General features: G+C 39.4%; 3 protein-coding genes across 13 annotated transcripts; 2 read left to right on the top strand and 1 right to left on the bottom strand.

The window, feature by feature from the left end:
* The first annotated feature begins 1265 nt into the window (after nucleotides 1-1265).
* VDAC3 (voltage dependent anion channel 3) lies at nucleotides 1266-15090 on the top strand. Of its 3 annotated transcripts, XM_090258949.1 has the most exons (10): nucleotides 1266-1361; nucleotides 2031-2087; nucleotides 3680-3748; nucleotides 4535-4584; nucleotides 9198-9350; nucleotides 10959-11011; nucleotides 12175-12402; nucleotides 12840-12990; nucleotides 14055-14112; nucleotides 14562-15090. In XM_090258949.1, exons 3-10 carry the CDS (start codon nucleotides 3682-3684, stop codon nucleotides 14651-14653), a joined length of 852 nt encoding a protein of 283 aa, XP_090115075.1. In that variant the 5' UTR covers nucleotides 1266-1361; nucleotides 2031-2087; nucleotides 3680-3681; the 3' UTR covers nucleotides 14654-15090. The 3 variants fall into 3 exon arrangements, with proteins under 3 accessions (XP_090115075.1, XP_090115074.1, XP_090115076.1); XM_090258948.1 differs by lacking the exon at nucleotides 2031-2087; XM_090258950.1 differs by lacking the exon at nucleotides 2031-2087 and having other exon boundaries at nucleotides 1267-1361; nucleotides 3713-3748.
* Nucleotides 15091-26529: 11439 nt separating this feature from the next.
* SLC20A2 (solute carrier family 20 member 2) lies at nucleotides 26530-129064 on the bottom strand. 7 transcript variants are annotated; one of them, XM_090258749.1, is made up of 13 exons: nucleotides 124953-125269; nucleotides 123953-124054; nucleotides 68732-69283; nucleotides 64397-64537; nucleotides 62974-63059; nucleotides 59262-59358; nucleotides 48749-48865; nucleotides 44345-44371; nucleotides 44041-44244; nucleotides 42368-42956; nucleotides 35944-36129; nucleotides 34731-34815; nucleotides 26530-28042 (listed from the first exon to the last, which is right to left on the bottom strand). In XM_090258749.1, exons 3-13 carry the CDS (start codon nucleotides 69018-69020, stop codon nucleotides 27878-27880), a joined length of 1986 nt encoding a protein of 661 aa, XP_090114875.1. In that variant the 5' UTR covers nucleotides 69021-69283; nucleotides 123953-124054; nucleotides 124953-125269; the 3' UTR covers nucleotides 26530-27877. The 7 variants fall into 7 exon arrangements, with proteins under 7 accessions (XP_090114875.1, XP_090114877.1, XP_090114878.1 ...); XM_090258751.1 differs by lacking the exons at nucleotides 123953-124054; nucleotides 124953-125269 and adding an exon at nucleotides 128884-129064; XM_090258752.1 differs by lacking the exons at nucleotides 123953-124054; nucleotides 124953-125269 and adding an exon at nucleotides 128797-128842.
* SMIM19 (small integral membrane protein 19) lies at nucleotides 128920-140759 on the top strand. 3 transcript variants are annotated; one of them, XM_090258758.1, is made up of 4 exons: nucleotides 128920-129048; nucleotides 133268-133405; nucleotides 134959-135083; nucleotides 138750-139263. In XM_090258758.1, exons 2-4 carry the CDS (start codon nucleotides 133272-133274, stop codon nucleotides 138812-138814), a joined length of 324 nt encoding a protein of 107 aa, XP_090114884.1. In that variant the 5' UTR covers nucleotides 128920-129048; nucleotides 133268-133271; the 3' UTR covers nucleotides 138815-139263. The 3 variants fall into 3 exon arrangements, with proteins under 3 accessions (XP_090114884.1, XP_090114882.1, XP_090114881.1); XM_090258756.1 differs by lacking the exon at nucleotides 128920-129048 and adding an exon at nucleotides 140558-140759 and having other exon boundaries at nucleotides 138750-138838; XM_090258755.1 differs by lacking the exon at nucleotides 128920-129048 and adding an exon at nucleotides 140463-140759 and having other exon boundaries at nucleotides 138750-138838.
* Nucleotides 140760-144179: the final 3420 nt, after the last annotated feature.

Here is a 144179-nt window from a genome sequence, read left to right as displayed (position 1 = left end):
GTGTTTTTTTCTGTTTTTTTACTTGACCTTTTGAGTCAGCTGCCAACACATGCTATTTCACTCCTAAATACTTTAGCATGTATCTCCTAAATTCAATGCCCTGTCTGCATAACCAAGATACAGTTATTGCTGTCAGAAACTTTTACATTGTTGCAATTTTAATATACTCTACATTCAAATTTTCCCAGTCCCAATAACGTTTCTCAATAGTTTTTTTTTTTTTTTTTTTTTTTTGATCCAGGGTCCAATTTGGGATCACATTGCTTTGTATCATATTTTTTTATCTCCTTTAATCTAAAACAGTTCACTAATCTTTTTCTTAATTTTAATGAAATTTACATTTTTAAAGAGACTGGCTGTTGTTTTGCAGAATGTCCCTCAACTTGAGTGTTTCCTCAGGAACAGACAAATTACACACTTTTGGAAGGAATAATTATCGTGTGCCCTCTGTGCATCACATCACTGAGTGCATGATGTCAGTCTGATATCTTTTAGGTGATGGTCCTCTTTTCTCTTTAGTTAAGTAATCTGATCGTGATACTTTGAAACGGCATAAATATTCTCAACCATTCTGCATCCATGATAAGTTTTGCCTGAATCAATTATTTCTGGTTCCAAAGTGGTGATTTTTCTACAATATTTTTACAATTTCTTCTACATTTATTAGTTCGTATCCTTGGTTAAAGAAGAGATTTCCCTCCACCTCTCTCCCTTTGAATTACAATCTACCTAAGTAAGGCTCCCTCGGTGTCTTGAATATGGGATGTCACTCACCCCCCTCGGGGACCAAGTTTTCTCATCCTTAGGGAGAGATGACCTATAGGTCAATTCTTGAATTTTAATCAGTCGTTGACTTTCCCATAAAGCTCTGCAAAGCATCCGTGAGAGAATGAAACGACCTGGGTCTGACAAGCCGGGCCACAGCATCCACCAGCAGACAGTACCAAGTCCCCTGCGCCTGCCTTCCCCGACGCCCCTTCCATGACAACAGTAACTAGTAACCTGTGGGCGTTCTCGCGAGAGCGCGCCCCTTCAGGGACAAAGGTGCGATTCCCCAGGTTTCCCCCGCCTGGCGTCAATCTCTGCCCCAAGCACCTGCGTGTTGGGCTCTGCCGCGCACGCGTGCATACGGGGCCAGACAGTTGGTGGTGTTGATTGGCCCCAGCTGTCTCTCTCCGCACACAGCTCTGCGGCGCGCGACCCCGGTGTGACACCACGGCGTTTACGCGGTGCGGAGGGGGGGGGGGGGACGCAGGGGCGCGCAGGCGCCGCAGGGGAGTAAGGCCGCGCAGGCGCGGACGGTGTTGGTGGAAGAAGACCTTCAGCATTGCCCTAGCGGAGTACCTGCTCTCTGGGTGGAGGTGAGGAGAGCCAAGGCTGCGGGCCAGGAGGGGGTGACGGGGCGGTGGGTTGCCATAGGGTCGGGTACCGACGTGGGGGCGGGCCTAACGGAGGGCTTCGGAGGGAGAGAGCAGCTCTAAGGGGCGCGGCGGGCCGGGTCGGGCAGGGCCGCGGACGGTGAAAGGGACCTTACTCCCCTGGCCACCTCAGGTGATGGAGCCGCTGCGCCGGCTGGGACGGGCGGCGCTGCGAGCGGGGAGCCGCGACCTTCCTCCTGGTGTGCCCACAGGACTTTGTTTAGGCGTCAGGCCGGAAAGGAGCTTGGTTTCGGGGGAAGTTGGATCCTCGAACCCCAGCCGACTGCCCGCCCCCAGCTTCCTCTCTGGAATTGTTAAACAACACGGGAGCCCTTCCACTCACGGCCAAAGGGAGGATGCTGCATGTGCAACTTAAAGAGGAGAAATGAGGGCTAAAACAGGGTCTTTACTGACTGTAGTTATTGTGGAAAGCAGTATTACCTAGTTAACGCCCTCTCGCCCCCCGTTTGCATCTAATGCACCCTCGGGACATTGTGCCGTGTCAAATAAGAAGTGCATTTTGTAGAGCTAATAGAAATACATAATGAAAGCCTTACTCTCAAGTAACGTGCAGTCTCTGTGTCTTCTCGATTTTTCGTTTGATCGTACTAGTCGTGCATGTCCCATCAGAATCGTGGGCCTGAAGAAGTAACCTTGAACCAGGCAGAGGTGAGATCAGTTAGTAAACGAAACCAGCTGCACGACTTTTGCAAGGTGTCTGCCAGTGGTTTTGAAAAAAGGAGGCAAAATGCTGAAAGATTTTGATGAATCCCTAGATGGATGTTTCTAAACGTTAAAGTGCACCTGTTCTTTCTCCAGGAGACGAAAAACCAGACTGTAAAGCCCTAACATTTCTATTTTAGTGTATAGTGCCTGCTTTTTTCTGTGCTTACCTTCTGTACAATTGTAGTCTTCTGGAAAACATACCAGCATCAGGTGTGATCATAAAAAGCAGTATCAGATTGCTCTTGGCAGTGTGTAAAATGTATAGACTTGATCATTTGAATACAAGGAACTGAATTATGAAATAATTGCTCTGGAAGTGAACTCTGAAACCCCATAGCTTAGAGCAAAGTTTTATTATGGTATGAGTCACTGCATTGATCCTGACCTTTTTCATCTTTTCTATACTCTTCCCTCCTAAGTATGTGTGTGTTACACTGTTCCCTTAATATAGGATGCCATATTGGACAGGCCTAGGCTAAGGAACACATTTTTAATGAATTCACAATTAAGAAGTGCATCCTAAGTGTGTATTATGTTCAGGGATGGTGGCAGAGGCAGACGCTGAGCAGAAGGCCAGACTCAGACCTCGGCTAAATATAAATGAAGATTAGTTGGAATGTGTGGGTAGTTCAGGCAGAGTAATTGCACGGGGCTGCCAGTGCTCTGGAATTTTCTGGGATAGTCTTTGGGGCTAATGGGGCTACCTGGGGTGGGTCTGCGGAGAGCACTGCAGGAAAGGTTTCCATGACAGAGAGGGGACAGAGGAGGGCTATGTTCAGCAGTGGTACTGGGTCTGAGAATGTCCTTGGAGAGTCACAACAGCAGTGGGAAAGCTGGATGTATGTAGGCAAGAGGAAAGGGCCAGGCATCTTGGGATTTTGAAGGCTGTAACTTTAAAGTGTACACCAATTTTTGGTAAGCAGATTATTGCAGGTAGAATTTCTCCTATTTCTGGTTAATGGATAAGATTATATAGCACTTTATTTTAAGAACAGCTTTGAGAGAGGGCATATTCTGGATGAGTGAATACATTTCAATCAGTATGATAATTATTTTAAGAGCTGCATTTCAGAGTGGTAAAAATGTTAACTCTGAAGATTTTTAATGCCTCTGTTTAAGTTTACAGTTCCTCAACAAATTTACCTTGTCACCTAATACAGCTCTTTGGTTTTAAAACAGCCCAAGACATGTTTTTCTAATGTAGATTTTCCTTTTTTTAAAGAAAAAAAAAATAGTTAAATTAACACATCTCTCCTTCAGCCTATGAGAAATTTCTTTTCTTCAAAAAGCAGTCAAGAAGAAGACCTCTTGACTGTCCTGGAAAAAACCCTTCTTTCTCCAGTGTTTGGGAAAGCTCCTGTTAAGAGGAGCAGGGTGCCCCCTCAGCTTTGTTTGCTTTAGGGGATAAGCATTAATGATGCAAAGGAAGAGAAAACCATATGCCTCTTCTCACAGCACTAAATAGTAAAAAGACTAAGGATGAATAAATACTAAATGGTTATTTTTATTCTATTGTCCCCATTTGTCTTTATAAGCTATGTGTAACGCACCAACTTACTGTGACCTAGGAAAGGCTGCCAAGGATGTCTTCAACAAAGGATATGGTAAGTATGGGATTGTAGATGTTCCACTTTGGGTAAAGGTCAATGTTGAATGCCTGTTACACTGTGCTAGTAAAATGTGTCTCACGAGATTTAAGGGGATAACTATTAACAGGTTATTAGACTTCATTTTTTTAGAGGTAGAGTTCCACAAGCTTTAAAACCAATTTTGTGTGTATGTATACAACACATGTGCATAGTTAATATTAAATGTAAGACCAAATAATATAAATCTGTAATATGTATACCTCTCTGGCTAGCCCTGGTGACATTTAAAGTAGGGGGTGCATTTTTCCTTCTCCAAATAATGGCAGTGTTTTTGTGAGAATGAAGACACAGCCTTCGATAGCTTTGAAGTAACATATTTTTTGATCCAAATAGACATTTATTTTCAGTTTTTTAAAGTTTAGTCCTTAAACCTAATTTTTTGTGTTGTACACATGTGATTTGTTATTGACTAGTAATGTTAATTTTGTATATTTTAAGCTTGTACTGTATATATGTCTGCATAGTATTTTCTAATAATTCCGGTACTCAGAATAGTACATATTCCTTTATTCATTTTTTTCTTTAACTTATAGTTTTAAAATATGTTTGTTATTTTTGAGGAGTTTAAAAATTATGCTTAAGTTATTTCATTATAATTCAGTTTCTCTTGAAACTCTCACCTGAGGAGAACACTGTTGATTTTCCATAGGTACTATGGACTATTTTCATAATTTCTAAGTTGCAAAAATGGGAGTGAATGTCACATTTTGTAAATTACTGTGTTTTTGTGTGTGTGTCTAGGGTTTGGCATGGTCAAAATAGACCTGAGGACCAAGTCATGTAGTGGAGTGGTAAGTACTTGATATATTTTCTGTAGAGGTAGCCTGATTAACTGAAAAGAACGTGTTTAAAAATCAGTGTTTAGTCTAGATATGTGAAGCAGCATACTTTTGGCTCTGTGCTGTCTTCCCAGCAGCTTGGTTCCACTCTCAGGTTCATTGAGCATCCTCACTCAGCCACTTCCGTCTCACTCTCAGGAGACACAGGGTGTGCCAGGTTGTTACACCTTCATAGATATGGTCACTGGAAACCTGACCTTCGCTGTGTTGGTTCATGAAAGTCATATCACCCTTTTACAAGGACAAATTAATTTTAGTCTGTTTCTGCATGATTAATTGAAACAAATGTAAAAAGAAAATGCACATAGAAATTAGTTTATAGTTTTTATTGATGTTCATAAAGTTTTTTTTACTGGAAGTTAAGAATATAGTCAGAGATACATGTACATATTTTCCAAGCATCATTAACCAGACTTTTATTCAGTAAGTTTCAGCAGCTAGATCAACTGTACATTCACCTCATTTTCTGATTTCTTTTTATTGGCTGCATCTTTTTTGGTATTATGTATTCAAACCAATGCAAATTTTATTCCTAGATATAATGATTTAATTAGAAGGGCAGGAGGCATGTGGAATTCTTATGATACTTTGTCTCATACTCAGTATAGTCCTGGTTTGTCGCTGTCATTCTTTCCCTGGGTTTTCTAAATATATATGCACCTGTCCTACTGAGGTGGGCATATTGCATGTGGTTCTGTTAAAATGGAAATATACTCATTTTGAGTAGGGTTTCAGAATTTGCTCAAGTCAGGTTTGTGTTGCAAAAACCATCACCTAAAATATTATCTCCCTTTCATGCTGCTGTGGTGTGGGAATATTCGTTCAGATGGTAAGGAAAACAAAGCATGTTTGTATGCTTGTTTTTATGGCTGCATTTGGTCTCTGTACTGATTCATGATAAATCACATCCATTGCTCCAAATTTCTTAGAAGCATCTTGATATTTTTATCATATGCCATCAATTTAACACGTAATATTTTTAAGATTGTTTTGTTGCTTTCTAGCATTTAATGTAGAGCTTCAGATGTTATGTGCATGTTATAAGTGTATTTTGCACTGTTTGATCTAATTATGAAATAAGACAAAAGCAATTATAAGCTTGGAACTGAACTTAGAATAGTAGCCTTCTCTTTGAGATTCCTATCTCTGGTATTTTAGACTTTTGACAGAGCTTCAAACTAAGAAATTATGATAACAAGGAAGAAAAGTAGAATGACTCCTCTTTTGTTATTGAGCTCCAAAATTAAGGTTTATATTTGTTATACTTTCAACTTTATGAAAGATAAATGTAAAAAATAAAACACTGTAGTTGGATCTACTAAAAAAAAAAAATGCTGGTCAAATTAAACAATTGTGTGAACTGTTGAACATGGTTAGCTTTTTATCATTTTTTTTAACTCAGGCATTGCCCTAAATGTGCAGCATGATATTTTCTTTGAAAAGTTTCTGTGTGGTGTTGATAAACAGATCAGAGTTTTCCAGTTGTTTCATCAGCCTGGAACCGGAGTTAGGGAGCAGGGTATTTGGTGAAGGGAGGATTCATATTGCAGGCAGTGAAATGTAACTGGTCAGGCTTGGCAGCATTTCAGAAATGTTCTTTAAAAACAGGGCCCATCAGAATGTTTTTTTCTTGACAGTTCATAGATTGTCAGTGACAGGTGTTGACTATTTGCTTCCCCCTAGAAGGATGTCTTTTTCTAATTGCTTATTGTCATATGACTGAAATGACATCTAAGTTCTAAGTTGGGAGGAGGATCTATTTTAAGGTACTCATAGTAACTCTTTGATAGAAAGCACTTTAAAAAGATAGGTGGAAAAGGAATAATGAGGAATAAATTATGACATTGAATTTTGTTATAAAAAGTGGGTACTTTAAAATAATAAAATTGTTTAGCTTTGTGGACAAAAGTAATAGTTTTCCTAACAGTGTGAATGTACTAAATGCTACTGAACTCTACACTTAAAAATGGTTAATATAGTATATTTTATATTGTGTATTTTATCACAGTAATAATTTAAAAAGTGATAGAGTTTTGACCTTATTAAAAGGGGGAAGGGAGGCTAGTGCTTTCTCTGATTTGGGAATTTTAAGGACTTTAAAATTAACTGATTTTTTTTTTTCATTTTTAATGCCTTTTTATTTTTTATTTTTTATTTTTTTTAACTATATTTTATTGATTATGTTGTTACGGTAGTTCCAATTTTTTTCCCCTTTGCGAGCCTCTGCCCAGTACCCCTCTTCCCTCCAGCAGTCCCACCTGCCTTAGTTCATGTCCATGGGTTGTGCATATAAGTTCTTTGGCTTCACCCTTTCCTATATTACTCTTAACTTCCCCATTTTGTACCAACCGATTATGCTTCTTAGTAACAGCACCATTTCCACATTTATCCCCCTACCCCCTCCCAGCTGATAACCCTTCAGATGATCCCCAAACCTATGATTCTCTTCATATTCTGGTTTGCTTAGTTGTATTTTGTTTTTATTTTTTAGATTTAGTTGTTGATAGCTGTGAGTTAGTTGTCATTTTAGTGTTCATAGTTTTGATCTTTTTCTTCACTAAGTCCCTTTGACATTTCATATAATAATGTCTTGGTGATGATGAACTTTTTTAGCTTCACCTTGTCTGGGAAGCACTTCATCTGCCCTTCCATTCCAAATGATAGCCTTGTTGGATAGAGTAATCCTGGTTGCAGGTTGCCTTTCATCACATTGACTACTGCTTGCCAGTCCCTGCCTGCCTGCAAAGTGTCCTCTGAGAAATCAGCTGACAGTCCTATAGGCAACCCCTCTGTAGGCAACTCTCCACCTCTCTCTTGCTGCCCCCAGGACTCTATCTTTCACTTTCGGCATCTCAATCATGATGCGTCCTGGCGTGGTCCCCTCTGGGTCCAGCTCACCCGGGACGCTCCGGGCTTCCCGGACCTATGTGTCCATCTCCTTCGCAAAATTTGGGAAGTTTTCCTCATTTTTTTCAAATCCTGCTTCCTCATTCTGCACTGGTTGTCTGTTTCTTTTCTTATGTTCCAGATCATTGATTTGAACCCTGGTTTCCTTCCCTTCACCTTTGGTTTTGTGTGGATTTTCCTTCGTTTCACTTAGCATAGCCTTTACTTCTTCTCTTATGTGTTTGCCGTACTCAAGTATATCTGTCAAGCCTGTGAGCATCTTTATCACCAATGTTTTGAATTCTATGTCTGTTAGGTTATCTATCTCCTCATCTGTTCTCCCACTGGAACCTTGATCCGTTCCCCCTTGTGGGCCATACTTCTCTGTCTCCTCATTCTGACAGGCTCCTGTGTTTGCCTCCGGGTCCCAGGTAGAGCTGTCGCTCCTGTTACATTGTAAGGGGCGGAGCCTTAGGGATTCATCAGTACAGGGTGACCTGTTTCACAACATTGTGGCGCTGTATGTGGGGGAGGGGTCCGAGAGGGAACAATGCTGCCTGCCTAGCACTTGCCTGTTTTCCAGGCACCTCTCCCACTTCACACTGGACTGGCGCCCCTCTAGCTGCTTCCCTGGCCACCGTTCCCATAGTGGGTGGGTCTGCAGATGTTCTAGTATCCTGGGGGCCCTTTAAACAAGCAAACTCTGCTGAGACCGGCAGTTTCTGCCTCCACTCCAACCCCCACTGGTCTGCACAGTCAGAAGCAATGGTGCTGGGACCGTGAACTTCGAGGTCCAGTGAGGAGCTGGGAACGCTCCCCAGGTGTCCCTCCTGACTTTTTAAAACGTGTGACTGCACTTTCTGCCACCACCACACTGTATCCTCTCCGCCCCTCCTACCTGTCTGGATGAGTAGTTCTTTATGTCTTTGTTTGCTGGACTTTCATGCAGTTTGATTTTCTGGAACTTCTGGTTGTCTCTACTTTTGAGGTAGGTGTATTCCTTCTTAGTTGTGGAGGGAGACCCAGTGTGTCTGTCTACACCTCCATCTTAGCCAGAAGTTATTATTTTTTTTTTTTTTAGATTTTTATTTACTTATTTATTAAGAAGGGAAAGGAGGGAGAAATGGAGAGAGACATCAATGTGTGGTTGTTTCTCGTGCGCCCCTAACTGGGGACCTGACCCACAGCCCAGGCATGTGTTCTGACTGGGAATTGAACCGACAACACTTTGGTTTACAGGCTGGCACTCAATTCACTGAGCCACACCAGCCACAGCTTAACTGATGATTTAAATGATAATAGAGAACTGTTGATCTTTTTCAGGCCATGAACATACAATGTTTAAGGTGTTCTATTTTTTATTTTTATTTATTTTTAGTAAAGGCATTTTAGTTAAGATATTTCTCTTTTAAAGGAGAGAATTTTAATTTCCATTTAGTAAGAGTATATGAATCAAAAAATATCAGTAAGAGAGATGGAGTAATGGAAAGTTGTAAAACTGGTTAAAATATTTACAGATTAGAAAGAAAGAAAGGAAAGCAGGCAATTAATTGCTGTAGAGTAGGGCTGTCGTAACAGCTTAACTGTACTGGTGTGTAATGCATTGAATACTGCTTTCTGAAGTGAAATTTTTCTATTTGATGAGCTCCCTTTAAAGTAATTATTTTTTTATTGCTTAGGAATTTTCTACTTCTGGTCATGCTTATACTGATACAGGGAAAGCTTCAGGCAACCTAGAGACCAAATATAAGGTCTGTAACTATGGACTTACCTTCACCCAAAAATGGAACACAGACAATACTCTTGGAACAGAAATCTCTTGGGAGAATAAGGTAAGATAAAAGCATTAGAAGTTATTTGTATGATTAATTTATATAGCAGATAAGATGATGAACAAACCTCAAATATAATGTGAACAGGATCTTACAACTTATCCAGTAGCCATATTTTTCCTTTGTACATGGCCTTCTTTGGTATGTCTTATGTTTCTAGACAGTAAGGCTTTTTTTGTATATAATTATCACTCTTCATCTTTATTCTGAACTGTTATATTGTGTTTGCCAAAAAGTTTGCTTAGGTTTTTCCGTACTATGGTTCTTATAGTGCTTAGTTGTATTTGACTTCATTTGAAACAATTGTGTTAGATCGGATTGTGACAGCTGTTGTATCAGCCTGCATTTTTTAAAAACTTATCAAAATTGGTGAATTTTCGGGCAGCCATTTTAATATTGAAGATAGAAGAAGATGCACAACATTTTGGCATATAATGTTTTATTATTTCAAGAAAGGTAAAATCACAACTGAAATGCAGAAAATAGATTTGTGCAATGTATGGAAAAGGTTCTGTGGCTAATCGAATGTATCAAAAGTGGTTTGCCAAGTCTCTTGGTACTATTGACATTTTGGCCAAATAATTCTTTGCTGTGGGGCTGTCTTATGCATTGGAAGATGTGTAGCAGCACCCCTGGTCTCTACCAACTAGAAGCCAATAGCGTGAGACACCCGACATACTCAAAATATTCAAATCGATGAAATTACTGGTGAAAATGAAAAATGTGTCTTTTATGGAAAAAAACAGAAGAGACTTTTTGGTCAACCCAGTACATCTGAGCCTCTCCTGGGTAGACTAAATTATTTGCAGTGATTTAGTTTCAATTTTGTTTTGTAAACATTGCAAAATTGGCTCCACAGAAAAATGTTTCTAAAATTCTATAATGTTTTCAAAGAGAAAACCTAGCAGATATTTGTCAAGGGCTTGCGATGTACAGGGCACTCTTTTTTCGAGGTCTGTCTATATGCACATTACCATATATAGATAATATACATGGAAAACTGAATAAGGTACTTAACCCTTTGAGTGCCAGCGTTGCTGTGAGCGACGCTAACAAATTTTCCCAAAAGTGCCAGCATTGCTCCCAGCGACTCTTTTTTTCTGATGGCTATAAAAGTAAATAACAAGGGAATAATTTGTATTTTATGTTTTGTTCTTTTTTGTACCTCAGGTATATATTGGTATAACTTTTTCTCATGTTGATCCAAATTTCGAATTACACATGGCACTCAAAGGGTTAAGTTGTTATTAAATATTATCAGGTTGTCTTATTAACAGTAAATTTTAAGAGAATATCAGTATTATTTTGTTGTGTTGAAATTTTGTAGCTTTTATACTGTGATTTACGTTACTCTCTGGAAGAGAATTTGACCTTTATAGTTTTAACGTGTTTTTTGGTGAGAATCATGGTGAAGCCTGGGTTGAGGGGAGAGGGATAAAGGGACAGGGAAGGATAAAGGGGTAATTTATTCAATGTAATATTTGTCTTTCTTTAATGACTGCCCTTTTTTTTTATTAGAGAAGTTTGAGAAGACTTTAGAATTGGTTTCTTGAGTCAAAATAAAAATTGAAAGTTATTAATTATTAACTTTAAATCTTTATTTTTCAGTTGGCCGAAGGGTTGAAACTTACTCTTGATACCATATTTGTACCGAACACAGGGTAATTATCCAAATCACATTTTCCGAAATGTTATTTAGCCTGTAGGGATAAAGAGGTTTAGAATAGGGAGTTCAAATAAAAAGTTTTGATGCAGAAGAGCTAAGGAGGTTGCTGTCAGGAATATCAGGGACCTTGTGTATGCAGAAAAGAGGAAGGAAGGCTCCCTTGAGGCAGGGTAGAAGTTTTATTTGAAAATTGATCAGATGAACAAAAAACATAAATCTAGTCCAGAGAGGCATGTAGTAGAAAAAGTTTAGGAACTACAAAGGTTAGAGATTAGATGTTTCTTAAGCTATTCTAAAGATTCATGCATGTGGTATTTTGCTGAGAATTTCTTAAGGAAACAGTGTAATCTCCTGGCTGTAGGATATTATAACAAGTAGTGGTGCTATTGACTTGCTTTTTTAGCCTGTATAACTCCTCCCAACATTTCTGCTTCAGTTTCTTCATCTACAAAATGGAGATTGTGTTGTTTCTTATCTGCTTATCATGGGCCAAGGCCATCCGAAGGACAAAGGTACTAGATAAAGGCAGAGTAGCATTTCTTAGCTGTCACAACAGGTGTGTTCTTCCTGCCATACACTTTAGTTATATTCAGGACACATATTCTCATAAGAGGCCTGATTGGAATAGAAAAGGAATATTAAGAATGAATTTCAGTATTGTCCTTCAAAAATACACACTTTTCTTCCATCTGTCTAACATGGAGAAAACACCCACCCCCCCAAAGAAAATAAATATGCTTACCAAAGAGCTGTACCCTTTAAGATAAAAAGTACACCTCTCTCCATGATAGGGTAATAGTTTAAAAGTGAAGTGGGTTGGGTATTTTACCTTTTGTAGCATTGGGAAATATTTAAAGAAATTTGACTTCTCATGATACATATGTATTTTCATTATTAATTTGGTACTGAAATACCTTACTCCTTTTTATACCTTTGTTCATACCTTCAAGAAATTAATCATGAAATACCCTATCATTTGACCTTGTAGTGAGGAATAGGTAACAATAGTACATATATTTCTAATACTAAGTCATTTGAAACATTTTTGCTATATGTGTGTCCTTTACCACTGGGGGGAGAGGGGATCTTACTGTAAAGATTCCTAGACAGTAGTAGGAACTCTTGTTGTTTACATTGTATTGTGTTTCTTTCTCACAGAAAGAAGAGTGGGAAATTGAAGGCCTCCTACAAACGGGATTGTTTCAGTCTTGGCAGTAATGTTGATATAGATTTTTCTGGCCCAACCATCTATGGCTGGGCCGTGTTAGCCTTTGAAGGTTGGCTTGCTGGCTATCAGATGAGTTTTGACACCGCCAAATCCAAACTGTCACAGAATAATTTCGCCCTAGGTTACAAGGCTGCCGACTTCCAGCTGCACACTCATGTGTGAGTATTTATAATTCATTCCTTCTTTAGTGCCAGTGCAGTCGCCTGAAAAGTTGGTAGCCATCAGCGTGTTGAGGTTAGAAGTGATGGTAATTGTATTTAATATGCCTTGGTGGACACCCAACTTCCCTGCACCATTTTTATAGTCAGCAGAACATTGCCAGAGGTTAGTGCAGTTGGTGCATTGTGCTGTGTGCTGGTAGTTACTGGCTTCTCAGCTGTACACCAAACACTATGAAGCTCTAGAATCTGTAGAAGCATTGGGATGGAGAGAGCCCAGGACATGGGTCACCATCTGATTGATATAAGGGATCCTTTGGAGATGTTCCTGCAATCTATAGTTGCAAAATGAGATTCTTGTTTAGATAGCCTTAGAATTTGTTTCTGTATCAATAACAATGGTACATTTATGACTTTTTCTTATGCCATGAAAACAGGAATGATGGCACTGAATTTGGAGGGTCTATCTACCAGAAGGTTAATGAGAAGCTTGAAACATCAATAAACCTTGCTTGGACAGCTGGCAGTAACAACACCCGTTTTGGCATCGCTGCTAAATACAAGTTGGATTGTAGAACTTCTCTCTCTGTAAGAATGTGTGACCAGATTGTGTCTGCTCTTAAGTTTTCATCTAAGTTATTAATGAAAGCTGTGATGTGGTTGTAGTGCGCGTGTTCTTTATTAACTTCAATGAGCTAGTCATTCTGGAGTGAAAGGAGTACAGTATTCCCTCACTTATCATGGGTATTATGTTTCAGACCCCCCACCCCCCTGCGAAGTAGAAACCTTATATTTATTCTATACTCTTAAACCTACGTAACTTTAACAACATATGTATACAGTACTGCAAAATCCCGCGATATAGTGAAAACTCCGCGATAAATACTTAAATAAAACAATTAAATATAATATTTTTAAAAATCCTGCAGTACAGTGAGGCCGCAATAAGTGAACTGCGATATAGCGAGAGACTACTGCACCTGAAGTCAGGAAATTGGGTTCTAGTCCTAGTTCCTTCTGTATTTGATTTGATCTTCTCACATCATTTTCTGTCTTTGGCCTCAAAATTTTCTTATCTATAAATTCATGGGATTTGATTACTATTTCTGTTGGTATTAGTAATTCTTAATAATAACACTAATTGAGCTCTTAAATTGCAGATACTGTGCTAAGGGCTTTGCATGCATTATCTCATTTAATCCTCACAACTACTATAGGTGGTGAATAGTATCCTCATCCCCGTTTTGCAGATGAAGGAACTGAGCTTTAGAGAGGTCAGGTAATGTGCCCAAGGTCACACAGTAAGTGGCAGTGCTAAGATTTGAACACGATCTGTCTCTCACCAGAGTTCATGTTCTAACCACTGTCAGAGGTTGTAAACTGGCATTAAAGAATTCAGTACACAGGGATATTTGGCTATAGAGTGTATTAAAAATACTTGCTTGAGGCCTTTAAGCCACATGCTCAAGGTCCCTACCAGTTCTCTTAAAAGATTTATCTTTTTATTAATTAAAGTTTTAGTTTCAGTCATTCTAGATTGGCCCTGAGGTGCTTTAGCTTTGGAAATCGGATGCATAAAGTGGTTGTACTGGACTTATATATTGTAAAATTGATTGTTTTCTTACTGTTTCTATTTCCTCTCCTAATCTTAGGCTAAAGTAAATAATGCCAGCCTGATTGGACTGGGTTATACTCAGACTCTTCGACCAGGTAAGGAAGGGAATTAACAGTGGGGCTGAGATAGGCGGTGATAGAGAAATAATGAAAATAACCTATAAAACAACCTACAATCTCTGTTGGCTGATTCAGACCATTTTGTAACATTTGGTTGTTCATACAAAGTAACAGATCAAGTACTTTTGCTTAAAAACATTTTATGTATTTCTAACTATAATTTGGTCACTCTGGCTTGTAAGTTTGGCTGATCATTTATTATTTTCAACCCTTAATCCAAATAAAGTTTGCCATTATTATGCTTCACTCATTACAGATCAGATGATTATAGGTAACCCTGTGTGTTGAGTTTAGTAATAGCTGTATGCTTGTAACTCTTACACCCAACTATAATCCATGCCTTTGACTCCACCCATTGTTTCTAGAAAATGCAGATCTGATTGTAATACTTGTTACAAGTGATTGTGGTGTTTTCTTCTTCGTAGGAGTCAAACTGACCCTATCAGCTTTAATCGATGGAAAGAACTTCAATGCAGGAGGTCACAAGGTTGGGTTAGGATTTGAACTAGAAGCTTAATGAGGTTTTGAATAAAGCATCGGATTTCTCCCTGGAGATGAAGAGAAATGAACCCACTATGTTTTGGCCTTAAAATTCTTCTTTGAAATTTCAGAAGTGTGAACTTTTTATTCTTCCAAAGAGTTGTAACCCTCCCGCACACTGAAGTCTAGAGATTGCAAGTCCATCCCAAGGGAGGTGCTGGAAGGCATGCCTGGAAGTTGTCGTATTTGTGCCACATTTCAGTTCAGTTCTCAGTATTATTTTAAATGAGTTCCTCAGCGACAATGTAGTGTCGTGTTATAAAGGAAGTAACACAACCCTCCAGTTTGTACATCACGTCCTGCATGTCCCACACTACTTTTTCATGACCTTTTAATATATTGGTCTCTTTGCTGTAGTGGAGCCTGGTTTTACATCAGAGCAAAATAAAATAATCCCATCACATTTGAAAGTAATCACTCATCTGACTTGCTAGTAGTGGCTTGCTTATATTTGGTGTGATTTGCTTTGAAAAATACTCTCATAGATGGGATTTATGCCTAAAGTGGTTGTGAAATATCTGTGCTGTTGCCTGTCCCTTCCAGTTTAGTTTAACCCACTCTTAGCACTTCTCTGCACTCAGGCTGAAGCACGGAACTGAGTTTTGTTCTGAGCAGAAGCTCATCCTTTGAGTACTTGCTTCTTTAGCAGTGTGATAGAGCAATACCAACTGGTACTTTTGAGAAAAAGCGACATGTGAGTGGTCAGAAGACCAGCAAAGGGAGGAGTGCAATTGTGGGGGAAATACCGTGGGGAAGCGACTGGTAGGAGGGGGCCCGTGCTGGAGGAGGGCAGCTCTGGGGCTCCTCCCATGCCTCCAGGAAATGTTTTTGATGACTAGGTCTAGAAAAACGATTACCAAAGAATGGAAATACCAGTTTAGAAAAAAAAAATGAGTAGACTATGATCATAGCTTACTGGTAAGTCATCTTCCTTTCTAAAAGTAGAAATTTTAGGGGAAAAATTTTTTAAACATAGAATTTTTGTTGGTTGCAACAAATTCAGGCAGTTCAGACATAAGTAAAAGTGAAAATTGCCATTCCTTTCTCCAAACCCTATTCTATTACACTAACAGTTTGATATATATCCTTGCAGGTACTTCTCAGTGTCTTTAGAGATTACGTAAATATCTAATATGTTAAAGTGCACATCTTGTTTCACAATATACTTTTAAACTTATACAGAGCCCTTTTGTTTGTTCATATACATCTGCCTTGTGTTTTTTAAATTTTACACTGTTACACTAAAGTATAACAGGAAAGGAAAGGGAATGAGGGAGGTAAGTAGCACATTCATCCTGTCTTGTTGACACCTGCATCTAGTTAACTCTGGCTTACTGGATGAACTTTATGTACAGCATGAGGATGGATGGGATGCTGACATGGGCTGTCCCATGCTGCACGTAGGGATTTCTTTATAGTCTGGAGCAGAGGAATAAGGTGTTTGAGTTGGTGGCTAGCTGCTGTGTGTTAGAGGTGTTTTGCTTTGGGGCATTTCAGTCTAGTGTTGTTAAGGATAGTGGTCATAAGGAAATAGAGGAAACACTGGTGAGATGCACCTCTTAATTGTTATTTACCTGATGAAGTTGTGTTATGGCCTGAATTAAATGAGAAAATATATTTGTGGTTTTTTTCCTTTCCCGTGCTATCCCTTTTAAATTATTTGTTATTACAGAACTAAAGAGCCACTTTTTGTGTGTTGATAAATAATCCATATATGAACTTAGGTAGTTTAAAGTCAGCCTTTATTTAGTCGTTTTATTGAGTTATACACTGGCTAGGCTGTGTCCTAAATACCCTCGTCATTGTGGGAGTCATTAAATTGTAGCAGAAAGGAAAGCACATTTCTTGAGCTTGTGTGCCATGTAGCATGCTGGTAATTCTATATAATCCATTTAATCCTCACAACAGTAACTGCAAACATCAGGAAAGAAAGCCAATGAGAGGTATTCTAGGATGGTGCAGTTCCTTATGGTTTCTCATAATGAAAATTCTCAATAGCTTCCTGCTCTTCCCCAAAAGATGCATGCAAGCCCCTTTCCCCCTTCTATTCCCCTAGCTTTTTCCTCCTTCCCTATTTCCCCGCCCATTTCTCCCCAATTTAGTCTTGTGACTCCTATGGCCACTCCCTTTATTTGATTTTAATTTTTTATATTGGTTCAGGACATTGCTAGTATACTCAGTCTTGCCTTTTGAGTCTTACTCAAGATAATTTAAATGGCCTTCACCACAGCCTTATGAGCTTTTGTACTTGGGAGTAGAGAACTAACATTTTAGTATGTGTATTTAATGCTAGTAGATTCTTTGAATTCCACTCTTAGGAATTTCCTTAGGGAAATCATCAGAAATGTACAAAGACATAAACAAGGTTTCTCATTATAGAAATCAGTAGCCATCCAAACGATGTATGTTAATACACATAAATGATGGTATGTATATTAAATGGATATTCAGCCATTAAAAATAATGTTTTTGAACAATAATAACCATCAAGGATTGTTCACAATATATTAAATAGGAAAAGCAAAGTTAAAAATAATCTGAATTTTATTTTCTAAGATATGTGCAAATACTGGAGAAAATGCTCCAAAATATTAATATTCATGAGGGAGGTGAAATCATAAGTAATTTTTGTTAATTTTATACTTTACTATGTTTTTCTGGTTTCCTACAGTGAATTACTTATGTCATTAGGGAAAACTCTTATAATGTTATTTGAAAAGGCCACAGGCTGGTTGCGGCAGTGCAGCAGGCAGCCCTTTTTTTTTTTTTTTTTTAGGTATTTATTTATTTTTATATATTTTATTGATTATGTTGTTAACAATAGTTCCAATTTTTCCCCTTTGCTACCCTCCGCCCAGTACCCCCCTTCCCCTAGCAATCCCACCCCTCTTAGTTCATGTCCATGGGTCGTGCATAGGCAGCATTCTTACTAGTGGTGAGTGTACTGGTGGCTCTGCAGGAGGTTTTGCTTCAATTTTATAATAATAGATTAAAACACACATTTTAAATATTAATTACTGCAAGAGACCAGGAAGATGTCACAATGTATTGCTAATCCATCATCATACTCTGAGCATCACTGCTTAAGGGCCAGAGGACAGTAAATGTCCCAAAGTTTCATTAAGTTACTAAATGTCCTTGGAAGTTCACTGCCAACTTGGCCAAGCCTCAGGTTCTAGAACTTTGGACAGGAGTCGTCGAAGCCTTTTCTGGGTCACCCTATAGTGTTACCTACATACATAATAAGCAAGAGGACCGCTCTATTTTCTACAGATGAAGACCATCCTTCCCTCTAAGACTAGAGTCTCTGTGCATGCTTCATGTCCTCTGATTTTGTTCCCTCTCTTTATTTCCCTTTAGAAACAGACCCCCCTTTTCTTTTACCCTCCACTTAAATGTTGGCATTCAGTTCCTATCTTCTATTCTTTAACTTTACACCTTGGTGATACATTTGTGTAAGGAGCCTTTTTGAATTACATCAGCCTGTCCTTAGGTTCTGATATGCCTCGGGGGCCTTCACGGAATAAGGGTGGTCTGATAATAGCACCATTCTTCCTCAGATTTTAAACAAATCCTCAGGACAGTCGGTCAGTGGATGGAGGCCAAAAGCTTCACCTTTACCTCTGAAGATGGCTCACTGATCCTCTTGCTCAGAGTGAGTGACGACAATGTGGGACCAGGGGCAGGCCTTCTCTCCTGCCTAGCATGGCTGGCAGGAAGGAGGGGAAGTCCTGTGCTCTGAGGTCAGTCTCCCTCCCAAGAAGAGAGGAGGAACTGACTCCAGCATGCTTGGTTTATTCTTCCAAAATATACCAATCATATGCGTTCCTTTCCTCTCATGGAGGGACTGAAAGGGTAGATAGAGGCCAAAGTAGGATGGTGCAGTCACATGGAAGGAGACATTTAAGAACGGGACAGAGCTTTCATAGTGTGTGTGTTAAGCCATAGACAGCCTCCCTCCTCCCAGAGCTTTGGCTTGTTCACTTAGGAAATATATCCAAATCTTGAAGTTGGGGTGAATGGAGTACGTACTTCAACGCACCTTCCTGGTGATGCTCATACACTTAACTCTGCTCAGCCTTCAACACCACTCCTGTCTTCCTGAACAGCTGCCTCCTAAAGCGAACTACTCCCAGAGCTTATCCCCATCTGAGAAGGCTCTCCTGACCTCCAAACCTTTACTGCCAGCTGCCTGGCAGGGACATCTCTTTTCATATTCTGCAGGCATCTATGGCTCACCATTTTCCAACTGAAACCAATGCTTTTACTGTAAACTTTGCAGCCAAGTTGCTGTCTCTTCTGTGAACTTCCTGACCTCCCCAGCCATTCAGCGGCCCTCCCCCAGGGTTCCTCCCACACTGGAAACATCCTCACGGTGGCAGCCATCACATAGGATTGCAAGTTTGTTGACTGTCTCCCCTCCTGCGTGTGAACTCCAGGAGGATTGTCTTCTTGTCTTCTACCTCCATTGGCCAGGCCACCACTTGGCATATGATAGTTACACAATGCATGTTTGCTGAATGAATGAAAACCAGCCGGCCATCAGGCAAGTGGGCTTGTTGGCTCCCAAGTCATGGGGATTTCTGCATATGGATTGAGGTTCTCCTTTGGCAAGTATTCACAGTTGTATGGGGCCATCAAAGCACAGATAGTTCCTAGCAACTCTTGAGTTATGGTACAATTAACATTCTGTGATGTGACTTCACTGCTGCAATTTAGAAAGGTTCTGAGATGGTCATAATTGCAATTACACTTGACCCCATTGGGTGTCGCTGTTATGGCGGCCAATGAAAAATGATGGCCTGGCTGTGGGGGGTTTGTGCCTTCTCCTGAGCTCAGTCTGTCTCCTTCCTTTTAAACTGCTCCCTTCCCCAACACCTGCCTACTCATAGTTTGGAATCTCTGCAGTCAGGGTTCGGTTTAACCTCCAAAAGTCAAGCCTTGAGGAAAGGCAAGGAAATTCTCCATCCTGCTCTGGTCCAAATCCCTTTTGCTATTTTTTTTTATTTTGTTCTAGCCAGTGGAGATGGAGAATAGTTGATCACCCTTGTTGAGTCTGAAATTCCTTACTTAAAATCAGATTTAATTCTTAATGTTCCCTTTATATGCACAGAATAAACCTCACCCTTTCTTCCTAGGCCTCCTTTCCAAGTTCTTAATTACCTATCAGTGTTCCTTCTGCTTCCCCCTCCCAGGCCTATCAATCCTTTTTCTAGAGACCACGATTGTGGACACTGACAGCTGCTGCACAGGAAGCTGAGAGGAGGTCAGGAAGCCAGGGGCCTACTCTGGCCCTCTTACCATTTGGCTGTCTAAACTTGATCTCATTCCATGCCTTAGTTTCCCAGTGCCTGGCCAGTTCCAGGCATTTTAAAACCAGTGTTTCGAAAAGGATGGTGGTAGGATGATGGCGTGTAGGTGACTTTTTCCTTTTTTCAGAGTATGCTTCAGCATTGTTTTATGTATTTTCAGTAATAAAGGATGATGTGCTATAAAAATATTCAGGAGGATGACAATCCAAGGACAGGGCTAAATTTCCCCTTTATGAGAATTTAACCATATTCTGCGGGTCTCACCAACAGCCTTTCTCCCACCAACATGTAGAGAACCATGCAGAGAACCCATTTGCAGAGAACCCATTTGCCAGTTTCTTCTTTTTTAAAGATTTTATTTATAGAGAGGGGAAGAGAGGGAGTAAGGGAGAGAAACATCAATGTGTGGTTGCCTCTTGCACGCCCCCAGCTGAAGACCTGGCCTACAACCCAGGCACGTGCCCTGATTGGGAATTGAACTGGTGACCCTTTGTTTTCAGGCTGGCGCTCAATCCACTGAGCCACACCAGCCAGGGCTACAATTCTCCAGTTTCTTTTAGTAATTCATCCTCAGGGGAAGGAAACACTTGGTTGTGGAGCTCTATTCTGGGCCAGGCCTGCAGTGGCCCCTTTCACCAGGTGTACAGCGTAGTGGTTAGACAATTACACAGGGTGGGGCAAAGGTAGGTTTACAGTTGTTTGTATGGAAAATAATACAATAATAGTAAAGTAAGAATAAACTCTGTGTATTCACAACTGTTAAGTCTACTTTTGCCCCACCTATATATTTTATGAGGTGATCCCCCAATAATTCAAGTATTCATCTGGTACCATAGTTATTACAATATTATTGACTATATTCCCTAAGCCGTACTTTACATCCCTGTGACTATTTTGTAACTACTAATCTGTACTTCTTAATCCTTTCACGTTTTCCACCCAGCCCCCAAACCTCCTCCATCAGCAACCATTAGTTTGTTGTCTGCATCTATGATTGTTTTGTTCATTCATTTATTTTGTTCTTTAGATTTCACATGTAAGTGAAATCATACGATATTTGTCTTTCTCAGTCTTAGTTCACACAACATAATACCCTCTAGGTCCATCCATGTTGTCACAAATGGAAAGTTTTCCTTCTTTTTAATGGCCAAGTAATATTCCACTGTATATATGTACAACCACTTTTTTTATCCACTTATCTATTGATGGGCACTTGGGTTGCTTCCATATCATGGCTATTGTAAATAATGCTGCAATGAACATAGGGGTGCATATACCTTTTCAAATTCAGTATTTTAGAGTTTTTTGGATATATACACACAAGTGGAATTGCTGGGTCATAAGGCAATTCTATTTTTTAATTATTTGAGAATTCTCCAAACTGTTTTCCATAGTGGCTGCACCAGTCCACATTCCTACCATCATACATGAGGATTCTCTGTTCTCCACGTTCTCAACATTTGTTTGTTGATTTATTGATGATAGCCATTCTGACATGTGTGAGGTGATACCTCACTGTAGTTTTAATATGCATTTCTCTGATGATCAGTGACATTGAGCATCTTTTCATATGTCTACTGACCATCTGTATGTCCTCTTTGGAGAAGTGTCCATTCGGGTCCTCTATCCCATTTCTTTTTAATTTTTTTAAAGTATATTTTATTACGTTGTTACAGTTCCAATTTTTTTCCCCTTTGCTCCCGTCGGACCAGTACCCCTCTTCCCTCCAGCAATCCCACTCCTCTTAGTTCATGTCCATGGGTCGTGCATATAAGTTCTTTGGCTTCACCCTTTCCTATATTATTCTTAACTTTCCCCATTCTATTTTGTACCAATCGATTATGCTTCTTAATCCCTGCACCATATCCCTATTTCTACCCCCCCTCCCCAGCTGATAACCCTCCAAATGATCCCCATACCTATGATTCTGTTCATATTCTGGTTTGCTCAGTTGGATTGTTTTTATTTTTTAGATTCAGTTGTTGATAGTTGTGAGTTTGTCATTTTAGTGTTCATAATTTTGATCTTCTTTTTCTTAAGTAAGTCCCTTTGACATTTCATATAATAATGGCTTGGTGATGATGAACTCCTTTAGCTTTACTTTGTCTGGGAAGCACTTCATCTGCCCTTCCATTCCAAATGACAGCCTTGCTGGATAGAGTAATCCTGGTTGCAGGTTGCCTTTCATCACATTGAATACTGCTTGCCAGTCCCTTCCTGCCTGCAAAGTGTCCTCTGAGAAATCAGCTGATAGTCCTATAGGCACCCCCCTGTAGGCAACTCTCCACCTCTCTCTTGCTGCCTCCAGGACTCTCTCTTTATTTTTCACCTTTGGCATCTCAATCATGATGTATCCTGGTGTGGTCCCCTCTGGGTCCAGCTCGCCCAGGACTCTCCGTGCTTCCCAGACCTGTATGTCCATATCCTCACAAAATTTGGGAAGTTTTCCTCATTTTTTTCAAATCTTGCTCCCTCATTCTGCACTGGTTGTCTGTTTTTTTCTTCCTTATGTTCCAAATCATGGATTTGAACCCCAGTTTCCTTCCCTTCACCTTTGGTTTTGTGTGGATTTTCCTTCGTTTCACTTAGCATAGCCTTCACTTCTCTTATGCGTTTGCCATACTCAAGCATATCTGTCAAGCCTGTGAGCATCTTTATCACCAGTGTTTTGAATTCTGTGTCAGATTGTCTATCTCCTCATCTGTTAGATTGGCTATCTCCTCGTTGCTTAGTTCTTCCACTGGAACCTTGATCCGTTCCCCCTTTTGGGCCATACTTCTCTGTCTCCTCATTCTGACAGGCTCCTGTGTTTGCCTCCGCGTCCCAGGTAGAGCTGTCACTCCTGTTATGTTGTAAGGGGCGGGGCCTTAGGTATTCGTCAGTACAGAGTGACCTATTTCGCCATGTTGTGGCGCTGTATGTGGGGGAGGGGTCCGAGAGGGGACAATGCCGCCTGCCCAGCACTCACCCCTTTTCCAGGCACCTGTCCCACTTCCGTACCGGACTGGCACCCCTCTAGCTGTTGCCCTGGCCATTGTTCCCAGGGTAGGTGGGTCTGCAGACCTTCTGTGACCTTGGGAGCCCTTTAAACAAGCAGACTCTGCTGAGAGTTTCTGCCTCCACCCCAACCCCCACTGGTCTGCACAGTCAGAAGCAATGAGGCTTGATTTTCCCCAGTGCTGGGACCAAGAGCTGCGGGGTCCAGTGAGGAGCTGGGAACACTCCCCAGGTGTCCCTCCTGAATTTTATAAAGTGTGACTGTGCCTTCTGCCACCGCCTCACTGCATCCTCTCCGCCCTGGCTCTGCCCCTCCTACCTGTCTGGATGAATATTTCTTCTTTTTATCTTTGCTGGACTTCATGCAGTTTGATTTTCTGGAACTTCTTGTTGTTTCTGGTTTTGAGGTAGGTGTATTCCTTCTTAGTTGTGGAGGGAGACACAGCATGTCTGTCTATGCCTCCATCTTGGCCTTCTTTTTAAATTGTGTGTGTGTGTGTGTGTGTGTGTGTGTGTGTGTGTGTTCAGTTGTATAAGTTCTTTATAAATTTTTTGGAGTTCTTTATAAGTTTTAGATATGAACCCCTTTCTGATGTATCTTTAATGAATATCTTCTCTCATTCAGTAGGTTATCTTTCTGTTTCATTGATGGTTTCCTTTGCTGTGCAAAAACTTTTTAGTTTGACTTAGTCCCATTTGTTTATTTATTTGTTTCCCTAGCCTAGGAAGACATATTAGAAAAAGATGTTGCTTAGAGAAACGTCAGTTTTTACTGCCTATCTTTTCTTCTAGAAGTTTTATGGTTTCAAGTTACTTACATTCAAGTCTTTAACCCAATTTGAGATTATTCTTGTATATGGTGTAAGAAAGTGCTCTAGTTTCATTTCTTTTTGTGTGTATATCTGTCCAGTTTCCTAACACCATTTATTGAATAGACTTTCTTTACCCCATTTTATGTTCTTGCTTCCTTTGTCATATATTGATTAACCACATAGGAGTGGGTTTATTTCCATTGATCTGTGTATCTGTTTTTATGCCAATACCATGCTGTTCTGATTATTATAGCCCTGTAGTATATTTTGATATCAGATAGTGTGATACTTTTTTTCTCATGATTGCTGTGGCTATTCAGTCTTTAGTGTTTCCATATAAACTTTTGGATTATTCTAGTTGTGTGAAAAACACCATTGGCCCTTGACCAGTATGGCTCAGTTGGTTGGGTGTTGTTCTACAAAGCGAAAGATTGCCAGTTTGATTCCCAGTTAGGGTACATGCCTAGGTTGTGAGTTCAGTCCCAGGTAAGGGTGTGCATGAGAGGCAACTGGTCAATGTTTCTCTCCCACAATGATGTTTCTCTCCCTCCCTTCCCCCTCTCTAAATATTTTTAAAAAACACCATTGGTATTTTTATAACGATTGCATTGAACCTACAGATTGCTTTGGGTAGTGTGGACATTTTAACAATGTTAATTCTTCCTATCCATGAGCCCAGTATATGCTTCCATTTTTTGTATCTTCAGTATCCTTCTTCAGTGTCTCATAATTTTCTAATAAAAGGTCTTTTACTTCCTAGGTTAAATTTACTTCTAGGTGTTTGGGGTTTTTTTTTTGTTTGTTTTGTTTTTTTGATGCAGTTGTAAATTGGATTTCTTCCTTAATTTCTCTGATAGTTCACTATTGGTCTATAAAAATGCAACTGATTTCTGAATATTTGGTACCCTGCTACTTAATTCATTTATCAATTCTAGTAGTTTTTTGATGGACTTTTTAGGATTCTCTCCATATAGTATCATGTCATCTGCAAATAATGAGTTTCACTTCTTCCTTTCCAATTTAGATGCCTTTTCTTTTTCTTGTCTGATTGCTATGGCTAAGACTTCCAATAAAAGTGGTGAAAGTAGACGTCCCTGTCTTGTTCCTGAGCTTTACTATGTTGAGGTATGTTCCCTTTTTAATTCATTAATTTATTTATTTAGAGAGAGGGGAAGGGAGGGAAAGAGTAGGAGAGAAACATCGACCTGAGAAACATTGACTGGTTGCCTCTCACTTGCACCCCAACTGGGGATTAAACCCACAACCCATCCAACCTTTTGGTTTACAGGAGGATGACTCAACTGAGCCACACTGGCCAGGGTGAGGTGTGTTCCCTTTATACTCACTTTGCTGAGAGTTTTTATCATGAATGGATGCTGGATTTGCCAGATGCTTTTTTCGCATCTATTGATATGCTCATACGATTTTCATCCATTTTGTTTCATGGAATGGTTTTAATTTTCATTCTATAGCTTATTCTGAAGAGACAGGGAAGACTAATTTTTACAATTATTTTGTTGAAAACGAATAAATATGTTTACATACTTGCTCAAAAGGTCAGTCCTTTTGGAAAGGTAGAAAATGAAGTAAAAGAACTTTGTCTTGGGAGCTCAGGCTCCGTCTGACAGCCTGTGCTCCCTGCAGACTTGGCCACTGTGAGAGGAGCCCAGACTTGGGGAAGAGAGCAGTCTCCCAGGAACTCCTCTTGGCTCCAGACACCTCTCTTACTCATAGCAGCGTGATCTGGTGACAAAATCTCAGTAAGACCCCATGGACACAGGAGTTAACCCTTGTCTAGGAGTGTTTGCATTTTTAGAGGAAGAGACTGATTAACTCAGAGAAAGACTCAGGTGGCCCAGAGAGGGGAGCTCTCCACCAGCATCCCATCCCTCCACCCCTCTGAGGTGACCTCTTCTCTCCATGAGCTCACCCTCTCAGATAACAGAGGCTGGGGAGGGGTACAGTGCGCAAGGCTTCTCTGCACATTGTTGGGGACAGTGTTAGGTGCTTAGTCATTCAAAGACTTTGTGTGAGTGTGACCTTTAGCCCACTTTGCCTGCCCGGCCTCTGCCGCCCTGGATGCTGGGGCTCTGCCGGGGTGAAGACAGCAGCCCTTCTCCCAGGACATGGCTTCCAAAAACTGCCACTGTCGTCGTGCTGTTATTTTTCTGATAAATTTAGAAGGAAACTGAACTTTCTTCTTGAAGCTATTGTTTTATCACAAGTGAAGAAATGAAAGGCCTAAAATGCCATTTTAAACGATAGAAAGGGCAAATTCCTTTGCTGTGAAGAACTTTTAATGCCTGGCCAGTTTTCCTCATCTCTGTTATCCTCCTGGCTTGGGAAGGAACTGGAGCTTGTGACTCCTGCAGAGGCTGAAGGAGTTTCCTTCTGATGCTCCAAGAAGCTATCTTTCTGTTTTGTTTTTGGATGCTTAAGCCAAGAAGAAAGGATGTGCATTTTCCTGCTAGGTCCTTAGCCCTGAAATAAGGCCAACTTTAGAGTGACAAACCCTTTCATCAGATAGTTTGTTAATGAAGGACCAATGTATGTGTTAACAGTGGGGATTTCTGGGTGCTCATGTATATTTCTACACAGAAGTGTAATAGTAGTAAAATAAGGGGAAAAGGTTCTCTAAAAAATAGACTACTAAATTATATAGCTTTTATGATTGTGGAAACGCTGGACAAAAAACATTATATTGATATTTAGAAAAAAAGTCAGAGACAAACTTGAGGGGCATTTTTTTATTATAAATTTAATATGGTTGATTAATGAAAAATCATAATGAAGTACCGAGAAAATGTCTGTCAATATAAAAATTTTAGCAGCATTTCCAAAGTTTCAGGCTCTAACATTAGTCATACTTCCTCCCTCCCACTATCAAAAAAGAATCCAAATGGGACTACAATAGAGCATCAAGATGTTCAACTTAGTAAAGGCCTCAAGGAAATCCTCAAATCCAGTGTATTGTCTGACATTTCAACCTCCCCCCTCCCAAATTTCTAGAATGTTAAAGTACTTGCCTCAGTGTTTGAGACAAGAATTGCTTTTTTCCAAATGCAGGGGAGAATAGGAGTGAAAATTAAAACTGGACTTGATATGTAGTGCTTGATTGCATGTCCTTAACATCTGTACATTCTCTACACTGATGACAATGAACGGCCACCGCAGGGCTGATCCACATCTGGCGTCTGGCAGCAGTGCTGGGGTAGGTGGGCTCGGGAACCAGAAGTGGGGGATGCACTGATAGGGGCTGGTGCCTCACCACACACACTGCTCCAGGGCAGGCCAGCGCATGGTGGTCTCGCTACAGCCCAGGTTAACCGCAGGGTTAATGAGGAGGGGAGACAATATGAAAATATAATACTGGCAAACTATTCCCCTGCTTCTTTGGTACTTTCCAAAATTCTCTGATCAAAAAAGTATAAGGGAAGTGCACACCATTAAAAAATTACAGTTTTAAGTATTTACAGAAGCAATTATATATTACATAATCAATACACAGTATATGAACAAACTTCAGAGAAAGCACTTGTGAACACCTGTTCCAGTATTATTCAATAGCACTCTGACATACATACATCTTCCCAAAGTTGTATCATCCACCCTGTACCTCAGTTATCTTACAGTATATTAAATGGGAAAAATAGCATTTCCAAACTAGGCTTTGCTTTTAAAGGTTCTCAAAATTTGCCACTGAAATCACTATGTACAAAGATTTGTTGAATACTGAATTCTAGGCAATTATCTCCACTCCCATTCTGAATATATTTGAAATAATACTACCTATTCTATGTATACAATATATATTTAATATATAAGTAACTGCACCACGTTATATCACCACGATATCAGTTTAATGCACATTATTATGTACAGTAGTTAAGTTAGCTCTGGAGGATGACTCTACTGCCTAGGTGACAGTGTGGTTTGGAACCACCTGAAGGAGCATGGAGAAGCTGGTTGAAAAACAGCCTGTGCATGGGCAGGATGCGCATACATGTGTGAAATGTGGGCACATGCCTCCCACACAGCCCCACCCAAGACTTCCTCGTTTACTGGTTGGAAGAAGACAAATCACACATATGGAAGGATCCCGTACATGAGGAGAGCCATGACAGCAGCACTGAACAACCCAGCCACAGGGACTGTCACAAACCAGGCCACAAAGATGTTCCGGAAGAGGCGCCAGTCCACAGCCTTCCGGGAGCGGATCCAGCCCACAGCCACCACAGAGCCCACCTGCAGAAGCACAAATATTTTAAAGTAAAAAGAGACCCACAAATTATAAAGTGTGACACAAAATCTACATTCAACCAATGTGAACTGAATAATCTTAAATAAATCATATAATAAAATTACCAATTCTTTCCCCTAAATTTGTTAAAAGCTTTTAAAATCATTTATATCTTAGGTATAATTGTTTCAGGATTATTCTCTTCAGTATACAGATCTGATGCACTTTCCCATGTATTCTGCTCTATTTGAGTGGAACTTGAGCCAATTAAATGTTTTCTCTGCTCTCTGTACCTTATAAACTTATGAATGCCCCAGGTAGGATATTGCTTACTACAGTATGTGAACCTGCTTAATTATATAATGAAATGGCAATTATTTATCCTTCTCTTAGAATAACAGCATCATAAAATGTTGGAGCTGGAGAAGACCTTTGAGAACATTAGACCACGTGGCTCATGTTAAAGAGGATACAACAGCCCTTGAGGGCTTGGGGGCACCAGGAGATACTGTAAATCACAGCAGACTGAGGACTAGAACTCAGGCCTCTTGACTTTAAACTGCATAGCAGTCCTTGCACTTAGCTAAATTAAAAAAGTTAAATAAAATGGAGCATATTATTGAATCTAAACTGTCAATCAAGCCTCACAGACTCACGACAGAGATACTTGAAAATTAGATTATTAATACTAATTCAAATATTTTTCTAACTACTTGCAGTTCATTTTATGGTTGAAAGTCTAAAAAGGAAAAAAAAAAAAGACACTTCAAGTGTCCTAAAAATCCTAAGAAAGTAAACTGCCTGTAATATCTCACACCTCACTCAGGCTCTGAGGAAGCTCAAAGAGTTTAACAGAGTGCCCTTGACCACTTGCAAGCTGTCTGCCCTTGAAGATTTCTATAAAGTAGGCTTCTCTCTACTGACCCTTGAATACTTTAGAATCAGCAGTGGCCAGTGACATTCAAATAGCAACTGGGGTCTAACCACAGAATAAATAAAATCTAACACTGTAAATTGTTTATGGAAGCAAACAGGAAAGCCAAACACACAGCATATTTAAAGGCAGTTAGTTAATCTGATATTTTGTCGACCCACGCCATCAAATCCACAAACACTGGCTTCTGAGATGAAAACTCTTCTTGTTACGCACTGTCTCCCCAGAACACAGCCCCTTGCAGTGCACTTCAGTTGTTCTGGATTACCTCACACTCAAGTTTCCATTTTATCTACGCCTCCTTTCTTTCCTAGAACAATTATTTTTTCCTATTTTCATTTTGTTTTATTTATTTTTAATTGTATTTTTCCCATTATCATTTATCCCCCTATACCTTTTCTACCTCCACTCACCCCGCTAACCCAGAACACTTTTTTTAAGCATAAAGGTAAGAATATTAGGGCAAGTTTATGCAATAGGAGGGATGGACAATTACCCAGAACCCAACTACTGTCATGTTTATATACTCCTTTCTAGTATTTTTATTAAAATACCTTTATTTGTAAATAATAGATATGCTATGTCCTTTCTTTAAAAAATTTATAAGCATCGTCGCATAGTACTCACAGCCTTTGTGATTACAATGTAAAATGGTACATGCTTTAGGTGGATGTACCTTAATTTATTTAACCATTTCCAATTTGCTTCCAAATTTTCCCTATTAGAAATAGTTTCATGATTAACATATTCACTTATATTTAGGCTTTAAAAAATAATATTCCCTAAAGTGGATTATTCCTTAAAAGGGGCATTTTAAAAACACCTTGAAATAATATGAAACTTAGAAAAAAGCTACAAGAATGCCATACAGAGGCAATTCCTATGGCCCCGCGTGGGTAACCAGGATTCTCCACTATCCTTTCCCCCTTTCCCCCTTTCTCCCAGTCCCCCACTCCTCCAGGCCCTTGGGTTGGTCCGGGAGTTTCCTCTTACCTCTAACCCCTTTCTCTCCAAACCTCTCCCCCTTTCCCCTAAAGAAAAATAAATAAATAAATAATAACTCCCATACACCCTTTACCAAAATTCACCAATTTTTAACATTTTGCCACAGTCTATAAAGAGACATTTTCACACCATTAAAATACCCTGGCACTCATCAACTTCCCTCTCCCCTTCTGCTGAAGATTCAGCAATCCGATCTTTACTGCATTGGTTGCAAAATGGTGATTTACCAACGCTTTCCCATGAATAATCAGCTGGAATGTTTCTTTGAGGAAAATCTTCGTCTCCTAGTACATTCTGGACCCCAATACATATTGCCAAAGAGTTTTACAAAGACATGTAAATATACAAGGTCCTCTATGATCTGTGAATTTCAGTACACCATAACAATCCTGTAAATTGTTCTATTTTGCTAACCAACAATAACATGGGCTACTGTTGCTATAATTTGCATACCTTTAATTATGACTAAGAACTTATTTATTTATCCAATTTTACTCCTGCTAGTCTTTGCATATAAAAAGTGTGTCTTCGTGTATTTTATTTGCCCTTTTACATACTGGAATTTAAACGTGTCCCTTATTTATTTATGTGTGGTCCTATTGAATAATAGTAACTCTGTGAAATTTAGTGCAAATATTTTCTCAACCCAGTGTTCTGTTCTGCTTTGTTTTATTTTCAAGTTTCTAATTTCATGCAATAAAATACGCTGCACTTTTCTTCTGTGAATATTTGATAAATATTCTATTTTATTCTAAATTCTCAAAAATAAAATTCTATTTTATTCAACACTTTAAAATATTTTTAAAATATTATTTAGGCCATCAGCTATATGTTCATATATTTTGAGAGTTGTGGGTCTAATTTTGTTTTTCTAGATTGATAGCCAGCTAGCTGACATTCTTTATTGGTTAAATTTCCCTTTCTCCGAACTATATACTTGTATATAACAGGTTCTCTCTCTCGCCTACCTATTGTTTTTATATAAGTATCGATGTTTTTTTAATTATTGTGGTAAAATATACATGGCATAAAACTTATCACTTTAACACTTTAGTGGCATAAAGTACATTCACATTGTTTTGCAACCATCACCACTATTCATCTCCAGAACTTTTTCATCATCCCAAACTCTGTCTCCATTATCACAATTCCCCACCCCCCTCACCTCCATCTATTCTTAACTCTTGTTTCCTTATAACATACTTTCTATCTGGCAAAGCCAATCTCTCCTTATTGCTTTTCTTGCCAATTTGACCTACTAAATTAACTTTAGATTCATTTTGTAAAGTTGTAAAAAAAAATTTTGGTTGGGGTTGTATTTGAGGAGAACTGACATTACAAAATCTTGTTTTCCATCCAATAACAATATGTGTAATACATAGGTCTCCTTTCCTGTGTTCTAACCTCTCTCTTAGGAAGTTGATTGTATTTTCAGCTTAAGGGCATCATCAGGCCCTAACAGCAATAGGATTATTGAAAAGTAGGGGAACCAGAGAGCAAGGATTAGAAAATTAAATTAGAAATTATAATCCTAAAATTTAAAATCAGTACTGTTTCTTATAAGTTGTTCCAAATTCAAAGGCAGATTGAGTAATCATCTGTGTCATCAATAGAGATAAATAATGCTGTTAATTCACAAAAAAAGAATAATCCCAAACCACCCCAATATGAAATTAAGACATTTTGGATAATACCACTCTGACTGCCTATTAAAGAGCTCATAAAGGATCATCTATATTAAATATTGGTACACTGAGAAGGAAACATGAATAAATGAAATTTACCCAGATAAATTAAGAAAGCTCATTTTACACAAAAGTTTCCATCTTCTTTTCTGCCAAGTTCCCAACATCTGCCCACCTTTCAATGGAAACTATTGCTGTTAGTGCCTAACAAGTAGATGGGAGAGGAAGTAGAGCAGTGGAAATAGCAAACACAGGGTCTAATTATTCCAGAAAATCTGATGGGACTGCTATGATTTTACAGGATGTCAACAATCTTTGAATGTCTCCAGATTCACAGCTTCACTCAGGGCCTCATTCTTACTTAACGCCATCCCACATCTCTCACGTGTCATCCCACATTTGCTATTTTGGGACTGTGGAAAGCAGAAGAAACACTTGGTGTAACAGAATAAGTGTTATGGGGAGGGAACTGTGAACTCTTCTCAGCACTCCTGTTATCTGGACTTGGATGAGCATCTTTGCCCACTGCAAGTCCTGGGAGCCAGAGCCCGGCCATTTACTATTGTAGTAACTAGCTCTGGGCTTTGTCCAGAAGTCCGTGACCAATGACACTGGACAAACTGCCTAGAGTCCAAGTTGAACTATGTCTTAAATCTCATTGATAGATGACATCCACTGTGGTCTCATGTTAAGGATACTTAATTTTAAGTGCCAACAAACTAGTCTAACACTAATCTATAGCTCTAAGGAAACAAAACCTATCTTATGCTTTGTATAGCTCTTTTAGAGTAATGACTCTTATGGTTCACAGGCCAGCACTCAACCCATTGAGCCACACCAGCCAGGGGTCTTTTAGAGTAATGATAACACACATCTCTAAGGCCCGGTACAAACTGGATATAAATCCCTTAATAGCACCTTCTTCTTATAGTATAAATATAAATATTGGGGAAGTGACATTTAAAGATAACTAATAAGAATATAGTTTTTATAGGCATTTTGTACTTTTCATATATTTCATATCTTGCATTATAGAGTTTAGTGTTATTGGCAAAATTAGTAGTCTCAGTTTTAACACTTCACTCTGTACAGCAGTATAGGTTAGCTTACAAATATAGTGCAGTTAGTAACAGTAACAACTCAGAAAAACCAAACTTGTGCTGTTTTCCCCAGAGGTCTTCCAACTGGTTTAAAAACGTTCACCTTCAGTAGACTTCCTCAAGTGCAGGGTTAATCATCAAAAAGACAGTGTAATGCTTATTTTCGAGCAGCCCAAAAGGCTATTTATGCCTACAGAAAAGTTCAAACCCCGTTTCCTTGAGAAAGAATATATTTAGTAACATGCATTTCCTCTAGGCTCCCACACATCACAGTGAACTGAACTTGGGGTGGAGTAAGGGGGCAAGATGATCCCTGTTCATGCCATATATATAGCATTGTTTGACGTATTTCAGTGAGCATGTGCTCTTCTGTAATTTTTAAATAACCGCAGTTAGAAAAGTAACAACGGTAGGAGTATGGCAGGAGGCACAGCTTCTTTTCTTTGTACCAGAGCGGCGCTGGGCCGAGTGCTAGCGCGGGCATGGGCCACCTGTTCGCTCCGCCACCATCCTGGACCGGGGTTAACCTTTTACGCTTCGGCGTCCGCATTGGTAAAACGGAGTAACAATATTAGCACTCACCTCCAAAGGTTTGGGGAGGATGGAACAAGTTAATTACTCACAGTGCACTTCAAACAGTCCCCAGCAGAGGGCACTTGCCCCACGCATCTTACTTGTGATTGGTTACTGCGATTATGATTATTATGAGGATGATTAGGAGGTACAGTGCATGAGGTGAAGGTCTGAGTGACTCTGTCACATGCTGAATATATGACCTTGAGAAAGTGATAACTCTGGAAGCCTCCGTTTTCTTATCTGTAAATTGGGAATGCCAGCACCAATTTCAAAGGGTTCCTGTGAGGATTAAATGACATATTTTGCACATACAGGAGTGGGCAAAAGTAGGCTTACAGTTTGGAGTACATGGAACACAGAATTTTATATTATTTATTTACTATTGTACTTATTTCATGTCCTTACTTACAAATTATCTTTTAAGTAATGATGGCTGGTAATTTTATCTACTCTTGTCCACCCCTGTATAAAGCACTAAATACATTGCCTGGCATGGTCTTTGGTCACTGGTGCTTAGAACAGTCCTCCACCCCCACCCCCCAGCACAGTTCTTCTTGAATGATACAAGCAAAAAAAATCTGCAGGTGAATTTTGCTTTGTTGAAGTTAGGGACTATTTTTGTCTATAGAGGCCCACTGAAGCTGTTTTAGAATTTTCCAGACCTGGGTTAACAGACCTGGGTTCTAGTCCTGGCTCCACCCTGAGTGACCTCGAATTACTCCCTGAAGCTCACGCAGCCTGTCTCCTCTTTATTACCTTTCAGGCTCCTTACAGCTCCAACATTCCACCCCTATAGCAAGAAATTCCCTCTTGCACAGCCCTGAGTTTTAAAGCACTTGGCAGTGAGCAGTCTTAAGCATTAACCTTCATTTGGAATTAACTCTTAAGGCAATACAGTCACTTTGATCATCATATAAGGAAAAAGAACCGAAACAACCATGTCTTACAATTCCACTGAGATGATTTCTGCTTATCTCCCAGTCCCCTGCAATGGGTTGGAACTGAGTGGCAAGCCCCCATTTGAGCCTACGAATATGGTTAGCGCACACATGACTTCAGTGCAAAATTCACTGTGGAGACAATGAGAGAGAAACAGGACACATGGAAAGAGTGAAGCACACATCGAAGGAGGGGATGCTCTGCCCGGCATGCACTGAAAAAGCCAAGTCTGCAGGCCGCAGGTGTCACACCGCTGAGCAGGCAAGGGCTAGGGTGACAGGCTGAGGACAGCCAGCATCCCCAATCCAGCAATGCTTAAGCACTCCGAGCAAACCTGCAGGTGATTTTGTTTCACAAACGACAACATACAAAGCTCAACCAGCTCTTCTCAGAGTCACTGGGTGCTGGATGGACCCCAGCAGCCTGAAGGAAGGTCACCGCTGGCAGGGCCTACCTTGCAGTGAGTGGTGCTGACAGGAAGCCCCACGTTGGAGGCGATCACCACCGTGAATGCAGAGGCCAGTTCGATGGTGAAGCCGCTGTGGGGGAGACAGGAGACAATCACAGGCGCCCTTTGTATCGGCCTCACTGACACCCCAGGGGTACCAACGTCTCCCCAGAACCCTCTTTGAATCGACCGTCAGCTTCTGGCAGGGCCAGATGACATTAAGAGAACAAGAAACTGCTGTACAATGACAACGATTCACACCAAGGCTCTGCATTACACTGTTTACAGATCCAAATAGCCTTATTTTTCTGGCATGTTTTCAAAACCACACACTGTTGTAAGTGGGTCAGAAATTCCTGCTGTGTAAAACATGGTCACTTAATCATTTTTAAAGTGGCGTATGAAAAACTATACTCTCATTTTAAAAATGTGTACTTACTACCAAAAAGGTGAATTTTCTCAGATTACTAATTTTTCTTGAAGTCAATTTTATAAAAGAATTATTAAAATTAATATCAAGAGGGGAAAGATTTCTTACACTAGGTAGTTCCAAGTTTTAGTTGTATCCTTCTAAAGTTCTGTGAGTTTGTTCTTTAACCCCTAAACTACCTAAATATTAGAAAACAGGACAATAGGACTACAGGGAAACCATGAGTCCAGACCCCACCTCAGAGGGCAGAGGCTGCAAGAGGAAGGACGCCCCAAGTAACCCAGAAGGGTGGCAGGTGAGAGCCGCTTCCCTCCAGTAGGTGGAGCTGGTGTGGTGGAGAATTTTCGGGGAAAGGCAGGCCCTGGGCCGTGGAAGTGGCTTGCAAGCCCTGGCGCCTGGCTTGCTCTCAGGAGCTCATGCTGGTTAAGACCACCCGTGGGAGAAGATGCGGGGCTGCCGGGTGGTTCTTTTTCTCTTCCCTCCGGCTCTGCTTCAGCTCCTCCTTCCTTCTATCACCCCCCCACCCCCCGCCTCTCGTTTTCTCTCCCTTATCCCAGTGACACTGTGGATGGGGACCCAAGACTGCATGAGGGAGGGCAATAATGGGTGGCCAGCAAGGTGGGGTCAGCTTACGCCCCGCCCCCTCTTCACCGTGACTCCCAGCTGCAGAGGGACTGTGCTGAGGGGGCCGGGGCATAAAAGCAGCATGAAAGGACTCTCGGACATATCGACTCTGCGTAGGTCTCCAAGGACCAGCCCCACTAATGCAGCCTGCACCCCCTGGCTTACCTGGATGGGGTGATGGGCGTGAGGTCTTTCCCCATGGTCTGGATCACTCTTCTTCCCCAGACCCAGAGCCCTGTACAAATTCCAACTCCTCCATAAAACAGCAGCCAGACGGGCGTAGCTGCTTCCTGCAGGACTGCACCTTGTTCATAAATCAGCCACAAAGCTACCAGGGGACCGATGGCGTTACTGGGAGAATAAAAAGAGTAAATGAATTATACAAACATTGCACATAAAGACAAACGACACTGTACACAACATGCAGTGACTTCTCTGTCTGGAGAATAGCGCTTCTTACTGCATTTGTGGCCTGCCTATATAATCTAGTGGTGATGAAAATGATTTATTATTATTTTTTGTGGTAAAATAAGAGAAAACTTACCATGTTAGTCACTTTTAAGTGTCCAGTTCAGTAGTGTCAAGTATATTCACGTTGTTGTGAAACAGTACTCCAGAACTTTTTCATCCTGTAAATCTAACTCCACAGCCATTGAATAATAAAGTCCCTTTGCCCTCTGTCCCCAGCCCCTGGTAACCACCATTTTATTTTCTGTTTCTATGAATTTGATTACTGTAGGTACCTCAGATAAGTGGAATTATACAGTATCTATCTTTTGAGACTTAGGTATTTCACGTAGCATGTCAAGATTCATCCACGTTGTAGCATGAGTTAGAATTTCCTTCCTTTTTAAGGCTAAATACTCCACTATGTGCATATACCACATCCTTATCCATTCATCCGTTGATGGACACTAGGGTTGCTCCCACCTCTTGGCTATTGTGACTGATGTTACAATAAACATAGATGTACAAATATCACTTTGAGACCCTGCTTTCAATTCTTTTGGGTAAATAACCAGAAGTGGGATTGCTTGATCATAAGGTAGTTCCATTTTTCATTTGTTGAGGAACCTCCAGACTGTTTTCCATTGTGGCTGCACCACTTTACGTTCCACTAACTGCACAAGGGCTTCAATTTCTCCACATCCTCATCAATGTTTATTTTGTATATTTTTTTATGATAGCCATCTTTTTTTTTTTTTTGATTGATTGATTTTAGAGACGAGAGAGAGAGAGAGAGAGAAACTTCGATTTTTGTTGTTCCTCTTATTTACATTCATTGGTTGATTCTCATGTGTGCCCTGACTGGGGATTGAACCTGCAACCCTGGTGCATCAAGATGTCACTCTAACCAACGGAGCTACTGGTCTGGATCTATAGTAGCTGCCTTAATGAACATGTGATTTATTAACTTTTTAGAAGTACTACACTGAAAAATCACAAGAAGTGGATACACAAATCAAGTTCTTTTTTTTCTTCTTTTTTTCTTTCTCTATTTCTTTCCATTTTCACTGCCAGCACTGCTACTAAGATTAGCTACCAGTTATGGACAGCTGTGTTGGGTACCACACTGGGGATCACAAACATTTCTAATCACTAGTTCTCACATCCATTCTGCAAACTAAGTACTGCCACTCCCATTTTACGTCACTAGCAGGAGGCAGGATTGGGACATGAGCTCAGGAGTGACTCACTCAGGTGCTAGTGTCCTTTCCCCTGAGCCTATCATCACTCAGGCCCTTGGCAGCCACACACTGATTTTTTGGGAAGATGCTACAGCTTTCTTTTTTTCTTTTTCTTTTCCCAAATGTATAATTAAGACCTCATTCCTTTAGAGCAATTTAAGGTTCGCAACAAAAGTGAGAGGAAGGTGCAGAGCCTTCCCATATGATGCCTGCCCTGACACATGCAGAGCCTCTCTCATTATCAACACCCCCAAGATGGGAAGAACTGACATCTTGACAATATTGAGTTTTCCTAGCCTTGAACATGGAAAATCTCTCCATTTAGTTAGTTCTTCTTTGATTTCATTCTTCAGTTTGTTAGTTTTCCACATATAGATCCTTACATATTTTGTTAGATTTATACCTAAGTATTTCATTTTTAGGGATGCTAGTGTAAATAGTATTGTGTTTTATTTTTTATTTATTCTTTTCAGAACACAGAGTTTTCTTTAAATATTTTGGGGGGGGGGCGAGGATAGCACACTTTGACTCAATAGAACATTTTTAACAGTACAGATCCCTTCCATTCTGTTACACTAATCATGCTATGGTTTCCTCAGGAAGGGGTCCCAGCGGCTCAGGCTCCTTCCCACCAGTTCTCACACAGTGTGCTTCTCAAGGGGCAGCAGGCTGACGCTTTAACTGAACCCAGGTACCTTTCTCTTTGGCTTCCTCCTTTTTCTGATCATTTTCCTTCACATGTTCCAGGAAGCTATCTCGGCCCTTAGAGTGCTTGATATGCTCGGTATGTACATTAATTCTCGTGGCAAGAATCTTGCCCTTGTTTGTTTACAACAATGCACACCATGTGCTGAGTGACACTGTAGACTCTTCAAGTTTTGCCACGGTAACGTTTGTGGGGCATTCCTTCTTGAACAGTGCCCTTAATGTCTACAATATCACTTTTCTTATAGATCCGTATGTATGTGGGTGGGCAAAAGAACAACTCGTGTTTTCCAAAAAGCCAGAAAACTTAATGGGTGCCCCTCCTCTTTACCTCTGTGTATGTTAGTCATTTTGGCGAATTACTGAAAGAGGGCAATTGTAGCTGAAAAGAAGCAGTATTGTGTTTTCAATTTCAGATTCTACCTGTTCACTGTTGATAAGTACAAAAGTGATTTTTACATATTAACCTTATTATAAATGCTTATTAGTTCCAGAAGTTTTTGTTGATTCTTTCAGATTCTCTACAGAGACAATCATGTCATCTGTGAACAGTGTTATTTCTTCCTTCCCTACCAGTGTACTTTTTATTTCCTTTTCTTGTCCTATTGCATTAGCTAGGACTTCAGTAAGGTGTTGAATAGGAGTGATGAAAAGGGACATCCTTAACTTGCTCCTGATCTTAGTGGGAAAGCTGAGTTTCTCATCATTAAATATGATGTTAGTTGCTGGGTTTTTTTGGAGATATTCTTTATCAAGTTGAGGAAATTCCCTTCTATTCCTAGTCTACTTAAGTTTTGTTTTTTTTTATCATAAATAGGTGGTAGATTGTTAAATGCTTTTTTTTTCTTTAATCTACTGACATGGTCATGTGATTTTTCTTTTTTTACATTAATTGAATTTTGTATGTTGAACCAGCCTTGCATACCTGGGATAAATTTCATTTGGTCATGGTGTGTAATTATTTTATATACTGTTAGATTCAATTTCCCAATACTCTGTTGAGGATTTTTACATCTGTTTGCATGACAAATACTGATCTGTAGTTTTCTTTTCTTTTAATATCTTTGTCTAGTTTTAGTAATAAGATAGTGTTGACCTCATACAATGAGTTAGGAAGTATTCCTTGTGCCTCTGTCCTCTGAATGAGATTGTAAGGAATTGGTATATTGTCTTCTTAAATGTTGGTGGAATTCACCAGTGAACCCATCTGGGCTTGGTGCTTTCTGTTTTGGAAGATAATTAATTATTGATCCAATTTCTTTAACAGATATAGGCCTATTCAGATAGTCTATTTCTTCTTGTGTGCATTTGGCAGATTGTTTCATTGGTCCAATGCCATCTACGCCATCAAATTTGGAGCAATCTTCATCTTTTTAATGTCCGTAGGATTTATAGTGATGTCTCTTCTTTCATTTCTGATACTAGTAACTTGTGTTCCCTCTCTCTTTTCTCGTTTAGCCTGGTTAGAAGCTTATCAAGTTTATTGATCTTAAAAAAAACCAGCTTTGGTTTCATTGATTTTTCTCTATTGATTTCTGCTATAATTCTTATTATTTCTTTTATTCTTCTTACTTTGGATTTGCTTTGCTTTTTTTCTTGTTTCCTAGGATAAATATTTAATTATTATTTTTTTGGTCTTTCCTAATCTATGTATTCAATTTTACACATTTCCCTCTAAGCACTGTTTAGCTGTATCCCACAAATACTGGTTTTTATTTTCATTTAGTTTAAAATATTTAAAAACTTCTCTTGATATTTCTTCTTTGATCCATGTATTATTTACAAGTGTGTTATGTAACCTCCACATATTTGGGAATTTCCAGTTTTCTTTCTTTTATTGATTTCTAGCTTAATTTCATTGTGGTCTGAGAGCAGCCATTGTATTAGTTCTATTATTTTAAATGCATTAAGGTATTTTTATAGTCTAGAATGTGGTCTATTTTGCTGTTTCATGCGCGCTTGAAAAAATGTGAATTCTCCTGTTGTTGAAATCTATAAATGTAAATGATACACAGTTGACTCATGGTGAGTTGACTCAACAGAGTTCAAGTATATCCTTACTGATATTCTGCCTGCTGGATCTGTCCTGTTTGCTCTGTCCAACATTAATATGGCAACTTTTGTTTTTTTTTGGTGTTAGCATGATATATTTCCCTCCTTCCACTTACTTTTAACCTGTATGTGTCTTTATATTTAAAGTGGGTTTCTTATAGCTAACATATAGTTAAGTCTTGTTTTCTGATCCAGTCTAACAATCTCTATCTTTTAACTGACATTTAGACTGCTGATATTCAAAATGATTTTGACATAGCTGAATTAATATCTAGGTGTTACTTTTTTCTATTTATTACCCTGTTCTTTGTTCTATTTTGTCTTAATAGAACACGTCACATGATTCTATTTTCTCTCCTTTCTTAGTGTATCAGTTGTACTTCTTTATAACTGTTTCTACCACTGGGTCCCAGCCTCTCCTCCATAACTCTCTGTATTTGAATGTATCTCCAATCTTGAGGGCAACGGTTTGCCCCACGTCCTCTCTCTCTTCCAGATCCCAAAACAGTTGTTGATTTTGCAGTCTGTTCAATTTTTCACATGTTTTTAGGATGAAGTGACAACTTCCAAGCTCCTTACATGTAGAACTACTCATGGGCTTTTAATGGCTTCTGTAGCTCCAGCCTCCTCCCCGATCCCAACTATACGCTGTGTAGACAGTGTGGGCTGAGAGCACAGAGAACTGGCTCTCAAGGCTGCTTCTCTCTAGCTGTGTTATCCCGAGCAAGAACTCTCACATTTCTGAGATTCCAATTCCCTGTCTTTGACGGATACCACTGAACCTCTAAGGAGTGTTTGGAGAAAGATTAGAATAAGTTACAAATGGTTCAGCACTGAGGCCTGGTATAAACTTAATAACTGTTTGTTGAATGAATACAAGCCCCCTCTTCACTGTCACATCATTATTTCTAGAACACTGTTTTTATCAGACGATTTCCCTACTCAAAAGTCTCAAAACCAGCCCCCAAACTGTAAGCAAATTCTCTAAACTCTGGTTGGCTGTAGGAGGTACTGCCTAAATTCTTCCTTTGACGTCGAAATACTGTTTGGGGGTGGTTTTTTACTTTCCCATCAATATGTATTTCTTAACTCCCTAACTGGAATTTAACTCCTGAAGGACAGGGTCCCAATTCATAACACTTCGCCAGTACCAGGCCTTCAATAAAGAATTTGTGATAAAGGGGAGGAGGAAGTGGAGTGGTTCTGGGGAGGGGCAGTCAGAAAATTAAAGCAGAACAAAACACGGTGCCTTAAATAACACAGCAACACCTACATAACACTGAGCAGAACAAAAGATGTCCAGGCCTTTTGTCTGGCAGAAAGGCTTTTAAAAAAAGAACAGAAATGCAGTCACACATGGATGGGCAGTGTATAGAAACCCATGGCTGAAAAGCAGAGAGTCATACAACTGGGTAATAAAAAAAAATGCAACAATAGTATAATTATAACAATAGCAATAGTGAAAATGTATAGAAACTGATTATAGAAGGAGCACTGTCCTATACACATTTATAAAGCATCTCACTGAATCCTCATAAAAGCCCTATGGGGTTGGTACTAGTTTTACCCCCATTTTACAGATTGGGAAACCGAGGCTTTGGGAAAATCAAGTGACTTGTCACTAGCGATCTAGCTAGTAAAAAGAGAGTAGAGGCTCTCTACATATTCATACATATTTCCTGCATATTCCAGGACAACATGATCTGCTAATCTTACAGTTTACACTCTCCCTCTGTGGCCTCGTTGCTCTTTCTAGAATACACCAGGCATACTCCTGCCCCAGGCCTTTGCACCCACTGTTCTTCTTCTTGACATGCTCTTCCTGCAGATGCTCACGTGACTAGATCCCTTCACCCTTTCAGATCTCACTTACTGAGCTCTTAACCTCAGCAGCTTATCCAACACCACAGTCTCCAGCAGTTCCAGTTCCCTTTCTAGTTTATTTTTCTCTTGAACATTTATCACTGTCTAGCCTATTATTACATGTGCTACTTCATTTATTTGTTTACAGCATGTGCTCAACCCCAGCATGACAGGCAGAAATTTTTGCCTGTGGTGTTCACCACTATATTCCGGCACCCAGAATAGCGCTTGGCACATGGCAGACCCTCACTACATACTTGTTGCAGGAACGATGTCCTTACCTCACATCATTGCCGCCATGCGCAAAGGAGCCAAAGCAGGCAGTAAGGACTTGCAGAAAATGGAACAGGAGGTGGACCTCAGCGGTGTCTTTCTCTTCTTTCTCTTCTTCTGCGTGGTCCTCCCGAGGGTGGTCGGGATCTGTCAGCTCAGATGCCAGCTTCATCTCCACACCTCCCTCCTCTGCCTCTATCTCAGCTTCGGCTACTGCGTTGCAGTAGCTTGAGTAGCTGTCATAGCGAAGCCTCTTTTTAGAGTAGGACACAGTGTCACCCACCAGCTTTTCACTGTCCTCGGGTGCAGATGAGTCCGCAGCTTTCAAAGTCGAGTGAACTGGCATTCCACAAATGGCCGCTGTGTAGCAAGTGTAACTGTTATTCCGCCGCAGGAACCTGTAGTTGTTTTCCTGGGCCGGCTTCTCCTCGGAGCCCCTGTCCGTGTGGATTCTATGCAGCAGGTCTTTGTAGAGCCCCGAGTCTTTGTGCACAGTGTGATACACTTGACCATCACTCCTTCTGTGGCCGTCAAAGCCAAATGTGCCATTGGAGATGGGTGACTTTATAGAGCCATGAGTCATGGAAAGTGCCCTTCCTGAAAAGGGTTAAAGAAAGGTCTTATTTTCTAGCCTGCTGAATATAAATTGTGTCTAGAAGGAAATACTCCCCACTGTCTCATGATAGTAATCTCTGGAAGGCTGGATTATTATGGGAGATTTAAAATTTTCCACATGCCTTATTTTCTAAATTGACTCTAAAGGACGTGTAATATGGTTAAAATAAAAAAAAGAAACTTGGAAACATACTACAAAAGGGTAAAACTAATAATATGATACTTTTAAAATAATGCAACTTAAGTTCTCCTAAAAAGTGTCTTCCAGAAATTACTACAGCATTCTTTCCTGTTCCTAGTAACCAGTAAAGGGAGAATCCTTATAAGGGACTTATTTTAGAAAACTTCATACATCAGGAGCCAAACCCAGCTTACTGTGAGACAGATATTCTAGGTGCTCCTTAAAAGGCCAATCATGACTGTCAAAGGCAGTATCTGTCAGATCTGTGGGGCAAAATTAATTTGCTTTCTCGGGGCCAAATCTGAGACCGCACCTACGGAGAACGGGTGCCACGGCCCCCCTTGCAGGGAGGCGGGAAGCTGCCCCAGCAGGCCTGACAGAGGCTGGCACTCACGCACCATCATCTACAGATGCTGTGGGACAAAAGGACACCTCCACAACAGTCTCGTGCTTTCTGAGGCTCCTGTGATTCTCTGGTGAGAGGCTGCCATGGCTCCGGCTGTAGTTTTCTCTTGGCGTCTCTCACGAGGAAGGCCTCCTGGATAAGCTGGATAAGCCAATCTTTAGCAGTTAAGTAACTGCAGCCTGCAAACTACGCACACGCAGCTGAGCGAGCTGCACAGAGGCACCATGTGCACTCTTGGCACCGCTGATAAGACTATAAATAGTTCTTCGAAGAAGAGCACAGGACAAGAGTAATCCTGCTCTGTTGACTGAAGGGCTGGTCTCCTGAGGCCTCCTGAGCCCCTGGGTTTTCTCAAAACATAAAACTAAGGGACACTTTCGTGCACTAAAACCTAACTCCCCCAGATTCAGGCCCCGCTGCTGACCCGAGGACCTGCCCACTGCCATCATGCCAGCCCAAGTCCTCTGCATGGCTCTTACCATAAGTGGCCCGGGGGTGGCCGCCCACTGATGTGCCTTCTGGGGCCACCGATGTCTCCCCAGCCGACCCCGTGAGAGGGACGGTGCTGTCGTCATTAGCCTTGGCACCTGGCAGCTCTTTAAATACTGGGGACTCCGCTTCCTGAATTTTATTGAGGCTTTCATCAGAGACTCGTGACAAAGCACCTTCTTTTTGTAATTTGCCTAAGGAAAGTACGGTCATAGCTGAAAATTTTGGAAGCATTCTTGTTATTGAAAAATAAGTATAAAAAATGAATACTTACCTCTATACCTCAGTACTTACTTTGGACATGAAACAAAAAATTTATAGCTAGATAGAGAAAATGAAGTAGAGAGTTCAATTGATTATCTGGGAAACTTAAGGCAGGAAATTTAGCTATTGAGGAAAAGATGGGGACATTGGGCTTGAATTATCTCATGAAAAACCAGCAAAACAGAGAGGGTTAGCTCTGATCCCCAGGGTCCCTGCACAGGGCTAACAGCCTGTAATTCTATAACTGTCTAGACTGGACTTCTATTTTCTTAAACTAACCTCAGAATCACAGAAATGTTTATCCTTTTTGTCTTCATAGATATTGTTATGGTCTATTTGGCTTTCTTCTGTTCAATAAATTATTGGTCTGCAAATTTTAGGTCACTAAATCTTAGGAAATAAGTAAATCATTTTTCTCAAAAACAAAAAAAGAGATCCTACTTACTTTTAAAAATTCTTTACTTTCAAAAGAACCAAGGGATTTTTTTAAAAGCCATTTTAAGGCTCGCTAGCACTCTTTTTAAATCAAATCTGGTATGTGATGCTGCTGATTTAATGATCTTGCAGCTTACAAAATTTCCTGAGTACATTTCTAAGCTCTCACCTACATAAATGAAATGGAAATATGCTTCTCAGTCCCTCTGCTGGATATACTCACACATAATTTCTATTCCTATCATCTCTCTACATCTACCCCGTCAGACAAATAGATAAAAAATTTTAAACTAAATTTGTTAAGTACCACAGGGAATAAGAAATATATATACGGATCTACTGACCTTATGTTGCTTATAATCTAGGTGAGAGATGGTAATATTTATATAGAGTATAATTAAAACAAAACTTGTTAACACACAAGTTAGGTATTATTTTCTGCATTTATTAATGAGCAAACTGAGGCACAGAGAGATTAAGTCATTTGCCAAGGTCACACAGTAGCAAAATTCAGGCAGTTTAGCTCTATGTCCCATGCCCTTAACCACTAGTCTGTATAGAACAGGAAATACAAGTTGAAATATCAAAATATATGGCATTCACAAAAAAACCTCCTAAGAGAGCCAGAATGGGGAAGCAATGTCAGTTTCCTGTTGTGACATTATAGCCTAAAGTGGGGAAACAAAGGTTTTGTGGGCTGTTTGACATTTGGGTTCAGCTATTAGGAAAAACCTTTACAAAAATCAAAGCATTTAAGTATGGCTTATCACTCCCATGCAGTTAAGTCAAACAAGCAATGAGGTTAAGGGGGGGCTCATCTTAGGCTAGTACACAACATGAATGAAGGAAATGATATTAATACGTACTCCCCATGGACAGCAGGGAGCAGCTCCCCGGGAAAGGAAGAACAGCATCAATGTCACTTCACTCTTTAGTTAGAGGTTGTGTGTATTAATATGGATTTTTCTATTACTCGTTTTAAATTTACACATAGTAACTGGTCTCTGTGTGTATACAGTTCTGATTCTAACACATGTCTAGGTTCCTGGAAGCTCATCAGAGTCAGGATGGAGAAGGGTTCTGTCACTCCCCAAAGCTTGATGCAAGCAAACCCTTTGCCGGAACCTAAACCTTGACGACCCTGATCTGGTCTCTGTCCCTGTATTTTTGCCTTTTTCAGGATGTCATATAAATAAAATCATATGATATTTAGTTTTCTGAAACTGGCTCCTTTTACTTGGCATAATGCCTTTGAGGTGCATCCATGTTGTTACAGGTATCAACAGTTCACTCTTTTACACAGATGAGCACTATTCCAACACAGGGATACGCCAGTTTGTTTATTCATCCTGTAGATAATCTGGGTTGTGTCTAGGTGGGGGTGATCACAAATAAAGCTGCTATAAACATTCAGATCCACGTTTTTGTGTAAATTTAACTTTTCATTTCTCTAGGGTAAATACTCAGGAGTAGGCAAGGGTATATTAATTCTGTAAGAAACTGCCAAGCTCTTTCCTTGAGTGGCTGCCCCATATTGTATGAGTGTTCCAGCTGCTTCCCATCCTCATCAGCACTCAGCATTGTCTTTTTTTTTTTTTAAGGTTAATGAGAAACACATTCTTTCTTATTTTTATTTTTATATATTTTTACAATTTTATTTATTTATTTATTTATTTTTAGAGAGAAGGGAAAGGAGAAAGAGAGAGAGAGAAACATCATTGTGTGGTTGCCTCTCACACGCCCCCAACTGGGGACCTGATGTATAAACTAGTCACGTTCCCGACTGGGAATCGAACCAGCGACACTTGGTTCACAGGCTGACGCTCAATCCACTGAGCCACAGCAGCCAGGGTTTTCTGTTTTTTGGTTTTTTTGCTTTTTTTAAATAAAGCCGTTCAAATAGGTGTGTAATAGTATCTCATTGTGATTTTTAACTTCCATTTCCTGATGGCAAGTGATGTTGAACATCTTTTCATGGACTTATTTGCCATCCATATGTCTTTCTTTGATAAAGTGTTCAATTCAAATGTGTTGCTCTTTTTTTTTTTAATGGTGCTGTTTTCTTTAGATTTCTTTATATATTGTGAATATCAGTCCCTTGTCAGGGGATTTGCAAACATTTTCTCCCAGTCTACAGCTTGTCTTTTTCATTTTCTTAACCGTGTTTCTTACAGAGCAATCATTTTTAATTTTGATGAAGTACAATTTCCCAACTTCTTCTGAGTTCTGCTTTGGTGTCCTATCTCAAAACTCTTAACCCATGGCCACAAAATATTTTCCTGATTTTTTTACCAGAAGTTTTATTGTCTTCTATTTTGTATTCAGATCTACTATGCATTTTGAGTTAATTTTTTTACAGTGTGTAAAGATTAGGTCAAAGTTTGTTTTTTGTTTGTTTGTTTGTTTCTTTCTTTTTTTGTATATGGTTATCCAATTGTTCCAGCACCATTTGTTGTAAAGACTTTTCTTTCTCCATTGAACTGCCTTTGTACTTTGTTGAAAATAAATTTGTCATATTTGTGTCAGTCTATTTCTATTCTATTCATCTAGATGTCTATCTGTTCATGAATACCACACTGTTTTATAGATTCACAGTGAGTCTTAAAGTTGAGTAGTATTAATCCTCCAACTTAATTTTTTTTCAAAATTGTTTTGCCTCTTCTAGTTTCTTTGCCTTCATTATAAACTTTAAGAGCAGCTTGTTTATATCTACAAAATATCCTGCTGTTATTTTGTGTTAAATCTACAGATCACCTGAGAACTGACATCTAATACTGAGTCTTTCAATTCATGAGCATGGTATATCTCATTTGTTTTGATCTTCTTTGAAATATGAATTTTTTAATTCAGATATACCCATATTGAAATGTGGTTGTAAAGTCAACTCTGAGGCAAAAAGTAAATACTTCTTTTCTTTTGAGAGCCCTGTAAAAACATGTGGCCTCAGATTTGGAATTCAATTACGTTGCTTGTGACAGGAAAATAGCACTGGCAGCTTGCTAAGCCATATTCTCCTTCTTTCTTTAAAACATGTTTTTTACTGAGATATAGTTTACATACAATAAAATGCATACATTTTAAATGTGCAGGTTGATGACCTGTGACAACAAATAAGTACACTCTCTAGCCATTCCCCCTTAAGACAGAGTACACTCCCATATCCCTGCAAAGCTCCCTTGTGTCCCTTTGCAGTCCATCTCCTGCAACCCACCACTGGCCTCAACAACCAGTGACTTCTATCTGTAGATTAGTTTTCCCTGGAATTATACAATTAGCTTCTTTTGCTCAACATAAGGTCTGTGAAATTTGTTCTGTTGTGCCTACGGTAGGTAGTTTGTTCTCTGTCTTGCTCAGTAATCTTCTAATGTATGAATATACCACAATTTGGTTATCTATTAACCTGTTAATAAGCATCTGGGTTGTTTCCAGTTTTTGGCAATTGTGACCAAACAATTTGTGTACAAGTATTTTCATGAACATACATTTTCACTGCTCTTGGATAAATACCTAGAAGTGGAATTATTGGATCATATGGTAAGCGTATACTTAACTTTAAACTACTTCCAAAGTGGTTGTACCACTTTACATTTCACCATAAATAAAGTTACTCCTCTTCTTCACCAATACTTGATATTGTTAGTCTTTTACTTTTAGCTGTTCTTGTGGGTGTGAAGTGATATCTTATTGTGGTGTTAATTTGCATTTCCCAGAAGACTACTGTTTTTCATCAGGCTGGTAGAACTTAACCACAGAGTTAACTTCCAGTTATCCACACAACTAGGACCTTCTGCTCACCTGGGTCACAAGTTATCAACAAAAAGTGTGAGCCGGAAAGCAGTCAGCAACCAAGAGACAAGGACTGGGCATGTATCTCAGTGTATCTCCTAGACTTAGCTGTGCTTCCATTTCCCTCTGTTAGTAAGGGTAATTGTGCATCACATCTGAAGTCTCAGAAATTGGGAGCGTGCTGGTAAATCAGAAGAATAAAAGAGCGCTTACCTGCTATTTTCCTCCGCATCCATGGACACACAAAGAGCCACACAAAGAAGGCGAACAGCAGTGCTACACCAAAGGAGATGAGTGCGATCGCCCATATGGGAAGGACCAGACCGAGCACTGAGAAACAGAAACGACAGTGGCGGTCTCAGTGGATACTTTCTGAAAGGTCAGGCCTCATAGCAACATACCTTCTGTTCCCCTAACCTAAAACAAATCGCCTAGATTTTGTATTTAATAAAACTCACACACACACAAAAAATAAATAAAAGCCACATGTTATGGGATAGAAAGCTGTGTGTTTAAAACATACCTCACCTTGTGACTATGTGGTAAACTGGTCAGGAACCTAATTATTAAAATTTTATCAGTTTGGCATAAGCAGCATATTAAGTGGCAATAAAACCACTTGCATCTTATCTCAGTATATAAGTTCCCGAGTGGACAAACGTGGCTAGGAAAAAGGTGAGCCATCTTGTGTCCCATCAGCCAGCCCACTGCCATGGCGGCAGCCCTGGCACGCTGCCCAGAGCCACAGATTGCTGCCTCTTCTGGTTTCTCATTAGTCAGCAGCCCTGCTTGAAATGGACGTGCTACTCTGACCGCATACATAAATCTTTTTAAAAATCAGCTTAGGAATAAAAGAATTTTAAAAGGACACTGACCTTCAAACTTAACTCTTTGCAGTATCCACTCATGGGATTAATTACAACACAGAAAAACTGTTCATTAAAAATGCAATGATGCATGCTGAGTTGCAATTACATTAGCCAATAAAAGGAGAGAAGTGCACATGGTTTAGGAACATCTTTTCTTAGCACTGCAGTGTCTCCTAAACTCATCATTCTGTACGTCTTCTGTCACTGGTGGCAACAGACACATTTCACACACATTCACAGGTGTACAACTTAACCATGCATGCTTGCATGGGAACCCACGATAGACATACAAGAATACCTACAGTAGCATTACTCATAATAGCGAGAATTTATAAAACAACTAATATATGAATCATTATGGAAATGTGAAATAATTATAGTCCTCAGTCATAAAAATGAGGTAGATTCTCTATGTACTGATAAGGAAACAGGCCAAAGATCTAATTAAGCAAGAAAGGCTGAGTGGATAACAGTATGCACAGCATGATCCAATACATGGTTTAAAAAGATAACAACTCCACATTTATACTTCAATCATATGTGTGAATATATAGCAAAAGTTCTGGAAAGACACAATGCTTACTCCTGTGGAGAGATGGGAAACTGGAGGGGGCTTTCATGTCTTACTATATATACATTCATAATATTAACTGTGAAAATATATAACAAACATGTCACTTTTATAAACTGTTAAAAGTTTTTTAGATGTGTCAGAGGAGTAAACTATTAAAACTTTGCCCTTTGATTAAATAAATCTTTAATGATGCAAGTTTGTTACATCATTATCCATTTTATACATACAAGACAACTCAAAGTTATTCAATTAAGGTATTACTAAACACTTTGGCAATTGTAAGAGGCATAATAGGTTGAAGTGGGGATGGGCTGCTCTTCCTGTTTCATATGAAAGAGGAGTGGGACTTACAGTCAAGATGGAGGTATAGGTAAACACGCTTCGTCTCATTGCACAACCACAAAAAGAATTACAACTAAATCTCAAAAACAAATAACACCCAGAACTGTCAGAAAATCACAATGTACGGAAGTCCAACAACCAGGGATCTAAAGAAGCCACAATCATCCAGATGGGTAGAAGGGGTGAAGACATGGAGAGAGGGAAGAGAGGCAGGAGACGCGGTGTGGCACAGAGGCGGCAGTGGCGGGATGGGTATGGGTGGTCCCACATTCATGTGTGGTGGATAAAAATCGGGAGGGAGACCTTGGGAGCGAGTGATCCCAGCCCCAGGCCAGACTGCAGAGCCGAAGGTTCCAGCACCAGGAAGATAAATTCCCAGAACTTCAGGCTGTTAAAAACCAGGGGGGTTGGGGTGGCAGAAGAAAACTGCCGGATTTTCAGGCAACTTTGCTTAAAGGGCCTGCACAGTCTTAAAACATACACAAACCCACCCACTCTCAGATTCAACACCAAGGAAACAGCTGGGAAGGCACCAGGGTGAAGTGACTGGAAATGAGGAAAGTTCTGGGCAAACCCCCAGAAGCTAGGCAGTGGCACAGTCCCCTCCCCAAACCCTCCCCCCACATACAGAGCCACAAAGTAGTGAAGTGGGTTGCCCCACCTGCCAATTAACTAAGGCTCTGTCTCACAAAATTTACAGGTGCCTTTTACAGGGAGTCAAGGCAACTCTACCTAATATACAGAAACAAATACAGGGAGGCTTCCAAATTGAGGAGACAAAGAAATATGGCCCAAATAAAAGAATAGAACAAGACCCCAGAAAAAGAACTAAACGAAATGAAGATAGCCAGCCTACCAGACACAGAGTTCAAAACACTGGTGATCAAGATGCTCAAAGAACTTGTTGAGTACAGCAACAATATAAAGGAAGAAATGAAGTTTATACTAAGTGAAATAAAGAAAAATCTACAGGGAACTAACAGTGAAGGGAAGGAAGCCAGGGTTCAAACCAACTATTTGGAACATAAGCAAGAAATAAATGTTCAACCAGAACAGAAAGAAGAAAAAAAAAATTTTAAAAACAAGGGTAGAATAAGAAGCTTCTGGGACAGCTCCACATGTGCCAACATCTGAATCACAGGAATGCCAGAAGGAGAAGAGGAAGAGCAAGAAATTGAAAACATATTTGAAAAAATAATCAAGGAAAACTTCCCTAAATAGACATACAAGTCCAAGAAGCATAGAGAGTGCCAAACAAACTAGACCCAAAGAGGACCACACCAAGACACATCACAATTAAAATGCCAAAGGCTAAAGATAAAGAAAGAATCTTAAAAGTAACAAGAAAAGAGAGTTACCTACCAAGGAGTTCCTATAAGACTACCTTCTCAAAAAAAAACTTTGTAAGCAAGAAGAAGCTGGCAAGAAGTATTAAAAGTGATAAAAAGCAAGGACCTACAACCAAGATTACTCTATCCAGCAAAGCTATCACTTAGAATGGAAGGGCAGATAAAGTGCTTCCCAGACAAGGTAAAACTAAAGGAGTTCATCACCATCAAGCCATTACTACATGAAATGTTAAAGGGACTTATTTAAGAAAAAGAAAAAGATCAAAACTATAAACATTAAAAGGGCAACAAATTCACAACTATCAACAATTGAATCTAAAAAATAAACAAACAAACAAACTAAGCAAACAACCAGAATAGGAACAGAATCATAGGTATGGAGATCATTTGAAGGGTTATCAGCTGGGAGGGGGAAGGGGAAGAATGGGAGAAATGGTGCAGGGATTAAAAAGCATAATTGGTTGGTACAAAACAGACAGGGGGATGTTAAGAATAGTAAAGAAATGGAGAAGCCAGAGAACTTATATTCATGACTCATGGACATGAACTAAGGGGGGGATCACTGAAGGGAAGGGTTCGGTGAAGGGAAGGGTGGTACTGGGCAGAGGGGGGCAAAAGGGGAAAAATTGGAACTGTAATAATATAATCAATAAAATACACTTAAAAATTAAATAGAACAGGTAGTTAATATTATAATGGGAGTGAGTTAGCATATATAAATGTGAAAAAAAAAAACTAGAATTACCTAGCGTAATTATAGCTAAGGGTGCACCAGTGGGAGTACAGACACTTAGGGGCTAGACTGTTCCTCTTCCAAACTCCTGGGGACTCCTGTGGGGCTGCGCCGTGTTAGCTGGCAGCCAGCTCCAACCCCGGCTCTGCCCCAGCATCCGAAGCCTGGAGCTCCTTAGAAAACCACGGGGGCTGACCTCACCGGGCCTCGGCTCCCTGGCTTCTGCTTTCTATCTTCATGCCAGCATCTAATACATGTGATAAAGGGTCTCTCCAAAGCTGCTTCTTGCCAAGCCGAATGGTAACTGTTAATTACTAACATCAAACTGACCAACTAACATCAACATGCATCACTCTCACAGCTTAAAAGTATTTGGTTTTTGAAGAGGTTTCCCATGTTTCCTTTGGCTCCTGGTGTAGTTGATGATAAAATTGTTAACTGCGCTGCTTTTGACTTCATTGTGTGAACCTGACCTAAGAGAGGCAAACCCTGGATCCTGTGGGAAGAGAGAAACAATTTGGGAGATATATAAATGAGTGAGCCCTTTTGCTCCCAGACCCTATTTTCCCGTCCATGCCAAGCAGAGCCCACAACAAAAGCAGAGAAGGGCCACTTTATGAGCTTCTTCCAAGCCCATCTCCGCGCTGCCTGCTGGGGTCAAGAGGGATTCCAGAGGGTGTCAGGACCAGCACCCAAAAGGGAGAAACTGAGGTCAGTTAAAGTTTTTGGTCCTTTTCTTAGACAAGAAGCCACAATGTCACCTGTTCCTTAAACCTTTACTGTCAGAACCGCCTTTGTCATCCGTTCGGTCTGGGACGTGGCCAGAAAGCTCTGAAGTCACCCTCCGAGTGACAAGGAACTAGAAGGGAGGACAACAGATGAACACATCACTGAGGGTGGAGGGGGTGGGGAGACAGTAAAACATCAAGGAGGGAAAAGTGAAGGAATGCAGGAAAATAGGGGAAAGTCACTGACAGTAAGATAGGAGAGAGGAACAGAACAGGACCAGAATGGGGATCTTACCAAGCTATTCCAGCAAGTCAGTAATGTAATAGAGCATGAAAAGAACATGAGGGTTTATGTTTAGAGCCTGAATATGAGAAATGCAAACTGACAGTTATGTTATAAATAACTCTAAATCATACTAAATACATAAAATCAAGGTTCATGGATAAAAAAAATAATTAAATACAAACATTCAGCATGGAAAAGCACTAAAATCAATGTACATCCAAGGGAGAACTTTTTTCTTCTGAAAATTTTAAGGTTGACTTATAGACAACAAAATTTTTAGCAGAAATACTTCGTATTGAATTGTCTTCCCATGAGGATCGCAAACTGTTTTCCAATAATTACCCCTCAGGAGAGCAGTAAGGCCTGGGCGCCCCTCCACTCTGTGGACAGGCAAACTAGGACGCGGCTTGAATTGCCCGGTTCCCTCAGCCAGAAGTGGCTGCCAGGAACCAAGGCTCCCCCGTCCTCCGCTCCAGCCTCTCAAAGGCCTTTCATCTCCAGCCCTTTCCCTTTTCTGAACAGCAAAGATATGATGAATAGCGATTTAGCTCTAACCTCAAGCATCTTTACAACCCTGTTCCAAATCCCCCAAAGATCAGAAGATTCAAGTGACTCAGGGAAGAATAGAACTATTTAGAAACAAGCACAGTCTTCCAGAGTCATCACTTCGTTACATCTCTTGCTTTTCATATGTGACAATCATTATTAGAATCTATAAAATAAATAAAACTTCCATACAACCAATACGGCTTTAGTCCATATTAATTCCCTATAACTTTCTTTTCTCTTCCTTTTTAGTATAATTTTATAATATATGATTATAAAAATATCAGCAGTAGAAAACTGCACAATGTACAAATGTGAAAATTCCTCAGCACACTCTCCACTTCCCAGAGAAGCAGGATTGGAAAGATGCTTCAGTTTAGAGCTAAATCACTATTCATCGTGTCTTTGCTGCTCAGAAAAGGGAAAGGGCTGGAAATGAAAGGCTACTGAGAGGCTGGAGGAGAGGACGGGGGAGCCTTGATGCGTATCTTTCTGTTTGGTGTGTATCTCTCCAGGCATTATCTAGATAGAAACCAACACACAGGATAGTGTTTGTCTGAATTTTTTCCTTTTTTTTAACAGATATAGAATCTTACTGTATATACTGTTCTATGCTTTCGTTTCTCACATGACAATATATTGTGGAGATCTTTCCACAGTAACACACACATACTTATCTCACTTGCAGAATCACATTTTACTAGTCCTCCCTTATGTGATAAACTGAGTTACTAGTTGTTTAGTTTGTTTTAGATTAACCTGTTCAAAGCATTAGAGAGAAATAAAGGCATAAAAGGAATCCTAGAGCAACTTCTTTAAGAAAATGAAGCATTCTTTTTAAACTAAAAATTCTATTTCTTAATTTGTCTTATAACTGGGATTTTTTTTTTCTCAAACCATGGTTCGTTTAAAATAATTCTGAAAAGGAAGTGAATTTAAATCACTCTGCTTTGAATCCAGCCCTTGGTGATAACTGGAGACTCTTCCCACCCAGGGCTTCCTGACCCAGGGTCAAGAGTCGATGCTGTCGAAACATCTGGTTTCTCCACAGCTCAAAACTTGAACGTGATAACATGGAATCCAGAGGTCCTTCGGGAACAAAGCTCCTTCTCATAAAGCCAACAGGGGCCTGCAGGGTTAGTGATGCTGTAACTTCCTTGGGCCTGGATAAGAAGAGCTACAACTGGAGGAAGAGGCTGAGAAGTAGGAGGAGAAGGTGAGGAGGAGGACAAAGGAGGGGAGAAGCTAGAGGTGCTGGAAGAAGGGGGGAGGAGGAAGAGGAGGAAGAGGAGCAGAGGGAGTGTCAGCCCTGTCTCAGGTACAGTCTGCTCTGAAGAAGCCAGAAGCCAAGCCTGGTTAAGTCTGAGAACTCATTTGCTGGTGAAGAAGAATGAGCAAACATTGCTAGTGAGACCTTTTGAATCATACGCCTCATGTAAGGACCATGATGAGGTGGCAGAGTTTGGGGTAAAAGGTACTCCAAATGCCCGTGTCAGAATCACCCAGCTTTGGTACAATAGGAACTGCCGGGCTGCGGTGGGTCTAAGGTGGGGCCGAGAGCCTGTGTTCTGACCAGTTACCATGGGAGGCTGACACTGCTGGTCTGGAGACCGCACTTTGCCTTAGAAGTCCCACGCAAGGGCCAGGGGCTTAGGGGATCTGCCCGGACTGCTCCGAGAGGCAGGCAGTGAACCTCACCATTCATTCCTTACACGCCGAACAAAAACCAGGCCCCACACGACTGAAGACTCTCTCATTAAAAACAGACTTCAGGCTTGTATCCAACCCCAGTGAGCACTTTATTTACTAAAGTTATTTTTGCTTCTTGCAAATTATTATTTAAAGGACAAGAAAAATGCAAAGATAATTTTTTAAAGTGCTACCTCCGTCGTTGAAGGACAAGATTGACTTTTATTTGAGAAAAGTCATGTCAAACGCAAAGTAAAACAAATCAAACTAAGCCAAAGATATAAACAACTTCAAAATAACCTAAGAGTGGAGGAACAGAGGAAATCAAAACAAAACACTGTAACTCCACAACCAGTGGATCCCCACTGAATTCATCTCCATGCATAAAAATGCTATTTATCAAAAGCTCCTGAAGCTGAAACTGGGTAAGATTAATGCCGTCACTCACTTCTATCAAAAAAACTTCCTTCTTTCCTTTTTCTTTGAGGCCCCTATGTGTTGAATGGAAATGTTCTAAGTAAGAAAGGGACCTGGGAAGATAAACCCCAGACTGGCAGAAAGCCAGAAGTATTCATTTTGCAAGGAGCAGAATTGTTGAAGGGACTCTTCTTAGCTCAGCCCTATCACCAAATACGACACCACAGCTATTTATGATACAGCGGGACAGGCAGAGACCCCACATGAGGAAACAGTGTGTAATTAAAGTCTAGTTTGAAGGGCAAAAGTCAACTTTCCATGTTTAAATAAAAGTGAGATTTAGACTCACCTACAGGAGATTCTAGAAACATCCCCCACAAACCAAAATATTTGGAAGTCTTTTTCTGAATTAGTGGAGGAACAAATGGTGAGTCTTGAGTCATAACCCTTTTCTTCTCTCTCCTCTAGGCAAGCCCCCCAGAAAAGTTCAAGAAGGAAATATTTTATAGCACTAAGTGTGGGGAAAAAATAGAAAAATAGGATGACTCGGGGTATGTTGGCAACTTAAGGCTAAAAAGATGAGGCTGCTTAAGACTGATGGTAATAAAAAAAGCCCTAAACATGTATTAGGAGTTATTTTGTGCCAAGCACAGCAGTAAATGTCCTGCCCACACTATCTCATGTAATGCAGCATCCCTTTCATGGAGGTCCCACCACTGTCCTCTTTGTATGATGACGTCAGGGAGGTGCGGAAATATGATGTTCTTGATAGCAGTCAGCCAACCAAAATACTTAACCTTAACTCTAGCACTGTGATAACTGTTTGTGCTTTCAACAGGACAGTGATCTTCAAGATTCTTGTACAGATTTTTTAAAAAATATTCCTAATTAAAGAGGTAACTACCTTATTCATATTAGTTGTATATTAAATATATACAAAAACATATAGCTAGATTTCCAACTATACTGGAAGCCACTTTTAAAGAGTGTGATGAGAACAGCATAATGTATTAAGGCTGATGTATTATGACTGTCATTAATGGTGACCTTAGGTACCATGTACTAAACACTAGGTATCTTACCCATGACAATTACAAAAGTCAGAAGTCAAGTGTGACTTTCTATCTTGTTCTATTAATATCATAATGAAGAGCCTGTGGCTCGGGACTAGACTGTCTGCTTTAAATTCTGTTTCTGCACCTTACTATTTATATTCCTTGAGTACCCAGTATTGCTGTGCCTCAGCTTCCCATCTGTAAAGTGGAGCCAGCAAAGCAGTATTACCAATTTCCTAAAGGAATTCAGAGAACTAAAAGGATTAATTCATGTAAAACTCAGCTCAATAAAAGTTAGCATTTATATTATTTATTTCTCACAACCTCTCTCTGAAATATTTATATAATCTTTAGTGTCTCACCCATTATACAGTTTAATTTTCTCTAGAATAATTTACTCCCCCAGTAAGATGATTCTTTTAGCAAATTTGCAATCAAGTACAGCAGAAGATGAGGAAAACAAAAAAGAAAAGATGAAGAAAAACAGCAAGGAGAGAAAAAAATCAAATTTTGATTTTAAAAAATCACACAGTTGACTACTTCTGACATTTGGAAGAACTGGAGAGCACAAAGAAGAGAGGGTAGAAAGAAATACGTAACAAAAAATAAATCGTCCTTATTTGTACAAATTCCCATTTCCAGGACTTGGCCCTACAGAGACATCCCCAGCCTTCCCTGGCTCAGTGTCTTCAATCACTAAGCCAGAGGCATCTGGCTATTGACAGTTGCATAGCCTTGGCTTCAGCTAACTTGAACTCTAAGAGCCTAAACAAGATTAAGAACAAGGACTCATGAGCAAGAAGAGGGTGGACCAAGAATCCCTCTGCCATAGTTCATTCCCACGCTGGGCTCTGGGGCCTGTCCAGCATTGTGTTTTTTCTCTGCCTCTGATTCTCTTTCATACATCATGAAAACTGTCTGTGACGAACACACTGCATAGTCCATGAATTATAAAACCTGAAGGGCCATCAGGCCGCTGTGATCTGAGGCTAGGGTGTTCTCTCCCCTGTCACTATGACCGTCAGCTTTGGGCTTTTCGCTAACTTAGAGCAGCTGTGATGCTTCATGGCCAGGCTGGAAGTTCTGATTATAGGTGTTCAAACCTTTAAGATCAAGTTTGTTTTTTAATTTAAATATCTTATTGCTTATGCTATTATTGTTGTCCCAATTTTTTCTCTTTTGCACCCATTCACCCCAGCCCGCCCCCACTCCCACAGTCCATCCCCACACTGTTGGCCATGTCTGTGGGTCATTCATACATGTTCTTTGACTAAGCCCTTTACCTTCTTTCAGTCAGTCCCCACTTCCCCCATCCCCTCTGGCAGCTGTCAGTCTGTTTCATATTGCTATGCCTCTGGTTCTATTTTGCTTGTTAGTTTATTTTGTTCATTACATTCCACTTATAAATGGGATCATATGGTATTTGTCTTTCACTGCCTGGCTTATTTCACTTAGCACAATACTTTCCAGTTCCATCCATGCTGTTACAAAAGGTGGGAGTTCCTTCTTTCCTTCTGCTGCCTAGTACTCTATTGTGTAAATGTACCACAGTTTTTTTATCCACTCATCTACAGACGGGCACTTAGGCTGTTTCCAGCACTTAGCTATTGCAAACAATGCTGCTATGAACATAGGGGAGCATAGGTTCTTCTGAATTGGTGTTTCAGGATTCCTAGGATATAGTCCCAGCAGTGGAATCACTTCAAGGCAGTTTTATCTTCAACTTTTTGAGGAAATTCCATACTGCTTTCCACAGTGGCTGCACCAGTCTGCATCCCCACCAACAGTGCACTAGGGTTCCCCTTTCTCCGCATCCTCACCAGCACTGATGATAGTCATTCTGACAGGTGTGAGGTGGTATCTCATTGTGATTTTAATTTGCATCTCTCTGATAGGCTAGTGATGTTGAGCATTTTTTCATATATGTATGGGCCAACGTCAATGTTTTGAATGCTGCAGAGATATCTCTTGAGTATTTAAAACTGGCAAATATGTTTACTGCTCTTTTAATGACTCCATAACGACCACAAGTAACGCTTTACACTGTCAGGATACAACAGAGCCAGCACCCAATAAATTAAACCATCAGATGCCAATGCACCTGGCTTGCTGGATTCAATCTCCCGAGGGGTTCTTACCTGGTGCTCCTGTGTACATGATGGAAAAGACGTTTATTGCTATTGTAGCAGCATAGAACACGGGGAGTGCCCGGAGCCCATTGGGAACAGGGTCCTCCTGCGTGATAGCGAGATAAAGTAGGTTAGGATTCAAGAAGCATCTGGAGCCAACACAGGCAACATGATATAAAACACTGTTACAAAAGTCTTCCCAAACACAGACATGGCCAAAACAGCTGGCCATGTCCCTGCCATGTGATCTGCTTCACAGAGAGAGCCATCAGCTCAGGCTGTCTCTCCTACACAAATATTATTTCAAGGAGCCCACTATTGTGCCCAGCAGTCACTTTTAAAGCGTTGGAATTACATGAGCTGATGTCAGTTTTAGAAACAGGGAAAAACTGTTAGGTTAGGTCATTTCCTAGGGGCTGAAGCCCAGCGATTAGCATCTACTTCAAAACCTGTGGCACTCACTACTCCAGCTAAGTTCAAGTTTGGCTCTAAAAAATCTACTTCCAATAACTATTCTGAGACTTGACCCTCTGAGGATGCCCAAAGAGAGTCAAAGGACTTCAGGACCACTGCATGACTGTAAGTTTTACGTCACCCTATTACACAATATATTTTAGCTCTATCAAAATATATAAAGCAAATACATTACCAAGTGCTAAGATTTTTAAAAACTTCTCATATGGAACAGTGTTTAAGCTTCAATTATTAAAAGTTTAAGAGTTGTGGGCTCCTTATCTAATAAAACATTTATTTACGACTTTAGGGTTCTGGCACAACATTCCCTGCTACTTCAACAAGAAAGGTACTGCATACATTTTAGGCTAAATAAGAGCTATGAGAATATTAGAAATTTAGTTTTAAGCAGACCTAGAGAGGATTTTGAAACAAAAGTACGGACTGAGAACTGGCACATAGATGTTGCTTAAATAATTTAAAAAATGGCGAGTTTCTAGTAACCATGTATGACACTCATATATTTATATGAATCTGCTACCTTCCCATAATAAAAGAAAAATCAATCTAAACACTGATGTGAGCTACAGTAAGGATAAGTAGGGACTATCTCAAAGATTTCTATTGTCAAATGCAAACATGTATGGAAATCAGGTGTGTTTGCAGAACAGCACAACTCATCAAGAATCTACTCGGGAATGTCTCAAGTCGCCATCAGCACTGGTCAAGAGGCCTGAGTTGAATGGTAGTGAGGTCTAAGGAACAGTAAGAGCAGGGGCGGGAAGTGACTCAACTGTATGACAGTCACCCCAGATCAGATAGGGGAGGTGAAGAACAGCAAACATGCAGAGCCAATGGGCAGGAGCTGGGCTGAGGGGCATAGCAGTCTTCTAATCTGCCCTGTCCCCCGTGAAAAGAAGCCTGGCTGAACTGAAACCCGGATGCTCCAATGCCGACTGCCTCTGGCTTCCAAAATGTTGTTTTCTTGGGAACAATGGTTACCAAAGAAAGACTCCCCAGCAATAATTTCTGAAGGTGTATAAGTCCTGAGTTTATGTTTTTAATCAAATCACCTTATGTTTTCTCAAATAACCTATTTTTATAACTCAGATGACAACTGTGTCATTGAGATCTGTCTCCTTTCCTCCTTCCTGCCTCTCTCTCTCTTTTCCTCCCTCCCTCCCTCCCTTCCTTCTTTCCTTCCTCCCTCCCTCCCTTCCTTCCTTCCTTCCTTCCTTCCTTCCTTCCTTCCTTCCTTCCTTCCTCTGCCACCTTCCCAAGCATCCATCATTTCCTTTGAACATTCAACTAGTATCTTTGAAGTGCTAAGCAGTGCTGAGCACTGAAATAAAAAGTGAAAATGGTTTCCATTCTCACGGGTCTTATAGTAAAACAGCAACTGACCACTAAGCAAGAAATAAAACAGTGCAGTGTGAGAGTGCAACGATGAGAAGGTACCCAGGGCTGTGGGTATGAGAGAGGAATCAGCCAGAACTTGGGGTGGGAGAGAAAAGGCTTCCTGGGAAGTGACTCTAGGGGTTGAAGAGGAGCAGTGTGCCAGGAAAAAATGGATTCCGGGCAGAGGAAATGAAAAGGGTGAAGGCTAACAGGCAAGAGGGGCTGACACCTTCTAACATGTAAACAAATATTAGTAGTATGGCAGGAGCCCAGGAAAAGGAATGGTGAGTTTGTACTTATCCAAGAAAATGAGTCCTTCAATGGACTACTAGGCAATGCTGAGAAAACACAGCTGCGTCTGTAAGCAGGGCTACAGCCGAAGGAAGGCACTTTCCTGATGTGCTCAGCACGCGCTATAACACCATGAGCCAAGCTTGCTTTATGGCTTATAAAACACTGCAATAGGCCCTTGACAGTCAAATATAAAATACAATCAACTTTTTTCTATAATACTAATCTCAGTAAGTTTTAATTTTAATCTCATTTTATTTTTGATAAACTACACCCCCAATAGGTATATTTCCTTCTTTTTATCCTTTTAAGGATAGGAAAAGGTGTCTTGAGATTGCTTTCTCCATTAAAAAGAAGGGAGGGAGGGAAGCAGGGAGAAGGGAAGGAGGGAAGGAAGGAAGGGGGGAAGGAAGGAAGGAAGGAAGGAAGGGAGGGAGGAAGGAAGGAAGGAAAGAAGGAAGGAAGGAAGGAAGGAAGGAAGGAAGGAAGGAAGGAAGGAAGAAGAGAGGAAGAAAACATCTTACTTTTGGGCAAAGGAATTCTCCAGATGTTTTTAGTAACAGTTTCAAAATCTCACACTGTGTCACTCTATTCTGTTTACCAGCCTCCTAATTACCTAATTATCAGAGAAGGAAAACTCTGACTCCAAAAAAAACCTCCGCTGCCTTGCGGCATACCTCTTCAGGGGAAAGGCTAAGGGAGTAAACCCCGACAGAAAATCCGGAGCCGGAGTCCCTAAGGCGGTTTGACGTTGTAGTCAACACCGGCAACTCCTGCGGCGCACCTGAAGCCAAGCTGTATTGACTCCGTCTTTCCCTTGGACCCTTCAGCTGCGAAGAGAGGGGGGGTCTGCTGCATGGGCAACAGCAGACCCTCCATATCACCCTGCCCAGGCTCTGTAGCTTCAGCTTCACTGGAGAGGACACTCCAGCGTCATCGCAAGATGTCGATTCAACACGGGAGGAGACAGATACCGTGTCACTCCTGAGTCGGACTGCACAGCCATTCTTGGCGGTGCAGATAGACTCTTAAGAAGCTACGCCATCGTCTCTCGAGACGACGGCTGCCAACTCTAATTACCTAATTACCTTTCCCTTTTGAGGTTCAAGCACAATGCCTGGAGAGGTGACTAATTAACTCAATCACAGGGCAAGAGACAGTATTTACCACGCTGGGTTCCAGGGGGATCCCTTGGGTAGTCTACCTTGAACGTTTCCTCCTACTTTATTTATTTTTTTTTTTAAGATTTCATTTATTTATTTTCAGAGAGAGGGGAAGGGAGAGAGAAAGAGTGAAAGGAACATCAGTGCGATTGGTTCCCTCTCGTACGCCCCCAACTGGCCTGCAATGGGGACCCAAACCAGCGACCTTTCGGTTCGCAGGCAGGCACTCAATCCACTGAGTTACACCAGCCAGGGCATTCCTACTTTAAAGCAAAATCTGATTAACTCCAGGGTGCTGTGCCTTAAAAATGTAAAAATACAATTATTTCTCTGAACCCTCTCATGATTAACTTCTATTGAGCAGAATGAAAATTAGTTCTAAAACTTAATGGAAAACAAAAAACAGCCTCACTTACCTTTTTTAAGATGAAAATTCTGATCAATACGAACAGCATGCCAGACATGAAACCAGACAACAGTGGAGATATAAACCAAGAAGCAACTGAATAATTTAAAGAAAGGTATAATGAATGTTAAAATTCTACATAATTCAAGACACTTTTATATAACACAATTGTAACAAATATACAGTACATACATTAATAAATATTCCTGGAATTACTCACTGTAACTCAGACCCTAACCCTGTCGCCGTGGCGGAGCTGATCTGTAGCACGTGCATCTGTCGTCAGACGCTAACTCAGTCCCAGAATGGAGCCCACTCCCAACACACAATCAAGGAGGTGGACCCCTGAGCTCTGGATGCATAAGAAGGGCTTGATTCCCATGAGCCCCTCTGCCTGCTCTTCTTATCAATCCATATGGAGACCTGGTCCTTGTTCCAACATAAGGGCAATTTCAAAGGCGGGCCACCTTTTGCCAAGTCCTGCCTCTTACTGTCATTCTGACACCTTTAGCCTCTAGCCTAGTAGTTCTCAACTCTGGCTACACATTGGAAACATCTGGGGAGTTTTTGAAATCTAGTTATGCTCTAATTCCACCCCCACAATTCTGATTTAAACGGTTTGGAATGGATCCGGGGCACTGATATTTTTAAATTGCTCCCCCAGGTAATTCTAATGTGCAGACAGAGTTGAGAACCATGGTTCTAGAAGCCTGGGATCTAAGGCGATTTCCCTGGCCATCTGAGTCCCTGCTTGGCAGGTCATGGACCCTTTTGATCTACAGCCTCTGAGGCCAATCAGATTCTTAAAAGGATGAGCAACCCAGAGGATGGAGATGGGGTGAGAGAGCATTTTTTACAATGGATGGGTTGGTATTTATGGGGCTGAACAGATTTCCCTCATATTAAAAGCCAGGGCCAGGAAACAAGTTGCCAGTCCTCTTGAAATGGTCCCTGCTGGGCAGGCTACAACCCAGAAGGAACACTAGAGAGCCTCTCTCTGTGGAGTAGATGGGGTGCTCTCTTGAATGCAGTGAGGTACATAACATTGGACCCACTTCAAGGCTTCCCCATGACCATGAACTCTGACTCCTAGACACTAAAGGTATTTTCCTTCTCAGGGCCTAGTTTTTCTCTGACCACAGACAGATTTCAATGAGATGAATTTCTTTTCTGCCTGGGAACAACAAATAAATATTGATCTTTCAAAGCTAGATGATGATGTAATATCTGAAAAGTGTTTGGAGGTAAAAAATTCTCTAACACATAATCGTTCAGAATCCCTGTTAATGGGAAATTTAAGGAGAAATACATTACCCATATAGGTCTTCTAAACCTTAACATTTGAAGGAAAAAATATAATGGTAACTTCTAATAAACTTAACTCTAGAGAATATAAATGTTCCTTCTTACAGGTAAAAGAAAATGGCACTTACCAATCTTGACAAGCTCCATCCACTGCACGCCTTTTGTGCCAATTGCAACAAGTGAGAATCCTATGGTTGCACCAACGATGCAATGAGTTCCTGAGATGGGAAGTCTCAGGAAGGATGCAATCAGCTGCCAAACAGCTGAACCTAGAGGTTGATAGATTGAAAAACAAAAAGAGTCAGGTATAGAGCACAGCATCTCAAAGAGCCACAGAAGGAAGAAATACAAATTACTAGTTTCCATAACAACACACCCTGGGGTTAATTCTCTGCGGGTGGTTTCTTTACAAAGTACTGATGTCCTGACAAAATTACTCAATTAACTAGTCCAAGAAAACATCTACAACACTGAAGGGATAATGATGATTTATTTAAAGAAAAGTATTTAAGAAAAGTCTCTTGATGCCAGTCATTAACTGCCTTTGTCACATTCAGGCAAGAGAGCTGATAATGAACTTGTTCTGATGTGAAGTGTGGCCAAGATCAGGCAAGAAAGTAAGGACTCGAACAGACACCGGAAAAGATTTCATTGCAGATATGCCTTGTAGTCACATAATAAGGAGGGCTAAATATTGGCTGTGTCATGTTAGTCTGTGCGAGAGAGAGTATAACACCACGTTACTGTTTGATTTCTGCCACTCATGTGAGAAGGAACGATGATATTCAACCCAAAGTTGGGCATCTGCTCTCAGCCACTGCCCAGAATGATGGAGCTTTTCCTTGTTGGTTCTTTTGAGCCTTCTAATTCTTAGGAGTTAAAAGGATCCCTTAGTTGTGGCTTTCTGTCCTTTTACCTCAATTTCACCATTCTTTTCCAGGCTTAATGTTTTTCTAGGCTATAGTTCACTTGAGATATTTTCATAAGCAGATCAAATTTTGCAGTGTATTAAAAGCATCAGATGGGAGAGATCACTTTCAGACACAGTTGTTGAAAAGTTCATATAGGGCTGTAACGGAACAAAGGGTTTGGCTGATAAACAGGGCCTGCTAATAATCCCCAATGTTAATTCTGGAAATCTGGTTGCTTGGCAGCAGCAGCACTTTCAAGCAGACTCTTGGCATTTTCTTCAAAAATATCTGAGTTACAGAGGATCATTAAAGGCTGTGCAGGTCCCAGTTCACAATGACAGCTGCTTCATGAGCTCTAGGCGTGCTGACCTTTGAGCTGCAGAGGGTGTGACCCCCGCGTCCAACCTGAAGCGTGTGCTGGACAACGGAGAAGGGGCCAGATCTGCGCTGCCACCGGGAACAGGGAACAGGCTGCATGGCCGCACCCAGGCTTCCCGATGGGCAATGCCTTAGGTCTTCACAGGGATTGGGCGGGGGGGGGGGGGGGGGGGGGTTAAAAATAAAGCCAGAGTTTGGGGCATGTTTCATGGCACAGAGCCATAACTTAGAAAACAAACTTTGTGATTTCTATTCTTACAGAAATTAAAATAATCTAGTGATGTTAAGAGAATGGTATAAACTCACCCATATGCATTCAGACCATGAGATTTTTGCATAAGCTGCAATTTTTTTCCCCTGGCTGACTTTCTAACCTATGTCCTGGAGCAGCAGATTTGTGAGGGAAGGTGAGGAGGATGGGGACTGCCTGCAAAAGGGCAGAAGGGAAGGAAGAGGGCCTATGGGAGGAGGGAAGGAGCAGCTGAAAGGAGAGGGAAAAGGAGGCAGGTATTTGCGGGGACCTGGCAAAGTGTGGGAGGGTGAGGCCTCCTTAACCTCAGGCATATCTGAAGGCAAATGGGATTATAGTCATGTTAAGAAAAACAATGGGAAAAGGAACTATATTTTAACCTAAAATCATGATAGACTACCAAAAGGAAAGGGTGAAGTACATGATGAGGGTATAAGACAAAACCTAGGGAAAGCTGGGGAGGAAACAGGCATCTCTGAGGCAATGGGCTGCTGGGAAGGTGAAGGAAGGGCAGAGAAAGGTTCAGGGTTACCATCAAGGCAGACAGGCAGGCGTGAGTGCGTGCAGAGCGGGGAGAAGGCTCAGCAGTCATGGGCAGAGGGAGCTTTAAGGGGACTATGCACTGCTTAGTGTGGCTCAAGGAGATGGCTTCTTCATGCTGTTGTGGGTATTTCTGTGGGAAGACGGTGACTTTGGAATTCTCAGTAGGTTTTGGAACCACTGACGGTTTCATATTAAGTGGACTATTGCTTTGGGGCTGAGCTAGGGTCCCAAAAGATAACTTGTTCAAAAAGTTCAGCTGGCACAAACAGTTTCTTCCATCCAACCAACCAACGCCACCAAAACTATCAGAAAGCACAGAGACCCATCGGCTTGGGGAAAAGTTTCTAAAGAGGAAAAATAAAATAAAGTAGAATAAAAAACAGGAGGAAGAGAGGGAGAAAAGATATGGATTCAGAATTTAAAAGAGAAAGATTAGGAGAATTCAGTCATTAAATACAATAGTTTTTATTTTGGCCAATAATAATTATACCACCATCTTAAATTTACATAGTTCCCATTTGCAAGGAACCCAGTTTTGAAAATTTAGGTAACCCATACAAATTCCCAACAAAACAGGCTTTGAGATTCATCTAAACACACACACACACACACACACACACACACACACACACACGGAGGAGGAGGAGGAGAATAAGAAGAAGAAACCAAGGCAAACAAAATCAACCTATTCAAGCAAAACCTCAAATTGCTTTGGTTAACCGAATTTCTAGCTGAGGTAAGTATTCTCCATTCTTCCAGCAAAGAGCCAAAGGCAGGGGTGGGAAAACTATCCACACAAGAAGTCAGCAGGACCATAAGCTCAGCTCACAAGACTTTCTGTCAAACTGAGGGCCTGAGTGTGGCCTCACTAACAAATCTCTTCAGTATGTACCGCCATGCATCAAGTTTCACCAGCAAAAGGATAAACTTCTGTTCATATTTAATTTGATCAGCATTCTTTATTTTGCCCTTACCTTCAACATATCTTGCCCACATCATCCTGACTGAAAATAGTCTTAATTTCAGGTCAATATGATTATGTCTTCGACATCTATCACAGCTATACAACAGTGAATTTTATAAGTAATTGTTATTTTTCTATGAGAATTGTTAATTACATCTGACTATAATAAAATACATATGTTCACTGACGTTAAGTAAAATTCAATCATTACAATAGCTGTTGGAATTAAAGCAATCGTGAACCTTACACCTTTAAAACACAAACTGTTCAGCTGAGACACAGGAACTCCTGAGCCTATGTTACCAGCCCACTATGCTTAGCAGTATTTAATACCTCAGTACATCAGTCTGCTTCAGATCAATTGTCTCAACAACTTCTCAGATTAACTTGCTGTAATAAAAAGACGGTGGATTGTCTTAAATTTGCCAAATAATTTTCATATCCTGGGTGCTTAAATAATGCCAGTGACAATATATAACTGTGGAATGTAGCTGTGTTCTTGGTACACCAGCATCTTAACTCCTACTGCAGGACCCTTCCTACAAAAGGACAGATCCTGTTGAAAGCAAAAGGTGGTAGAATTCCTTTCTAACCCTCTTCTCCCTAACCAAATTACTCGTATTGATCAGCTGAAGAGTCCTGTCAGCAATGTGGAAGGGCCCGACACCGCTTCAAGGCTACAGTCACCTTGGGCACTGGAGAAAATACACTGGCTGACCAGTCAGTCTCTCATTAACATACTTCACTGCCTTCAGCACTTCTCTTTCAACTGACAACCTGAAACCACCAATAAAAGTCAAACTATAAACAGGTGACAAATGATCTGTTCACCAGAAAACAAAACAAACATACCAAATGGAGCTCCCAGAGGTAGAATCAGAAAACCAAAACCAAAGCCAACACAAGGATTACAAATAATGTAGAAGGTCCGAATTTCTTGAAATACACACACTTACACGGAGACTAGAAGTTTTACTGGCATCCAAGTTTTCAAAACATTGTATCTTAATTGATTAAAAAAAAACAAAACCATGAAAAATAGAAATAAACCTCAAAGAAAATCTCTTAAGTAAATATTTCAAATACATTTTTCTTAGACTTGTTATTACTCTAATAACTTTCAAATAACTTTAAAATGACCAAGAGCTGCCCTACAAATATCTTTCTGTACTTCATGAAAAGTACTCAGCTGAAGTCTATTTTAACCAAGTTTGCTAAAAATTTGAGAAAATATGTTTGCTTGATATTTGACACTGAAAACATAATAAAATTAAAATAGAGACAGCAAAGATACAGCAAATATAAAACATCACCCCCAGTTTTTACAAAGCTGAAGCAAAAATCACATTTATGGATATGACAGGAAAGAAGGTCAGTGGATACATTTCCCACAGGTATAAAGAAGAATGCTACTTACCAACCATTGCGCTAACTTCCCCAGCCATTAATGTTTCTATTGTCTCGTTGTATAGGTTCACATCGATGATACCTTTTCGAATGGTCTCTCCTACTTTGGCTCCCAATAACACTGAGCCAGTAGTTTCAAATATTGAAGCCAAAATGCACGCCTGCCTCAAGGTCACCACACCGGAGCCCACAGCAGTGCCAAATGAATTGGCAACATCATTTGCGCCAACAGAAAATGCCAAAATAAAAGCTATGATAAAACCTAAAATGACCATCCACAAATACTCATTCAGGGCCATTTTGGAAAGTGGGCTCTGGTACTTTTCTTCTGCAGAAATATTTTCAATAAATGAAGCTTGAGGTTATAAACGTCGTAAGGCTGAGAGTTCTTGTAAACAGTGAGTTTGCTCTGGAAAGTGCTGGACAATGTTAGAGCCTGAACAAACTGCTAACTGCTGGTTTTCAAACTACTGTCAGTACAGTTCATTTGGTTGTGTTCAGTCAGCGGTAAAACACATTCCATATTTTTCCTCCCAATCTGGGAAAGCTGTGATGTCTCCTTCTGTAACAGAAAGAAAGCAAAAGAAATCAATTACCCTAAGCAACCTGTAACAGTTTGTTCTTTCAGAAATAAATGTTTTAAGCCTACTGACAGAATCTAACTTTGGTATGTGACAGATCTAACCATAAAGCAACTCAAGGAAGATTATAATTAGGTTAACTAACACCCTGTTCAAAATAAAACCAAAAAACCCCCCAAAACAAAAAACCTGATTTCCAGAATATCAAAGGTTGAAACATACTTTATAATTACAAAAACAGATAGTAAGCCTTAATGGGATATATTTTATACAATCTAAAAAATATATTTGGTCATTATTTTCAGAAAGGAAAAATTGCCTCAAATGACAGAGTTATAAATTGTTTCAAACATGTGGACTTGCCAAATTCCTTGAACAGTGACTACCAAATCTGATCCGGTAACACGAAAGGTGTGGCTGATTATCTACCTGCACATTTATGTGTAAGGAATGAGTACTTTACAGCATGTCCGAAAGGAAGTGTACAGGTTCTGGTACAAAGTGACTCATCAGGAAGGTGACAAATGCCGGAGCTGACAGGCCTCACAAAAGGAACAGGGGAAGCTGGTGAATGAAGCCACCCTCTTAAAAGTGCAAGTCGGGTCACGTCACTATTCCACTACGTCCCATTTCACCGAGAAAAGCCAGAGGCCTCACCCTCCAGAATCTTCTCAGGGCTCAGCTCAGCGCTTGCTGACCTCAGCTCCTGTTCGCCCCCTCCCCTCACTGGCTCCTTGCCTTTCCTTGCAAACATTAAGCACTCACCGTGGGGCCTTTGAACCTACTGATCTTCTGCCAGGAAAAATCCCCCCTCACAGCTGCACAGCTCACTCTTCACTCTATTTAGGTCTCTGCTCAAATGTCACCATCCAAGAGCCTTCCCTGACCTTGTGAAAGAGCAGCTCCTCCCTTATGCCATTGTCATCCCTCTCACCTTACTTGTTTTCTTTTCTACTTATCAATTCATTCATTCATTCATTCATTCATTCATTGTCTGTCTTTTCTCACTAGGATGCAGACACTTTGTTGGATTCACTACAGTATCTCCAGTACACAGAACAGCGCTTGGTATGTGGTAAGCCCTAATAAATTTGTTGAATAAATGAAGAAAGAAGCTATTATACAAATGGAGTAAAGTCTTGCATATTCCTCATTCTGAGATGAAGAGGAGACACCATAAAATTAATATATATCTGTAAAGTAAAAATGTCACTAAGAGCTTTGGAATTCTAGTATTCTATTATCACACAGTATGAAATCTGTGTATTTTCTTTGATAGTATTAGGCACATAGAAAGGTGCCTAGCACAGTGTGGTTCTTCATAAATGCTTACTGAATTGAAAAAATTAGGCTCACATAAAATATAATGATCAATCAACATTAAGGTTACATAGGGCAATAAAAGCAGGACACCAAATTTAATGTATACTGTGGTTATAGCAATGTTAAAAATGCATATATAAAAAGAGTGGTTGAGTTTGAGTGGTAGTGTTTGTTATAGATGAGTTTTTTCCTTTCCTCCAAATTAAAATAATAAAATAATATATAATAAACAAAACAAGCACAGACTGAGCGCCCTCTATGCGTGCAATGCTACAGGCATACAATAATAGAGAAAATGCACATGACACACCCAACCTCTTTCTAAGGTGTGTAGCCTATGCAATTCTGCAGGCTCACGTCTCAAGTGAGACAAATGAGAAGCCCACTCTCAAGGCAAAACCCAGTATTTTATGGATATCACAGGCACATTAAATCTATAATGAAAATACAAAATAAAAACTATTTTGGATCAATAGGATCTATCCTAAAATACAAAGTCTTTGGCATAAGACCTGAGATCTGGGCATCCAGGCGTGGTTTTAGCAAGCCCCTACACTAAATGCTGGTCTCAGGGACTGCCTAACCCCCAATAAATCTGCTGCCCCTGGCACCAGTGACTGCTTACATCCTTCAAAGGTATCTGTGAGGTTGAAGCCCATCATTCCAAAAGCCCACCATTCCAAAAGCCTACCATTCCAAAGGCCTGCCATGAGGCAGCTCACTGCACACATACACCCCCGATCCAGCCCCTTGCTGCCCTAGACTCAGGTAACCATCAGGAGATGGCAACTGTCCAACTGCCAACCTGCTGGCTGTACAAGGGGGCAACTTAGCCTACCCTGTACTGCTTAGCTATTCCAAGTCTCAGAACTCCTCAAAAACTCACCCCGCCCTGACCCTTGTTGCTGGTGTCTGCCCTGATCCCAGCCCACCGCATCACATACTCAATAAACCATCTTGTTCAGCGTTTGGCTGCTGGCCCCCGCTACCTCTGCTGAGCCCTGAAACCTAAGACAAAGAATTCCTGAGGAAATCTTGTTTTGTCAGGTTAGGTTGCCAGCAGGGCAAACAAGAGCCATGTTCAACAAATATTTACTGAGAATCTCCTTTGTGACAATCACTAGGAATATAATGAGTAAAAATGAATGTGGTCCTGCCACATACAGGGCTGGCAGTCCAGGAAGGGGACCAGACACTAATCAGATAAACTCAGTGCATGACTACAGACTGATAAGTGCTACAAGGAAGGAGGCCCGTGTCACACAGCATTGCGAGAGCATGGATGGGGCCAGGATGGGCTCACCTGCAATCTAAGGACACGGAGTGAACTCTGGGACTGGAGGGGCTATTCCAGGCACTTCCCAGGTGGGAAGGAGACAAATGAGGAGGTAGGCCAGTGTGAGGACATCACAATGCAAGTTAGGCCGGGCCACACTGCACTGCCACCACCATGAGAACAAGGGAGTGACTGACGCTGCAGGGTTTTAATCAGAGGGGTGCTGCCCCGATCAGACTTACACCTTTAAAAGATTATTCTGGCTGCAACATGGAGAATGAACTGGACAGAAGTTGAGTGTGATGTGGAGATACTAATTACGAGGCCACAACGTGGTTCGGGCACAAGGGAGGCCTCCTGAACCCAGCCTGGTGAGGGTGATGATTTCAGGAGGTCCTTCAGTGGCTCAAGTCAGTAGGGGTTGGTGATGGTTTCCATACGGGTGTCGAGAGGGGAGAGAGGGTCTTGTGGAACTGGACTGAAGAATAACTGAGTGTGTTTTGTCTCTTTCGCATTGCTTTTAGGTATTAGGATGGGGGGTGACCACAGGCTCACTTTGGACACACAGAGGTAAGTCACAGGAGCACAGGTGAGGAGTGCGGTGGGCTGAGCACCCGAGCAGGTGTGGCCCCAGCCTAGTTCTGCTTGGGGAGGGTTTTTATCATCTTTACGATTTGGGGGGGCGGGGGCACCATTTCAGACCAGGGGTTCCCTCTCCTAGTTAGATAACCCCGAGTAACTTATTTCCACAGTTGCATCTGTGTTCATTACTTGCGCTTTCCTCCTTCACCTTCACACCCTCAGTAACCAGCTCCAGTCCAGGACACATCTGGCCGAGGAGAAGGGCTTGTCGCTTGTGAGACCTAAATGATTTCTATCTTGCATTGTATTTACAAGGCTTATTTGGTGTTGCCAAGTAGCAACACCTTGATTTTCCCCTCTTTCCATTACTTGTCAAACATGAGCAAAAGAAAACAAAGTGCTTACAGAACAAGATGGTGAAGCTGCTGACGCCACTGCAGGAGGCCAGGGTGGCATCTGCCGAGAGTACAGAAAGCCCACATTCACCGTGGCTGTGGTCTGACCAGGGGTGGCACCTAAGAGCTCTCGTTATTTGAAAGTAAGATTTTGAAGGTGGGTAATCGAATCAGTGGAGAAAAGATTGACTTATCAATCATGAAGTTGGGACAACTTGCTAACCATCTGAAGGGCAGGAAAAAAGCTAGAGGCCGACCTCACGCCAAAACAAATGGAAGATATAGATGTAAAAATTGAAACGTGAAGAGAGTAAAAGAAAACACAGGTAAATATTTACTTAATATTGGGATGGGGAAGCCTAGAGATGACATCAAAGGTCGTTAAGGAAGAGCAGACACATTGGAGTTCACGGAAATCACGTAGCTTGGAGAGAGAGAGGACTGAAGTGTGCAGGCAATGCCTGGAATTGCCTCTTCTCTTCCTCAGCAATGATTCTCAACAGGGTGCAATGCTGTTTAGAACTGCCAGCTACTGCCTAGCTTCTTTCTGACTCTTCTACCACAGCTTTTCTGCAAGAGGTCAGAGCACGCTAGAGGGTTGGAACAAACTTTCTGACTCTCTCTCCTTCCCCTGGGATTCACAAGACTGAAGGTTACAAGTGATTCTTCAATTTTCAAATGCCACCGACCTCTTGCATTTTAGAGAGGGACCTTAGAGTGTTTTGAACTACTGCAGGAGGTACTGACCGGTTTCCTAAGTTCTATCTCCCAAACATGTAACATTAAAAAGAGCTTCATTTTCTTTGCTCAGTACCCTAATACCTTCTGAAAAAATGTCTCCATTTATGGTTCCACCTGCTATCACTTCTGTTTCCTTGATCTCAGAACTGACTCTTCTCTCACCAGCCCAAGGAGCAACCTGGCAGGACTCAGGTGTTTATAGATTCTTTTCCTAGAACTTCCTCTAGGAGTATCTGCTTCAACTCTAGCCTCTTATCTACATTAGAAATCTGAATGTTTAAGTGAAAACAAACTTTCTCACATTATTTCTGGAAGATATGTATACTGTTTAGAAACAGGAATGTTGCTGAGATGCAGCACTTGGTGGACACGTATGCCGCAAGAGCTCTGGGTGGGAGGACCTCTTCTCTGGAATGCCCCCGAAGGTAACATCAAAGGTGACCTCTCCAAGCAAACATGCTAAGGAGATGTCTCTCCCAGCCCCTCCTCCCTCAGCCTCAGAGTCCTATCATCTCCTTAATCGCCAGACCAGTCCCAGACAACCAGGTCTGGAGTAGACGGTGACTTATAAAGTCCCCAGGGGACTTGCCCTTTTAAAAGACTAGCCCATAGCCAGTCTCCTTTCCATGTGTTTGCTTCTGGCCTGTTAGGATCTGTTCCCTGAGATTTCACGGACTGCCCCCAGATCAAGCCCCGTCCCAACACATGATGGGAAGGAGTCAGGTCCCCATGCAGAGGACCTGGTGCTCAGAAGTAATTTTCCAACACCTCCCCTAAAACCCAAGGTGCCTACACCCTCCCTGCCCTCTAACAATGTAAAGCCCATTTTCATGAAAGCAAGGGTGGAATCTTGATTCTGACACTTAGGTAGAAATAGGAAGACACCGATATCTCTCCAATGGTACAATGTAAAATCTAATGACTCAGCAATACGTGGGTCAGCCTGACAACTCAGATAAAAAATCACTAGCTTCTCCTGATAATATTTAAATAAAATGGAAGATTCAGTTTTGGAATTTTATTATTTGCAAAATAGTACAGCAGAAACATTTTTTCCACATTCAGGTTGTAGGTCTTGTTATAAGTATTTCTATTAACATCATTTTTGAGTAGTTCACAAAAGCATCTATTTTACACTCTTAAATTTAAAAAAATAATTGAAAAGTCATAATATGTTTATGGTAGAAAATATTGAGTTTCATATTTTCACACTAATGATAAAAAATCAAAACATTACAAGAATGGCTCTGAAACTTGACTGAACTATCTTTAAATAGCAAATTTATAAATATGCAAAGCTGTCTGGGAACACAGGAGCCTGGAGAAAGGCAAGTTATTTTGACTGAGAGAAAAGCAAGGAAGAAAGCAGGAAAGGAAGGGGGTGGGTAGAGAGGATGACGAGGGAATAGAAAGGGGGGTAGAGAAGGGGGAAGAAAATGACATCTGAAGAAAAGATAAGACAATCAAGCCAACTGTGAGACCCGGCTTAGAGTACAGGACACAGGCAAAACAGCGCAGATAACAGAAGCAGGAAGAAGCAGGAAGCAGGCTTGCTCACCAAGGACAACCAGCCCGGCAATAAAGCTATCAGACATCCAAAGTGAACAAGGCGCAGATTTAAATGTAAACCAGAGAAGTGGCAAGTGCAGTTTGCTAATATGCTGTGGCTCCTGCCCAGCACCTAATGTCCTTCACCTTCTCCTTTTCTTTCCCCTGTTAAAGAAAAGCAACATTTGTTTCTACTGAATGGAGAAGAGAAAAAAAGCAAAGGACCTACAGAGGCCCTTGATCCACTCCAGTCCAGCCAGCTATTGGCTACAGAACCCTGAGCAATCCACTTAAAGGACTCATCTAAAGAATGACAATAATGGTACATAACATGGTGATTGTATACAGGCAGTAGCTCAGTGACAGAAATCACAACATGATGACTACTATCATTATTAGCAGATAAAGCCCTGGGGCAATGGTCAGGAAACCTGAGGCTCAATCCCAGCTCTGTTACTAACTAGCAGTGTGACCTCTGGTAAGTCGCGTACACTCTCTGAATCCTGTTTCATTGGTGCTAGAATCAAATCTTCTGTATACAAAGTGTTTTGTAAGTTATGCTTAGCATCAAGCAACTGGAAGTTATTGGTATCACTGTAGTCCAGGAAGAACTTGAGTTTCCAAAATGCTTCTAGAAGGATCTTATGCTCCGACCTCCTCTAGTAGTCTGTGAATATATCCAGCTGACTTCCCTCTATGTGCAAACTCTAGCCTTGTTTTTTGTTAAAGACTGACATATATTATAAGGCACAGGAACTTTTTTGAGGGAGGTGAACAGGTAGAAAAAACAACCCCTAAAAAGTGCTAAAAAGTCATTACACTAAGTGGTAAAGCCACTTTGGAAAGCAGTTCCATTCCGAGGTATGTTTACCCAAGAGAAGCAAAAACATATGTCCACACAGGAAACTTTTCATTCTATATCTTGAGTATGGTGGTGGTTACACTATTTTTCATGTATGTCAAAATTCATGAAACTTTATACTTGAAATTGGCAAACTTTATTGTACCTCAATAAAGTGACTAGAAAATAGCACTGGAATATATAAATATCTGAGGTAATGGATGTGTTAATTAACAGATGGGAGAAAGCCTTTGCAATCAAATGATCACAGTATACACTTTAAATATTTTACAATTTTGTCAATTATACCTCAATAAAGCTGAGGAGAAAAAAGAAAACAATATTGGTCATAAAAGGTAATATTCACTTTTGATATTTTTCCTTTCCTATACTGCCAACATTGTCTTACCTGCCCCCAAGTCCCTAGGGTAAGTTATAATATATTGGTTAAATAGTGAAAAAGAAAAAGAAAAAGAAAAAGAAAGAGAGAGAGAAAGAAAGAAAGAAAGAAAGAGAAAGAAAGAAAGAAAGGAAAGAAAGGAGAAAAGAAAGAAAGAAAGAACATTCCACTCACACACAGTAAAACCAGTCATTCCAACCAACAGAGCAAGGCCTTGGGGACAAGTTGTGACACTTTGTTTAAAACAATGACTCAATTTCCAAGTTCATCTATGCTGTCACAAAAGGTAAGGTTTTCTTCTCTTTTACATCTGAACAGTATTCCATTGTGTATGTACCACAGCTTTTTTATCCATTTATGCTAAGTGAAACTGCAGTCAAAGAAAGACAAATACCATATGATCTCACTTATAGGTGGGCTCTAATCAACAAAATAATTCAATAAACAAAGTAGGAATAGGAGCATAGATACAAAGAACATACTGACAGCTGTCAGAGGGGAGGGGTGGCAGACCTTGCAAACTCGTCAGGCTGGGTCAGATGCATGGCATCCCCAGGACTCTACCTTGAACTGGCAGGGTATCAGGTAGTGTGAGGGTGTTCTTTATGACATCTCAAAAGTTCTCAGAAGTTCAAGAAAATAAGCAAATAATTTGAACTGTGAAAAAATACTGAAGTACAAAGATGTTTATTAGAGTCATTTATTATGGTCATGAAAAAGAGGACACTGTTTAACTATCCCCAAACAGGAGGATGGCCGAGGAGGTACTGGCGACTTCTAAAGATGAAATATTATGTAGTCACTAAAATGATTTAACTTGAGAGTATTTCCTGACATCAAAACATAGTAATGCTAAATTAAAAAACCACTACACAAAATGGTATGTGCCGTATGATTTCAACTGTGTTTACAAATGCACTGGCAATAAGACTTCAAAGAAATACACCAAACTTCCGGCCAAGATAGAGGCGTAGGTACACACACTTCACTTCCTTCCACAACCATAAAAAGAAATACAACTACCTCAAAACTAAAAACAACCAGAACTACTAGAAAATCGAACTGCATGTAAGTCCAACAAATAAAAATATAAAGCAGAAATACTCATCCAGACAGGTAGGAGGGGTGGAGCTGGGGCGCAGAGGATGCGGTGTGGTGGCAACAGTGGTACCAAGGCAGTGGCTGTGGCCGGCCAACAGAAAGCGCAGTCACATATTATAAAACCTGGGAGGGACACCTGGGGAGCACTCCCAGCACCAGACCAGACTGTGTAGCTCATGGCTCCAGCGCCAAGGAAAATAAAGCCTCATTGCTTCTGACTGTGAAAACCAGTGGGGGGTAAGGCAGCAGAAGAAACCATCAGTCTCTCAGCAGAGTCTGCTTGTTTAGAGGGCCCCCACGGTCCTAGAACATCCACAGACCCACCGACTCTGGGAACCACGGCCAGAGCAATAGCTAGAGGGGCACCAGTCCTATATGGAAAGTGGAAGAAACGCCTGGAAAAGGGGCGAGTGCTGAGCAAGTGGCATTGTTCTTTCTCGGACTCCTCCCCCACATACAGTGCCACAACATGGTGAAACAGCTCACCCCACACTGATGAATACCTAAGGCTCCATCCCTTATAACGTAACAGGTGTGACAGCTCTACCTAAGGCAAAGGCAAACACAGAGAGCCATCAAGTTGAGCAGGCAGAGAAGTATGGCCCAAAAGAGGGAGCAGGTCCAGGTTCAAGTGGGAGAACTAATTGACGAGTAGAAAGCCAACCTAACAGATTCAGATTCAAAACACTGGTGATAACGAAGCTCACAGAATTGAGAGACATGATTGAGTATGGCAAACACATAAGGGAAGAAGTGAAGGCTATACTAAGTGAAATGAAGGAAAATCCACATGAAACCAATGGTAAAGGGAAGAAAGTCGAGGTTCAAATCAATGATTTGGAACATAAGGAAGAAATAAACCGTCAACCAGTACAGAATGAAGAAACAAGAATTGAAACAACCAAGGAGAGGCTTAGGAACCTCTGGGGCAACTTTAAATGTACCAACACCTGAATAAGCTTGGCTTTGCCTGGGAATCTCCTAGCCCAGCACAAGTAACAGCCATCTCAGATTGCTTTATAGTGCATGCAGGGTGCCCCGGGCAAAACACAGGTTGGGGCTGAGCTTGGCCTGCACCACCCAAGAAACCCCAGGGCCAGCGCACCCAGTGGACAGCTACAGATCACCTTGGAGTACCACCACCCTGACGCTGCACAGCTGATCCGCCATGGAGGGCAGAGGGTGGTGGTAAGAGGTCACAGCTAGTCCTTGCAGGTGACTGACCTGGGTAAATCTCTCCCACTGATTTTCCAATAGCAACCCAGGCTCAACTACAAGAGGAGGGTGTACTCAGCCTACATGAAGGGTGCAACTTGAGTACCCAGCTTGGGTGACAAGGGAGACGGTACCACTGGACCCTATAGGACATCTACTACATTAGGCCACACTACCAAGACACAGAGTCAAAGAAACTCTACCTAATACACAGAAACAAACACAGGGGGGCTTCCGAATTGAGCAGGCAAAGAAACATGGCCCAAAGGAAAGAACAGATCAATATTCCAGAAAAAGAGCTAAATGAAATGGAGATAATCAATCTATCAGATGTAGAGTTAAAATACTGGTTATAAGGATGCTCAAGGAACTTAGGAGGACCTCAGCAGCATAAAAAGATCCAGTCAGAAATTAAGGATACACTAATTGAAATAAAGAACAATTTACAGGGAAACAACAGTAGAATGGATGAAGCTGAGAACCAAATCAATGATTTGGAACATAAGGAAGCAAAAGCAACCAATCAGATCAAGAAGAAGAAAAAAATAATTAAAAAAAATGAGGATAGTATATGCAGCTTCTGAGACATCTTCAAGAGGTTCAACATTTACATCATAGGGGTGCCAGAAGGAGAAAAGAAAGAGCAAGAAATTGGAATTCTATTTGAAAAAATAATGAAAGAGAATTTCCCTAATTTGGTGAAGGAAATAGACATGTAAGTCCAGGAAGAACAGAGTCCCAAACAAGACAGATACAAAGAGGCCCACTCTAAGACACATCATAATTAAAATGCTAAACATTAAAGATAAAGAGAGAATCTTAAAAGCAGCAAAAGAAGTTAGTTACCTACAGGGGTAACCCATAAGACTGTCAGCTAGGAGGGACTGTTGGGGAATATTCAAGGTCATGAAAAGCAGGGACCTACAGCTAAGATTCCTCTACCCAGAAAAGCTATCATTTAGAATCAAAGGGCAGATAAAGAGCTTCCCAGACAAGAAAAAACTAAGGGAGTTCATCATTACCAAACCATTATTATATGAAATGTTAAAGAGATTCATTTAAGAAAAAGTAGATCAAAACTTTGATCCAGTGATGCCACTGCTGTGATTATATACCAGTTCAAAAGAACCCATGTGCCCCTATGTTCAGAGCAGCACCACTGGCAATAGCCAAGTGCTGGGAACAGCCTTGGTGCCCATCAGTAAATGAGTGGATCAAAAACTGTGGTACATTTACACAATGGAATACTGTGCAGCAGAAAGAAAGAAGGAACTCCTGCCTTTAGCTACAGCATGGATGGAACTGGAGAGTACTATGCTTAGTGAAATAAGCCAGGCAGCAAAAGACAAATACCATATGATCTTCTCCCCTATAAGGAGAACCTAATAAACAAAACAAACAAACAATCAACATAGAACTAGAGGCATGGAAACAAGGAACAAACTGACAGTGACCAGAGGGAATGGGGGAGGGGGAGAAATGGGAAGAAGGGGAAGGGTCTAGTCAAGGAACTAGTATAAATGACCCAAGGACATTGAAAACAGGGCGGGGATTGACTGGAAGCAATGGGTGAGGCGGGGCAATGGAGAGCAATGGGGAAAAATTGGGACAAGTGTAACAGAACAATAAAAAAGAGAGAAACAAAACAAAACCCTGAGAAGCAGTATGTGTCACTTCCATGCCAAGGCCCTTTAGAATGGCCATGCCTACTCCATGTTTTTCCTCTTCGATAGTGATTTCAGAGGATCCAATTAAGTACTTTCAAGGCTTTAAACAAAAAAGCATGTGTGGAAGACCTCCACCAACTCCACTGACTTACATTAGACTATGACGCAAACGAGTAACAAATCTTTAGTGTTAAGCCCCCCCCCAAAAAAGATGAAGAATAAAATTGCCAAAAATACATATATTTCAACAATTGAATCGAAAAAACAAACTAAGCAAACAAGAAGAACAGAGACAGAATCATAGATACTGAGAGCATTTTGATGGCTGCCAGATGGGAGGGGCCTATGGGGGGATGGGTGAAGAGGTGAGGGGATTAAGAAGTACAAATAGGTAGATACAGAATAGCCGTGGGGTGTAAAGTACAGCATAGGAAATGGAGTAGCCAAAGAATTTATATGCATGACCCATGGACATGAACAATGGTGGGGGGATTGCCTGAGGGAGAGGGCACTGCTTGGCGGAGGGGAGCAAAGGGGGATAAATCAGGACAACTGTAATAGCATAATCAATAAAATATAATTAAAAAATTTTAAATGATGTACCCTTAATAAAGCTGGCTTTTAAAAACTAAAGGAAAAAAAGTGGCTTTCTCTAGGTACTCTGCTTTTTTAAATATCCAAAATTTGTTACCATGAGCAATTACCACTATTATCATTAGAGAAACCCTTCAGAACACTACAAAGAATATATTTTTTTAAAGTTAGGAACGTGCCATTAAAATATGCTGAGTGTTCGCTAATGAAATGAATTTCACATGAATCTGTTTTCAGCCTAGGTCTCTCAGACAATTTTCTTCAAGCTTACACTCTCCAACCTTCTAGTCTCTTTACTTATCTTATCTTTGTTTTTCACTTTCAAGAACACCCTTTGTTCTGGTATCTAAGTTGTAGAGCCTTCGATTACATTCCCGTTTGCAGGATTCTGAAGGTCCATCCTCAGTCACACCTGGTCTTTTCTCTAGGCTCCTTCCCGCATCTTCCTTATGCTTCACTTGATTGAGCCGAGCACTTCGCAGGCCTTTTCACTGAAGCAGTATTTGAGATTAATGCATACCAGAAACAGCCTGTAACTTTTTTTACTCTTACTTTGGTTCACAGAATTAGAGTCACAGAACATTAGAGTTTGATGGGACTTTGAAGTCCTCCAGTCCAATTTTGGTAATTTTGAAGATATAACTGTCATACTGAGAGTGTAAGTTAGATTATGATTCCCTAAATGCGTCATCTATTTACTCTGTAAGAAGTACTGAAATGAGAGCAAAGTGAAGACACTAGGAAGTGATGCTGCTGGTTGACCTTCATCAGGCCTCCTTAATGATACTAGCTCCTGTTTCAGGACTTGAGATTCTTTCAGGTCCTGGCCAAACCTTGGGATGGGGAGGCAGAGACAACAGAGAAAGAGGAAAGGTTGATAAAGAGAACGGGTTACTAAGCATGTTGCAGAGCCTTCATCCTTGGAAATTTTCAAGATTAGATGATATCTTTAGGTCACGTCCAACTCTATTATTCTACACCAACCAGAGACCACAGGACTAGGAAGAGGCAGTTTAGTCTGGAACAATGAACCACAGGATTGTTTTGTGGGAAGAGGGGGTGGAAATTTCTGACCCTTTCTTGGGCAAGTGCAATCAACGGCCTTCATAAATTTATGGAACATGAACAAACTTATTTGGTCTTCTCTCCAAAGTTTCCACTGCAGACCCTGCGGACTCAGCTCTTCAAAACCATTTCTCGTCTCCAGCCCTCATTCCTGCTATAATCACCCTCTCTATCCTGCATTTTTGTCATTCTGACATTTAAATACTTTTTGGCTCATAACGCATTTGTGTTATTTAGATGTTTTCCACATAGCCTTTTGCTCTCTTGGAAGGCATTATATAAATTTATTAAGTAAATATACTTTTAAAAGGGGAAAGAAATAAAAAGCAAAAATAATTAAAATGAGATAAAGTTAAAAGAGTTAGAATGATTTGTCCTGAAGAAAGAGAAAATTGAGACAGTCCTACATGAAATATATTTTAAACAACTGGAAGTCTGCCTCAGGAGGTGTAAGTGCTATTTCCTTGGAGATGTTCAGTTGGAATCTTAATGACTGTATGATGAAGTTACAGTAAGAAAGTTTTTACTCACTTTTTCGATTTTAAATATATAATATATAATTCAATAATTCCATGAAGCAGTTACTACGGTATAAGGAAATACATTATCAGCCACTCTAATTTAAAGATATAGCAAACAGTCTTTCATTGTCCTAAGAAAGGCTACACTCAGGAGGAAAAATTGTAACTGAATGTGCTGCTGTACACTGAAGTGATCTCCCACTGGAAATGTGGGATTACCTGCAGTAGAGATTTTAAAAGTGATATTACCACCTAGTTGGATTGGAGTGTTTTAGATAAAATATGGCTTGTAAGCAAGGGGTAAGACTAGCTGAACTTTTTACACTATCCCCACTCTAAGACAGAAATAGCTGCTAAACATTTTCCCTTTCCATATTACACTATAGATTGATTGCCCCCTCCCCAGATGTTCTAGGTAATTTTTTCCTTTTGTCATAACCAAAAATAGGTTTGTTTTCATGAGCAAATCACTTAACATCACTTCTATCAAATGGCAAACCTAGGATGACTTGTTCCTATTCTGTGCCCTGAAGTGCTGGACTGTTTGGCTACCTTCCAAGAGCTACATTAGGAAAATACTTTCCCTTCAGTCACAGTTTAAAATGAAACTAAGTGTGTAAATAGATAGATATATTGGTTCTTACATATTTATTTGCTAATTGTTCCAATTATAGTAAGAGCTCAATAATATGAACGATAACTTATAAAAACACTGATTCCTGTTACTTTCTATTAATACAACACTAATCTAAACATAGGAGTTGATAGATGAAGATTATTATCTTAACTATTTTCCATGCTTAACTTTCAGTCCCATATTTCTTGTTCTCATTCCAGAGGCTATTAAGCAATAGTTCTTAGGCAGCAGAAAAAGCAAGAGAGGACAAATAATTATGAAGTTGATTTTGTCCAACTTTTTCTTTTTGCAATGTAGGAAAGTCTGTTCAAGTCTCTGAGGAACTTCATTAGAACTCTGCAAGCCTGATCTAATTCCGCCAATAACTCGCCAAATTCAGAGTGTAAACAGCCTGAACAAGGCAATAAGTCAGGTGAACGTTTAGCAGTTCTTTGTATCTCCCACTGAGCTACTGAAATTGAAATATTTTCACTAAATTAAGAAATCATAACCATTTGCTTGAAGGAACCATGGAAATAGGTTAAAAATAAAAGAAAAGTAAGACCGCTTATAAGATTTCTTTGGAAATGACTTCCTAATTCTAAGGGTGTTCCAGGCCTTAATTCTTTAGGCATAATTAAGATAAACTTTCCTGAGCAAGTTGCTGGCTCTTGTTGCCTGTGTTTCCTTTAGAAAACTTAGAGCTAGGCAGGATGCTTTGCTGGGAACATAAAGAACTTTCTTATAACTATAAAGCAACCAGACATAAGATGCTCTTTAGTGAAAGTGTGCATGTGTGTGTGTGTGTGTGTGTGTGTGTGTGTGTGTGTGTGTTCAAATTACTGTCTGGTATCACTTCCTTTCAGCCTAATGAACCTCTTTTAGTATTTCCTGTGAGGCAGATCTGCTAGCAATGGATTCTCTCAGTTTTTATTTACTTGACAATGTTTTTATGTCATCTTCATTTTTGAAATATAGCTCTGCAGGATACAGAATTCTCCCAGCACTTTAATTTTTCTTCTCATTGCCTTCTGGCCTCCACTGTTTCTGATGAGAAGTCAGCTGTTAATCTTACAGGGGGTTCCCTTATATTGTACTTGGCAAGTCACTTCTCTCTTGCTGCTTTCCAGATTTTCTCTCCATCTTTCAAATTGTGACTATTATATGCCTGAGTGTGATCTCTTTGTGTTTATCCTAATTGGAGTTTAAGTATTTTGGATGTGTATATTAGTGATTTTCATCAAACCTGGTAATTTGCCAGCCATTACTTTGAACATTTTTTCCTGCCCCTTCTACTTATGATATTCCTATTGGTAAACTTAATGGTGGCCTATAGTTTTCTAAGGTTCTGTTCATTTTTCTTCGTTCTTTATTCTTTTTGTTCTTCAACTGCATAATCGCTAAAGCTTTATCTTCAAATTTGTTGATTCTTTACTCTGACAACTCAAATTTCCTGTTGAGTCCTTCTAGTGAGTTTTTCTTTTTTAAATTTGGTTATTATACTTTCCAACTCCAGAATTTCCTTTCTAAAAAAATTTTTATCCTCACCTAAGGACATTTTTCATTGCTTTAGAGAGAGAAACATTGACAAGCTTCCCTCTTGTATGTGCCCAAACCAGGGATAAAACCTGCAACCTGGGTATGTGCCCTGACCAGGAATTGAACCCATGACCTTTCAGACATGAGAGACAATGCTCCAACTGAGCCACACCTGCCAGGGCCAGAATTTCTGTTTGTAAAAAGAAAAAAAAAAAGAGTAATTGTGGGAAACATAAAATTCATCATTTAACAATTTTTAAATGTACTATTCAGGGGCATCAAATAAATTCACATCATGCAAACATAACCACCATCCATCTACAGAACTCTCTTCATCTTATAAAACAGAAGCTTTATGTACCCACTAAACAATAACTTGTCATTCCACCCACCTCATCCCCTTACAATCACCATTCCACTGTTTCCACGAATCTGACTACGCCAAGTACATCATATGAGTAAAATCACACTGTATTTGTCTTTTTGTGACTACTTTATTTCAGTTAACATAATGTCTACAAAATTCATCCATGTTGTAGCATAAGTGAGAACTTTCTTCCTTTTTTAGGCTGAATTACATTCCACTGTAGTTATATAGCACATTTAGTTTATTCATTCATCTGTCAATGGATATTTGGGTTGCTTCTACTTCACGGCTATTGTGAATATGCTATTAAAATGAATATACAAATACCTCTTCAAGTCCCTGCTTCCAATTCTTTTGGGTATATGCCCAGCACTGCAATTTCTGGGTAATATGATAACTGTTTTTAATTTTTTGAGGAGCCGCCATACAGTTTTGCACAGTGACTAAACCATTTTACATTCCCACCAGCAGTGCACAAATGTTCCAATTTTTCCATATCCTTGCCAGCATCTGTTATTTTCTGTTTTATTTTGTACTAGTAGCCATCCTAATGGTGTGGGGTGATATCTCATTGTGGTTTCAATTTGCATTTCTCTACTAATTAGTGATGGTGAGCATCTTTTCATGTGCCTGTTGGCTATTTGTATATCTTCTTGGGAAAAATGTCTATTCGAGTCCCTTGCCCATTATTTAATCAAGTTGTTTGTTTTCTTGCTGTTGATTTGTAGGAATTCTTTATATGTATATTCTGGATATTAACCCCTTATCAGATACATGATTTGCAAATATTTCTTCCCATTCTGTAGGAACCTTTTCATTCCATTTTGCCTTTAATGTACAGAAGCATTTCGATGTCATTCAATCTACCTATTTTTAGTTTTGTTGCTTGTGCTTTTGGTATCCCACCTGCACTCGGTTCTCTTTTTATCATTTCTATTTCTTTAAAGATAGACTCTACTTGATGAGTCACTAACACTATATCTTCCTCTATTTCAAGAATGATTTCTTCTAAGTCTTTGAACATATTTATAATAGCTGCTTTGAAGTCTTTGTCTTTTAAATTCAATATATGGGTCCCCTCAAAAGCAGTCTCCATTTTCTGCTTTATTTTTCCTGTGTATGCTTCACACTTTCCGGTTTCTTTACATGACTCAAACTTTTGGTTGAAAACTGGACATTTTAGATAATATACTATAGCAACTCTGTTACTGATATCCCCCACCCCCAGAGATTTGTTGTTCTTATTGGGTTGTTTGTTCATTTGGCTGAACTAATTCTGGGAAGTCTACTTTCCCTACAGTGTACAGCTACTGATGTCCTTTTTCATAGTTTTTCCTTTGTATTTACAGTTTTGTCTGGCTTGCTAAGGACAACCCATGGGACAGCATGAGCCACTTAATGGTCAAAGATAGTTCTTAACCCCCTTCACTAGTTAGATTTTCACCCTTTACCGTGGATGTGTGTGGTTTAGAGACTACTTTCACAGTTCAGGGACCAAGGGATGGAAGAAAGGTCTAAATATAAAGAGGCTGCACAGGGGTAACTTCTGGGGAGTTGAAATTATTATGTTTCCAGTCTATGTTGATAGTAGTAAAACCCTGAACATGTGTAAAAACTCATCGAGTTGTATACCAGCAAACATGAATTTTACTGTATGTGAAATTTTTTTAAATGGTCAGGATTTGACTTTTAAAAAAAGATACCTTTACATCTGTATTGCTCTTACATAACTGGATCCAATTTGATCACTGAGTTCTTTAGCAATACACTACTTAATATTTAATGTGAAGATAGGGGGGGAAAGGCTTTCTTTTATAGTCTTGACTACTGAGTCATTTCTTCTCAGAACACAATAAAGATTAAACTTTTTAAAAGGTGTAATATTCTAATACTGTACTTAAGAGAATCTTACAAGAGAGTCTGAAAGCTCAAACTCTTGGGCCAAAGAGCCAAGTTTTGAATTAAAAAAAAGTTTTTGATTGACTGTGGGAGAAGGGGGGGGCAGGACGGGGGAGAGCAACGGAGGAAAAATGGGGGGGAAGAAAAGGTATAATTTATCAAATTGCTCTAAGTCATAGTCAGCTTTAGAGAAAAAAACATCCTTATATCTGGAAAACAAAAAAATTAAAAAACCAGCAGTGTTTCAAATAAAAAAGTAATAAAAATGATATTCATTATTACCAGTTTAAAAAAAAGTCCTTGAAGGTAATTAAAAGTGCTGCTTTTAAGGGTAAGAAAACAAAATAGCCTTATTACTGATACAGAGAAAGTTCTAGTGGTTTGGATGAATAGATCAAATCAGCCACAACATTCCCTTAAGTCCAAGCCTAATCCACAGCAAGGTCCCAAATTTCTTCAATTCTATGAAGGCGGAGGTGAGGAAGCTGCAGAAGAAAAGTCTGAAGCTAGCAGAGGTTGATTCATGAGGTTTAAAGAAAGAAGACATTTCCATAACAAAAAAGTGCATGGCAAAGCAGCAAGTTATCCATATCTAGCTAAAATATTAATGAAGGTGGCTACACTAAAAAAGATTTTCAATGTAGATGAAACAGTCTTATATTAGAAGAAGTCACATAGGACTTTCATAGCTAGAGAGAAATCAATGCCTGGCTTTAAAGCTTCAAAAACCAGGCTGACTCTCTTTTTAGGGGCTAATGCAGATGGTGACTTTAAGCTGAAGTCAATGCTCATTTACCATTCCAAAAATCCTAGGGCCCTTAAGAATTATGCTAAATTTACTCTTCCTATGCTCTATAAATGGAATGACAAAGCCTGGATAACAGCACATCCTGTTTTACGTGTTTTACTAAACATTTTAAGCCCACTGCTGAGACCCACTTACTGTTCAGGAAAAAAAAAAAAAAGAGATTCCTTTCTACATATTATTAATTGACATGCACCCAAGAGCTCTGATGGAGATATACAATGAGAATAATATTGTTTTCATGCCTGCTAACACAACACCAATTCTTCAACTCATGGATCAAGGAGTAATTTCAACTTTCAAGTCTTATTAAAGAAATACATTTAGTAAGGAGCTGTCACAGATAGTGGATCTGGACAAAGTAAATTGAAAACTTTCAGGAAAGGATTCACCATTCTAGATGCCATTAAGAATGCCTGTGATTCATGGGAAGAGGCCAAAATACCAACATTAATGGGAGTTTGGGAAAAGTTGATTCTGACCCTCAAGGATGACTTTGACGGGTTTAAGACTTCAGTGGAAGAATTAATTGCAAATGTGGTCAAAACAGCAAGAGAACTATAATTAGAACTGGAGTCTGAAGATGTGATTGAATTGCTGTAATACTATGCATGAGGAGTTGCTTCTTATGGATGAGCAAAGGAAGTCGTTTCTTGAAATGGAATCTGCTCCCCATGATAATGCTGTGACAATTGTTGAAATGTTAACAATGGAGTTAAAAAAAATCTTATTTGTTTATTTTTAGAGAGAGGGAAGGGAGGGAAAAAGAGAGGAAGAGAAACATGAATATGTGGTTGCCTCTCGTGCGCCCTCGTGCGCCCCTAAATAGGGGCCCGGCCCACAACCCAGGCATGTGCATTGAGTGGGAATCGAACCAACAACCCTTTGGTTCGCAGGCCTGTGCTCAGTCCACTGAGCCACACCAGCCAGGGCTTAGAATATTATGTAAACTTAGTTGATAAAGGAGCAGCAAGGTTTTAGAGAACTTACTCCAATTTTGAAAGAAGTTCTACTGTGGGTAAAATGCTATCAATTACATGCTACAGAGAAATAGTTTGTGAAACGAAGAGTCAATTGATGTGGCGGCCTTCAATGTTGTTTCATTTTAAGAAATTGCCACAGCTACCCCAACCTTTCAGCAGCCACCACCCTGATCAGTCAGCAGCCCACTGAAGCAAGACCCTCTACCAGCAAAAAGATTATGACTCACTAAAGGCTCAGATGATAGTTAGCATTTTTTAGCAATAAAGTATTTTTAATTAAGGCCTGTATATTGATTTTTAGACATAATGCTACTGCACACTTAAAAGACTACAGCATAGTGTGAGCATAACTTTTATATGCACGGGAAACCAAAAAATTCGCATGCCTCACTTTATTGTGATATTCGCTTTATTATGCTGGTCTGAAATTGAACCCACAGTATATCCGAGGTATGCCTGTACCTAATCAAAAGAAGTTTCTTTTAGATTGAGCTTCAAGTCATTTTTCTTCAAGTAAACATTTTAAATTTATTTAATTGTTACTGATAAGTCTCACAGAGCCTAAAGACACCATGACTTAAAGATCAGGGGAATAAAAATCAAACAAAAGTAGAGATGGCAAAAATTAGGCCTGACAGAAAGAGGTGTGTGGCTGGATGCTCTACCCCCCAAGTCCTTAGGGATACTTAACTCCGCACAGTAGGCTGAGTCAGAAAGTGACAGAACATCACAAAAATTCTCTCTTCCTGCTCCAGCCACCACTTTAATTTCAAGTCAATTCTAAAGTAATCACTCTTAAAAAAAAAAGCCCTTATAATAATAGATGAGCTCATCCGTAACTCCCAACCACTTCACTATGTTGAATACATTCATATCCTCTTACTTTTGCTTTTAGTCTTCAAGTAAAGGCAAAAACAAAACAAAACAAAAAATGAATGAGTAAACAAACAAACGAACAAAAATCAAAAAGGAATAAACTCAATCCAAATTCTTAAGATGAGACTTATTTCCCTCTGGCTCTCACAAAAGCTACCCTTTCCCTTGAAAGGCACCATTTGCCCGCCCTTTCTAACTTAGTCTATAGTCTCAGGAAATATTCTGATCTGCTCTATGCCTTTTAAAAAGATGTCTTTGTTTTTTTGAGCCACTCATCCTGCATAACATTCTATTAATCAAACTGCGCCCACCTATTTATCCCATCTTGATGTGGTGTGTGGCACTTCACACTTCTGTGCTCACACTGTGCAGCAGAGCTTTGTGACTCACCTAAGCTGAAATCGCTGGCAGCTCGGGCATGCTGACGTGGCTACCACAGTTCTCACTGGGAACATCAGCCATTGAATATTTGACTATTTGGGTTAAATGGTTCACCCACATCTTTTCTCCCTCCCTCACCCAAAGGAAACAAAGAGAAACCTGAAACCTATGTGGTATGTGTCTGTACTTCTACAAGGAGCCTATAGCACAGAGAGGAATTACATGATTAGTCTTATAACTGCACAAGAAAGAGGATGGTAAAGAAAGGAGAAGATAAAAGGAAGAGCACTGCTTGTAAGGATGAAAAATGGTAAGAAGGAAACTTGAATAACCAGCTTTATTAGTTCTCAGTATTCTGGGAAATACTCTTTTATATGAGTAATAAAGATTCTGAACCAAAGGCTAGGCCAAAATATGGCAGGTAGTACGTGATGGCGTACTCCATTTGATTTCTCGAGGCACTCTAGCTTTAAATTAAGTTTAAGGTATCAGTCCTACGAAAAGTAGATTCCATTCAGGCTCAGTCGAAATCTCTATCTCCAGGTAAACATGGTAAGAGATTTCACTCATTTAGGCCTAAGCTTAGGAACATACTTCAAAGAGAGACCCTTTAAAGAACCATCAAAGTACTTACTCTCACCTGTCACCATACAAAGTGCACTGAAAGGGAGGCCTGCTCTTTTCTGCTCAAGATTTTCTCAAATCAACTGCCACCAGTTCCAAAACAGTTACCCAAAATAACCTTCCGATTAAGGACACAAGGACATCCTAGCAGCATTAAACTACCACTTTTAGTAAAAAATGGTGAGATACACTTTGATACTACAAAAATAAGTGCTTTGGAAACACTAGCTAGGGGAGGGACCTTGTTCTTTTCATCACGCCTCATCACCATCACTCAAAATATTATCCGAGGTCTACGGCATACGGTTCCACCATTTACTACTTTATATCTAAGATCTAGAATGATAGTCCCTTAAAGAATTTAAATGGATAATCCTAACACCAGAAGTTATTATTTTAATGATTTAAAAATATGCTTCATTTCCCAGCTCCCTTTCTTTGCTCTCCAGATAATACTAAACCTGAGATCCTGGTCAATTTGAGATCATATTAGAGCTCACTGAACATCCAGGACAGTAAGTAGTGAAAGCAGACCCTTGCTGAGTATCGTCCACACTGCAGAATTAACAGAATTAACCATTATCAATAAAGTGTGGGCCTCTTCCCAAGAGCCTAGATCACAAGTCTCTCCTTTAAAAATCAGTGAGTTTTATTCATTATAAAAAGTACAGAAAAGTAGAAAGTACAAGAAGGAAAAACGCTCCTGGCCTACCACTGAAATATGGCCATTGTTTATGTGCACATTTTCCATGTACTAGTTTTATCCACTGGGGTAAGCATTACTCACATAAATCACTGAGAGGCAACTGACAAATTAAATAAAATATAAAATTCAAAACAAAAATGAATTACAATAGTTCTTTTTTGAAAAGAAAGTGTTTCATTATTACATAAGTAATAGATGCTGAACCCAAGCTGTATCGACTCCGTCTTTCCCTTGGACCCTTCAGCTGCGAAGAGAGGGGGGGTCTGCTGCATGGGCAACAGCAGACCTTCCATATTACCCTGCCCAGGCTCTGTAGCTTCAGCGTCATCGCACGGGAGGAGACAGATACCATGTCACTCCCGAGTCGGACTGCACAGCCATTCTCGGCGGTGCAGATGGACTCTTAAGAAGCTACACCATCGTCTCTCGAGACGGACGGCTGCCGACGACGAATAGATGCTAACAGAAGAAAAAAAATCTAAAATAGGTAACAAAAAGAAGGGGCGTCAACTCATCTGCTAGTGATAACTGTTGCTTACATTTGGTTCACAGCATTCTTTTTTCATGTACATATATGTGACACTTTTAAAAAAATGAATGAAAGCCATTAAGCCATTTAAAAATGCCTTCCATTAAAAAAAATGGGGTCACACACATGTATTTTTTAACCTGCTGGTTTTATTCAAAATAGACCTAACAACATCATTTTAAATGGCTGGGTGGAGTTGCATTATATGGCTACACCATAAATTATTTAACTAGCACCTTATTAGGTTGTTTGTGGGGATATGTTATTGGATTATTAAGTCAGTAATTATTGAGTAGTCTCATAATAAGCTAAGGAGGGTTTTCCCCTCTTCTTTGTCTTCAAGTTTAATTTTCTTGACTGAACAACTATAATGAGAAAAAAATTATCCCAAACCACTTCACCACTCTCCTTTATAATGACACACGTGGACTAGATATGAGATTGATTTTAGAAACAAAACTATTGATTCAGGGCTAAATATGAAAAAGAATGACATTTTGGTAATTTCTCTTAATATGGAAATAAAAACCACCTTTACCTGTAAATCAATCAACCGTTTGGAATTTTCCCTATTGGATAGGAAGTTACTGAGAGATTGCAGGTTTCTAAGAAAATATTTTACATTCAGAGACTAATTCGGGGTGTTAAAAAGCAGCTACCTCTGCCTTCTGGCTTAGTGAGACATACCTATCTTATCAGTGTGCATCCACCACCTTTACAGGGCCTTGTATCCTCTGTAAATAGACAGAGACGTAGAAAATAACAGTGCATGCAGCTTAACGCCTGAGAGGTCAGTTTTTTCAAACCTAACAAGGTCCCAAGATTGTGTAACAGCATCGGTATACACACTTGTCACCTTTATCCCTCTGTCTCCCATTACAAGGCAAACTAGAGTTTAAGCCAGACTGTCCTCACTTGTCTTTTCTCACTTCAAGGAATGTTTAATGCTCTGCAAATGTGTAATTAACTACAGTTATAAAAGCCAGGGATTCTGCATATCCCATTTTTCAGTGTTAAAATATTAGGGCCACAGGCCCTGGCTGAGGCAGAGCATGTCTACATTGGAGACAGCAGTGTGCCATTTGTGAGACACTTTTTAAACAGCACTGGCAAAACATGTCCTCAGAGAACCCTTTCTTCATTATGATCACAAAGAGCTTTTATTATACTAAATGCTATACAAAGTATAACAAATAGACACACTCTCAGCACTTTGTGTTTTCAATCCAAGACAATTCTGTCAAGCAAAAGCGTAAAGGAAAAATATACAAAGGGCAAAGACATAACTAAATTAAGATGCATTTATACCAGGTGCAAAAACGTGGCAGGGGGTGGGGGGCTGGGGACAACTAGAGGGACTCTTAGGAATAACTATTTTGGCTGGCAAGGGTAAGAACTGCCAACTTCCTGACTCTAGGTAATTAATTACGTGTGGCCTTGGACATTTCAACTGAATAACCACTTATTTGTATTAAGTGCCTACTAATATGTACCATTGACTGTTTCCCGCAGATACAAAAATGTCTAGATGAAATAGGTCCCTATCCTCTGCCTCTAATGGAGACCCACCCAGGCATCATCCTGTACTTGCATTCTCTCTTCGTCCTCCCACTTTGCCCCCTCTTCCAGGGTGCCAGAAGGAATTCCCCCTGGCAGGGATGAGGAATGCCATTCCTGTAGGTGGTAAAGACAGCTCACCCCCCCACGCCACCCCCACCAACTTCTCCTGTGGGGATGACAGAGCTGGGAAAACGGGGTGGTCAAACTTTCCTACAGCCACCTCTCTTCTGAAACGGGCTTCAGGAGACCAACTGATCTAACCAGTGGTCTGTGATGTGAAATGACCACGGGCTCCTCAGTTTGACCTCTGCCCTGATTTCCCTTCAGATGGCTAAGAAAAAGTCACATGGGGAAAGGGGGGCTCTATTCAGTAACATTGTGATATGGTAAGTAGGATACACCTGATAACATCACTACTATCACATTATCTCATTTGATCCTCATTAGAAATGGGCACTGCCTCAACTACTAAGTTCAGAAAAGTAATTGCAAAATTTTCCTGGTTGATTATTAATCTTCTGTAAGCGCCAGAGGAAATCCAGAGCAAAGTCAGAGCGAGAAGGGACTTTGAGAGGTTACCTATCTCCTGACTGCAGAGAGAATACTAAAAACATTACAAACAAACATAAGCCCACTTTTAAATAAGTTCAGGAAATAAGTTTACATTTTCCGGTATCCAAATTCTCCATTTTATAATACCCTTTTTTATAGCTCATCTAATGGTCCTGCAGCTTCAATGTGCATCAGAATCACTTGGGAGGCTTGTTAAAACACAGGTTGCTGGGCTCTCCTCCCAGTTTCTGAATCAGTAGGTGGTGGATGGGGTCTGGGAGTGTGCATTTCTCACAAGTTTCCAGGTGGTGCTGATGCTGAGGGTGCCAGGACCGCACCATGAGGACCACGGTTCTAACCTGACCTTCACTGGACTGGACCCTTATATTCTCAATGGAAGAAGACACCAGTTGGCCATTCATTATTGCTTGGTACTGAGGCATACATATACTTGAATAACAACTCGAGAGTCCCCCATCCATTTTTTTCCTCCAGACTAAATAATAGGAGTTCCCTACCATCTTATTATAGGTATCATTTTTCAACCCTTTGATCATTTTTTGAGGTTCTTTGTTGCACCCTCTCCAAGTCTCTTTCAGTTGTGGAGACAGAGCTAGACCCAGATCCTTAGTCAGAGACTGGCTGAGGCTGAGGATAAAGGGGAAATGACTCACAGATTCATACAGTATACTCTGTTTATTAATCTCCCATACCCAAGCTTGCCTTATTAGCTCCCTTCTGATTCATGTTCTTCTGAGTCCTTTACAAGCTGCAGTAATGCTTAGCTGACCTTCGTAATGCCTTTCTTCTGAGATGCTCAAAGCACGTCTCCAATTTAACAGTTGACTCAGCATCCTAAACCAGTACAGAGACAAGTAACTGGTTCTATTGCATATCAATTCAGGAGGGGAGAGAAAATCTGGAATCTAAATTTGGACTTCTATCCAAATATCGTTATATCTTACATTTATTGGGCTTTATAAGATACCAAGTTTACTTCCTCCACCTAATAATAACAGGGGTAGGTGCCGGTGAAAGTACTGAGCCTCCTTTCCTCTGTGGGGACCCTGTAACGGATAACTGGGAGTTGTGGATAAGGCTCCTGTGATCAGCCTCCTCATTTCCATCAGTTCCCCAGCTGCTGGAAGAGAGAAGGCAGCAACACCCAGGTGGCTCTGCAGCCTGTCCTAATATTATTCGGCAAAAGCCCAGGTGAAGTGGGGGCTAACCCACAAGCTACCCTTGACTCTCCCCACACCATCTTGTTTTCCTTTTCTTCATTTCCAGATTCTTTTTTCTGCCGGGTACTCAGTATGGTTATTAGGGACCCAACCTTTGTGCGCTGCCTCATTTTAGCACGTTGAGTTCTTTGAGAGTTGGAACTATGCTTTCTTTGTGCATTGTATGTGCTCTGGGGGTGCTTAACACATGCTTAAAAATGACAACAGACCCAGTATGTCCAGGAGAAATCAGCATTCCCGCCAACGGGCAGCTCCTACTACCATGTACTTGTATAGAAGACAGGCAAAGCTGAAGGCACTCTAGCTCACTGTTCTCCCATTTTAGATAAAACAGTTGAAACTCAACAGAGCAAAGCCATTCTTACAAAATTTCCCTTTGAAAGAAAACATTCTAGAGATGTGATCACTGAGTATTTGCATTCAGCTTCAAAACAAAGCGAACCTGTTAGATAATGTAAGTACCCCTACAGCTGTGCAGACAAGTTACCTATTAAAAACCTCATGCTGATGAAGGAGACCCAGAGAAAAGATTGCTCTTTGCTTCCCTGAAAAATCCCTCAAAGTTTCAGAGCAGAAGCCTTAGTCTTCGGAATAAAGTAACAGTAAAATAGATGTACGGCAGTCAGGAGCTCCTCTGTCCAAGCCTCTTGATTTGTGAGGTAGAAGACTAGGAGGAGAGGGCAGGCCACCAGTGAAAGCAGCTAACCCCGGACTGGAGGGCAGACGGGCACAAAGCTCGTGGCAGTGAGGGTGCTGCGGAGGGAGGTACAGGCGCGCACAGCGCATGGCTGAAACCATGGGCTCCTGGACATTTCCACGGGCCACAAAGCTGACTGTGTTTCTCAGCATCTGGACCCCCGTTTGTGACTCTTGAGTTGAGCTCATTGTGATCTGTCACGACCAAGGTCATAACTAGTCAACAGAGCGTCTACTCATGAGGGCACCGTAACCAGTATCACTGCACCAGGCACACAGGACAAGGAGAAGCGAAGGGAATCACAGCACCAGCAACCACGCGAAATTCCGACACTGGTACTTACATAATCAAAATGATCTCCTTTTTCATTCACCTGTATCACTCTCTCACAGCCCATAAATCATTAAAACAAACATTCTGAAAGTGTTTATGAGCCTTTTTAGTAACTCTTAAAAAGAACACATGCTTCCTAGTAGTAAAAATACCTAGGGAAAAGCCTTTCTGTTAAATTAACAGTCTGCCTTTAAAAACACTCCATTGAGATTCCCATAGCGCCTTAACAACAATTAAAGTAAGAATAAGAATGGTTACTTTCTTTGAGTAAAAGTATATATTATGAAGCATATATTGGAAGGAAGTCTTTTTTTTACTGCTAAAGATGATGTTACAGATTTTTCTGTTATAATTACAATTAATCTGGACTGCAAACTTCACTTCTGCTCAATAAAAAACTTAAGTTTAAAAAAAGTTCCTTTCCAAAAATAGTTCAAGAACTCAGTTCTATTTTTCCTTCTTACATTCTTTTCCTACTAAATGTACCACTGAAACACTTCCTTTCATTGTTGACACCTTAGGTCATTTGTATTTAACATTGGACAATGCGTAATAACAAAGAAGTCTTTAAATAAAGTTTGCAAAATGGAAAGATGGCATTTGAGGACAGGCCTCCCTCTTTGCTCATAGAGATGACGGAGACAGGGAACGCCTGTTAGGCAGCTACTACACTGCCTATTAGAACTGTCTCATTAAAATCAATATTCCTGGAAGGGATATAACTTACACATTAATTGATAAAGAAATTCCTGCCTGGTTCTCTGTAATAAGCAAGTTGTCTGCCATGAAGTCAGGGCACTCTGAATTAGAACACTTCCAACTAAGCAAGGTGATTCAGATTTAATTTAAAATATTCAATATTAAAATCTTTAGTTTTCTTCAGTTCAAATTTAAGTTGGAAATGATTTGTTAAATTAAGAGCAGTTAAAATGGGAGAACCTCATGGCCTTTGGTTAATTTTGGTAACTAACTCAAACTTCCAGAGGATGCTTTCAATTAGTTTCTAAAGTCTTCCTCTTAAAAGTATTTTATTTTTTAAGTGCTTCTCCTTAGGAATATATAGGTCTATTATTAAGCACAAAATCCTCCTTAAAAAAATAAAAATTGTCCATCTACACATTTTACAAAATTACATTTGACACTCGCATTGTTTCTGCAGCATAAGCCTGTAGCTCAGGGTAAGTATAATCCTTTTAACTTTTTTTAATATGTATGAGTTAGGTTACGAGAGAAAATAAAGCTCAATGACATAACTATTTCCATAATCTAATATTTCAACAGATAAAATAAATAATAATCTACAGATTGCCTTGCAAAGATAAAAATAGTAAGAGTCAAGTACTTTCTCTTAGGAAAACTGAATAAAGCAGGTTTCTTGCAGTATGATTGACTTAAAGAAAAACCTTTGGTCACTTTACTTAGAATCCTCTAAAGTACTCACCCCAAAGTTTCCAGTTTTCCCAAAGATTAAAAAAGGACTATGACAGTAACATTAAGGCGATATAAGAAAAGAACAAAGAGAAATCTTGAAAATTCACGCAGCACTTACAAGTACTCTCAAAGGAAATCTGAGCCGCAGTTCTTCAGAAGACTGCTCTCCGGATCATGAACACACGCTGAAGTCTAAAATAGATATCCTATCACGTTAGGAGGAGAAGTCACATTTCAGCTTACTAACCTCTACTTTGGTAAACAGTTTTACAACTCGTAGAACAAACCCTGGCTAAAATTAACTGCACACCAGCGGCAGGCAGGAACTCGATGATTTGCATCATGTGTGTCCGGACTTATTCACTAGGACAACATCGGTGTCCTCTTAATGGGACATTTGGCCAAGGGGCGTGCTCTGGTGAACAATACACAGCATCATGATTATGCTAATTACGGAATTCAGTCCCATGATGCTAACTCCTTTTAAGTTGTTTTTGCAAGTACTGACAAAGAGAAAAAGTAAGCTCTTTTTCACAACAGGCATTCACTTGATTTTTAAGCACATTCACATCAGACACAACTTCGGCAACAAGGTGGCAGTGCTGTGTGCTCTTAACAAGCAAAAGCCTAGTGAAAGGACATTCTGTCAGAGTTCTTCAGCAGTGTGACGAGAAGTGGCACTATGGAAATTAAAAAGGCATCCAATACACATACCAGTAAGTCTATCAACAAGTCGCCTTGAATGAAAGCTCTTCTTCCTTGCTATCTAATGAACTAGTTTCATTTACTTGTTTTGGCTTTGTCTCCTGTACCTCCCAAGGAGTTGCTACGAGGACGCAGGTTCACTAATAAATTACAGCTGAGAACAAACATCTCAAATATTTGCAAAAGGCATCGTCCTTGGCAAGAAGCATTTTGAAGTGTGTTGAACTGCCTGGCTGGCTGTAACTAGTTAATTGTCCTCTAAAGGTGACCGACAATCTATCTACAAAGCATGCTGAAGCTCAAGTTAACAGCTAAAGACCACAAGTATACAGCTGATGTTCAAAAGAAAATTAGAAGTAACGTGGAATTTTCTTTAAAAAGTGTAAGCTCCTTTACTAAGAACAACTTATACCTAAGAAACAACTGCCTGATATCTATTCAAGGTGGTCAGGCTAGTTTGTTTTAGACATTTGGATTCTGATGATATACTTGGCTCTAACTGGACACTTTATGAAAAATACAAAAACCATGTTGCAAATATCAATAGACTCTCCAAATAGCTCTGGGAAATGTCACCCCCCCCCCATTTTTAAACAGACGGATAAACAGGGAAATTCAATCAGTGACTTGTTCAAGCCTTCTTTCTGAACCAACACTGGACTATTCCAACCCCCTCCTAACCTCTCTATATGTCTTTCATATTAACCATTTAGCTATAATCCTATACATCTTTTCAGACCTGTTTGTTTTCCAAGTTTTAAAATGTCTTGTCAGTTTAGACATCAAGAGATTTATTCTACTCAACTCCCCAATTCCAGGTCTGAGCTCCAGAGGCTCACTCCTTAACTCACGATCCCAGACAGGTGTCCTGTAACATGGACATGACCGTGCCCTTGTGAAGCACTGTGGCATGCATACCCAAAGTGACAAAAGAAGTGCTTTTCATTGGCATGAGCTGGTAACCACCAGAACAATCTCCCTCCTATTTACAAAAACTGCTGGCTGCTAGTCTGGGATCCCACCCTTACTGCCCAATCTGAGGCAGCTGAAGCCAGCACCCACCCACCCCATCCTCAAAAATGGTAGCTGGTGGCACCTACCACCACCCCAACCCAAAGTCACTGAGGTGGACATTTCCCACTCTGTGCCAATAGGCAAAAAGTTGGCACTTAGCATAGATGACTGACCTCTGATTAATATAATTAATTCTCAGTGATCCACAGCAAACTTAGTTTGGAATTCTTAAAGCCAAAAGAGGATGTTGTAAGGTTATTTCAGACCCAATTACCCTTATCCTATTATGTCATAGTTCAGTAGAAGACTTTCTAAGCCAAAACATAATTTCTTCCCTAAACCAGAAAGAAAAAGTAAATACACCAACTTTATTTCTACATCAGATTTTTCATCAGAGAACAATATAATGGACCCTACTTTGATTATACTAAAGGCAGGGGATGCAAGCACTTTTCCAGTTCCTCACATGTTCATGCTGAGAATGATTCCACTGTTTCTTTCAACAGTGGCCACACCTGTTCCAAAATGCAAGAGCCAAAACACTCCAAAGAAAACAGTGTATCCTCCAATATACATCAGTCACCCTGCTGCTTCCTTTTCATTAGTGAAAATAATTTGAGTCAACCATACTTTTGTTCCAGGCATAGTTATGACAGTAGGGAAAAATCTATGTGCATCATTAAAAGCAAGGTAAATTCTTCCTATTGGTTCTCATAAACTCTTGGTGGTAGGGGAGGAGGGACTGGCAGCAGCACTTGGCCATTGGACAGTGGTGATTTATGAGATCCTTAGTCCAATAGATCCATGAAATTAAAATAAAAACAAAAGAGAAACAACTTTTTTATAAACTTGAGTTAATGAATTAACCTAGATATAGACCCTCTAGAGCAGCTACATAATTTTAAATTTTCTAGTAGTTGCATTAAAAAAGTAAAAATAAACAAGTGAAATTAATTTTAGTAATATTATTTAACACAGTATATCCACGATACTATCATTTCAGCATGTAATGAACAGCCATAGCCATTATGATCACATCCCTTCTACCATCAATATAGTCCTTGCTGAAGATCAATTTGGGATTAAAGCTCCCTGCTTTTCTAGCTCAAAGCTTGAAAAAGTAAAAAGTAGAAAGGGGTTCAAATGATTAAGTATTTCAGGGCAATCAAGGATCTATATATACTATCTCTTGAAAACTCTAAGTTTTAACAGCCTGACGAATCTTTCTGTATTTTATCACCTCTTGTTGTTAGTCTAAGGTTGAGCCAGAATTTAGAGACACTGACTAAATAGTACATATGCACAAATTCTACACAGTAGATTGTGCCATGATAACCACTCTTTGTTCCAGCTTCCCTGCATCCACACCCCTGGGGTAGTCTGTTCCCACGCTGACTGGGTTGGTCAGCAGGCCGACAGCAAACACAGCCCAGAGACTTGAAAAGTGCAGGCCCCTTGGGGCTTGCCCTCTCTTGTTGCACTTTGGAACCTTGAGACCACTACGAAGCAGCCGTGGCTAGCCTCCGGAGGATGAGAAGACCACGTGGAGCGAAGATGCACTACCTGCTGCTGCGGCCCCTATGTAGACCAGCCTGCAAGATGCAAGACGACTGCCTGACAGGAGTGAGGCTATCCCAGATCACGTGGCCCCAGCCACGCCACCAGCTAACCACAGCGGTGAGTCAGGCTAGCTCAAACCAGAAGAACCACCTAGGTGACCTATGAAATTGTGAAACATGATGTTTGTTTGTCTAAGTATTAGGTAGTTTATTACGCAGCAAAAGCTCACTAATATACAATCTTCGAAAAGTCTATAATATTTCATTCGTTTCCTTCCAAATGAAACCTTTTAACACTATCTTACTCTTAAAATTCACAATTCTATAAAAAAATTACAATTCTGATTACTATACTTACCTGTCATATCAACTATTATGTTAAACTAAAATGAAGCAGTGACATGCTCTGATTATAAAATTGCTAAAATAGTAAGTGTTCTATTTATTTCATCTTATAATTTGAAACAAATATATGTGGCCTTCAATGCTACAACTATATATGCTAAAGAAATGATTTCTCCATCCTCACCTTCGGAGTGATTACGCTGGCATTGTTGATATTCAGTCTGTCAGTACTTCAGAAGCGGATTAAGAGTACTAATTTATATGCACATGAACAGGGAAATCTAACTCAAAGAATAAACCATTTTTTCTTCAGCATTCATTTTTTTTAAATTAAAAAGAAAGGCATACATAGTAGCAAACTTCAAGTCAGTTCTTTTTAAGGCTTTAATAAATAGCTAATTCAGCATTAATTTTATAACAATTTATATCAGGATATGAAAGTACTAATTCTGTTGTTTTAAGGCTCATTTTAACGGAGTTGATTTTTTAAAGTTTCTTAGCATTCTAGTGGCAAATTTTACCCTCACCCACATTCCTAATAACTGTCCATTTAACCATCATTTATGAAACAGTTGCTTCCTGCCACTATGAAACTCCCCAAGCATTTGCAAAATTTGAATGACACAATGCCCTGACTACAGCAGAGAAGGCTGTAAATGGCAGTTCTGCCTGCAAGAGGCTTATACTCTGATAGGAGATGTGACAGTATACCGTATTTTCTATCCAAAGTTGGGACTGACTTAAGCTGTATGTGGATTTCTTACTCTGCAGAGGGTTGGTGCCCCTGACCCCCACATTGTTCAAGGGTCAAGTGTATATAAACTTTCTATCATATGAGAAAGTACTCAGTAAACATTCCAAGGAGTAAACATTCATTCCAGTAGAAATTTAAGAAAAGATTTCCAATTAAATTAATCAAGAAAAGCATCTTGGAGGAAGTGATAGTTGAACTGAGAGTTTTGTATGCTGATGAGCTTTCTATAGTAAAAGGAGTGGAAAAAACATTATACAGGACCAATAACAAAAGCAAAGATAGAGAGAAAGGGAAGATATAATGTATAACTGGGCAATGGCTTGGATTCAGATTTCAGCTGTACCAATTAAGAGCTGTTTTGACCACTAATAAAATTCCTTAATTTATCCAAATTTATGCTATAAAGTATCCAGAGTATGGATATGGAATCTATAGCAAGATAGCCTGGATTCATATTCTAGCTTCATCACTTAGTGGTTGACCTTGGGCAATTATTCTCTCTGTGCCTCAGTTTCATCTTCTTTAAAATGGGGATAATAATATATACTACATAAGGTTACTCAAATATAAATGAGAATGGTGCCCAGTGCTTAATATGTCAACATTTTGTTGCATAATTAAGTAAACTGGGGCTTATGCACATACAGCATGATAGAAAGACAGATGTGTACGTATATAGATATACAGATATAGCTATATCCAGCTATATCCCCAAGGGCAGCACCTGGTATGTAGTAGGTGCTAAATAGATATTCAATGTTTTCCCCATTGGTATTCACAGATTATTACACTAGAGCACAAGGGTCAAACATGTTTTCATGTGCTCCAACATTAACCTTCACTCAGTTAATAGAACAGAGACTGTCCCTCCTCTACTTTGAAACTGGGGGTAACAATGTGCACTTGCTAATATAAGACGCTAGGCTTGAAACCAATCAACAGACACATCGTGGCTGCGAGCTTCCACAAAGGTGGACTAATGTCTTATGTAATAAATGCACCTTAAACAGGAAAATAAGCACAGGCTTATTAAGCATAACCCAAACCTCTGTAATTTATTAATATTCAAGCTAATCTAAAACAAGAAACCTTAAATGTATACAACTGGAGATTTTAGGATAAAAAAAACATTCGGTTTAAGGCCACAGCAATTCAAGTTAGGTTAAAAAAATCTTACGAATTCCAGTCTGATTTGGTTTCAAGTAGCTATATATCCAAACTAAAAATACTTTTAAATGCAGTTTTATTACTTAAATCTATTAACAAAATATTAAGCTGAGATCCCTCCATTTTTAAGATGAAAGTACTTATGACAGTTAGATGATACTAAGAAAACAAACAAAATAAAAACCCTCTAATAAACTGCTAAAAGTATTTGAAAATATTTTGCTATATTGAAATAAGTAAAATTTTCTTGCAGTCTTAAACTATTTATTTGTTTAAAACCCTAATTTCACAAATATTGCAAAAGTAAATTTTATCCATAACAACTCAAACTCTATTGCCAATTCTGCATCGGTGGACAGAATCTGAATTAACGAGTTGTTCTAAACTGCTCATCATAAATGCCCACTTCTCAGCTTACTCCATCGAACTGTAGGAAAACTATTAAGAAACAGGTGACAAGGGGAATTCCTGATTGAATCACCTGTAAGAGGCAGTTACAGAATCTATTTTGGGGTTCTGGATTTTAGGTTCCCTCTCTATCTTATTTCAGGTAGACAGGGAACTTGGCCCAAAGTTGCACAAGGACAGCCCAAAGCAACGCACTTTATCCTTAATAATTTTAAATACATTCTCGTGGCTCCTGCTATTCCACTCTGAAGTCCCTGAGCAAATTTGTAAGACCTGTTTGAAGGGTAGATGTCCAAGTGTGTGGTAGAACAAAACACTTGGTACCAATTATCAAGAAACTTGGGAAATCAAGAAGTTAGTCTCTAGCTTTTTTTGGGGGGGGGGGAATTAGGCAATGGGTTTATTGAGGAGGAAAAAAGGGGAGGTGGGGAGGGGAGAAGCAGCTCCCGGACCAACTCAAGGGCCCATAGGAGCAAGGGGAATGATGAGTGGGGAATGGGGACTCCCAGTCCTCCTTGTGGGCCCATAGGAGTCCCCTCTCTAACTTTTAATGGTTTTGCTGTAAATGGATGTGGTCTGCTCACAACCAGATAAATCCATAAATGGTCACTTTTAGGGTAAGCAGTTCGAAATCAACCTCAAACTAAAAGAGATGAAATATAAGGGATTCTAACTTCACTTGGCTACAAGAATGCAGTAGATGGCTAGCTTCTTGGAGGGGGCAGAAAGAACACAGCTTAATCTATTTTTAGAGAGGCAGGGAAGGGAGGGAGAAAGAGAGGGTGAGAAACACCGATGTGAGAGAGAAACATCCATTGATTGCCTCTTATATGTCCCCAACAAGGGACTTGGCCCACAAACCAGGCATAGGACCTGACCAGAAATTGAACTGAGACCTTTCGGTTTACGGGATGACACCCAACCCACTGAGCCACACCAGTCAGGCTAGCCTATTCTCTTGATAAATGTACATGGTTGTATCTCTTAAGCACCAAGTATTCATTTAAAAAAGTGCTCCAATGAGTGCTCATTTTTAAAGTAGTAGCGATAAGCAAAAAAACAACTCAGCTCTAAGAACTATAATAGCCCAGTAATTATAATAATCCAAGAGGCCATTCTCAGGAACTGCAGAGACCAGTTCCTTTACATAGGCCGGCCCTGGTTCACAAAAGGAAGACAGGACAAACAGAACCAGGGTATCTGTGGTTGACTGGAAACTGAAATAATAGAAAACTCTCCATTTTAGACCTATGCTCCCATTTTAAGAGTTGGGTGTCCTCTTTTTGTTGACATTATATTTCAGTCTCTGTTTTTTCAAATGCTCTTAAAAATGACTAAGAATGGTTCTTTTCAGTTTTGCAAATTGAAATCCTTTCTTGCAAACCACATTAAAGGAGGAGCTCTTGGCAGATCTAGATTCCTTTAAGCCTTAAAAAAGAAAAAACTGGGGGACTTCTGGCCAAGATGGAGGCCTAGACAGACATGCTGCATCTCCCTCTACAACTAAGAAGGAATACAACTACCTCAAAACTAGAGACAACCAGAAGTTCCAGAAAACTGAGCTGCATGGAAGTCAAATAAACAAAGATATAAAGAAGAAAAACTCACCCAGACAGGTGGCAGCAGCAGTGGCAGCAGGAGCAGGTAGGCAGAAAATGCAGTCACACATTTTAAAAAGTAGGATAGGACATCTGGGGAGTGCTCCCAGCACCAGACCAGACCACGCAGCTCACAGTTCCAGCACCAGGGAAAATAAAGCCACATTGCTTCTGACTGTGCAAACCAGTGGGGGTTGGGGCGAAGGAAGAAACTGCCCGTTGCTCAGCAGAGTCTGCTTGTTTAAAGGCCCCCCACGGCACTGGAATGTCTGCAGATCCACCCACCCACTCTTGGAACAATAGCCAGGGCAACAGCTAGAAAGGCACCAGTCCCATATGGAAGTGGGAGAAGTGCCTGGAAAGGGGGCAAGTGCTGAGCAAGTGGCATCATTCCCTCTCAGTCCCCTCCCCCACATACAGCAACACAACGTGGTGAAACGAACCGCTGGTACTGACGAATACCGAAGACTCTGCCCCTTACAATATAACAGGTGCAACAGCTCTACCTAAGACACGGAGGCAAACACAGGAGCCTGTCAAGATGAGGAGACAGAGAAGTATGGCCCAAAAGAGGGAACAGATCAAGGTTCCAGTGGGAGAATTAAGTGACGAGGAGATAGCCAACCTAACAGACATAGAGTTCAAAACACTGGGGATAAAGATGCTCAGACTTGACAGATATGCTTAAGTATGGCAAATGCATAAGGGAAGAGATGAAGGCTATGCTAAATGAAACAAAGGAAAAGCCACACAAAACCAATGGTGAAGAGAAGGAAACAGGGTTCAACTTAATGATTTGGAACATAAGGAAGAAAAAAACAGTCAACCAGTACAGAATGAGGAAACATGAATTGAAAAAAATGAGGAGAGGCTTAGGAACCTCTGGGACAACTTTAAACGTGCCAACATCCAAATCATAAGGGTGTGCCAGAAGGAGAAAAGGAAGAGCAAGAAATTGAAAGCTTGTGTGGAAAAATAATGAAGAAAAACTCCCCAAATTTGGTGAGGGAAATAACATACAAGTCCATGAAGCACAGAGAGTCCCAAACAAACTAGACCCAAAGAGGACCACACCAAGACACATCATAATTAAAATGCCAAAGGCCAAAGATAAAGAGAGAATCTTAAAAACAGCAAGAGAAAAGCAGAGAGTTACCTACAAAGGGGTTCCTATGAGACTATCAGCTGATTTCTCAAAAGAAAGTTTGCAGGTGAGAAGGGACTGGCAAGAAGTATTCAATGTGATGAAAAGCAAGGACCTACAATCAAGACTACTCTATCCAGCAAAGCTATCATTTAGAAGGCAGGGCAGATAAAGTGCTTCCCAGAAAAGGTAAAGCTAAAGGAGTTCATCATCAACAAGCCATTATTATATGAAATGTTAAAGGTACTTACTTAAGAAAAAGAAGATCAAAACTATGAACACGAAAATGACAACAAAGTCACAACTATCAACAACTAAATCTAAAAAGTAAAAACAAAATCCAACTAAGCAAACCAGAATAGGAACAAAATCATAGGTATGGGAATCATTTAGAGGGTTATCAGCTGGGAGGGGGAAGGGGGAGAAATGGGGAAATGGTGCAGGGATTAAGAAGCATAATTGGTTGGTACAAAATAGACAGGGGGGCAATTTAAGAATAATATAGGAAAGGGTAAAGTGAAAGAATGTATATGCACGACCCATGGACATGAACTAAGGGGGGGTGAGATTGCTGGAAGGAAGGGAGGTATTGGGCAGAGGGGAACAAAGGGAAAAAATACTGGATACTACTGTAACAACATAATCAATAAAATGTACTTAAAAAAGAAAGAAAAAACTCTTTAAATTAGACGAATGGAAGCATAAAAGGATAGCATATTAAGAAATCTCAACTATCATCCTGATTTTGAATAAGAAAAACCTTGTCCTTATTATTCAAGCTTGTAAGATATAATATTATAAAATATTAAGCAGCCAGATAGACAAAGGGTATTCTATTTGTTCACATACAATGTATCACAATGAGGTACGCTCAAATCACGATATCAAACTAGTACTCATTTCTTTTTGAATACATGTTAAACAAGCTCTCTCTTTTAAGTGTAGGGGAGGATCAGTGTCCAAGAAAAATAATTACTATAATCCAAAACACCCCCCCAAACTATACCTAAAAGAATCTCTCTGAAATCATTTACTAAAGTAATCTTTTTCAAAATCATCTTTAACTTAATTCTTTCTGGACACTGTGAAACAGGAAGAATAAATTACGATTCTTCAGAATGTGTTGGACAATTCTGAGGCACACAGAGGGAAAAAAATAGTATTAAAAATAGCCAAGAGAAGGAGTAGGCAGTAGCTAAAACACAAAGGCCAGGGGTGAGATCAAAATTAGAAACATATAATGTCTGGTGAACTGTCCTTATAAGGGCATCTTTAAATCAGTAACTAAGTAAGGATAATCCACTGGGCAAAATAAACAGCTGCCATCACCATCAGGGCTGATTCTCCATCTCTCTCTCATTCAGAAATCTCTGAGCCTCAGGAGACAAATACGACTCTATGCTGCCATGTTCAATAATGTTCAAGAATGTTTGGAGGTAGTTTCAAAACTGGTCTCAACTTTCCTTCATGTTCTTTGATCTTTCCTTTTTATAAAAGCACAAAAAGCAATAGGATAAAACTTCAGCTGAGCAGTCCTCGCTATATCTAGTATACCACATTTACTTACTCTCCCCCACCCCATGGATTTCCTGCTTGCAAAGTAGGCTGCTCTTTGTTCATTCTCATTTACTTACTCATTAGACTCACAGGGAAGCTCCTTAACCTGGTGTCAAGCACTAAAGAAATGAAATAAATAAGAATTCTACCTTCTAGGAGTTCAGAGTTGTGTGGAAGACAGATACACAAATAATTATATTACAATGTAGAGCCTATAATAGAAGTTTGTACAAAAGTAAGGGTTGCAATTCTCATTGGGGCTTGGAGATTTTGCCATGGAAATGACCAGGCAGAGAAAGGGTGAAAGATATTTTAGGCAGAGTGATCAGTAAAAGCAAGAGCTCAGAGGGAAGGAATAACAGAGCATGTTCTGAAAATAGCATAATAAAAATATGTGTCCAGAGTGCAGTAATGGTATATGAAAGGGAGAAGAGGTAGAAGATTAGACTGAAAAAGTAGACTGGCACTAGGTAGCTGAGATCCTTCCTTATATGCCATGCTAACACATTAGTCCATTAGCCTGTAGCCCTAGGCTCTCTGGCTACACAATAAAATCTCCTGGGAAGATTTATAATAAAATACTGATGCCTGGTATTTGTTAGGATCAATTAGTTGGTCTAGGATGGGGCCTTAATATTTTAAAAAAGGCTTCCCATGTAATTCTAGTGTGTGGTCAGAGGTGAGAACCACTGCTGTAGGCAACAGGGAGTCAACACAATCGTGTAAGGAAGATGATGATGTAACACATTAAAAAAAGTTAAGTGGGCAACCACATAAAGAGTAGATTAGAGGCACAGAGACTAGGGAAGAATGTCAGTTTATGGGCTACTGAGTACAGGCAGAGATAAGCGTCTGCCAGTAGCTATTCACATTTTATGGGTCACTAACCTGTATGAAAGCCAATGATAAAGGCTAAACGCCCTTTACTTAGGAAAAAATGCACATATGTCAAAAAGTGTACCTATATTTTCAAGGAATTATGAACCTCTTTGAGTAAATGGATTCAAGTTTAAAAAAATGAAAAACAAAAATCCAAAAACCTGGCCTAAAGGCAGTTATGAGAGCCTTCTGAGGTAGAAGCCAGAGCGCTGATGACGTCAGGGGAGGGGAAAGGAGTTACGGACGACACCACCTCCTCAGAGTTAGAGCCAGGCATTGTGCACTTAAGTGTCAGGAACCATAGTGAGCACTTAACATGCATTCATATCACTGAATCTTCCCCATTCGGCGAGCCAGACTGCTATATAACGTATTTCCTCATTGAAGAAACTGAGATTTGGTGCCATTGAGTAGCCTGTCCAAGGTTACATGGGGATAAGTGGTGGGGGAGGGATTTAATCCCAGACAGTATGACTCCAGAGCTTGTGGCATTAATCTCTTTCCATATTACCTCTGGCAGGTGGTCCCCATTAATTAAAAAGAGGAGATGGGAATAAAGCAGGGATAGGTTTAGTATGAGTCTGGGGGTGGGGATATGAAAAATAGTTTTAGACATGGTGTGTTTAAGACAGTGCAAGATATAAAGATGACAATATATGTTAAATCAGAAAAAAATAGAAGGGACTCAAAAGGTGAGAGCAGAAGACACAGTAATGGAAGGTTTCCTGAGTTCTCTCCGTGTGCTGGCGCTGGGCTAAGTGCTGGCTCAGCGGCGTGAGCGCCATCGTCACCCTTCCTTTACCAGTCAGGAAACAGACATGGGAGACCAGGGTCACACGCCAGAGAGTGGGAAAGCCCAGGTTCTTAACCCCTAACCTAGGGCACTACAGTAAGGACAGGAAACCGTGGTGTCACAAGTGGCAGCAGCTTCCAACCTGTTCTAAGACACAGGGTTTATTTTTCTTCTAAAGCTATACACTACACTACACACACACACACACACACACTTATCCATTTTCATAACCTAAAGGATTTTTATAGTATTTCATTTAAGAAGGCATAAGGGGTACTCTGTCTCAACCAACTTAAATATTCGAGATACATTTTCACAGGAAACATGCAAACTTGGGTGCAAACCTATGTTAATGACGCAGCATGAGACAAATTCCATAGTGTTACTACTAAGAGTCAGAATTTAGAACAATTAGCCTAAGGGAGATAGCGTCCTGTGTTTCCTGAGGCCACAAGGAGGCCAGGAAGTGGTGAAATGTTTTTTTTTTTTTTTTTTTTTTTACATTCTTTTTGTAGCTCGAAAAGAATGTAGTTTTGAAAAGTTAATACAAATAAAATCTTGAACCACACTCCACAAGTCTAGACTAGTTACTTCAGGTTTAACAGCGGAATAACTTATGCAATGCAATTTCAGATTAAAAAACAACTTGTAATATTTCAACATTTTAGCGTCTTTGAAATACCTGTATTGAAAATCTTATAGCCTGTGAGTCAAAAGCATTCCTTCTATAAAAGTACTTTTTAAAGAACCTACAATATTATCCTAGAATTTTCTCCTACAATTAAAGTATCTGAGATAATATAAAATTCCAATTAAAAGACTTTTGAAGTCCTGTTGCATAATCTTTCACTTAGAGCAAGAATTCCTTCTACAGCCCCTATCCCAGTCACCTGCCACTGTGCTTGAAGCAGCGCCACTGATGGGAAGACATTACTTCCCAGGACAGCCCACCTCATTACTGGAGAACTCTCACCAGGGCTTAGATGAAGTCAAAATCCTTTGCCTTGTAATTTTCTCTCTCTCTCTCTTCTTTCTTTTCTTCCTTTTTGGTTCTTTCTTTCTTTTCTTCCTTTTTCTTTCTTTCTCTTTGTCTCTCTCTTTCTTTCATTTACTGAGTATTCCTTTGCCCCACAATAAGCAAATTCTACATATCACCCTCTGGTCTTCCTATTTCCTAATCTACAGGGCTGCTTATTCTTTTATACCCTCTCCGTAAGATCCAACAACCAAAATCCCTTCAGCAGTGGTTCCTATGCAACATCATTTCTCAATCCATCACGATCATGTCTCCCTCCTTTGCTAATGTCTCACCTAAAATGTGGGTTCACAGACATAAACACAATCCATCAAATGTACTAGCTCAGATTTTTAGCAGCCACATTATAGAGAATGGCTTATGTAAGCCTGTGGTCAAATAAACTCCGAGCTCTTTTTCATCTCGGGTGCATCTGAGATTGTCCTCCACCCCCCAGCATTCCTCAACTCCTGCAAAAAGTATATTTCACCTTGCTGATTTTAGAACATTATTACAACCTATTCAGATTATTCTGAACCAACAATCTGCTATCCATGGTATCAGTCATTTCGCCCAGTTTGTCATATTGAAATTAAGCAAACTTACTTCAATCCAAAAGACACAGTTCTTAAAAATATGCTATCAATGAGAACTCAAAGTACTTTATGTATTCTCTAAGTACTATTCTGATACATTATCATCAATTTTAACCTTTTGAGAGGGTAAGAGTCCTTTGAAAATCTGATGAAAGCCTTAAAATGTGCATTTATACACAATTCTACAATTAATACGAGATGGTAGATGGGCCCTCTTGAGGTCCATACACTGGACTCTAAGGTGCACAACTTTAAGGATTCTAGTATCTATGAAAAGTATTTCTGGTCACTAGATTTATTAATACCCATTTTAAAAATAATTGATTCTCCTATCTAATGCCCAACTTAATACTGAAGAGGAGCCAATTAACCTGAAATCAACTGACATTAATTCATTCATTCTGACCATCAGAGAGGGTATCCAGAAACTAAGAAATTTGACCAAAACGAAGCATAGATTATAGAAATACTTTAGAAGAAAAGCGTATCTGTATATATAAAGATATGTATTGCACCATTGTTAGTAGTTGGGCGGGGGGAGGTGGGGGCATCCTGAATGTTCATTCACAGGCAAATGGTTGAATAAATTATGACATATTTAAAACTTTCTTCATTTTTTTTTAAAACAGGAGTTAGATCTATTGACCTGGAGAAATATCTATGATATATTCGGGAGGAAAAGCAAGCTTCAGAATAATGCAGAGTATAATCTTATATTAAAAAGAAAAAAATTCACAAACTTTAGGCTGTTAAAAGTACCTTTTATGAATCTAGAAAAATGTGTGGAAGAATTCATATCAGGCCGTGAATATGGGTAGAGAATTCTTTATTTATTCATCCTTGCCTAGTTTTTTTAACAAGTAAACATTGCTTTAACAAAGTAAAACGTTAATTTTTTTTAAAGGAAAAAAAATAAGGCTGACAATAAGTTCTATAAATAAAGACACAGATCTGTTATCCCAAACTCCATACAGGCTTTCTAAGTAATTTCCCAAAAAGCTTTTCACCCACGGTATGTCCTGGATGAAATGTAATTTCCTTTTGAACTTTCAATCATGCCAAATTTCTCACTGTTTTGAGTGTTTGATTCTACTTCATGGGCACTCTTCTGTTGTTATATAGTTTAAATGTGTCCACAATTCACAAGTGTGTCCCCCTTAGGAAAATATACATGTCAGCAGAGTCATAAATAGAACATATGTGGAACCTACACTAGTCCAATACATGCAAGACAAATACATGCAGGCCAATCACTATCGACTTCTCTCAAGTGAAGAAATATGAGTATAGGAGCCATTCCTGTTGGTTCAGTGGTTCTCAGCCTTGGCTGTACATCAGAATTACCTGGAAGCACTTTAAAAAATACCAATGCCTGAGTGCCACTTCCAGAGATTCTAATTTAACTGGCCAGGGCAGAGGTGAAATTTCGTTTTACAAGCTATTTAGATTATTCAAATGGACAGTGAGTTAAGAGAGACTGCTTTTTACATTTTATCCTCTTCCCTCCTTTTTCCAAAATTTTACAGAGTTTTTCCTTAATCAATTAAAGCTAGCAGATACACTGGGAAAGCCAAACTGATCAACCAGCTAATGCCATAATTTATATTGTCCTATGTTGACTTTTGATGCCTTAGTTACCTAAATCTATGGCTACCATAATTAGGAGCCCTTCACATGTCAAAAGAGTATTTGTAGCCTCACCTTAATAATGATTTATCATTAATTATTAATCTTGGAGACAATGATTTTACAAAACATCACAGGACCTCAAACATTATGTTGGGAAAAAAAGTGTCAACACTGCCCTGCCAATTATTTGAAATAATGCTGAACATCAGTCAATTAAAAAGACTTCCTAAGTTTTACTGCTAATCTTTGTATTTTAAAAATTCAACAAAACATTGCAAAGAACTGACTTTAAAAAACATACTTGAAATATCTCCCCCACTCAAATTTAGTATATGACAATAGCAATATACCCCACAAGAAAAATGTCAAAATATGAAAGGGAATTCATTAACAAAATGAAACATTAATACACAATATTAGTTCAGAAGAGACAGAATTCTATACTTTGAACTCATGCTGCAAATTATGCAAAATTGTATTTAAAACAAAGAACAATGTATATTACTTATAATGGCTGGCATTAAGAAATAATTGCCTTCAGATATATCTATAAGTGCAGACAGCATTAGCATGTATTTTCAAAGAAGCTTACAATGGTTCATGAAAAAGTTTTGATCCAGGAATTACATTCCTACACATCTAACCCAGTGCAACGAAAGCTTGGGTCTGTACAAAACACCTGTACATGAATGTCCACAGGAGTTTTAATGACAATAGCCAAAAATGGAAGCCACCCACATGTCCTCCCAATGGACAAATCGTTCAGCTGTGGTGCATCTCTATCAGCAGAAAAAGGAACAAATTACTCACACGTGCAGCAACTTCAGTGGATCTCACAGGCACTGTGATGAGTGAAAAGAGCCAATTTCGGAAGGCATGTACTGCGTGATTCCATTTATCTAATATTCTCAAACTAACCAAGTTATGAAGCTGGAGAACTGACTCGTGGGTTACCAAGGGCTGGGCAGTGGTTTATAAAGGGGTAGCGAGAGAAAGCCTTGGGTGGATGGGTTGACTCTGTATCTTGATTGTGGTGGTGGTTACACAACCTACACATGATCAAACCGCACAGAACTATACATACCACACACACTCGAATGAGTGCATGTGAAACTGGAGAAACCTGGATAGGCCTGTGCATTGTACTGATGTCACTTTTCTGATGTTGATGTTATACTACAGTTACCTTTGGGGGAAACTTGGTGAAGAATACATGGGACCTCTATATTTTTGCATTTTCCTGTGAATCTGTAATCATTTCAAAACAAAAAGATTTTGTTTTCTTTTTAAGTTTGAAGAAAATGTGAAGGTGGTCATTTATTTAAGATGTATAAATCATTTTCTTTTTTTTTAATTGGGGTGACATTGTTTAACAAAACCATACAGGTTTCAAATGTAAAACTCACAAAATATCATCTGCACACTGCACCGCGTGCCCCTCACTAGAGCAAGGTGTCTTTCCGACCCCATTTATCCCCTCTTTGCCCACCTCCACCTACCCCCACCCCTTTTTCTATCACCACACTGTTGTCTGTCTGTGTTATACACACACACACACTTTTTAATCCCTTCACATTCTTTCATCCAGCCTCCCTACCTGCTTCTCCTTGTTTTTCTTAATCTAAGTGATGGTATAAACAAAGAAAAAGAAATATAAGATGGCTGGAATAATATTTATGGGGCATTTATGTGCCAGGCAATATAGCTTATGTCATTTAACTCAACAAACCAAAGAGGTGGCTATTAATTAATATTCTCACTTTTCAGATGAGGAAACCGAAAGATAAATTCAATTAAGGTCACACAGATGGCAAGTAGCAATGATGTCAAAGTTAAAATTAAGATCCTGTCAAAGCAAAGAGGATTTTAAGAAAAAAGTTATCATTATTATACCAAGAAAGTGTTTAAAAGAGCATAAAATAGGCAGAGTAGGTGAAATGCTACAGAAACGAATCACAGCACACCATGCTGAACACTATGTCTTCAATGGACTTAAATCCATAATACACATTAGCCTAGAATAACTGAATGCATTTGACCAGATACGTATTTGAAATTGTGGTTATTTTTTAAATAAATCTTTCAACTTCTGTTTAGAAAGGAGAAGAAATGTAACACTGATTTCTCCACTTTAAAAGGTGTTTGCTGAATAAAAATAAGTAGATAAAAGTGAGCCAAAAATCAGAAAATAATACAAACAGGGCACTCAGAATGGGAAGGAAATAAAGCTGATTGACTATAACAAAGGCTATTAACAAATGAAAAAAGAAAGGCTACAACACTGTCAAACACAAGGCAGAAAAACCTAAATTAGGTTAGAATAAAACATGAATCTGCATATGATGAACAATAGGGCTAACAAGATGAATATTTATTTGCAATAAAATAATTTTAAATGAAGTCACACAGTTAAAACTGGTTTTAGTTTGGCTTAGACAAAGGAAAAGGAAAATTACTGCTCTTCTGTATCATTCCATCTCCAATTTAGATTATTACATATTTAACAGCTGTCAAAAAACAGAGGTGCCCTGGCTGGTATGGTTTAGTGGATTAAGTGCCAACCTGAGAACCAAAGGGTCACAGGTTCAATTCACATTCAGGGCACATGCCTGGGTTGGGGGCCAGCTGGGTGCGTGCAAGAGGCAACCACACTTTGATGTTTCTCTCCTTCTCTTTCTCCCTGCCTTCCCCTCTCTAAAAATAAGTAAATAAAATCTTAAAAACACACACACACACACACACACACACACAGAGGCAATTCTAGGATAAACTCAATGCAAGTAAATGGTATTTAAAAGAGTATTTGTTATTCTGGTTGTAAAGCTTCTGAGTAGGAGTGTTTTTCCAGAGAGAACAGCATCTCAATTATAATTTTAAAGATCCAGGGAAACCTCAAGAAAAGACAACATTTAAAACATTGGGAGTATGAATTACCCTTTTAAATTGTAGATAATCACATAACCCACTTAATGTGCTGCTTGAAGAAAATAGAGTAATTGCTGTCAGTTCTGCCCTTAGGATTATTTCTAAAATCAAGTATTCTTTCCCCATAAATTATCTTCCTAAATGCAAACAGAGATAATGTCAACATGTCAGTTTTCTTAGGAGCTTTGTAAATCACAATTCAGAACATAACATACGAGGATTTTACTTGAGATTCAATACTCTACAGAAGATCTGGAGTGAAATGGCCACACCACTATATTCCCATCCATGGCTTCGGTTAATATGGTAAAATCTGGAAAAAAAACTGTCAATCATGTGTCCTTGGAATTTCTTCCTCACAAAGGTAAGAAGGGCCAAAAAGCAAATATATAGTTAGGAGATACCTATCATACACTCTTTGAGTTTCTCTGCCTCCGAAGCAATCACATGAGAGGTTTATTTTCTCCAGGTAGGACCCTAATACATCACACGTTGATAAAAGCCATAACCTAGGGTATTTTGCATGGTGGACAGATATACATTAGTCTCTTTATAGTCCTAGAGAATTATACCAAAAAAGTACATTTTCAGTAATGACATTCTAGTCCATGGTGAATACAAACTTTGGAACTTTTTATAACTATCCTTGAATAGAAATGTTTCTAAGGTGTGATCATGACAATTGTGGTTGTGTTTTGAAAAACAAATTTTAATATATTAACATATTTACAGATGACTTAGTATCTGGGATATGCTTTAAAATAATATTGTGTGAGTTTTAAACAAGATTGGCCACAAACTGATAAAGCTGGGTAATGGGAACGAAGAGATTAACTACACTATTTTGTCTTCTTTGGTATATGTTTGAAATTTTCCAACATAAAGGGTTGTATCTCCTTACATGGGATTTAAAATATACCCATGTAATAAGAAATTACAAGATTTATGAAGAAATCCAGATTCTTAAATGCGTCTGCTACTGCATATTCCCAGGCAAATCATCTCACCTAGTAGTACGTTTCCTTTTTCTAAATGATTTCTAAGGCTGCTTCCAATTTTTACTCATTGAGAATGCTGTTTTGTTTCACTGAGTTGAGTTTAAATGTAGCCTGGTAACTGTCTATAATCACTGATCCTGTCCTGAGAAGACAGGCACAGGTGTTTCAAAACAAGGCATGACCTGGAGCAGCTCTTTGGACATCGGTGCCACCCCCTCTGATCATATTTTTAAAAAAGGGGGGGGAGGCAACTAACGTGATAAAAGCCACTATTACCCACTGATAAAGTGAAAATGCTCACTCCTCGTGTAAGAATCTTTAAGAGTCACATATCACATAAAATGTAAAGTAAGCAGTCCCTTTAACACAGCAATTTTTCCTGAACTGTCAAACAGTACTGCATATATTTTTTGAAGACTGCTCATCACTGTTTAAATAGTGAAAAATTTGCTAATCAAATTACCCTCATAATAAGGAATTAATCAAATATATTATGGCATACTCTTACAATGGAATGCCATGCAGCTAAGTAAAAAATGAAGATATTAACACACAATGATAGGGCCATGGCAAAGGGGCACAGGAACCAACTGACAGAGCTCTGAAAGGCCAAACGGCAACAATTAGAGCAATAAAGTTGTACTGGATGGTAACCCAAAGTATAAATATCCTTTAGCCTACACTGATATAAATGACTGAATAAATGGGGGAGGAAAGCTACCTCTCCTGAGCAGAAGAATTCCAAGTAACATATGCAGATACTCTACCTCTGCCTTCAACAGGAGGAACACAACTCCCTGCTTCCTAAGTGTGGGCTGACTTCCTTCCCAAGAGCATAAAATGAAAGACAGAAAGAGTAACTTTACAGTAGAGAAACCTGAGAAACACTACCTCAGCCAGGATGTCAAGGTAAATGTCAAAAGAGATAAGTCATACAGAAACTATGCACCCTTGAAACAACGTAATGAAAATGGTATCTTACCCCTGTCGTCTCCCCCTCAAAACACACCACCCCAGTCTAACCATGAGAAAAACATCAGACAAATCCCAATGGGGGAGGGGGGGGCAAATCTGCCGTATTTGACCAGTATTCCTCAAAAATGTCACAGTTATAAAAACAAGGAAAGTCTGAGAAACTGTCACAGCCAAAAAAAAAAAGCCTAGGGCAACATGATGACTAAATATTGTGTGAAATCCTGGATGGGATCCTGGAACAGAAAAAGACATAAGGTAAAAACTAGGGAAATCTGAGTAAGTATAAACTTTAGTTAATATACCAATATTGGTCATTAATTGGAACAGATATATCACACTAATGTAAAATGTTAATGATAGGGGAGACTGGGAACTCTCTGAACTATCTTTGCAATTTTCCTATAAATCTAAAGCCATTTGAAAATAAAAGGGTTATTTGTAAAAAAAAAAAAAAAAAAAAAGTAAATGAAGACATAAACTTATGATGTGGAATGATGGCCCATACATAGTAAGAGTTATTAAACAACATGCAATGTGATGAACATATTTTTAATATACATACATTTATTTATACACCGAAAGATCTGGAAACTATGCATCAAAATCTTTTTTTTTTTTTAATCCTCACCTGAGGACACTTTTCCATTGCTTTTTAGAGGGGAAAGGAAAGGGAGAGAAACACTGATGCGAGAGTAAAGCACCAACTGGCCATTTCCTGTAGCTACCGGGACAGCAGATCAAACCCAAACTCAGGCATGTGCCCTGACTGGGAATCAGTCCCATAACCTTTCCGGCACGGGATGACACTCCAACCGAGTCACACTGGCCAGGGCTATCCATCAAAATGTTACTGTCTTGGTGGTATAATTACTAGTGGTTTTCACCAACCCCCCCCCCTTTATACTTTTCCGTGTTATCTGGCTTTATTTTTTCACTAAGCATTTATTACTTTTAATATTGAGCCCCATTATTTCTATAATCAGGAATCAAATTATTTTATTGAAGAAAAAAATTAGGTGTACAGTGCAGAATAGCTCAATTTAATATGCATTTATGAAACCACTAAATTTTACTTTTTCAAAGGGGGAATATTCTAAAAGGCAATATAGAAAACCGACTTCGTCACACCTTGAGTAAAACGCTGGTTTCACCATTTACCATTGGTGTGACCTTAAGCAGTTCAACAACCTCTTTCAACTTCCTCATCTTTATAGTCGGGAAAATGCAATGCTCCCAACAAACCTATTGATCTGCAGAACTGCCCTAACATTTATTCACTCGTTTATCAATATAAACACATTATGTACCATATACAAATATATATTATATAAAATATATTTCATAACATCAAATTATATAAGTAGTAGCAGAGTTCAACGTATGTCAAGAGCCTGACCCTATGCAGACTCCATAATGGTAACTGTTATTGAGATCCATAATAATTTAAAAATCCAAGAAAAATAAAACTATCAGAAAAAAATTTAGTTTTTCAAAGAAATCGTAACAGGGAGCAATGAGACAAAACCAGTACCTCAGCTCATTCTATTGGGTTGGCCAAAACGTCCTTACGTTTTTTCCATACGATGCCTCTAGTAATGCTTAGCTGTTTTAACTTCATTCAAAACAATTTTGTTACGATTGTATTGTGACAGTTGTCATATCAGCATGCATTAAAAAAAAACATCAAAATTGGTGAATTTTTGGCAGCCATTTTAATATTGAAGATGGAAGAAGAAATGCAACATTTTTGGCATATTACGCTTTATTATTTCAAGAAAGGTAAAAACACACCTGAAATGCAAAAAAAGATCTGTGCAGTATATGGAGAAGGTGCTGTGACTGATCAAACATCAAAAGTGATTCGCCAAGTTTCTTGGTATTACTGACATTTTGGCCAAATAATTCTTTGCTGTGGGGCTGTCTTATGCATTGGAAGATATTTAGCAGCACCCCTGGCCTCTACCCACTAGAAGCAAATAGCAGGAAATAGCCAACATACTCAAAATATCCAAATCAATAAAGTTACTGGTGAAAATAAAAAATGTGTCTTTTATTTTATGAAAAAAGTAATGGACTTTTTGGCCAACCCAGTACATCATCTGCAGCAATTTCCCAGATATCTCTGCTAACTAGATATTTGCTATGGTGATTAAACATGCTGTTGTTAACATGCCCACAGGACTACTGAAAACCTTCCAGAAAATAGAAGCAAAAGCCATTTTTAAATCATAACCAGCTTAAACTAAGGTTTTGAATATTAATACACCAAGCCTCCCATTCTATGGAAATACAGTTTCCTTATTTATGAATGTCATGGCAATACAAATTAACACCAGCCATAAAATACAAACTAAACTTATTTAAAATCTCTTATTTATAACTAATGAACTTTAATAAAGAGGTTTTACACAGGACATATATTTTGATGTTTATCAAAATTCTGGGCTGGGAGTCTTGTCTCAATATTAACATTTTAAAATGACCCGAAATACAACCATTATAATATACAAAATCACAATACAATAGACAAGTCTATGAATTAGTCAAATTTTATAACAAAGCCAAACAACCAAAATCAGAAGATTCAAGCGAAAAGTTTACTCAACCTAATTTATCATATAGGCTAGGACTCAGACCCATATTTTAAAGACCTGCTGCTTTAGGAAGAAATTAATCATAAAAAAATAATATTAAATCACTGTGCCAATTTTTTCTGCTACATTAGAATATGCACACTGTTCAGTTTGGTTCTGTTAAATGAAGTTGATTCAAACACCTTTAAAAATAACAAAAACACAGATATAATCCAAGAACTATATTCAGGCTGGTATACTCAACCCAGTTTTGGGATTACAACTATACAAAGACTGATTTTATAAGATACTCCAAAGCTTCTGTATCCAATTAAGTCTTACTCCAGCCTTCCTGAAAGAAGTTATATTACAGAGACCTGTTCCAATGACGTCATTTTTAAGGAATATTTTAGAAGCCTGGGGCATATTTTGTCAAATATGCTTAATTGTAACAAATTTTACATGATCTGAGAATAGATATGATTTATGGGAAGAATCAACTATCACTGAGATCTACTTCTGGCAAACAGATCAAGTTAAATAAACTTCTCTTTTAAAAAAAGGGAAGGGATTGACTATAACGTTTTTTTAATAAGGTTAGTTTTCTTAAAAACCATAAAAGTTTAAGATGGGAATATCAAGCCTTCGAGCAGCATTATCTAGGTAATAAGAGTATATTCCTATACAAAGTTCTCTACTATGTTAGTTCTTTGTAATCCCAGAACAGTCCTGTTCTTAGTACATCTACACAAATTTCTTGTTAGTAGTTTAATTATGGTTCTGATGTTTTTACTAGCCGCTCATGAGTGGTGAATATCACAGCACTATGATCAAAACATTACCCATTCCTTTAGCTTCAAGATACCCAACAACTACCAAAACAATTAAGAAAGCCTCAGAAGAAAGATTAGTCAATATGATCACCCTCGACTTGTAGGGTTGTTCTTAAAACTTACTAGACACTACATTATGTGATGTATAGGGTCTTTCTTTCTTAAGTTTAATAAAGCTATACATCTACACTCTCATTAGTCTACCTCCAGTTTATACACATCATAGAAAACTGAATTACAGGAAAGCACCACATTCACAGTATATACAAAGGTAAAAGAAAACTATAAAGGCAATTTAACTCATTAATAGCATAAAATAAAATTTTTCCAATAAACTACTTTTTCATTACACCACCACTAGAGTCCAGAGGGGCAAGACCATACAACTTAACATGCTTTCTCACACAAGAAACCTACACAGCCAGTTGTTAATGGCATTTTGAGAATGTTGCAGTAAAATTACAAAATGACAGGGTAATACTTAAGCAGACATCAAGCCTCTCAAAATAAAATATTTTTAAGATTTTAAGATTCAGTTTCTGTTTTGTTAAACATTAAAGAAAGGTCTTAGAACTTAAAAGGAAACATCAAAATACAGATGACCTAGTTAAAAGAATTCCTGACACTTCTTATTCTTTTAAGGAACCTTTTACCTAACAAATGTTAAAGCATGTGGTTTGTAATTTTAATTTTCTTTCTAGTCCTAGAAATTGACTATCAACCCTTTTATAGTATTTACTTTCCTCTTCCCATCTGATCCCAAAACCTGCTTTGGATGTCTTTAAAATCTTTCAAGACAAGGGAGTGAATTCAATTATGAACTCTTGAATAAAGAGTTAAAATGACTCTCTTTAAATCTGGTATTAGTCTTCTAGAAGACCAGTCTAATTCTTAGAAGCAGGAAACACAGGAAGCTCAATGTTCCAAGAAAAATTAATAATAATTGATTCATCCTGGCTACCCAGGAAATACACAGCCAAGATCCGTGTTCTATGCAAATACTGACAACAAATCCATTTCGGGATACCTACCACCTAGGGACAGAACCTAATGTGCAATGACTAAAAAGTGCAGGAAGAAAGTATCAATTTGGAGATGAGAAGAAATCAGAGCTAGACAAAACACGTAACAGGATCAGTGAGCTACAGAGATAGAGGTATACAGAGGTGGTAGAAGAGAAGAGATCACCCCTGACCGGAGAAGAGGGGAATGTAGGTGGACAGGAAGTAAAGTGGACAGAGGTGAAGGGTAAGACAGGCAGCAGCTGGAGATGACAGGAGCTGGATTACAAGAGACAGCAACAAAAGCCTGGAGGTAACAGACTGGGAAGGAGGCACACCCAAGGAAATAGAGAGGAAAGAGAGTAGAAAAGATTTTCAATGGGAAGCTAAATCAGGGAAAAGGCAAGAATTAAGCAAAATGCGAAGACACCAAACAAATTATGGACAGATGAAAAGCAGGTGATAAAGCAGATAGGGTAGAAAGGAGGTTAAAGGGATGAAGTAAAACAGGCACATTGAGGAAGGAACTATCTTTTAAAAATTATTTCTGGAATTTCACTTTATTAAATTTTAAAATCTGTTCTTTTGCTTATATTTCTCTTTCTTGGGTAAAACTTGATACATAAGAATAAAGGTTTCATCAATTTACAGAGGAGAAAGTTCTTGATGAGGTCAACTGACTTGGTTGCAAAAAGAGCTGAAAACAATAAAATTTTCTTATGTCAGTTAATTATCTTTGCTCTAACCTACAAACTAATTTTCACACCAACACATTAATGATCTTAACGACCAATTTGTTAATTACAAAAGCTTTCTCTCTCTCTCCCCTCTCATGTGTGTGTGTGTGTGTGTGTGTGTGGCTTATCAATCAGCATTGGGAGAGATCCTCACTACTAAGAAGTTGGATGGAGGCTTAAATCAAGGTTAAAACCGTAACAGTTAAGATGTGCTGTAAATTCTCTACAGATTTTTGCTGCCCATGTTATTCTGGTCTCCCAGGTAGCTGAAAAGTTATTCCTTCATTTCCATCTAGAAACAGTAAATGAAAGCAAAATGTTAAATAAGAACTTAAAAATAGTAAACAACAACAACTCTGTGTAAGAAAGGCAATTGTTCTATTCTTGATCCTAGAGAATAACCTAGGGTGGAAGAGCAACCATACCAAAGGTCTGTTTATGAAGATATAGTTCTTATTTTTACACTGGAAAAAAAAAGGGTCATCAGTCTAAAAGACTGTGCAAGGAATAAGAAGGCACATACAGAGGCTGAGAGTGGACAAAGATGACTCTAAAGCCACCAAGTCTGTGACAGCAACACATCATTAGGAAAAAGCAATTACTCAACATTATTCAGTGAAAGTCAATTTCTAGCGGTCAACATCCTAATAAATTTTACTATTTCTCCTATTATACCTACTAGTTCTCTATTCACACAGAATAAAATTCTGATTATAAGCACATTCCTAACTATGGCAGTTGAGGAAAATAACTAAAATAGTATATGCAAAAGCAGATGGGTTAACAAAGATAATATAAGAAACATATAAGGAAACGTGCTAGCATCTTGTCACTCATATTTTCAGAACTATCTTCTTTCAGCTGCTCAAAAATCCTTCCTGAAATCTGCCATTTCTTCCATTTTGTACCATTCTTCCATGAATATTTTAATGAGTCTCTTGGCCATAGAGTCCACTCATAGGTATCTGACATTATTATTTATTTCTGGAAGTGGTTGCTGCTCCGCAGGCTTGAGCAGTCATCTTGAAGGAACAAACCTGGTTCTTCGGTCTCTATTGCGGACACGCTGAAAGTAGGATTCTCTCTCATACTCAAAGATGACATGGAAGCCAAATTGTGTTGGTTCCAACGTAAGATGCCTTGAAAAAAAAAAAAAAGTTTAAAATCAACCACATTTAAAAATACAAAACTCTAAAAAAAAGCAGTGCAAATTCTCACACATTTCTCTCTTACATTTCAGTCAAACAAAAAATTTTAATCTTTCACTTCGACTTTAAATTATTTTCCCAAAAATTTAAGAGGGCATCACAGGGTATACAATAAAAAATACTCCAAATAATTGACAGTGCCTAAAATTAATTTTAAAAATTAGTTAAAACTGTTGAGAAATTCTGGTGATTGTCTTTTTGAATTTTACCATGGCCAGGATAATGATGGGCTTTGAGAAAATACTATTTGGAAATGACATGAGCAAGCAGGGTTTTCACTGAGATATAAAATGGGCTACTAAACTGACCTAGAAAATTTCTCTCTGCCATAAAATTGTGAAATTACATATCTGGTGAAAAAATCTTGGTCCCACTGAAGCAGCTATAAGTAAGCCATCTGACTTTGCCCTGACTTTCTTACTTATAATATACAGGGCTGGTTCCTCTTACAGGGGGTGAGTGGTTTAAAATACAGATGCTCAGGCTGGGGTCAGGTTAAGACCTCAGTTCTTTTACAATAAACCTGGGGTCATTCTGATGTACATGCCTACTTAGAGAACCACCACACTAGATCATGTACAGGGTCTAGTTCTATAGCCCCAAAATTCATAAAATGGGGCAGTACAGATTTCCTTGGGTATTTAGACTGTAGGACAATATTCATAAGTTATAAGTTGCTTCTGTGACAGGCCATCCCAAAATATATGATGTTAAAATGACAGCAGCAAATGTCATTTCTTCACTCACTCAAATCATAAAGCTACCCCCAAGACAAAATGCACGACCTCCTAGCCAGCAGAAGTGATCTGTAGCACACAGAATACTATACCTGCAGAGTGTGTGTCCTCCCTGGCTGCTAACCAGGTTTGTGGCCCACGCTTCATTCAAGGGCACTTCCTCCTCTGATTCCTGGGCTCTGGGTGGGGTGATGTATGTATTCCCCTATCTGTGCAAGTCACTTAGAGTCAGTGACTCTGTTGATGCCTTACACCCCCAAAATAATACTGTCAGCTCCCAACAAAGGGATATAAAACTGGGCTTTCAGAGAATACCATTTTTCTTCATCTTGCTGGATTTTGTTTGTAGGCTGTCGTCTAATTCCACATGGCTTTAAAATGACTTCACTCCAGGTTTGTTTTTTTTTGTTTTTTTTTTTACCAAATCAACAGCATAATTTTATGGGTATTTTTTCCACCAAAGAAATATTACTTGGTTTGAAGAGGCCTCCTGGCCCCAAGACAAGCTGAAAAAGTGGATCAAGATTTCAAGATTTCACATAACAAAGCAAATAAAAGGACACAGGAAACTGTTAATAATACATTCTGATAAATTACTACTGTTAGTTTAATTCTAGTGTTTTAAAAAGAAAAATACTAAGATATCCAGTGTCATTCAATATTATTTTATTTCATATTGGTTTTCTGACACTAAATTAAACAGTCACTGTCTATGTCCTGATGAATTAATTACTGTTTTAAAATTCCATACCTAAAAAGTTACATATAGTCTTCACTCAGCTTTGAGACTCGAGATTCAAGATTCAGTTTCTCATTTCAATGTCCCCTTAACCACTTCATTATCAACTGCTGCTCACTGAAAAATGAAGCATTATTTCTGCAGTTCAGAGTCATTGCGATCTTTTATGCTTTGAAATTTTTAAGAATACCTTTCACAGCTGAGAAAGTGGTGTCAACTTTTAGATCTCTCTTCTGTTTCTGATAAAGTAAAATTGCCCAGAGAAATCACACTGACTCAAGAGCCAGACTACCTGGGCTCATATTCCACGTCTCCCTACTCATTACTTGCATTTTGATTTTCGGGAAGTAACTTCATTACCTAGCTGTGCCTCAGTTTCCTCTTTTAAAAATGGGATTATAATGGCACCTGCTTCAAAGAATTGTTGTGAGTCAGATAAATTAATGTGTAAAGGCACCTAAGACAGTGTCTGGCACATATAAGCCCTACATAAATGTTAGCTATTATTATTAGTCTAATTTAGCTCCAGATTCTTATACTGTTTCACATGTGTACACGATGTTTGCCCAACTAACATACAACCAACTAAAATAAACAGCTAACATTCAAAGGGCTCATCATGGGCTGCAAATGCCGTGGAGAAGAATAGTAAGCGGGACCTTCACTGGCAGAAAGAAGACAGAAGATCCCAACGTATTTTTGTTCATTTCACAAATATACACTCAGCCCCTTCCATATGCTAGGCTCTAGGGACATGGCAATGAGTGACACAGAGAAGGCCCCTGCACCCTGGAAGCTTAAAAGGCACTCCGTGTGAGAACCAAGTTTTGAAGTAAGGAATGAGAAGGACTGGTCTTCCCATCCCATGAAACACAACACTACTTCAATGCCAATGCTGGCCTTACGGGTCACTTCGGCTTTCTAATAATGACAAACGTGCAGAAATGGCTGCAATGAAAAATCCAGTAACTTCCCATGCACTGTACTCTAAATATGTTCCACTGCTTATGAAGCACATGAAAGGGGTATTCGCCACATTTCTGGATACAAATAACATACAGGAGATTTACAAGCACATACAGTCAATCTTATTCTGTTTTCGTAAAATAAGCTGTGAAGGCCCAGCTCCTAAATTCCATCCAAATGTAACCACTAATGCTTTGCTGTATACCCCTGTACTTTGTCTCCATCCCCCTCCCCTCCTTCTTCTACTTTACCTCCAAGTGGCTGCCTACAAATATCAAATATCTACCAGGAAAATGCCTGCAGATGAATGTGGTGGTAGGAATCAGTCAAGATGGGTGCAAGTATTAACTCCGAAAGAACACACATGTATCTTTTTCTTCTTATACCCTCCCATTGATGACAACTCTCCACTCCTCCCCTCCCCAAAGAGGATGCCTTTAAGTAAAGAAACCCTCTTATAAATACTGATTGGCAAAGCAGTCTCAAAATCTTTTCTCACCAGTGATGAACAATTAGAATCCGAAGGTAGATAAATTCCAATGGGCTCTAGTCACAAATAAAACACATTTTCAAGTACTTCCCTCATCCTCTCCAGTCTTTTAAACTACTTCTACTCTCACAAGAAGCAAATCAATGGATCCCACCACCATTCTCATCATTGTTATGCCTACATAAATCATTAAATTATATCTGTGGAAAGAGTCAAAATACACTTCTTAAGGAAGTCAAAGCTGCTTAATTAAATCCAACCAAAAACTTAACTTCTCCATGCACAAAGTACTAGACTCAACACTGAATATGTTTAAGATATTTACAAGTAAACTGAAAAATTAAGTAGATTCCCTGCATGTATACAACATTCTTAACACTCAAAGCTATGAATGTCAAGACTTAACAAATAGCCAGCCCACTTTTTTTTCCTTGATTTGGTATTGGAAAATTATCCTTCCTGTTTCACTGTCATTTGTTAACCCTTAATTTACAAAAGCAGAAACAGCAGTAATTAATGTACATATTCCACATATGGACACATTCAAATCAAACTCATGTATTCAAATATTTTTGAGCAACCTCTGCTTATACAAAAAGTTATCCTGCAAGATTAAATATGATAAAGCATGTAGACCATTTGGCACAGGCCTGGCAAACAATCAGTACTCAACAATGCCCATTAATATTGTTACTAATTTTCCAACTTTATAATCAAACTGAGTGGTTGTAAAATAATATATAATTATGCATATATATGTATAACATTCATTAATACTATAAATAAAGTCAGTATGTTAGTGTAGCAAATAATGCACTTCATCTAGACAAAGGTGAGTTTAATGTAACAAAATGATCCACAAAGAATCAAAGAAAACTTCCTAAGGGGTAGTGTTAAATATTAGCTCTTATCTCTGCTTTTCAATTAAGAATACAACCTCTACATGGTCTAGCATGAATTATAATTAGCAGTCAGCTGATCCTACAGAACTAGCTCAAAAGGAACAGTTAAGACCTCAAGCACGTGGATAAGTGGTCATTGATTCGCAAGGCTGCACCAAGCACTGAAATCTGATAACTTCAATACTCAGACTGGAATCCTATATAAATTCATTACCTGTCTCATGCTAGAAAATGTTACCTTTTTCAAGTCCCCATATAAAAATCTTTAAATACCCAAAAGTCACTTAAACATTCAATATTAGAGCATCCATTTTTTTAAAGCACTTCAACAGTCTCAACCACGCATTAGGTATTATGATAGGGAAAATGAAAAGACCGTTTGGACAGCATATGCTTTCTTAAATAAATATTAAGGCAAATGTTAAAAGTAACCCTACGCCCTTGTTATGAAAAAAGAAAATCTTTGTGTCTCCAAGCCTAATCTCGATTCGTAGGACAATGCACATTCCCTCCTCCCACGCCGAGAATCATGCCCGCGGCGCGTCGAAATGGGAAGAGGCACGTTAGTCCCGGGTAATGACCTGCCCCTGCTACTTCCCACCCGGTTTTAGCACACCACGGCTAGTCCGCGTGGACTCCCAGGCCGGGCAGCGAGACCCACCAACACTAGACGCCCCAGCCAGACCAGCCGACCAGACCAGCCCTCCCGGGGTGACGACTATCTCGCGGAGGGGCACTAGCAGAGGACGGCGCGCGCAGCCCCGGCGGGGTCGGGGCTGGGGGCGGGGCCTGGCGGTGACGCGCCACGGGGGAGGGGAAGGGAGCCCGGCTCCACTCACGCGCGCGGGGGCGGCACCGGGCCCGTCGCTGCGTCTCTCCCGTTCAAAAAACTGAAAGGGGGGCCGGGGGGGGGGGGAGGGAAAGACCTGATTCCTTGTTTCATCCGGAAACCGAGGGGCCGGCAGGAAATGACGAACGCAGAGGTCGTTCAGGTCCGTGCGGTAACCGGTTCCGCGAGTCCGACCCCGACTCCCGAGGAAAGGGCCCCGAGCAGAGCAGCCTGATCGCCTGCCGCCTCCGGAGCGAGCAGCGTGAGTGGACTGGTGTCCCTGTGCCTCCCGGGCCCCAATCTCGCGTCACCCAGCCCCGCCTCTGCCCTCGCGCCGCCCCGTCGCCCCGCCCCGAACTCACTGGGGAGGGGAGTGGAAGGGAGGGGAGGGGAGGGGTGATGGAGGTCTCCGGCACCACGCCCCCAGTGGTGGGCTTGAAGGCTCCTTCTACCTGCTTCGCCTTTGCTCGGACCCTCTCAGGGTAGTAGGGAATAGTGACGCTCGGAATTCCAGAAACGCAGACAAATTGAAACAGCCGCAGTGCAATGCAATGGAAACATAGGGCGGGTGCGATGGCCCCCGCTGGCTGGGGTTTAGCAGGAGTGTTTAAAGGTTGAATCACACGCAGACCGCGAGCGGCGGAAACTCACAAGATCTGGCAGCTCTGGAGGCTCCAGCCTGCGGCCACTTCCTAAGAAAAAATTATACTCTGTACCGGCTCAACCGGATTTGTTTTTCCGGGAGGAGCAGGTCTCCCAAGATTGGGGTCAGGACTGGAAGAGTTAAAAGTTTGGGAGTCAGATGCAAGTGACAGCCCTTCCGCTCCACTCCCTAGATTGTATGACTTTGGGCAAGTCATACTATTGTGTCCACCACCACCATCCTGGTTGCTTCTGTACAGTGGAGTGCCTCCCAGCACTGTGGTTGTGAAGTTTAAAGAAATATGTGAATTGCCCAGCACCTAAACCCTCAAATGTTAATTGCGTGCCTTTCGTTGGTTCCTTCCTCCTGAAGGCCTATTAGCTTGTAATCTGCGTCAGAAACCCAAACCTTTATAGTGTTTCAGAGGTCTGAGAGGGGAAAAAAATCACATTTATGCATGGATTGTGCTATGAGGAACTCTTGTAACTATATGTGTTTCTAATCTGAATTTGTATTGAAATGAAAAAGTATTGAGACAAATATGATAATATTCAAGACATGATGACAGGTGATACTCAGTTTTAGAACCACCTAGACATGGTATCAGGGAACTAATTTTAAAACTTATAATCAATGATTCCTAGAAAAGTTCTAGTACTCAGTCTAAAAGTTTATCAAACGCCCTGGCTGGTGTGGCTCAGTGGATTGAGCGCTGGCTTGTGAACTGAAAGATCACCAGTTCGATTCCTGGTCAGGGCACATGCCTGGGATATGGGCCGGATCCCCAGTTGGGGGTGTGCAAGAGACAACCAACTGATGTTTCTTGCATGCATCAGTTTCTCTCCCTCTCCTTCTCTCTCCTTTCCCCTCTCTCTGAAAATAAATAAAATCTTTAAAAAATAAAAAATAAAAAATAATAAATAAAAGTTTATCAAACTAAAACTAAACCCTAGTGTCACATTTTGGCAACTTTATCTCTGGATACTCATGTTTACATGGGACTTTATTCATCTGATCCTAGGATCTCCCTACTGAAATTGTTCAAGCATTACTGTACAGGAAAAACACGTGAAAAAGTTTAGTTTTCTCAAATGACAAATTTGAGAAATCAATGAATCATGACCCAAGCACATGTGATCTTGCTGAAACATTAACTTGCCAGGAATGAACCATTGTAATACCTTTTGGGCATTTTGCTTTAGAATCAAGAGGAAGGCCTTGGTGGTATGCAGTTACCGCTCAGCAGGTGTATGTGTGTGCACTTGGTTAGATTGTGGCACGCTGGAAGGGGATGGTCATAGTTCAGGACACTGTGAGCCATGGGTCTGTGACTTTGGACAGAACCATTCTTTATTTCTGGCAATCTTACAAAGTCATGCCATTGGTCATAATGGAGGGCTGGACAGAAAAGGTCTGCCCTAAATGCAGAACTTTCACAATGACAAATACTAAAAAACTCAGTGCATTTCCCTGGAACTGTGGAACAGTAGTGTCATTGCATAGCAATGATGTTGTCTAATATACGTTACATAATTCACATTAAATTTTTACCATCTGGATCAGCAGTAACTTGAAAGCCTCTGTAATTATAGACTGGCATTTTTGTAAGCCCTCTAGGAATATACCATTTATTGAGTGGCACAGGAACAGAATTTTGTGAAAAATCAAAGCCAGAAATTAACTGGCTCAGATCCATTCAGGTATTAGAAAATGGGTAGGAAACAATTTGTCAGATATGATCTAGTGGCCATTACTATATATTTTCTGTTTCTTCTCTGATTTGTTAATAACTCTCAATCATAAAACCTACCGCCCTTGCTGCATAATTGTTCCAGACCTTCTTCAGCATCTCAAATCAGACATCTAAAGTCATCTCTTTTTTCCAAACACAGTCATTGTTATTTTATGTTTTGGCACCAACAAAATTCTAGGCTCCATAAATCATAAAGAATTATTAGTCTCTAGTCCTCCAAAAGTTTCCATTTCTAAAATAGATTGATTACTTATTATCAATCATAATATTATATTCAGAGAAACTCTGGAGTTTAGTTTTAAGGACTAAGAATTGAAACTTTGACTATGTCAAATCCCCCTGTGCCTCTTACTCTCTTTAAAAAAAATTCACAACCAGACTTTAATATATAGAAATTTAGATTTTGCATCTATAAATTGCTATATATAATTTGAAGTAAGTTCTGTTTTTATTATTCCCTGGCTAATTTTTTTAAGACATATTATATTCATGTAGATGTTTTAGAGGAATTATTCTTGCCCTCAATGTTGACAGTTTAAGTTAAATGGCCATTCATGATACTCACTTTATTGTAAATGAGTATATTATGCCCCCAATGTCTGACAAAGACTTAAGATGTTAGCAAGGGACAGAGATGCCAAATGGCTTAGGAGTAGACCTCTGGGGAAATTTCATTCACTTTATGCAGAGGCACACTATAAGAAAGAAAACAGTGTCCTTAATACACACTAACTTACTGAGCCAAATCTGCATTAAAGGGTATTTTGGAGGCTTACAGGGCAGATTACAAGATGTTTTAGGGGGTGAATGTCTGCAATGCCTTTGTTGTTATAGAATAGGGAAAAATGCAAAACAATTTCTTGAACATTTCAGATGCTCTTTTTCTTTATATTAGAAAATGACTGTTTTGTTCTTTAAAACCATAGTACAGTTGTTACCTATTGTTTGTTCAGGTTCTCTCCTTTTTATAGAATGTCTAAAATAACACTTCTGGATTTCTTTCACATGTTAGGTCATTTAACTTAGACTTACCTTTTATGGCCTTCACAAAAGGAGTAGCTTTCCCTTAAAGGAAAAATTCAATTACCTTCCCAAACACAAATAAGAAACAGTTAGGTTTTTACTTGCTAGTTGATACAGTTGCTAATACCACTCTCATTTTCTGTGGGAATGTCTAAAGAATGCATTTCCTTGAATAGAAGTCACAGCTGTGTAAATAGCAAAAAGTAACTTTTTATCCCATAGCTTCTTTCAGCTACATTTGGTCAGCAAGCCAAAACTAGATGCAGCTCTGAACATTTTTCAGATGCATCAGGAGGCATGTGGAAGAGCATTGTTGTGGCTGTCACATCTTTTCTAGGCTGCTGTCACGAGTGCATCTCTTTTTTCTGAACATCACAGCCAGTTGTTTGGGGGTGTGTTTCAAAGTATTCAGTTGTTTTAATGTGCTTGACAGTTACTGTTTGGAACCGTGTGCAATGACATTTCAACCTGTACCCCTTTATTAATATGATTGTTTAAATCCTGAGTTTTAACCTTTATGTAGAAGCTGTAATGTTTCAAAGTTGAAAATAAGGGGAAATGGAACCCTGGCTGCTGCAGCTCAGTGGATTGAGCATCGACCTGTGAACCAGGTGTCGCTGGTTCGATTCCCAGTCAGGGCACATGACTAGGTTGCACGTCAGGTCCCCAGTTGGGGGCGCAAGTGAGAGGCAACCACACAGTGATGTTTCTCTCCCTCTCTTTCTCCTTTCCCCTCTCTCTAAAAATAAATAAATTAATTAATTAATTAACAAACAAATAAATAAATTATTTTTTTAAAAGGAAAATGTTACATGCCTTTGTTATCTAGACCAGGCATTAGCCAACTTTTTCTTAAAAAACCAGATTGTAAATATTTTAGGCTTTGAGAGCTGTAAGGCAACAGTCAACGGTATCATGTAGGTAATTATAACCATTTAAAATGTATCTGTTTAGAAATGTAAAACCATTCTGGGCTCCTGAGCCATACAGCAGCAGCTGGCCAGCAGGCCGTATGTTTGCCACTGACACAAACCCTGTTTTTTTTTTCTTTCTCTCTTACAGCCGCATGCCTGGGGGTTACGGAGTGATGGGCGACGATGGCTCTATCGATTATAGCGTTCATGAGGCCTGGAACGAAGCCACTAATGTTTATTTGGTAGTGATCCTCGTTAGCTTTGGTCTCTTCATGTATGCCAAGAGGTAAACCTTTGAGTACCTCCGGGGGCATAAGGGACTGTGCATTTAAAAGCTTTGCGGGATTGTTCATGTGTTTGTTTTATCTGAATTCAATGCACAAAAATAATTCATCAGCATTTTTGTTCCCACTATGAAACCACTGTCACTGGGCTCTTGAGCACTGGACCCTGAGGTTGGCTGGGAAACTCCTGTTGCTTTAAGAGGTGGAGATTTACGTGCAACTCCTGGCACCGAGACCAGCTGCATTGTACTCCCATTCTATCATTTCTAATACAGCTCAATTTTATCATCCAGCCTGTGTTCACTGCCACCCTTGGCTGAGCATATTTTTTTTTGGCCCATGTCCCTGAAATGTAGAAACACTAACTCCTGTATGTTCAGCAATTCTCTTTGCACATTTTCAGCTTTCCCTTCTGTTTCTTCTGCAAGACTACATCATAGCACTTCTAGAACAATATTGGTATTATCTAATTGTCTGTTTATTCCACAAAAACTTCAGTCCCTTAGGAACGAGGACCTTTAACCTTTGTGTCCCTGGTGTGCCACATAGTGTAAATTCTCAATAAATATTTCCTACGTTAATTCCTGGTTCTGTAGCATAATTTAACTGGTCTCATCCACACTGCCTCTGGCTCTTTTCCTTTAAGTACAGTGAAAAACAACAACAACAACATCCAGGGAGGTGCTTTGAAGAGCAAAAGCAGTTTTCGTTGAACTGAGTTGCTTCTGCTTATAGCCACTTATAGCCACATGCTTTATGGTGTCCTCTACCAAAGTCAAAAAGGCATTCATTAGATAGTTCAAAATAATTAGTAATCCATAAATCATTGATGTTTGGTTTGGGGAATAGTTCAGAGCCTATCCGTGCTCTCAGACACGGAGGCTCACCTTTCCTGGGTGCCTGAGCCCTAGAGCAGATAGCGCGTGGGCCACCTACACTCTGGAGGGTGCGTGGGAGAAGGCTCCACACAGCGGCACTGGCCTGCCTGCCTGCAGGAAGCGGCTTTCCTCTTAAAGTAGCTGCTGCCTCCTCCCTACCCCATTGCTTTAAAAGTAGGGGCATGCTGTTATCAATTATAAATAGATGGCCCCACTAAGGCCATGCTATTTAAGAAACATGCTTATTCATTTTTTTCCCAAATTAACGTCTGCTCACATTATATGTATCATCAAACCCAGAAAGTTAGCTTTACTTTGGAGGACATGTGAGGAAGGGGGAAAATCTGACGTTTTCTTGTTTATGCATGTTTCCCTACAATATTTGTGGGGGGTTTTTGGGGGGGGGCGAGTGGAGGCACAACAGAGGTACAGAGCTTTTGTATTAAGTGGATGTCTTCAGCTACTTTCTTTTCTTTCTTATAGCCCTGTGGCTGTACACGTACAGCTTCATACATTTTAGTGGAAGAAAGAATACTTGAGCCAAGGAAGCATCCACAGACGAAATAAATCTTGCCATTTAAATTTTTAAATGTAGTTTCTGATTATAACAATCACAAGAATATTATAGTCCTATAGCTATTAATAGAAATCTCTCTTCTGCATTGGTTTTGTTTTAGGAATAAAAGAAAAATTATGAGGATATTCAGCGTGCCACCTACAGCAGAAACTTTATCAGAGCCCAACTTTTATGACACAATAAGCAAAATTCGTTTAAGACAGCAACTGGAAATGTATTCCATTTGTAAGTATATTCTGTGCTTAACTATATATAAGCATGTTTAAAATAGATTTTTTGGAATTGAATCCAGTTAGCAAAAGGTTTTCAGAAATAGTTGATAAATGAAAAATGAGTGCCTTTTTCAGATGCTCAACACAGTATCAGAAAAGGCAGATTTGCATGAAGTGAATGCTTCAGGGCCCCGTACTTGTACAGGCCCCTCCCAAAGCCCTGAGAAGAGCCCCAGTAATGTGTACATGTGATCTTACTTTTGTAAATTTTGCAAAAATTAGCTATTTTTAACAATCAATTAACATCGTTAACAATTTAACAACAATTAATCAATTAACATTAGCTATTTTTAACAATCAATTAAAATTATCATTTTATCCTCCTTTCTACTTCCCCTCATGTGGAATGGCATTGAAGTGGCCGGGAGCATTTTGGGGATCTAAGGGAAAGTTGAGTTGGAGCTACTTTTAGTTGGGGTTTCAAGTTTGTATTTATGGAGTTTGCAGTCCCTTCTGTTATAATTAAATTATTTCAAGCTAAAGCAGTATAGGAATGGCTTCTAGGAATATGGCATGTGGCATCAATGTGCAAGGCCAGAAATCATATCTCAATATTAATATGTTCTATAATACCAGACATGGTGAGTATCTAGGTAGTAAAGAAGAAACAAAGTTTAAAATGCATGGAGTCAGTGAATTGTAAGCCACAACCATTTATGCACCCATTTAAAAGGATAAGGGAGTTGTTTCCATGGTGTACCATTAAGTTGAGAAAAGCAAGATATAATAGTATACGTATTATAATGCCACTCTTTTAAAATCAGATGACCAAAAGATCCCTTGTATTATCTGCATGTATAAATGTTCTATATAATTATCCAAGTATGAAGGAAAGTTTGGAATTATTAAAATTATTACCTTGATGGGGACAATGTGGGATTTCAAGGAAAAAGACTGGACATTTAAAAAAATAAATATCTAGAGTAAAAATTTAAACGTGCGTGTGTATATGTGCACAGAAAGAAGCAAGGACTGAAATTTTAGGTAAAAAATAGGAAAAAAATATTGGGTTGGCGGAAAAGTTCTTTTGGTTTTTTCCATAAGATGACTCTAGTAGCACTTAGTTCACTGGCTGTCATATCAGCAGGCATTTATTTTTTTTAATTACCAAAATTGATAAATTTTTGTGTAGTCATTTTAATATTGAAGATTGAAGAAAATATGCAACATATTTTAGCTTTATTATTTCAAGAAATGTGAAAACACAACTGAAACAAAAAAGATTTGTGCAGTGTATGGAGAAGGTGCTGTGACTAATTAAACATATCAAAAGTGGTTTGCGAAGTTTTGTGCTGGAGATTTCTCACTGGCTGATGCTTCATAGTCAGGTAGACCAGTTGAAGTTCATAGTGATCATATTGAGACATTAATTGAGAACAATCAACATTATACCACATGGGAGATAGCCGACATACTCCCAATATCCAAGTCAATAAAGTTATTCATGAAAATGGAAAATATGTTATATTTTATGGAAAAAACCATATGGACTTTTTGGCCAACCATATATGTATGTATGTATGTATGTATTTTACACGAGTAAAACCTCTAGAAAATTCTTTCACATACATTTTATCCTAAGAACTGATAATAGCATTTCCTTAGGGAAAAGCAACTGGATAGGTAGCTGGAAGAATGACTGATCAGGTAGAAGGAAGACACACTTTCATTGCTTTTTTTGGTTCCTTCTGCACTTTGTACAATATGCATGGGTTACAGTTCAAGCTAAGATGTAAAATTAACATAGCAGCATTATTCACAATAGCCAAAGGTGGAAACTCTCCAAGGGTCCTTGATGAATGAATGAATACACAAAACATGGTACATAAGTACAGTAGAATGAATTTCAGCCTTTACAAGGAAGAAAATTCTTATATACACTACAACACAGATGAACCGTAAAGACTTATGCTTTCTAATGAAGTAAAATAAGCCTAGCCAAGAAAGAGATACTATTTGTTTATGCTACTCAGGGTAAATATATTACTGGCAGTATAACATATACAGTTATAAACCTAGTGTACAGTTTTTTTTTCTTTAATGGTAATGGCATAAAATAAAATTTATCAGAACTCCTATCTTTTGTAAGGTGTGCCAGTTTTCTACTGCTGCTCTAATAGCTTAACAGTTTCGTAGGTTAAAAATCCTACAATAGTTTTACTGTGATAAAATCTGTGTCAGCAGGTTTTTCTTTTTTGTTTTTTTAAATATTTATTTTTTATAGAGAGGGAAAAAGAGGGGGAGAGAAACATTAATGTGCAAGAGAAACCTCAATTGGTTGCCTCTCTCATGACCCACAACTGGGGACCCAAGCATGTGCCCTGACTGGAAGTCAAACCTGGTGAACTTTTGCTTCATAGGCCAGTGCTCAGCCCACTGAGCCACACCAGCCAGGGTAGGGTTTTCTTTATGCTCTAGAGGAGAATATGTTCCTTTGCCATTTCCAGTTACTAGAGGCAAGCCATGTTTCTTGCTTTGTGGCCTTGTTCCTCCATCTTCAAAGCCAACAGCACTGCATCTCTCTGATCCTTCTTCCATTTTTGTATCTTCCCCTCTGTCTGAACTCAGCCAGGAAAGGCTCTCTGACTTTAAGGGCCCATGTGATCAGATGGGGCCAGATAATCCTGGGTAATCTCCCCCTCTCAAGGGCCTTACCTTAATCCTATCTTCAAAGTCCCCTTTGCCCTATAAGGTAGCATATTCACAGATCATGGGGATTAGGATGTGAACCTCTTGGGAAACCATTTTATAAACAGTGTGTGTGTGTGGCTTTGCACGTTTACTGAATCCCTTCACATTGGGTCATTCACAATGTTTGTGACATACCTAGTCCTAACAAAGTCTGGCCCGGCAAGAGGAAATAGCGAACAAAAGTCTTTTTTTTAAAGAGGACTCCCACAGTTGTATAAGCTTAAGGCCACAAAAATCTGAATTCACCACCGCCCCCAGTAGTGTCAACAAATAGTATCTCTTTCTTGCCAAGAAAAAATGAAGAGATTGAAAGTTTTAAAGCTAAGCAGTGGATAACATTCATAAAGATTTTAGCCCTATACTTTCTCTAGTTTAGGTTAAAACCATTCTTCAGTCATTTCTCAGGAGTACAAAGAGAATACAGAATTGCATGTTTGTTTTTCTTCTAGTTTACATTAATTACAAAGTTCAATAATAGCTCTCTTAGGCTTGTAAGTTAAAATATAGTTAAGTTCCTTATGATGTGAACAAAAGCATTATTATTAATTTATCTTAAGATGGAAATGGGGGCAAGAAAGAAGGAAATTACCAAATTCATTTAATTTTAATAGATTAATTAATGTTTATTCTATACTATTTTTATTTTATTTTTTGTTTATTCTGTATTTTAAGCCCTGAATAATCCTCATATACAAATATTAATAAAAACATATAAAAATGGGTATCAGCAGTGTTGAGAAATTAGAGGATCACAAAGGGGGGGTGGTGCAGGAATCTTTACCTGGGGACCCCTGTTTAATTCTAATCTAATTCTTTACTGAGATTCATGACTTCACTGTGATTTAATGATATTAGCTAGTAATTATTTCACTATTTTATTAAATCTATTTCTTTTCTTTTATTGTTGTTTTGTTTTGTCTTTGAATAGCAAGGAAGTATGACTATCAACAGCCACAAAACCAAGCTGACAGTGTGCAGCTCTCATTGGAATGAATTCTCAAGAAATGACCAACACAAGTAATTGATAAACGATATAGTAGCAAACTCCTAATTTTACTAAATCATGAACAGCATTAAAAAAAAACCTTCTGTCTCCATAAAATCATTCTACTTGTGACTTTTTCCCAACTTTTTTGGTGTTTTTTGTTTTGCTTTTTAAAATTTAATCTCTGAGTTGTTTGTTACACAAATAAAAAATGGCTCAAAAATCTTGAAAACAAGATAAACTGTTAATCCGCAATGGTGATTTTACCTTGTGAAGACTTCTGATTCCTCAGGATACAGTCAGGCAGGAATGAAAACCCATCTTTGGAAGCGAGAATCTGGAGTGTATGACACTTTGAGTTGAACATTTTTGTAAAATTTAAGAAAATGAAAATCCAGTCATTGGCATAATTTCCTCTCAGATTGTATTCTGTAATAAATGTAGTATGGATAACCAACTGATTAGTGTTCTCATTGAATTAACTATTTGCTTATTCAGAACTTGCATAGTAGACAGTCTATTCTATATCACGGAAGCTTTCTGGAGTTTTTTCCCCCTTAGTTGTGTTCCTAAAAGTGTTTGCTTTTTTCTTTACTCTTACAGTTTCATTTCCACAATAAGAGTCTTCTTTAGACCATATTGGGGCCATGTTGCCAAATAAACGGACACCTCTATATTGGTGTTAACAACTTGCTTTTAGGTCATATGACTATCAGTGTTTAATGTAATTGTCTGGTTTCTTATTTTTATTTTTATTTTTTTAGCATAATAAGCTTCCCTGAAGACTCTCATATCTTGTACCATTTTTTACTGTACATTGAAATGTTTTTACCTAATTTTTCATATTTATTTAAATAAAAGCTGGTTAGAGGTAAGAAGGTTAACTATTCAGGTAACTGGTCAAGAATTATAGTTTTTGAATCAAAGGTATTTTTTTTATCCTCACCCAAGGATTATATTGATTAATTTTTTAGACAGAGAGAGAGAGAGAGAGAAACATCAACCAGTTGCCTCCCCTGTATATGTTCCCTGACCAGGGATTGAACCCGCAACCTTTTGGTGCATGGGATGATGCTCCAACAAACTGAGCCACCCCACCAGGGGATCAAAGGTATTCTTAATTCTAAGAGTTAGAGTTAATATTTCAGCATTATTTTCTTTTCCCTTCATAATTGTAAAGTAAAAGAGTATAAATTTTAAACAAAAAGGTTTAGACCAAATAAAATCATTCAGGGAAATTGTGTTTTCTTTTAAAATTTAATTATATCAGTCAAAAATGTGTATATTATGCAAGGTGAATTGTTGACCAGAATGGACTGATTCTTAACTCACAAATGAGTGAATGCACCACCTATACATAGGATTAAAAACTATGTATAACTAAAAGGATTGTAAACAGTTATAATTATAGTCTGGGGTAGCAGAGTGGCAAGGAGACAATCTTCTTCAACTTTGCTTTGCTCTAGGAGACACACTGCATATTTCCATGAGCAGAGAATGTAATCTAGCAGGAGCAGTTTACTCGCTGCACTGACATGTGGCACAATCTGGACAAATTACAAACCTGGCCATCTCTGATGATTTGTAAAGATAGTGTATATAAATAATAAATCACGATGAAAATTGACTGTGATTATTTTTATCTGTGTCTACTAGGTAGAGACAGTCATAACTAAAAACTGGTAGGTTGTTTGGTGAACATCAAACCCTGACAAGCAAGAGACTATGAACTCCTCATTTTTTCTCTAAAGCTGACTGATGGGAATCACTCACCCCCACTGGCAGCAACAACAGCAAGTCGGCCTTTGAAGTTTCTTCTCTGCTTCAACTGCTGAGCTGGGACCCAGCTGATTATCCTGCCTCTGCCCTCCCCACCCCCAAATCCACCAAGTATTCAATGAAACTATTTTCTTTGGAAGAAAAATGGAATGACTAATAAACTGGTAAATAACACTTGTGTTCTCCTTTTCCTTGTTTGTTCTTTTTTTTTTTTAAGCATAAAGGTATTCTGCAGTGAACACCAGTCAGCGTCTATTGGTGCACAGCTTGAGCGTGTTAAATAGTTGATGTTTAGCCTGATGCCGACCAGCTGTACTCAGGGAAGGAGTTGGCCTTTGAAGGACACAGATGTTTGCTATTAACCTCACACTGGTTCAGGTGGAGTTATTTATATAATTCACCAGGAAATGAAATGCAGAGTTTATGGTAAAATTGGTGTAATGTCAGAAATATTTTTATTATTGAGTAGAAACAACAGATAAGGTAGTGATAAAAAAAATAACTTCAGATATTAAGACCAAAAATATCTTAGAAAACATAATTAAAGAGAATGGAACCAAGTAATTGATTCAGCAAATAGTTATGAAATATATATACATGTGTGATCTATAGATTACTCTAATAACAATTAGAATATGAATAGATGCTGGAAAATAAATGGAAATAAAGGCACTTAGTTGCATACCTCTAACCTATATGCAAAATAGAATAGGGACTGAGGCTCGGTCTTAATGTTTCCCACTTGACTCCGTAATAAAACCAGTGTCAAACTTGCGCAAAACTATAAAGCAAGAAAAGTTCCCACCTACCTTGTTGTGTCTCTTCAGTCTCCTATAAATCTATGTGGACAAGACAGGTCTTAAATGAGGATTTAGGAGTAAAGATGAGGAACTAAGCTGAGAACTAAGGTGGTAAATGCTACTAAGTCCTGTAGCACACATGGGGACTTTCAGCAGCAGGTCCCATCTTTACTATCATTGACCTCTCACCCCAAAATAAATGAGTGGCACGTGGCATCGGATTCTATACTGATGTATTTTCTACCTTTATTTTATTTAGATATAGTAAAAAACTGAAGTTGTTTATGTAGACAGTAACATTCTACATCCTAGGAAGGAAGATGGGATAAGTCAAAGGGGAGGCCACTTAACTGTCCTGGTCCATTGGTAGTAGTTCAGCCCCCAGTTTGATACTGAAAGGGCATTGTGTTGTTCACTTCTTTTATTTTTGATGTTTACTAGTTCCAGAGTTTCTTGAAAGAGTGGCTCCATCCCAGGGATTTTATCTTAAAATGTTTTGACAAAGTTCAAGCTACTGAAGAAAGTTGGGGATTTTTACTGCAACCAACTGTTGGTGGTGTTAAACTTAGCTTCAAATGTTTTTGGCCTCAAAAATCTGAATTTTTTTTAAAAAATGCACCACATAAATGTAAAGTACTTCTGACAGAACAAGTAGATTATTTTGAGATTTAAAAATCCAGGATCGTTCAAGTTGACTACAGTCTAATATAAGTCATATCTAAATGCTTTCTCTCACCTAGTATTAGTATAGTAATTAGACCAAAGTAAATGCTTGGTAAATATCTGTTGAATTAATTAATTTACTTGTAATAATTTATAGAACTGACATTTTATTTTTGTTTTTGGAAAGTATTTGTAGGTTCTGCTTCTGGTTATAGCAAAGTAATCATATCAAACTAACAGATAATGATTATGAATTCAGACAAAACATAAAAAACAACTATTTGACAGTAACCAGAAGGAGGTTAACCCTTGAAAGAGAGGACTTCACTGGTTGAGATTTGTGTTTACATGAGTCTTTGTCTGAAGGTATTTCCAAGTCCACCAGTTGAGAGTAACTAGAACTCGTGTAGAAAGCTATAGTGAAATTGGTTTGAGAATATGACAGGATTCAGGGCTTCTAGGGAGACTGGACAGTGAGGAGGAACATCACAGAAAGGAATAAACCTCAGGAGGGAAAACCCCAGAATCTGCATATAAATTGTGACAAGTCCTTGACTGATCCCCTCTGAATCACAGAGACTCGTAGCCTGGTAGGAAACAAATAGCTAAAAAGCTGAAAGGACTAAGCAGAGTTTTCAGCTGCCCACCACAGGAGATACAGTTTAAGTCCTGCCAAAAATAACCCTGTTTGGAGAAAGATAAAATCTAGAATCTCTACACCAGATCATCCACAATGTCCAATATACAATAAAAAAATCACAGGAATGAGAAAGACAGTAAATGATTCACGGTTAAGAGAAGAAATGAGACAATGTTGTCCATAGTCAAGAGAAAAAACAGTTGATATAAAGTGACTCTGAGATGTCCCAGATACTGAATTAAAAAACAAGAAATTTCAAGTAGCTATTACAAATATGTTTAGATAAATGATAATTGAAAGGCTTTATCAGAAGCATATCTACTGTTCAAGAAATATTAAAGGAAGTTCTTTGGGCAAAAGGGAAGTGATAAAAAGTACATAGGAGTTTCTTGTACTATTACAACTTTTCTAGAAACTTGAAATTATTTTTAAAAGTTATAGAAAAAATATTTGTAAATCAATTTCTTGATAAACCTAATTCCGTTTTTTGTGTCACACCAATTATTGGCAATACTAAAAAAACAGGCACGGTGTCCAAGGGTATCTTAGACAACACTGTGCTTCTTTCTTCTGTACTTCATCCCACAGTATCCAATATCCTTCTGTTCTCTATTGAAACTTACTTCCAGGAATCTAAACACACTTCTCAAAAGTATAAATGACTGATAACAGTATTACTTCTCACAGGCTGTTTGTTCTACATTTTAACAGAGGGAACCTTTAATTGGAAAGAGTTAAGTTTTCAGACATTACAGAACAGTAGTAAATTTTAGGGATAGGAGAGCCTTGGCTCTGGCCAGTTAGCTCAGTTGGTTAGAGTTATCTTGATATGCCAAGGTTGTGGTTTCTATCTCTGGTCAGGGCATATACAAGACTCAACCAATGAATGCATAAATAAGTGGAACAACAAATTTCAATCTCTCTCTCCCTCGCCCCCCTTCCCTCTCTTCCTCTCTTCTCTCTTTCTCGTTAATAATTTTTTTTAAAAAGACCTTTAATGGCCTCTGAAATCATATCGTGCATGCAATTAACTAAACTCCACGTATTCATTTGGTTACCACTTCCAGTTCTGCCTCTCTCCATCACCTGGGTTGAAACATTAGCAATCAGAATGTCACCTCTTCCCCATAAAAAAATTAAAAAGTACACTGGAACTCCTAAAACTATGAGTAATCCTATAGTTTTGTATCTGTATGAAATAGGGCACAACCAACTCTGCTTTTATTGTCTCTGTGAAGTAGGAAAATAGATAATAACAGATAATAATCTTTTGGTTACTATTTTACATTTGAGTAAAAGGGAGCAATGTGATTAACTCTTCCAGTCCTGAATTTTTGCAATATTGAGAATTGTGAAGATTAGATGGAAGAAATGTCTCCAGGGACAGAGAGAGGTACAAAGGCAGGTATACAAAAAGGTGATTTCTGAACATCATATAGTAATAAATATACTGTACTTATTAATGCATTTTAGACTTAGGACTGGTATTGT

The sequence above is a fragment of the Furipterus horrens genome, unplaced genomic scaffold, assembly GCF_987537825.1.
Source record: "Furipterus horrens unplaced genomic scaffold, mFurHor1.1.pri manual_scaffold_12, whole genome shotgun sequence".
NCBI lineage: Eukaryota > Metazoa > Chordata > Mammalia > Chiroptera > Furipteridae > Furipterus > Furipterus horrens.
Note: the sequence above shows the minus strand (reverse complement) of the source record. Positions and strands in the feature narration are given on the sequence as shown.

What these genes read in the sequence shown, in the direction of transcription:
- SLC20A2 (XM_090258751.1), bottom strand. Translation starts at nt 69,020, where the DNA reads ATGGCCCTGAATGAGTATTTGTGGATGGTCATTTTAGGTTTTATCATA. An exon ending in GATGCGGAGGAAAATAGCAG is followed by an intron (nt 44,372 to 48,748) that starts GTAAGCGCTCTT and finishes TTCTCTATCTAG; the next exon opens with CTATAAATTTTTTGTTTCAT. An exon ending in TTTTTTGTTTCATGTCCAAA is followed by an intron (nt 44,245 to 44,344) that starts GTAAGTACTGAG and finishes TACTTTCCTTAG; the next exon opens with GCAAATTACAAAAAGAAGGT.
- VDAC3 (XM_090258948.1), top strand. Translation starts at nt 3,682, where the DNA reads ATGTGTAACGCACCAACTTACTGTGACCTAGGAAAGGCTGCCAAGGAT. An exon ending in CCAAGTCATGTAGTGGAGTG is followed by an intron (nt 4,585 to 9,197) that starts GTAAGTACTTGA and finishes TTTATTGCTTAG; the next exon opens with GAATTTTCTACTTCTGGTCA. An exon ending in TTCCAGCTGCACACTCATGT is followed by an intron (nt 12,403 to 12,839) that starts GTGAGTATTTAT and finishes CCATGAAAACAG; the next exon opens with GAATGATGGCACTGAATTTG.
- SMIM19 (XM_090258756.1), top strand. Translation starts at nt 133,272, where the DNA reads ATGCCTGGGGGTTACGGAGTGATGGGCGACGATGGCTCTATCGATTAT. An exon ending in CTCTTCATGTATGCCAAGAG is followed by an intron (nt 133,406 to 134,958) that starts GTAAACCTTTGA and finishes GTTTTGTTTTAG; the next exon opens with GAATAAAAGAAAAATTATGA. An exon ending in ACTGGAAATGTATTCCATTT is followed by an intron (nt 135,084 to 138,749) that starts GTAAGTATATTC and finishes GTCTTTGAATAG; the next exon opens with CAAGGAAGTATGACTATCAA.